The sequence below is a fragment of the Chiloscyllium plagiosum genome, unplaced genomic scaffold, assembly GCF_037043375.1.
Source record: "Chiloscyllium plagiosum isolate Xiang-an unplaced genomic scaffold, Cpla_swu_hap1 HiC_scaffold_42, whole genome shotgun sequence".
Lineage (NCBI taxonomy): Eukaryota > Metazoa > Chordata > Chondrichthyes > Orectolobiformes > Hemiscylliidae > Chiloscyllium > Chiloscyllium plagiosum.
Window position 1 is genome coordinate 5676693 of NW_028270180.1, and position 144179 is coordinate 5820871.

The window sequence follows — 144179 nt, forward strand, 5'->3', positions numbered from 1 at the left end:
ATTGGGGATATCTAGTCGGCATGGACAAGTTGGACAGAAGGGTCTGTTTCCATGCCATATATGTCTCCGTCTCTATGACTCTATTTGACCAACATTTATTATTGTGTTAACTGGACTCCATTGTTAGTTCTTTCATTTCTATGTTTTGGATTCGCTGATGATTGCACCATTGTTCAGCCTCATTCGCTTCTCCTCAGATACTGAAGCAGTCCATGTCCATACAGGTTGTTCTGCTATAACAGTTGGCACGGTGGCACGGTGGTTAGAACTGCTGCCTCACAGCGCCAGAGACCCGGGTTCGATTCCCGCCTCAGGCGACTGACTGCGTGGAGTTTGCACGTTCTCCCCGTGTCTGCGTGGGTTTCCTCCGGGTGCTCCGGTTTCCTCCCACAGTCACAAAGATGTGCAGGGCCAGGTGAATTGGCCATACTAAATTGCCCGTAGTGTTAGGTAAATGTAGGGGTATGGGTGGATTTCGCTTCGGCAGGTCGGTGTGGACTTGTTGGGCCGAAGGGCCTGTTTCCACACTGTAAGTAATCTAATCTAATCTAAACATGACGGCTACATTCCTCTGCAACCTCACACTATAGAAAATCACGCAATAGAAAACCCCTATAGAAAATTGCACTGTAGAAGATCACTAATAGGAAACTGCTATATCCATTCAGTAGAAAGTTTGCGTTATCCAAACAATGTCCACAATTCTCCAATCGTGTTATAGCCAATTCGTATTGACAAAATGCGCACTATATCAGAATGATCTGTACATAGCACGATCTTGACAATATAAAGGCAAGTAACGTTTGTGCCACACAAGTGCCAGGCAATGATCATCTCCAACAAGAGAGAATCTAACCATCACCCCTTGACATTCAATGGCAATGCCATCACTAAATCTCCTATTATCAACATCCTGGGAGTCATCAACATCCAAGATTCACTTCAGCGACTGAAGTACATAATCTTGGATGATAACAACGAGCTCCATTATCTCCCCCAAAACACATTTGCCTCTACCCTCATTTAAGATTCTGTTTAAAATCTTAAGAGAAAAGATTTACAAGAATGTTGCCAAGCTTGGAGGGTTTGAACTGTAGGGAGAGGCTGAATAAACTGGGGTTATTTTCTCTGGAACGTCGGAGGCTGAGAGGTGACCTTATAGAGGCTTATAAAATCATGAGGGGCATGGGTAGGGTGAATAGACAAGGTTGTTTCACCAGGATGGGGGAGTCCAAAACTAGAGGGCATAGGTTTAAGTTGAGAGGAGAAAGATTTATAAGAGACCTAAGAGGCAACTTTTGCACACAGAGGGTGGTGCACCTATGGAATGAGCTGCCAAAGGAAGTGGTGGAGGCTGGTGCAATTACAACATTTAAGAGGTATTTGGATGGGTATATGAATAGGAAGGGTTTAGTGGGATATGGGCCGGGTCCGGGCAGGTGGGACTAGATTGGGGATATCTAGTCGGCATGGACAAGTTGGACAGAAGGGTCTGTTTCCATGCCATATATGTCTCCGTCTCTATGACTCTATTTGACCAACATTTATTATTGTGTTAACTGGACTCCATTGTTAGTTCTTTCATTTCTATGTTTTGGATTCGCTGATGATTGCACCATTGTTCAGCCTCATTCGCTTCTCCTCAGATACTGAAGCAGTCCATGTCCATACAGGTTGTTCTGCTATAACAGTTGGCACGGTGGCACGGTGGTTAGAACTGCTGCCTCACAGCGCCAGAGACCCGGGTTCGATTCCCGCCTCAGGCGACTGACTGCGTGGAGTTTGCACGTTCTCCCCGTGTCTGCGTGGGTTTCCTCCGGGTGCTCCGGTTTCCTCCCACAGTCACAAAGATGTGCAGGGCCAGGTGAATTGGCCATACTAAATTGCCCGTAGTGTTAGGTAAATGTAGGGGTATGGGTGGATTTCGCTTCGGCAGGTCGGTGTGGACTTGTTGGGCCGAAGGGCCTGTTTCCACACTGTAAGTAATCTAATCTAATCTAAACATGACGGCTACATTCCTCTGCAACCTCACACTATAGAAAATCACGCAATAGAAAACCCCTATAGAAAATTGCACTGTAGAAGATCACTAATAGGAAACTGCTATATCCATTCAGTAGAAAGTTTGCGTTATCCAAACAATGTCCACAATTCTCCAATCGTGTTATAGCCAATTCGTATTGACAAAATGCGCACTATATCAGAATGATCTGTACATAGCACGATCTTGACAATATAAAGGCAAGTAACGTTTGTGCCACACAAGTGCCAGGCAATGATCATCTCCAACGAGAGAGAATCTAACCATCACCCCTTGACATTCAATGGCAATGCCATCACTAAATCTCCTATTAAATACATCCTGGGAGTCATCATTGACTGGAAACTGAACTGGACCAGCCTTCTAAGTACATGGCTCCAGAGGCTGGGAAAATCAGAGGCTGGGAACTGTGCAGTGAGTCATTTACTTCCTGAATCCCCTAAAACCTGTCCATCATCTACAAGTCAGGAGGGCGATGAGTACACTGCACTAGCCTGGATGAGTGCAACTCAAACAATACTCTAGACATTTAACACAAAACAGGAAAAACAACACATTCGATTGACAGCTCATTTACTAACTTCAATATTCACTAGGTTGCAGTGTGTACCATCGATTAGGCGCACTGCAGAAATTCATCAAGGGTCCTTCTAGACTTGCATCTTCTACCATCTAGAAGGACAAAGACATTGGAACTCCACCATGTAAGTTCCCCTCCAAGGCACTCACCATCCTGACTTGGAAATATATTGCTGTTGCTTCACTGTTGCTGAGATGAAATCCTGGAATTCCCTGCCTAAAGGCACTGTGAGTACAGCTACTCCACAAGGACTGCAACAGCTTGAGAAGACAGCTTCCTGTTACCATCTTCCAAGTATTTAATGGTGTGCAATAAATGTTGGACTAACCTTGAATAAATAAAATATTTCATGAATAAATAAAATATCTTATCAACAGAGGGGTGTGGATTTACTCCAGCATCTAAGATTTCAGTGGACTTTCCAGAGAATTCTGCATCATCCAAGGTGTTATCATTTGGGTGATGAGACAATCTATTTGTTGATCTTGATATGAACGTATGTAGGGGGGTCCTCTTTAAAGCAGAATAGGCATTGTTATGAAGATGTGGGCATATTGTAGCTTTAAAAGCTAGCAGGACTATCTGAAACAGAGCCAAGTGTTCTGAACAAGATATAGTGTAACATTTGGTCGAACAACTCGATTAGCTGGTTGCCTGGAGACAACAAAACAAATTTAAATTAGGCCGATCAGTTTAAATTATACCCTCCAAAAATATCAAATTCAAATCAAGTTTGAATTGAGTATATTGACAATCTTAAAAGCCAATGACACAATCCGATACATTGGGATATAAGATGGGGGGAAATTGAACAGTTGGGAGGAGAACTGCCAAGCCACCAGCATGTATCGGCTGCCTGAAAAATAGCTCTCTTAAAGGTACCTTTATCGATCAGTAACCTGTGAAACAGAAATCCCTAAGAAGAAGAAAAGATGACTGAAGAAGATATAAAGAGAAGATTCGACATCTGGCTGGTTTTGAAAATTGGAGTTTTGGAAAGTGGTAAATCTTAATCAGAGGTTTCATCTGACTAGTATTATGGAAGGTGAAGGTAAGAGATAGGTTAGAGGTAGGAGTTATAAATAGTTGTTAGTTAATTATTCTCTGTTATACTTTAAGAAATAAAGCTGTTAAATTTTACTTTAAATACTTCTTGGCCTCTCAACTTTTCACAGATTACTGCACAGGATAAATCGTTTCTGTGTTGCTGGGTTAACTTAAGCAGGAGGATTTACCCTGTGCCGTAGCAGCACCTTGGTCAACTTTTAGCCGTCAAACACCACCACAAACAGATCCACCACCAATTTATTTCATTGCTGTTTCTGTGTACTTACTGTGCTGTTAAAAAATAAACAGGCTATTAAATTGACTGCATTAACAATCATGATTACATCTCAGGAAGTGATTTATTATCTGTAAGGTCCTCAGAGAAGAAAATGTGTTAATTATAGATGGGAACTATTGGGAAAGACTAAAGGGATATGGGCTTATTGCATCACTCCAGCCCAGGTGCAATGGACAGAATTGTGTCTTTCTGAGCAATAAAGTTTCACGCATTTGTGTTCTTTCCTGCTTTCCAAACATAACTGTTCCATTGAAGAATCAGTGAGTCATTGGTCCAGTGGTCCAGAACTCCAGCTAATATTCTAGGGGCACAGGTTTGAAAGTTGCCTTGGTAGCTGGTAATGTGTTGAATTCAGTTTTAAATAAAACCAACATAATGGTGATACTGAATCATAGAATCCTGACAGTGTGAAAACAGGCCCTATGGCCCAACAAGTCCACATCAACCCTCCGAAGAGCATCCCACCCAAACCCATTACTCTACATTTACCCCTGACTAATGTACCTAACTTATATACCCCTGAACACTATGGGTAATTTAGCATGGTCAATTTACCTAATCTCCACATCTTTGGATTGTGGGAGGAAACTGGAGCACCAGGAAGATACGCATGCAGACACGGGGAGAATGTGTAAACTCCTTTTAGTCACCTGAGGTTATAATTGAACCCAGGTCCCTGGCGCTATGAGGCAGCAGTACTAACCACTGAGCCACTGTGCCACCCTGGCTGTCTTGTCAATTGTTGTAAAAACCCATCTGGTTCACTAATGTCCTTTAGGGAAGGAAACTGTGATCCTTCCCTGGTCTGGTCTACATGTGACTCCAGATCCACAGCAATGTGGTTGATTCTTAACTGACCTCTGGGCAATTAGGCTTGGGGAATAAATGCCAGCAACACCCACATCCCACGAATGAATTTTCAACAATTACACAATCCTACAGAGTCAAAAAAGTCAAGTCCGTAGATATGAAACTGCAAGTTTCAAAATTTGGCATCAATTCTGCATCAATTTCAAGGAAACCATGAAGAAAAAAATAAAGATTTGACAAGCCAGAATTAATTTGTACAATAAATTTCCTCTGACATTTCTCTGAGAACTGAAAAACAGAATCAATATACTGTGCAGTATATGTGAGCAATCGAACGATATTTTGGTTCATTAGCTCTTCCAGTTGTTCATGAATTCTCCGAAAGATTTTGGGTGTGATTCATCCCAATATTTTGATTATCAAGAAACTTTTAAATTTGTGACAGTTTTTATTAAACAATAATACAAAGGATGAGGCTCTGTTTGTGGGAAGTATTGAGCCTGCAATTTAGACTGTGGCGTCCAACTCCCACAGATTTAAATAATTTAACGGAATGAGCTGAGTTTTGTAAAACATGAAGCAGAGTTTGTTGTATAAGTCAGCTAATACCTCAAAGTGTTCACTGACATCAGGAGATCAGTTCCATCCATTGGAATATTAACTACTCTTCCTGGGAGAAGCTAATCAGTGTTTGAGTGATAATTTTCACCATTAAACGATGAAGCTACGCATTAACAACAAAAACAAACATTGCTGGAAAAGTTCAGCAGTTCTGGCTGCATCTATGAAGAGAAATCAGAGTTAACATTTCGGAGATCTGAGGAAGGGTCACCAAACCCAAAATGTTAACTCTGATTTCTCTCCAAAGATTCTGCCAGACCCGCTGAGCTTTTACAGCAACTTCTTAGCTTTTATTGGTACAGGGATTGAGTTTCGAAGCCGTGAGGTCATGCTGCAGCTGTTTAAAACTCTGGTGCGGCCACATTTGGAGTATTGTGTACAGTTCTGGTCACTGCATTATAAGAAGGATGTGGAAGCTTTGGAAAGAGTTCAGAGGAGATTTACTAGGATGTTGCCTGGTATGGAGCAAGGTCATATGGGGAAAGGCTGAGGGAACTGTTTTCATTAGAGATAAGGAGGTTGAGAAGTGACTTAATTGACACATATCAGATAATCAGAGGGTTAGATAAGTTGGAAAGTGAGAGCCTTTTTCCTCGGATGGTGATGGCTAGCATGAGGGGACATAGCTTTAAATTGAGGGGTGATAGATATAGGACAGATGTCAGAGGTAGTTTCTTTACTCAGAAAGTAGTAGGGGTGTGGAACGCACTGCCTGCAACAGTAGTAGACTCGCCAACTTTAATGGCATTTAAATGGTCATTGGATAAACATACGGATGAAAATGGAATAGTGTAGGTTAGATGGGCTTCAGATTGGTTTCACAGTTCGGCGCAACCTCGAGAGACGAAGGGCCTGTACTGCGCTGGAACGTTCTATGTTCTATGTTCTGTTTTTGTTGCTGATTCACATCATCAGCAATTCTTTCGGTTTTTATTTAGTCTTGTAGATTTGAAATGATATGAGAGATGAGGAACTTTTGTTTTATTCATTTGTGGGATGTGGGAATCACTGGCTGGGCCAGCATTTATTGCTGATCTATAGTTGCCCCTTGAGATAGTGGTGGTGAGCTGCCTTCTTGAACCGCTGCAGTCCAAGTGCTGTAGATAGACTCAAAATTCTGTTAAGGATGGAGTTCCAGAAGGGAGGTTTTCATATCAAAATAAGACAGAGACACGAAACTTAAAAACAAATACAAAAGAAGCAGAAATTTCAAGAAATTTCCAATGCAAGAAATATTAATTTTGGTGGGTTAGTAGACTAATCAATATTAGAAAGAAAAGTGTAGTTGTTGCTTAAGTAGTAGTTGACTTCAGAGGAAGAAGTTTGAAGTTTATGTTTTGTAAAAATCATCATACTCTTACCAGACCATAGGACTGCTTTATCATTAGAGAGAGACGACAGGTGGTGGTTTAACCTTCGGCTCACCACACATCAGGAGAGCGGAAGGATTGAAAAGGAGACCTCAGCTGGTGCAGGAATTCAACTCATGCTGTCAGTGTCAATCTGAATTACAAACCAGATCACCAAACTCTTTTCTATTTGGATAGCTTTAACAACGTGCTTGCACACAATCCTTCATTTTGCCATGTTGTGGGAGCAACATAACCACATGGATTACTGGGTATTCAGAGAGAAGACTCACTACCTCCTCATCTTGGTGACCTAGGATGGACATCACCAATACCTGGGAATAGATCGGGAAAATTGGAAAGAGGTCACTAGGTAACATTAAGCATTGGATTCTAATGATCTGCGGAATTTATAAGACAGAAGAACACGAGGAGTTTCACAGATTTAAGATTCTTAGAAAGAATAAGCGGCATAGAGAACAAGTTCATTTTGTTTTCAATATAATGAAAGCATACAAAGATTATAAATGATCATTTTAAGCTTAAATGGAACAAGAGAGATGATTAAAAAGATCCAAGCTCTTAGTAGAATTTATTAAATAGAAAAGATAATGAAGATTGTGGCAAAGAAGGTAGAGTAGAGGTGGATCACCTATAACAGAAGTTTGTTTAGTTACCAATCCACTTTTACTGCAATTGTTAATCAAACTTAAGTCACTTCTTCAATTGAATTGTATGTCATCAAGTTCTTTTCTAATTGATCTTTATTGTCGATGTTTAATTTCTAATGAATACCACACACGGCTGTTAGGTAAAAGCTTGGTCAGTGCAAACGTGTTTGACTGTTCAGAAAACAATGGATGGAGAAGATTCCAAAAGGAGTGAGGTTCCATTTTTAAACTAGAATCAACTTAATTCTTCAGTAACTATTCTGTTAAAAGCTGGGTATTTTGTTGTTACTGACAAGCTGTAACTGTTTCACCTGAAAAGGTAGTTACGATGTCTTTGCCATGAGCCATTCCAGTTCTTGCTGCTTTGGAGGGTGACCCAAAACTTAAGGTCATGGCTCAGCAGTAGATTGAGGATGTGCAAGTGTACCCTTTGAATAGGAACTGGCTGCTGGCCTCCTTCTCCCATTGTTTGTTGGGCTGATTGATGCTAAATGTCAGAAAGCTGGTCAAACATCTCCAATTTATGTTCAGATGTCTGGGAATAGAACCTTACCTTCCCTGATAAGAGTGGGGGCGGGTTGGAATGCAGTTCACTAGAACATCATTCATTAATCTTGGGATAACATTGACAAGCAATTTATACCATCTAGGAGAAGGTAATGGCTTAGTGGGTATTATAATTAGACTATTAATCCAGAAACTCAGATAATGTTCTGGGGACCTTGGGTTCAAATCCCGCCATGACAGATGGTGGAATTTGAATTCAATAAAAGTCTGGAATTAGGAGAAACCCATCTGGTTCACAAATGTCCTTTAGGGAAGGAAACTGCCATCCTTACTTGATCTGTCCTACATATGACTCCAGGTCAAAGCAAAGTGTTTGACTCTTAACTTCCCTCTGGGCAGTTAGGGATGGGTAATAAATGTTGGCCTAGCCAGAGCTGCCCACATCCTGCGAGTAAATAAAGTCTCTCTTGTTTCCCTCAGTGACCCAACATTCAAGATGTGATCTAATTAGGGAATAGTCTACTTCCAGCTCATTACCCTTTCAAGCGTTTGAACAATTCCTGATTGCTAAGAGCTGCTTCTCACATTGATGCCTGAAATTGGTGGTGTCATAATGTGTAACTGACCAATAGGTAATAACCAAGTTACATCCTGCATGATAACTGCAGCTAATAATTTATTTGGTCAACAATGGCAAAACACTTCATCTCAGCAAAACTGGTAATATATTTCACATCTAATAATCTCAACTGACAAGCTTCAATGACCAGGGAGCACATTGAGAATGATTAGTACAATAAGCAATTTCAGTGCAAGTTGCAGTTCATTTCTGGAATTCATGGATCATGAATATCAACTGAAGTTTCAATGCCAAATCATCTGTCTTTTCCTCAGGGATGGCTAATGAACTGATTACACTTCCTTCCACAGGACCTTCTCCCTTTTCTTTCCACTCAGCATCAACTACATTTGAGGAGGAAGGAGTTGCAGATGGTTCCCCTGGCACAGTCACACAGTTTACCAGTCCTGGGTCCTTGCTTGACAGCACATCTCTCTCTGCTATCACACTGACAAAACACAAATAGAGTCATTGATCAGTCAGGTTTCCAACACTCAAATGCTTTAAAATAGCAACCCACTTAGGTTCGCAGTTTTATATTGACTTATAAGTGTCAAAATGTTTTACAGGCGATGAAGTAATTATCGAAATGTCTCTGCAATTACAATGTAAGAAATAGGGGATCTCAGTCTGTACACAGCAAACTCTCACAAACTGTAAGTTGATAATAACCAGGCTACAGTGATGTTGGTTGTAGGCCAGGGAGAATCCTCCTGCTCTTTGAACACCTGTATGGGATCTTTACATTCACCAGAAAGAGCCTCAGTTCAAATTAATAAACAAAGATAGAATACATAATTCAATTATTCTCAATGTACAACTGGTACACTGTATCTTGTGGTAATAATAGATTTTTTTAATGTCTGCAAGGAGATTGTATTTGAAGAAGCTATTGGATAGAAAACAAAATATGGAAACTGGATCTCGACTGTGGGTGACAGACTCAAATTATTTTATTTTATTTATTCATTTGTGGGATGTGGGCATTGCTAGCTGGGCCAGCATTTATTGCCTGTGTTGAGTTACCCTTGAGAAGGTGGTGGTGAGCTGCCGTCTTAAACCTCCACAGTCCACCTGCTGTAGGTTTACCCACAATGCCATTAGGGAGGGAATTCCAGGTCTGGTCATTTTTGGGTCTTGTATGTGTTTGGTTGAGATATCCCCTCAATAGAATAATCTGAGATTCACAGCCTGAACTCATTTATGATAATTCTCTCTTATAGTATATTGTAAATACTGGAGGGATTGAAGCGAAAGCAAGATAACACTTGAATTGTCATGTTTGGAAATGTGTCAGGTAAATTTAAACTTTTTACTATGCATGATATTTTAATCTGGCAAAAAAAATGGAAATATGGAACAATTAATTTTGCCCAATATTAAGAACTAATTTCATTCACCAATAGTGTGATATGAACTGACTCTTTAAAGTCAAACAATAAGTTCCTTATTAAAGCTATAAAGTCAAACTTAACTTGTTCACAAAAGGGAGCAATATTTTAATACATCTGTTAGATTGATCTGGCGTAAGAAGAAATCTTATTGGTGTTGTCATTGATTGAGGTAAGAACTGAAAAAGGAATGGTCTTGATGATCCAACTGATTATTTCTCATTTCATTACCTCAGCCAGGGATAGACTCAGCTACGGAAAGCCAATAAAATGGTTTGGTCCAAAACTCACCATAGGGATTTGTCCAGCCTTTTTCTCATAGGAGGAAAGCCTGCTGTTTTGGATTTTCCTGAGTATATCTTCCATGGCTGCAAACTGTTAACTAAAAAGTTTAAAAATCAGTTCTCCTGCTACTTGACAAACATTTACAAATATAAGATTTTCATGGAGCTAACACATCATTACATTCCATAATGGTTCCTATGCACCTCACAGACTTAACCATGTTATCCAGATTTTGAATGCAAGAAAGCACATGGCAAGGTTCTTTAAATAGTAATGGGATGAATAATCTTGTATTTGGTGGTCAAATGATGGATGAATGCTTGACAGGAGAATGCTCTAATTTTCTGGGATAGCTTCATGGAATAACTAATGTCAATCTGAACTGCCAGAACAAAGGACTTAGTAGTCACCTCCATCATTCTAACAGTCCCTCATTATTACATGGAAAACTCAACACTAGTGTATTTGGACACTACAGCTTCTTGTGGTACAGTGGCGGCGTCCCCACCTCTGAGCTAGGATGTCCGAGTTCGAGACCCATCTGCTCCAGAGAAGTATCACAACATCTCTGAACAGTTTGATTAGAAAATGTTTAAAATTTGACACAAATACCAAAAGAAAGTCTTTCCTTTATCTAACACTTCACCATATTTTATTTCAGCACAGTCCCTAAGCACTTCACATAGATTGAAGTATAAAGACACTGACTGAGTGTGCAATTACTGCTGTTATGGACTCAACATCAAAGCTGTTTGCACACACCATGATTCTGCAATCAATAGTAGAATGAATGATCATAATTTAGACTAGGTTGTTTACTTAAGCCCTGGAGTATCCTTGGCAGCCTCTGTCGAAGTGATGCGTTATCATCTGATCTATTCCAAATATACAGTGACAAAGTAACCATTAGATCCAATCAATCTCCCATTAGAAAATAATAACTGTCTACGCAGAGTTCATAGGCAAAAGCTGTAACCTGTGCTGGTAAGATTGAGGATTTAATAGGAAACAGATTTAAAGAGGCAATGATGACGTGAGTAAAAACTATTTAACATAGCAAATGATTAGAATCTGGAATATATAACCTGACAGTGTGGTGGGGTAGGTTTAACTGAGGCTTTTGAAGGGGAATTGAATCATTATTTGAAAAGGAAGAATGAAATGTCATGGGGTGAAGGCAGTGAAATGGCACTACAAAGACCCAGGTCAGATACAATGGGCTGAATAGCCTTCTTCTGTGGTGTAACCATTTTTGAGATATCCATTCTTGTCATGTTAATAAGTACACAGCATAGAAAAATACCCTGACGTAAATAAAATAATTATAAAAATTAAGGTATCTTTTACATTAAAATCAATAGTCTATCTACTCAAATATTTCATTTGCAGAAGTAAAAAGTTAGTGGATTTTGGATATCTGAACTAAACACCAAGTGTTGAAGAATCTTGACAGGCCAGGCTGTGACTGTGAAGAGAAAGTCAGTGTTAACACTTCAGGTTGGTACATTTCATCAAGACTGAGGAATATCAAAGATATAGTTGGGATATTTAAAGAAACAAGTTTTTTTTTATCGGAAATCATCCAGTCTACTTCACAAAAAAAGTGTGCCTTTCTCTGGGTCACACCTGACAAAATTTCTGAATCAGATTTATCAGAGAGAAGTGCCTGAAATGTAGAGACGCTTACGCCATGTGAAAATGTCTACACTTACTTTTAAATCTGTAGATACAATTTACTTAAAAGTTTCACTTCTTTATTTTGCATCTTTTTAAAAAGAGATGTTCTTGTGAGTCAGACCTTTTGCACCAATAATTAAGGTGCAACATAGTTCTCGGAGTCAGAGATCTTATTCCAAACAACTAAAACACCAATACTTTCAGAATTGACTTGTCAGAAAAATCCAAAACTTCTAAATCAATTAATCTCTAAGCTCTTCTGCATTCCTCTCCTTTTCAGAGGATTAACTGAGCAAAACACACAGCTCTGGCAAGGCAAAACTGCAAAACCAAGAAACTAAGAAATTAAAAACAAAAATTAAGTTATCGCGTTCCCAGACTCCAATGAAAATAATGAAAGGAACTGGAATCGGAAGTGTAATCTCTTTGCAAATGAAATGAACAAGATTATTTCAATGGGGAGAATATGACGGGGGGGGGCGGGGGGAATAGAAATTCCAGCGCAAATGAGCTGGACTGGAACACCGACTCGAAGTTAGATTGGAAATGGTTTTGAAAGGAGCAGAACCTTGAAACAACTGCAGCACTCCGCAGACTGGGGAGATGAAGATGCGGGAGCGTGGCAGGTGCAGCGGAGTTATTGGGTAGAAGGGGAACGGAGGGGACTGTATCAAGGGCTGGGCGAAATGGTGAGTCAATACAATGCTAGAATAAGAAGTGCTACTAAGACTGACCAGTTCTGTTTCTTGGGTAATCTTCCGCGGAGATGGTATCCCTGGACTGTCCCTGGCACAGCGGTAGTTGGAAACCAGAACCCAGCAGGAGCAGGTGAACACTGGAACTCTCCGTGGTCCTGAAAGCACCGGCTGCGTCGTCTTTGAACCTTTGCAGTGACTTCTCTCACTCACACACACGGGTGTTGTCTGAATGGGCCATCGCTCCCGCCTTTTATAATCACCAAACTTGTCCACATAACTGGTCCAGGATGCTGACACGCCCTACCCTGGCAGACCTTTCCACTTATCTCCAAATGTGTGGCCACGGCAGAAGGAACCATCATACTGCGTGTATTCGTTGGGACCATGGTTTAATTTCAAAATTAAAACATCAAAACAAATAGACAAACGCACTGAAGGCTCTTGTGGAGTAGTGGTAGTGTTCCGAACAAACGAAAACAGAAAAATTTCTCGGGAAACTCAACCAATCTGGCTGGAGAGAAAAAAAAGAGTTAACGTTTTGAGCTCAGAGCTCCTACCTCTGAGCCAGAGACAGAGATCAAGTCCCACCTGCTGCAGAGGTGCGTCATAACATCTCTGAACAGGTGGGTTAGAAAATATCTGTAATATTATTGTGTCTTGTTATGCAGTGGTAGTGTCCTTACCTATGGACTAGGTACGGCATGAAGCTCACTAGGATGGCATGGTGGCTTAGTGGTTGGTACTGCTGCCTCACAGTGTCAGGGACCTGGGTTCCACTCTCAGGTAACTGCATGGAGTGTACACATTCTCCCCATGTCTGCATGGGTTTCCTCCAGGTGTTCCAATTTTCTCCCACCGTCCAATGATGTGCAGGTTAAGTGGATTGGCAATGGGAAACACAGAGTTACAGGGATAGGGTAGGGGGTGAGTCTGGATGGGATGCTCTTGATGGGCCAAATGGCCTGCTTTCACACTATAGAGATTCTATGATAGGAGATCTAGGTTCAAGTCCCACCTGTTCCAGAAATGTGCCATAACATACTTGAACATAGTGATTTTTAAAAAATTCTATAAGGAGATTAATTATCAAACATATATAGTGTATGAAGTCACAAATCCCAGACTGACTATAGTACTGAAGTTAACCTGTTAATTTTAGATAAAGCAAGCACTCTCAATTATTTAAATAAGATTTAAACATGTTTTAGCTTATGATTGGAATGTGTGCCATTATTATTTAAAGAACTTTGTAAGATCATTTTTCTTTCAAAAATTCGCTTTGATTTATTTTAATGTTAATTTAATTTTATGGTGCTCCAGGTGAAAGTGACTGTCTGTTGCAAAACTGGTCACCAGCTGCCTTCACTCTCTCTTTCCCCCGACTGAAAGGTATTCAGAGAAAGTTTTCAGTAAGTGACATGACCCACTGCCTCTGGTTCTGAAGATGAGGGAAGCCATCGCTGAACTGCGTTTACCCTATGATTGTTGAATGTTGTTGCATTACTAGGCTGTTAAAAGAAAAACAGTATGATAAATTTAATATTTCTGCAGATAATTCATCTTTGAACAGGAACTTGAACAAAATACAATCTCTTAGAGAGTTAGATACTTTTTCATAATCAGTTTCATCATTCATTTACCACAGCTTTATTTCCATAGTCCTTCTTTCATTCTTCCTCCTTTATTTTCCCCATCCCTGTTTCCCCTTTTTCTTTTCCAGTTCAAATCCTCCTTTATATACCCAAAGCATCCCTTTAAGTTGAGTTAGCTCTGTAACAATGACTTCTTGTATAACCCTGACTTCCTTCACTCTCACCACAGGCAGTCATACCCGAACTGTCCAGACCTTATGATTTGGCTTCCTCCACTTCAACATCTCCACTTCTCACTCCCTCCCTTTTAAGGTTCCGACTCTCTAAAATGGACTTCACTCACCAACCTTTTCAACAGCTGCACTAAAGTATCCTTCATTGGCTAAGAGTCTGCTCCTGTGCAGTGTCTTACCATGTTTTATCATATTGCTGGTGCTTTATAAATGCATTCAATATGCAACACCCCATTTGACTATCTCCTACGTTTTAATAAATTAGTTACATTTTTGTTCATGGCAGGAGAAATTAAACATGGTTCATTCTGGGCCAGCAACAAGCAGTGTCAAATTACAAACATTTCATCTCTGGAACTGATCTCAAGTTCAACTCAAAGATTATGCTTGAAAGGAATGTTGGTAGTGCCAGCCAGCCCTAGTGTGGGCAGTTTTTCAAAAAGATTGTTCATAGGATATGGCTATTACTGGCTGGGCCAACATTTATTGCCCATCCCGAATTGTCAACAGGGTAATTGAGAGTCAACCACACTGTATTGTGGGTCCGGACACATGTAAACCAGAAAAGGACATCAAAAGGGCAATAGTGAACAAGATGGACTTTTACACCAATTGACAGTGGTTAACTGATTACCATTAAGCCAGCTCTTTATTGAGTATAAATGCTGCCATGGTGGGATCTGAACCCACACCTTCAGAACATTAACCTGGGGCTCTGAGTTGCTGGTCCAGTGACATTATCACAACACAGTCACTATCCCATTGATGTAAATTCCTGTATTATGAAGGTTGTGGAAGGTTTTGGCACTTAGTGGATGTAGCAGGCATTGTACACGCAAATCTAACTGACCCGAAACCTGGGACTGAGTGGACACATTTGCAGTGACAAAAGTCACAGCTAAACTCTGGGAGCTGGATGCATCCAAAGAATATGACTCTTCGTGCCCCAGAGCTAAAACTATTGATTGAATCTCTGATCAGCATTTAATGTTGGTTCCTTTCACACTTCAGAGATTTTCTGGTTGAGGGGGTAATGTCTCTGCCTCTTGAAACCCCAGGTTCAAGTCCCACTCCAAGACTGAATTGGCCAAGGAAGGTTTGTTCATTATGTGACCAGATTGATTGTCAACCCATAAATTCTTCCAATACAGGCAATAAGAACAGCAGAATTCCTGGTCAGACTCATCATGGAAAATAATATAGAAACCTCTACCTTAATTAGCCATAACTCTAGGCTACCACATGCACTTAAAATAAATATGTTGTCACAACAACTCAAACTTCCTGAGAGGTTTATAACACAATCTTATCTATATAGTAGGTAGTCTTTAAAGTTATATTCAGCTCTTGCCTTTCTCAATTACAAAATTATTTTGGAAAATACATCAGCTTTAAAAGCCAATCCAATATTTGAATGTTGTGTCCATTTCCATTTTATCAATTCTGTTATCATTATTATTACTTATTTAAACTTTTCTCTCTTGTGCTATTGAAATTCTAAATATTCAATCCGACATGGGCTTTCTCTCCCTCACGTCCTCATTGTACTCTCTTCTAGTCAAATACAGAAAATCAGAAATATTAGCTACACACTTGTTCGTAAATGAACAGATTGGAACTAAAGTAAAAGCATTTAGTTGAAAAGGTATAGAGTTATTGAAGAATAAATTCACAATTAAATAGAATTTAAATAAGTACAGAACTTCCATAATCGACATTGGTGGGAAGGTGTGACATTCCCTCTGCTATTGGTGAAGTGTATGTGAATTGTAGCTGGAACAGAAATTCTTCCAAATAATTTAATATTTAAGGCACCCTATTGCAGTCAGACAATGATATATGTGAATTTATGGGTGGTGTGATGGTCCTTTCTCCTGATTTCTGCTGTTTGCTCTGGAGATCTTCAAATAATTGTCAAAGGAAACCAAGAGGTTGAGTTTAATTTACGTAAGCTGTTCTTCAATACCTTGCTTTTCATGTACAAGTGTATATTTACAGGATGGCCACCTGTAGTGGAGTACCAGTCCTCAGTGTGACAGGAAGAGACTGTCCACTTGTCAGCTTCCAGTCTGAGACAGCTTGTATGAGGGTAATGGGGAGAGGCAATAGCACAATTCTATTGTCAACCTGATTGCATAAATTTGAACTATATTTGCTAAGTGTGTAAGTAAGCAGAGATGGCATAAGATTCTGAAGACCTTCATTAAATCCTCTGAAAACAGGCAGGCTTTTTTTTTAGCTGTGTATGAAATAATATGATGACATGAAGGAAAATCTCAAATCACAATTGACAGTTGATGGCTTGAGAGAGGAATGGAACATTACATGACTCAAAAAAGCGAAGAACTGTAGATGCTGGAAATTAGAAACATAAACAGATTTTACTGGAAAAACTCAGCAGGTCTGTAAAAAGAAAGCAGAATTAACATTTTGGGTCCAGTGACCGTTCCTCAGAAGTGACAATAAACTTGGAGAACAGTTATTCCCTTTAAAGTAAAGCGCTGATGACACAGTATGTTCAGAAAATGAAAGATAATAATGATGCAAATAATTCCCTCAATTCCATTCCAATTTCTATTAAACATTAGCTGCACAGAACCAAGCTTGCAGAGCTCAGCAATTATAATCATTTAACTTCACAGATCAGTAAGCATGCCAATTCATGCAATGGGATTTGTAGAGCTGTGGTCTGGTTATTTTATCTCACTGACTTCTTTCCTTTTGTTGTCTCTGCTTTGTTAATTTGACATGACATGCTTTATAAGGCTAACTGTCACAGTTTTAACCTTAAGAATTTCATAGCAGAGTACGACGGTAGCATCAATGTTCAGCAGCTAAAGCAGCGTTGAGAATACCTTATATTGGAAGTAATAAGATCTCTATTCATCTCAGTGATTCAGTGATTCCCTGAAGATTTTGAACTCGGGGATTTTAGCTATAATGCTTCCAGTTGCAGTGAGATGGTTACTTGTGATTTATTAGGAATTATTTTCTGGGAATAATTTCCTGTTCTCTCTCCCTTCCCCTCTGCATATTTGGAGTTATTTAGCTTGACTAATCTCTTGTGGACTCCACAGTCTCTAAGCAGTGCCTCTTTAAGCTAAAGGGGATTTTTGCAATGGAACATGATGAGTGATGGTGGAAAACTTTCAATGGTCCTTTCTCCTGATTTCTGCCTTCTGCTCTGGAGATCCTCAAAGAATTATCAAAGGATGCCAAGGAGTTGGTATAATTTCTATAGGCTATTCTTCATGTATATGTACATATCTACAGGATGACCACCTATAGTGAAGTGCCACAGGGGTCACAATAGTTTAAAATATATCCTAATGACTTGTAAGAAGTAATTGTATGCACCATGGCCAAGTTTGCCAATGACAAAAATAGGTGGGAAGACACATGCTGAGGATGATGCAGAGGGATATAGACAGACAGCAGATTATATTAGACTTGGCACCGCATAATGTGAAGGATTAATTAATAACGTGAGTAAATATACCCCTAGGTAGCAGCAAGCACAATAGGATTGAATTTTATATCCAATTGTGAGGAAGAAGGTAGGGGCTAGGATAAGTTTTTTAAACTGAAATAAGAGCAACGTTGTGGGCAGAAAGCTGAGCTGGCTGAAACAAACTGCATATCAGGTTGGGTGTTAGATCAACAGAGACACAGTGGCAGACATTTAAGGGGATAATTTCAGAATAGTCAAAATAAATATATTCCTAGCACATAGAAAAATTCTAATGAGAGGATCCACAATCCATGGATAACTGAAAAAGTTAGGGAAAGCATCATACTTAAGGAATAAGTACAGAACCATGCAGTGATGATTGGCATGTCAGTTGATTGGTCAGGTCAGAGTTTTGGGGGCTGAGCTCCTATCCGTATGGTCCCCAGAGCTCACTACCTTTGGAACTTTTCTGACCTCCTTCACTCAATACTACCAGGAATGAAGACTAAGTTGTTTTTAAATCCTCATGCTTACTGCCAATCAGTGGCTACACCACAATATTTGTCTTATAATGTTCAGAATGAAGCACTGAGTCCGTTTAAAAATGACAAAATTTGATTGAACTGTTACATTTTTATCCCCATTAGGAGTTCCCCATCATGTTTTTTGAAATGCCTACTGAACTTTGTGTACTCATTCATCTGGCTTATGACCAGATTAAGGAGGTATGAAAATGACAGTTAATATATTGAGTTTTCAGTCCTTAATGACCTTAATTAGATTCTAGCAGTTTCAGGTCATATCATATTGTGACCATGGACTAATTTGTAGTCAAACTGTTCCTTAGTATATTCTGAATTGATTGGAGCCCTAATACTGTCTTGATTTAACTTGACAGTACCCTTGAACAATTTCTCCAGTTATCACATTAGGATAACACCGTGGGCGGCACGGTGGCACAGTGGTTAGCACTGCTGCCTCACAGCGCCAGAGACCCGGGTTCAATTCCTGCCTCAGGCGACTGATTGTGTGGAGTTTGTACATTCTCTGGTTTCCTCCCACAGTCCAAAAATTACCCGCTAAATTACCCGTAGTGTTAGTAGAAGGGGTAAATGTAGGGGAATGGGTCTGGGTGGATTGCGCTTCGGTGGGTCGATGTGGACTTGTTGGGCCAAAGGGCCTGTTTCCACACTGTAAGTAATCAAATCTAGGACCAAGAGAGCTGTGTTAAATTAGCATAAAACAAAACAAACTGGACAGGCACCCACCACAAACAGGCCATTCAGTCCAACAGATCCATGCTTCATGCCAGCCACCTCTTCAGTCTTCTCAAATAAAACTGGAAAGTGCTGTAGAAACTCGGCTCTGCCAGCATTTGTGGAGGGAGAAACAAACTCAATTTCAATTTGACTCCCCTTCAGAATTGGAACAGTTTCCAACAATTATCAACATTCTCCCCAAAACATAGAATATAGGAGAAGGAGTAGGCCATTCAGCCCTTCAAGCCTGCTCTGTTGTTTAATATGATCATGGCTAATCATCCAACTCAGTACATGGTTCCCGCTGTCTTTCCATATCCTTTGATCCCTCTAGAAGAATTATATCTTTATCTTCCTTGAAATTCTTCAATGTTTTGATCTGAACAGTTTCCTGTGGCAGAGAATTCCACAGGCTCACAACTCTCTGGGTTAAAACTCCCTTATCTCTGTCCTTCCCCTCTTCCTTAGACTGTGGTTGCTGGTTCTGGACTGTCAGATTATTGAGAACACCTTTTCTGCATCTACCCTGTCTATTCTAACATGTGGTATGGAGTACTGAGTCCTTTTAAATGAAGAAATGTCATTAAACTATAAGCTGAACTACTTTAAGAACTTTTCATTGTCTACAAGGCACAAGTCAGGAGTGTGATCGAATATTCCCCATTTGCCTGGACGGGGGCAGCTCTAACAACACTCAAGAAGCTCGACACCCTCCAGGACAAAGCAGCCGCTTGATTGGTACCACATCCACAAGCATCCACTCCCTCCACCACCGACGTTCAGTAGCTGCAGTGTGTACCATCTACGAGATACAATGCAGAAATTTACCCAACATCCTTAGACAACACCTTCCAGTTAAACCCATGGCTGCTACCATCTAGAAGGTCAAGGGCAGCAGGTAAGTGGGAACACCACGACCTACAAGTTCCCCTCTGAGCTTATCACTATCCTAATTTGGAAATATATCACTGTTCCTTCAGCGTCACTGGGTCAAAATCCTGGAATTCCCTTCCTGAGGGCATTGTGGGTCTATCTACAGCACATGGACTGCAGTGGTTCAAGAAGGCAGCTCACCCCCACCTTCTCAAGGGAGCAAGGACAGACAATAAATGCTGGACCAGCCAGCGATGCCCACCTCCCATGAATGACCAAGAAAAACTTTACATCTTTCATGAAGGCTGTGGAAAGCACCATCAAAAATTGCTTAAAGGCTGTCAGTAAGCTTGTATTTTTCTTATTAGAATTGATAAGCTTGATTTGCAATCACATTTGCTTTAGATCTGGAACAAATTCTGACAAATTTCAACTGGGCTGCACGAGTGACACTTTTGCCCTCTTCAATCCACCAATTCTGATGTGTGAACACAGCCATCAAGTTCTTTATTGACTTTTGAATTTCAGATATATTTATCTTTTGCAGATTTAATAAAAAAAAAGGCTTTGCCTGTCAATTTTCGTCGCTTGTGGAGAGAATTGTGCACAGCATTATGTGAAGCCGTCAATTGCTGTACCTCAGATTGAGTGAAAGAGATGCAGAAAGTCATATCTTATTTTCATTTGGAATTGTGTTTGAAATTGCCTTTCTCTTTGTTCCACTTCCATCCTAAGTTCTGGGTCTCAACCTGTATTACCCTTCTGTACGAGTCCTGAGAACATGTGTTAAGTGTGAATCACCTCCGATCCAGATTCCTACCAACTGCCATAATATTCAGGACTGTGAGTCCTCACACTGGTTACTCAGCAACTAAACTCCCCGATCTCAGCGCAGATGGGGTGTCAAGTTTCAGCCTTTCCTACTTTGGCTTTATCATAACTGGTGCAAGAGCAACTCATCAAACCTTCTTCAACAGCATATTCCAAATCCCTATCTCTTCCACTGAGAAGTATAAGAAAAATGGGAATGTCACCTCACACCAGCCTGACTTGGCAATATATCACCGTTCCTTCACTGTCATTGGGTCAAAATCCTGGAACTCCCTCCCTAACAGTGCCATGGGTGTAACTACACCCCAAAGACTGCGGCACGTCATGAAGGTACCTCGCCACCACCTTCTCGAGGGGCATTTAGGGATGGGCAATAAATGCTGGCTCAGTCAGTGATGCCCACATCCTATAGGACAATTTCCAGCAGATCTAAACATCCCGTCAATGAGAATGTTCAGTTGCAAGGTAAGACTGGAGAATCTGGAACTGTTCAGCTAATATAAGATTAGGAGGTGATTTGTTGGAGGTGTGTAAAATTAGAAAGGGTCTGGACACAGCAAATCAGAGGATCCCAAACCCTGTGACCTCATTTTGAGGCTTGGAAATTGTTGTAAACTCTAAGAACTGTGAGTGCAGGGCCTGTTCCAGGAGCAGGACCGCTGATATATCTCTCTGTCAATGTCCCACAGCGATCATTGCTGGCTCAGACCTTGCAAACTGTTTGTGGTCCCAAACAAAACTTTGGGGTGCCCTGGAGTAGATAGCGAGAGAGAGAGAGACAACATGAGGAACCGGGGGGGGGGGGGGGGACAGATATAAGGTAATTGTCAAAAAAAGCAATGATACAAGGAGAAACCTTTTCTTGCATAAAGTGACTGGGATCAGGAATGTGATGCCTGTATAGTTCCACTGAGGCTTTCAAAAGTGAATTGGCTAACCAATAGGAAAGAAATAAAGTCTCCAGGCAAAAGGAGGGGAAGAGTGAAACTAACTGACTCAATCTCATAGACGGCCATCAGAGATACCATTTGATTGATTAATTGTTGTCACATGTACCTAAGAACAGTGAAAAGTTTAGTTTTGCGTACAGTACAAGCAAATCACAACATACAAGGACATGCAGATTATCAGGTGTTTAGACAGAGTGAGGCATACAGGGTTATGGCTGCACAGGAGGGGCACAAAAGCAACATTAGATTTGAAATTGGAGAGGCCCACTCAGCAAATAACAGTGGGAAGAAGCTGTTCTTGAACCTGTTGGTAAAATGGGCTGAATGGCCTCCTCCTAAACTCTAACCATTCTATAAAATCACCACCATCCTGCTGAAAGTCTTGGTCACCAAGGTGAAGTAATGAAGGTGACAGAAAGCACCAGATCTAATTTAATAAAGAGTAGGATTGATTTAAGTGTTATAAAGGAGCGCTCTGTCTCACAATGTAAACAAGTTTAATCATAAAGTTGAAGAAAAGTAAAAGTAAAATAGAAAACATTCTGTGATTTTTTTGCAAACTGTGACATACAAAATAAACTACAAAATATGTTGGTTCAGTCCTCAGTAGGCCAATTATTCCACAGGCTGGGGATTTGCCTGTGGAAAAAGTAGGGAAAAAGAACATATTTTTAATTAATGCATCAAATGCTTCCACTAATGTTAATAAGTTATAATTTCTGGACAACTCAAGAGCGCAGTAATAGGCCATCAACAAAATACCATCTTCAAGACAATTAACTACCAGACATGTTATTACCGTCAGCACAAAGTTCAATTAGTTCCTCAAATCCATGATAGAACAAGGCTGAAACTTCCTCTTTTAACAAAAAGCCTTCACCTTTTGTGCTACCCAACCCAAACATTATTCAGTGGGTTTCTTGTTAACGTTTTCACGTCTGAAGTGTTTATTGAAACACATTTTTCCAAATCATTCCGGGTCACGAATTGGTCTCCTCTCTCACTTGCTTTTTTAATTCATTCATGGACACGGATGTCGCTGGCTGGACCAACATATCCTGCCCATCCCTAGTTGCCCCTTGGGAAGGTGGGATGAGCTGCCTTCTTGAACTGCAACAGTCCATGCGCTGCAAGTGGACCCACAATGCCCTGAGGGAGGAAATGCCAAGACTTTGACCCAGTGACACTGAAGGAACGGCGATATATTTCCAAGACAGGATGGTGAGCGGCTTGGAGGGGAACTTGGAGGGGGTGGTGTTCCCATGTATCTGCTGCTCTTGTCCTTCCTGATGTGGGTTTGGAAGGCGCTGTCTGAGGAGCCGTGGTGAATTTGGACCCTGCAGTTACATAGTTGATCAGAATGAGAGGACAATGTATTCTAGAGCCATGTTCACTCTAGTCTGACCCTTGTAAAGTCGGTTGGTCTAACTGATTGAAAAGAGCACATTCTGAGCTCAGCTCATGGCTGATTCCTCTCAGGTTTATTCAGAGTTTGTTGAAAGAGTTTACCCTTGGTATTTACCTGCATGGTCATTGAGGCTTACGAAGGCCCAGGGTCTGCAGTGATCGAGAGGCACTGATTGGTTCCCTGTTTATATCATAAAAACAAAAAGTGCTGGAGAAACAGAGTAGGTTCGGCAGCTCCTATGGAGAGAGAAATAGGCTTGAGGTTTCAAGTTCAACAGAACTTTTCTTTAGAAATGGAGAGAGAGAGAAGTGATGGATTTCACAGAATCCTTCCAGTATTGAAGCAGGCCATTCAGCCCATCGAGTCCACACTAATGTTCCAAAGAGCATCCCGTCCAGATACCTCCCCCCCCCCCGCCCGCAACCCTGCATTTCCCATGGCTAATCCACCTAACCTGCACATCCCTGGACACTATGTGCAATTTAAGCTTGCCCAGTCCACTTGCACGTCTTTAGACTGTGGGAGGAAACCGGAGCACCCGGAGGAAACCCACACAGACACGGGGAGAATGTGCAAACTCCACACAGACAGTCACCCGAGGCTGGAATCGAACCCAGGATCCTGGTACTGTGAGGCAGAAGTGCTAGCCACTGTGCTGCCATATACTGCAGCAAAGGGTGAGGGAGAGAAAATGAACAAAAGAGAAAGTCGGGGAAGGTTAGAAACTGAGGGAGATAAGAGATCATGGATGCCATAGAATAAAAGACAAAGGAATGACATAACAAAACCAGAAATTGTTGAAGAAATCGAACAGGTCTGGCAGTATCTGTGGAGAGAGAAACAGAGTTAATGCTTTGGTGCACCTTCACTGGACTTGAAACAATAACTTTGCTTTCTCTCCATAGATACTGCCAGACCTGCTGAGTTTCTCCAGCAATTTCTGTTTTTGTTTCATTTTAGCATCCACTGAACTTTGTTTCATTTTAGGGCAAATGTTACAGAGAAGGAATTTGGCTCAGGTGTTAATGGCAGAATATGAAACCATTTCTGTGCTAATCAGATTCACTGAGAATCCTGAACAGTCCCACTCTTTATCAATGACCAATACTTGAAATATGAGCAACAGAAGAGGAGGAGATATATAATACTTTGAGGTTGTGTGACTTCCCTTGATCCACTTTCAGCTATTGAATCAAATTTCAGACAGTGACATTGCCAATATGGATGGTAATTCCACGGTATAAGTATTCTTTATAAATTCTGTAAAATCTTTTCATAAAATATCCAAGCAGAAAAGATTGTTCTGAGCTCTCAATGTGTTAAGGCAAAGCAGCCATGGCAACAGTTTCAGTGCTGCCTTTATACTCTGGATAACCATGATCCGTAAATTCTGCTACTCCCAACAATGCTTTTCTTTTGTTCTGAAGAAGGGTAATGGACCTGAAATGTTAACTCTGCTTTCTCTCCAAGATAGTGCCAGACCTGCTGTGTTTTTCCAGCAACTTTTTTTTATTTATGTCCTTACCAATGTGAGCAATGAAGATCTGGAAGACTGCCACATTTTGTTCATTTTGGGCAAAGAAATCACGCACAGCACAGTCAGATGTAAATTAAAGCTCTCTCAACACTTTATACCATTGAGGTAAAAACAATGACTGCAGATGCTGGAAACCAGAGTCTGGATTAGAGTGGTGCTGGAAAAGCACAGCAGTTCAGACAGCATCCGAGGAGCAGTAAAATCGACGTTTCGGGCAAAAGCCCTTCATCAGGAATACAGGCAGAGTGTGGGAGAGATAAATGAGAGGAGGGTGGGGGTGGGGAGAAAGTAGCATAGAGTACAATGGGTGGATGGGGGAGGGGATGAAGGTGATAGGCCAGGGAGGAGGGTGGAGTGGATAGGTGGAAAAGAAGATAGGCAGGTAGGACAAGTCATGGGGACAGTGCTGAGCTGGAAGTTTGGAACTGGGGTGAGGTGGGGGAAAGGGAAATGAGGAAACTGTTGAAGTCCACATTGATGCCCTGGGGTTGAAGTGTTCCAAGGACGAAGATGACGCGTTCTTCCTCCAGGCGTCTGGTGGTGAGGGAGCGGCGGTGAAGGAGGCCCAGGACCTCCATGTTCTCGGCAGAGTGGGAGGGGGAGTTGAAATGTTGGGCCACAGGGCGGTGTGGTTTGTACCATTTGTTTTGTGGGTTGTGGTCTTGCTGGCTGGGCCCACAGTTGTTGTCCAATCCCCAGAGAATGTGTTGGTGAGCTGCTTTCTTGAATCACTGCAGTCCGTGTAGTGTAGGCCCACCCACAGTGCTTGCGATTTTTCAGAAGATTTGTAGCTCAGGTTGGGGTTCTGGATGTAAGCTTGCTTGCTGAGCTGGGAGGTTCATTTTCAGACGTTCCACCACCATACTAGGTAACATCTTCAGTGAGCTTTAGGTGAAGCGCTGGTGTTATGTCCCGCTTTCTGTTCATGTGTCTTGGTTTCTTAAGGTGGGTGATATCATTTCCATCTACCATCCTCTGAGAAAAAGAACAGGAAATGATATCACCCACCTTAAGAAACGAAGACATACAATTCTCTGTACCTGCTAGCTCACGGTCTTCCTATTCACCTGCTGCCTTTGTCCTACTTAATGGTAGAGGAGGCAGGTTTGAAAGGTGTTGTAGGAGAAGCCTTGATGAGTTGCTGCAGACACATTGCTGCTACTGTGCATCAGTAATAAATGAAGTGAATGTTGAAGGTGGTGCATGAGGTATCAATCAAACAGGACGTCTTAGCGAGTTTCTTGAGTGTTGTTGATGCTGCAGTCACCCAGGTGTATTTGATCCCACTCCCGACTTGTGCTTTGTGCTTGGTGGAAAGGTTTTGGGGAGTCAGGAGGTGAGTTACTCACTGCACAATTCACAGCGGCTGTAGCTGGTACACGCCTTGGTGATGGAGGGAATGATCCAAGATAGGCTAGCAGGGCTGGGCAGGATAAATCAGCCCCTAGGATAGGGATTACTGGAGAGGGTAGTAAGTGGAAGCACCACAGTGGCTCAGTGGTTAGCACTGCTGCCTCACAGTGCCAGGGTCCTGGGTTTAATTCCACCCTCAGGCAGCTGTCTCTGCAGAGTTTGCACACTTTCCCCGTGGAGAAAGTGAGGATTGCTGATGGTCAACTCTTCTGCTCCTCAGATGCTGCTGTGCTTTTCCAGCTCCACACCTTTCAACCCACGTTCTCCTTGTGTCTGTATGGGCTTTCCCCAGGTGCTCTGGCTTCCTTCCACACTCAAAAGATTGCAAGTTAGGTGCATTAGACATGGTAATTGCAGGGCTACAGGGATAGGTAGGGGAGTGGGTCTAGGTGGGATGCTCTTCCGAGAGTTGGTGTTGACTCAATGGGTCAAATGGCCAAGTTCCACACTGTAGGGATTCTAAATGAGGGGACCCTGATCAATTCCTTCAAGCTGGCCAACATGTCATGATGCATTTGCCACTTTGCTACAGTTCAGAGGGGCAATCAGCCAGAATGTTTCTTGCAATGTCTGTCTTGTAAGCCCTGCTGGAAAATGTCTGAGTTTGAATGCAGTTCAATTTTCTGATCTGCAATATTTATAAAAGATTCTCAGGAACAGTTAGCGCTGCTTATTCTCTCATTTGTGAAGCAATACTACCCTCATGTGGTCACAGGAGGATACTGCATGTAAATTGCAATATGACTGACCCCAATGTCAGGCACGAGATTTTCATAATAAAATTGTGGAATTTCTGAAAGATAAAAGACCATTGTCAATCAAATTCACCTTCTTACATCCTGGTGGTCACACAGTACAAATATAATTGATGTGGTTTTCTAGTCACAGTGATTAATCTCCATCAATAAGTCTGCAACACACCCAGAGATGAGGTGGAGATAACCTCCAGTGATGGAGACCATTAAGAACCATAAACCCCAAAACCACTCATTCCCCTGAGGGAAGTGCCAATCACTATTTTTGTAAATCTCCTCTGTGTAATATATTGGAAATATGTGCAAGGAACAGAGATTTTAAAAGTTTCTGCAGGGAAAAATAATGCTTAACCCTCACTAAAAATAAATGTCCTGGTCATTATCATTTTGGCTGTTTGTTGAATCTTGCTCTGTACAATATGACTGCTGCATTGACGACATCGGACAGTGAGTATACCTCAAGGACAGTGGGGTGGTGGTAATAATCCAAAGGCCCCCAAACACAAATTCAAATTCTACCATGGCACCTTATCTGTTTAAATTCAATAAATTCACTTAACTAAAAATAAATTTGGAATTGAAAGTGTTTGAAACTTTCACTGATTGTTGCAAACACTCATTGGGTTTTCCAATGCCCTGTAGAGAAGGAAACTTGTCATCCTTACTTGATCGAGCCTACTTGGAGTTCCAGACCAAAAGTAATGACTCAGCAGAATTAACCCAGTTTGTTCTTTACCACCATTAGAATTATAGTCATACAGCATGGAAACAGACTTCTTGATCCAACTCGTCCTTGCTGACCAGACATCCCAACTTGACCAAGTCCCATCTGCCTTCTTAACTATGCTGTCTACTTGTGATAAAAATTTCAAAGAATCATGTATCTGAACCCTTGGCTTAGCAATCCTGTGGGTAACTCACTTCCTGGCTCCCCAAAGCCTGTACACAACCTAAAAGACACAAGTCAAGAGTGTAATGGAATACTCCCCAGCTGCCTGGATGGGCACAACTCCAACAACACTCAAGAAACTTGACAGTATCCAAGGCAAAGCTGCCTCCTTGATTAGCACTAAATCCATCATCTACAACAAACAGCCCCTGCAGCACAAAGAATGGTAGCAGTCTGTACCATCTACAAGATGCACTGCAGCAACTCAAAGCAATCTTCCAAACTCATGACAACTATGACCTCTAAAAGGACAGAGCAGCAGATATTTGGGAACACCACCACCTGTAAGTTCCCCTCCCAGCCACTCACCATTGAAACTATATTGCCGTTCCTTCCCTGTTGCTGGTTCAGAATCCTGGAACTCCCTCCCTACAGGCACTGTGGGAGCCCCTTTAATCCAAGGACTGTAGTGATTCAAGAAGCCACCACCTTATGCAGTGGCAATTAGGTACGGGCAATAAATGCAGGCCCACCAGCAATGCCAACATCGCATGAATGAATAAAAAAACAAGAGGGCCATGTTTAGATTATTAGATTACTTACAGTGTGGAAACAGGCCCTTCGGCCCAACAAGTCCACACCGACCCGCCGAAGCGCAACCCACCCATATCCCTACATTTACCCCTTACCTAACTCTTCGGACAATTTAGCATGGCCAATTCACCTGACCTGCACATCTTTGGACTGTGCGAGGAAACCGGAGCACCCGGAGGAAACCCACGCAGACACGGGGAGAACGTGCAAACTCCACACAGTCAGTCGCCTGAGGCGGGAATTGAACCCGGGTCTCCGGCGCTGTGAGGCAGCAGTGCTAACCACTGTGCCACCATGCCGCCCATCAATACCTCAAGGAGGGGTGGCACGGTGGCTCAGTGGTTAGCACTGCTACCTCACAGCACCAGGTTCCCAGATTCAATTCCAGCCTTGGTTGACTGTTTGGAGTTTGCACGTTCTCCCCGTGTCTGCGTGGGTTTTCTCCGGGTGCTCCAGTTTCCTCCCACAGTCTAAAGATGTGCAGGTCAGGTGAATTGGCCATGCTAAATTGCACGTAGTATTCGGTGCATTAATCAGAGGGAAATGGGTCTGGGTGGGTTACTCTTCGGAGGGTCAGTGTGGACTGGTTGGGCCGAAGGGCCTGTTTCCACACTGTAGGGGATCTAATAACATTCTACTATTCTCATATTTTAGATGTTTTCGTTCCCTGAAAGGTTGTGGTCTCCACCTGCCACTGTCCTTCCAAACCCACCTGAGGTAATGGTTTTCACTGGGTCTTACCTGGAGGCAGGTAAATCCCACCCTCTCCCTGCGCTGATTGGCTGGTTGTGAGGAGAGTCCCCGCCCCTCTTTGCTCTGATTGGCCGGTTTCCTGCCATGATTGACAGCATCTTGCCGGTTGCTTGGAAACCGGGGCCTAGCGCGTTGCTCTGCACAAATGAAGCCTGAATGGATTGTTGTTGAAGTGTTTTAGTGTGATTTTCTGCAAATATCTTTTGTTTACAGCTCAGCCTGACATTTAATATAAAAATGAATCACGTATAAATAACAATAAGTTCAGGAGAGTGTGGCATTTTCTGTTTAAATTATGAATAGTACTCTGTCAGATCAAGACCCAGAAGAGGATTTAGACAGTGAAGATTCTTCAAGAATATTTTCAGCAGGAGAGGAAACACAGTGAGTTGGAGTTAACATCTGATTTTTTATTTAAATCTTGTGGCAGATTGCCTATTTAAAGCCAATGTAATTCCTCCTTTAATTTTATTTCTTCTTGTACTTTTCAGAATATTTGTTTAGCAATGAAATATATTCGTTTCATTGCTGAGTTTTTCCTTAAAAACTGGTAGTGTTTCTGTATGTATTTGTTTATATTAAATGTTGCTGCTTTGCATTTATGCTGTTTAAGGTAACAGATACCATATTCTTACCATATTTAGGGTTGCTCTCTCATAAGAGAGAGATCCCGGTGGTGTTTTTTTTAGCATGTCTAATTTATTTAGGGGACAAATAATTACAGTTGGTGATCCATGGATAAATTAGAATTTCAAGGAGCTTTCAATTTTTTTTCCCTATATTATTTTGCCCAGTGCGAGTACTAGCTGTAGTTATGCCCTGAACTTTCCTCATTCTGTGCTTATGTTCCTTTCTCTCCATCAGACCATGCTTTGCCAGCCTGTGTTTAGGTTCACTCTTCTTCATGTAATCTAAGGAATTGTGGACCATGGCAAAAACTGTTGTTTTACCGCCACCAAATTGTTTCCTGACGCCAAAAAATCAGGCATGATATCTGCAATTATTTTGGATGCTTTTTTTTTGCGAGTTTTTCCCTGTGAGTTTGCCAGGGTGGAGATCGTGGACAATCATTTGCTTACATTGAAGGGAGCGATTTGTCATGAACCCCTGGCTCTGATGGTCACAGTGTTGTTCATCTTGGCTGGCGCTCCTCAGGCAAGCGGGAGAGGTTGAGAAGGAGAGTCCTTTATGATAACCTTTGTGTGGGGCGTGAACCTACACTATTGTTGGTTGAGTGCGTAATAAATAATGACCAGGACTATTCCCTTGCCCTTTTTGAAATAGTAGTGTTAGATATTTTACATCCACCTCAGACAGCAAATGAGCCTCAACAGGTATTTAATGTCGTACCAATAAAGTGGCATCTCTGACAGAGCAGCACTTCCCTGTTACTGCATTCCAATATCAACTGAGATTTTACGTTTGAATTATTTGAGTGAGGTATAATCACCAACCTTTTGACGCAAAAAGGTACACCAGTCATTCAAATCTCTCAGTGACGACTTGTGATTACAAATCATTAATTATAATTACAAGAGATACTTTTTAAAAATTATTTTAAAAATCTTTTTAAAAAAAGCAATATCTTGGTGATCTGGTGCTACTTAATTAATTATTTGAATGCCAAGTAGACCCAATTCTCACGTATGAGACAGAAGGTTGTATGGTAAGGTTCCTCAATACAGTTTTCAGTGCATAATCGAGATTAAGTGCATTGTTGGGGGAAAGCTTCATTGCCAGAGGAATATTTGAATTCCGTTTTTATGTCCAGTGTTCAAGATACCATGGTTTGATATAATGAGCTGGTGAGTTCTCTCTGTTTTCTGAATAAGCAGCTGGACTGGACTAGACTAGACTGGACTGGACTGGATTGGACTGGATTTTCTTGTTGTCGTTGTGTGTTTTATCTTGTATACTCTGGGTCTACATGCCATTGTACTGTTGTGCAATAAGCTCACTCAAGTGGATGCAAAAGATCCTAAGGTATTGTTTCAAAAACAGAAAGAGAGCTCTTACCATCATCTCAAATATTTATAGCAGTGCTACAGGAGCTTGCTGTGTGCCAATTACACCCGTGTTTCCCATGTTACATCTCAGGATAATGCCTTAGCAGTTAAGTGCTTCTGAGCCTGTGAATTTAAGATTTTTTATTCACTCATGGCACTTGCGCAACCATGGCTGGGTCAACATTTATTGCTCATCCCTAGTTGCCCTGTGAGAAGGTAATGCTGAGTTGCCTTTTCGAACTGCTGCAGTCTATGTGTGGAGTTTGCCCCACAACTCCCTTAGAGAGGGAAATCCAGGATTTTGACCCAGCAACAGTGAAGGAACGACGATGTATTTCTAAGTCAGGATGGTGAGTGGCTCAGAGGTGGTATTCCCATGTATCTCCTGCCCTTGTCCTTCCAGATAGAAGTGGTCATGGGTTTGGAAGATGCTGCTAAATTGCTGTAGTGCATCTTGTAGATAGTACATACTGCTGCTGCTGAGTATCAGTGTTGGAGGGATTAGTTGCTTGTGGATATAGTGCCAATCAAACAGGCTGCTTAGTCCTGGATGTTGAGTGTTGTTGGAGCTACACCCATCCAGGCAAGTGGGGAGTATTCAATCACACTCCTGACTTGTAGACGGTGGACAGGCTTTGGGGAGTCAGGAGGTGAATTACTCACTGCAATATTCCTAGCCTCTTACCTGCTCGTGCAGCTGTTATTTTTATGTGGCAAGTCCAGTTGAGTTTCTGGTCAATGGTAACCCCCAGGACATTGATAGTTTTGGTTAATAACCCTTACCTTTCCTTTAAGAGAGTAAAACCAATAATGATGTGGGGCATAATTTGGCTATGGAGTTGTGAACAATGATTTTACAGAATACTGTGTCTTGACAGGAAAATCTTGTACAATAATGTAATCTTGTAATTTTACTTGACGTTCTCCTCATTCCAGGTTGTGTGACACTGGCAGAAGTTCAGAAGGAGCTATTACACCCAACACCCCTAACGAAAGATCGCGATTCGGGCGGAGATACAGAAATGGCTCAAATGAAGCAGCAATTATGATTCCACCAGAGGAGAAACTAGTGCAGTCGGAGCAGAGAGCAAGAATACATGCTGCAAGTCAAGAGGTGAAGTGAAAATTGACTAACTTACCCACTATCGTGAAACAAGCACTGGAGCAGGTGCAAAAACAAAGTCTCCAAGCCTGACACTCAAACCCAAAGCTTAAAATTATCAGAAATGTACAAGTTAGACCTCAGATTCTGGATGACACTAAGGAAGATTGTGAACACATTGGAGAGAATGCAGAAACATTTTACCAGAATGGTTCCAACGATGGGAAATCTCAGTTGTGAGGATAAATTAGAGAGTTGGGAATGTTTTCGTTGGAGGTGAAAGGGGTATGGAGAGATTTGACAGAAGCTTTCAAAATCATGAGCGGTCTGGATAGAGTAAATAGGCAGAAAATGTTGTAGCCCATAAGAGGATCAAGAACCAAAGGGTACAGATTTAAAAAGTTTTACAAAAGAAAGAAATACCAGATGAGAAATAACTTTTTCCACACAGAGTTATCTGGAATGCACCAGCTGGACATGAGGTGGAGACGGGTTCAATTAAGGCATTTCAGAGAGCATTGTTACTACTCAAATAATCACCCAACATACAGCATTAGCAGGGAAGGCAGGGAGATCCCTCTTGTGGTACAGTGGTTGTGTTCTTACCCCTGGACAGGGAGGTCTGAATTCAAGTCCAGAGCTGGGCAGTAACATTTCTGAACAGGTTCCTGAACAGGAAACTAGGTTAACTTTTTTTAAATTAAAATTTTATAAGGAAAGGCGGGAGTTTGGCAATTGGTCAGAATGCTCAGAGACTAGTACTGACATGATGGGCTGAATGGTGTCCTGCTCTGTGATTCTGTGGAAAATATGAACAGGCTGTAGCTGGAGGGGAAATGTGATGGAGGTGATTAAAATTAAGAGTGCGATGGATAGGGTAGTCAGAGAGAAAACACTCCCGCATTTTGTGGGGCAGATCAAACCTAGAGTCCATAGATATAGGTTAATCACTAATTGATTCAAGAAGGGATTCAGAAGAAGATCTTTTTTCCCCCCAGAGAGTGGTGAGAATGCGGAACTCATTAACATAAATTGTCGAGTCATACAGCACGGAAACAGACCCTTCGGTCCAACCAGTCAATGCTGACTGTAATTCCAAACTAAACTCGTCCCACCTACCTGCACTTGGCCCATATCCCTCCAAACATTTTTTATTCATGTACTTATCGAAATGCCTTTTAAACTTTGCTTTTGCACCTGCATCCACCATATCCTCTGGAAGTTCATTCCACACACGATCCTCTCTCTGTGGAAAACAAATTGCCCCTCATGTAATTTTATTGAAGTCTTTCTCCTCTCACCTTAAAATAGTGTTGCTGAGGCGCGGTGGTATAGATGCATTTAAGGGGAAGCTGGATAAATACATGCAGGGGAAAGGAATAGAAGGTTATGCTGAGAGAGTGAAGTAGAGATTTGGAGGAGGCAGGTGTGAAGAATAAAGAGCAGTTGGAATGAGCATCAGTTTCTGTGCTGTAAATGGAAATGCAATGTTTATTTTTTGTTCGCCAGCTTTCTCCTCCTAGCTTCTGGGACACTTTGTTAAGATGTGGCCTCAAAATTTCCAACACACTGTCCAAGTGACTGCTCTTTTAATGTGGGGCCCAACAGAGAGTGTAGGTGGCTATTGAATGAGTAGGAAAGAATTCTAGTTGAATTTAAACATACCACCCTCTGTACTAACGATTAAAATTGCTACTAATTCAACTGTGCATTGTTGCTTTGCATAGAAGTGGAAGAGATCTTTGGGTAAGAAATCTCGTGGCCATCAACCCCTTCCATTGACTAGGACTGACAAAGTGGCATGGCCTGATTGGATGGGTGAATGGGCCAAGGATTGGCAGATGGAGTTTAATTTAGATAAATGTGAGGTATTGCATTTTGATAAGGCAAACCTGGGCAGAACTTATATGGTGAATGAGAAGGGACTGGGGAGTTTTGCTGAACAAAAGAGACTTAGCGTGTAGGTGTGTAGTTCTTTGAAAGTGGTAGACACGGTAGTGAAGAAGGAACTTGGTGTGCTTGCCTTCATTGATCAGAACATTGAGTATAAGCGTTGAGATGTCATCTAGATGTCTAGCTGTAAAGGATATTGGTGAGACCCTTTCTGGCATATTGCATATAATTCTGGTTGCCCTTCTATAGGAAGTATGCTGTTAAACCTGAGAGGGTTTAGGAAAGATTATAAGGATGTTGCTGGGACTGAGGGGGGGTGGGGTTTGAGTTATAGGGAGAGACTGAATACGCTGAGGCTATTTTCCCTGGAGTTTCGGAGGCTGAGAGGTGACCTTGTAGAGGCTTATAACATCATGAGGGGCAAGGATAGAATGAACAGCCGAAGTCATTTTCCCGGGGTAGGGGAGTCCAAAGCTAGAGGGCATAGGTTTAACATGAGAGGGGGAAGATTTAAAAAGGACTCAAGGGGCAATGCATTCACACAGAGGGTGGTGTGTGTATATAATGAGTTGCCTGAGGAAGTGATGGAGGTGGGTACAATATTACAACATTTAAAAGGCATCTAGATGTGTATATGATTAGGAAGTGTTCAGACAGATATGGGCCAAATTCTGGCAAATGGGACTAGGCTTATTTACGATATCTAGTCGGCATGAACGGGTTGGACTGAAAGGTCTGTTTCCATGCTGTACATCTCTATGACTCTATGATATTTAACCCTCAAATTTGCTTGTTTAAAACTGGTGTTGCATTGAGAGATGGCTATGCCCAAATTAACTGAGATATTTCCTACATTGCAACGGTGAATGCACTTTGTAAAAATAATTAATTGATTGTAAACGTCAAACCTTTCTTTACTGGGCTCTGTATGCAGGTTGTGTGCTGTACTGGCTGACTGTGTCTGCAATGCTGCAGTCTCTGCGGGCCCCTGCAGTGCTGCAGTCTCTGTAGGCCCCTGTGATGCTGCAGTCTCTGCGGGCCCCTGCAGTGCTGCAGTCTCTGTAGGTCCCTGTGATGCTGCCGTCTCTGCGGGCTCCTACGACGCTGCAGTCTCTGCGGCTCCTCTGGTGCTGCAGTCTCTGCGGGCTCCTGCGACACTGCAGTCTCTGTGGGTCCCTGCGACGCTGTAGTCTCAGTGGGCCCCTGCGACGCTGCAGTCTATGCGGGCCCCTGCAACGCTGCAGTCTCTGCGGGCTTCTGTGATGCTGCAGTCTCTGCGGGCTCCTGCGACGCTGCAGTCTCTACGGGCCCCTGCAATGCTGCAGTCTCTGTGGGCTCCTGCAATGCTGCAGTCTCTCTGGGCTCCTCTGGTGCTGCAGTCTCTGTGTGCCCCTGCAATGCTGCAGTCTCTGCGGGCTCCTGTGACGCTGCAGTCTCTGCGGGCTCCTGTGACGCTGCAGTCTCTGCGGGCTCCTATGACGCTGCAGTCTCTGCAGGCTCCTCTGGTGCTGCAGTCTCTGTGGGCCCCTGCAGCGCTGCTGTCTCTGCGGGCCCCTGCGACGCTGCAGTCTCTGTGGGCCCCTGTGACGCTGCAGTCTCTGCGGGCCCCTGCGACGCTGCAGTCTCTGCGAGCTCCTATGACGTTGCAGTCTCTGCAGGCTCCTCCGGTGCTGCAGTCTCTGCAGGCCCCTGCGACGCTGCAGTATCTGCGGGCCCCTGCGACGCTGCAGTCTCTGTGGGCCCCTGCGGTGCTGCAGTCTCTGTGGGCCCCTGTGATGCTTCAGTCTCTGCGGGCCCCTGCGACGCTGCAGTCTCTGCGGGCCCCTGTGACGCTGCAGTCTCTGCGGACCCCTGCGACGCTGCAGTCTTTGCGGGCTCCTGCGACGCTGCAGTCTCTGCGAGCCCCTGCGACGCTGCAGTCTCTGCGGGCCCCTGCGACGCTGCAGTCTTTGCGAGCTCCTACGACACTGCAGTCTCTGCGGGCCTCTGAGATGCTGCAGTTCTGAGGGCTCCTGCGACGGTGCAGTCTCTGCGGGCCCCAGCAGCGCTGCAATCTCTGCGGGCCCCTGCGACACTGCAGTCTCTGTGGGCCCCTGCAACGCTGCAGTCTCTGTGGGCCCCTGCGACACTGCAGTCTCTGCGGGCCCCTGCGACGCTGCAGTCTCTGCGGGCCCCTGCAACGCTGCAGTCACCACAGACGTAGCTGAGATTCTCCTCTTTGAAATGTTTAAGGAATGTTATGTCATTGAACATCTCAACTGGGCAACCATGTTGGTTTCTCTTTTAGCATTTTCTCTTTGTTCTTACCTTGAGTTTGTGATTTCTGTCCCACTGTAGGATGCTCCTGCGATGCAGGAACTCATACGCTGCGTGGCCCTGGCCAGGATCAGTTTTGGGGACCTGCACTGGAAGGTGGCCAGGGCACATGTTAACCTAGCAGAGGGTTACCTGCAGATCAAAGGTAGGTGAAGCACCAAGGACTAGAACATGTGCTGTTGTCTGGAATTCCTGTACTGTATCACTAAAAATATGGACAAAGGAAGGTCTTGCATGCGTTTTGTAAGCTTAGGACGTCCAGTAGTAACGTTTGAAGGATCAGGGACAGGCACTGGGTGGAATCTTCAGAAATTTAGTTCTGAAGAAGGGTCTGTGGACCCAAAGCGTTAACTCTGATTTCTCTCCACAGGCACTGCCAGAGCTGCTGAGCTTTTCCAGCAGTTGCTGTTTTTGATTCTGATCTCACACTTTTCTCTGTACTCCTATACTTGAGTACGCGTGACAATAAAATCTAAGACTTCCAGCATCCGCTTTCGATTTTTTACTGGGCAGAATCTTCTGCGGAAAGGCAACTTAATTGGACAGTTTGGAGAAGCATTTTGTGCTCTAATAAATCCGTGTGAAAGCACTTCTTTAACTTCCCCTCTGTTATTCTCCTGCTGCAGCTCAGCCTGTTCGCATTTTATTGATATACTGTAATCCATCTCCAGTTAAAAATCTTTTCATAATGTTTATCCTCCTTTAGCCTTGCTTCTTTCTCGATATTTCAAGTTGCTAATCCTAAATATAACATAGAGCACAGAGCAGAGAGAGAAGCCATAAAACCCAAACACATGTCGCATATGAGCCCCTCAAACCCAGCATCATTGTTCAATGCCCTTTCTTAATGAGCTTCCTACGTGCACGGTAGCCAAATAACATTGTTACAAGTAGCGTTGTAATCAGTGACCAACTGAGGTTTGGGTACAATTTAAACCTTATTTCCTTGCTTTAACCTTCCACTAAGAATATGCAACAAGAACTGGCTAAGCTAATGATGCCCACGTCCCACTGTCTGAGTAGAAAGGCCCAGGGTTAATCACTTGGCCCTGCTACCGATTTCAGGCCAAATATTGTGCACTCAAGGGCTCATTATCTCGGCTGCAATTGTTCTCAGCTCCAGTTGAGGGGCTCTTGTCGGGCAGTGGTAGTGTCCCTACCTCTGCATCAGGACGACCCGAGTTCAAGTCCCAGCTGCCCTGGGGTATAATAACAGGTTGGTTGGGGAATCTATTTATCTTGAGCTCGAGGCAAAATGATAAGCAATACCCAGCGAGGTCATAGGGTGATACAACAGGGCGAGGAACACAAGGTTACAGCTGCAACGAACGTGCACAAAAAGCAAGATCTACTGAGAGGGACCTTGTCTTTTGTGAGGGCAGTGTGAAACAGGCTGAAATACTCAAACAGATTGATGTTCAGAAGGAGGATGTGTTGGAAATTTTGAAAAACATGTGAATAGATAAGTACCCTGGGCCAGGCAGGATATACCCAAGGTTGTTACAGGAAGCGAGGGAAGAGATTGCTGTGCCCTTAGTGATGATGTTTGTGTCCTCACTGTCCACTAGAGTAGTACCAGATGTTTAGAGGGCAGAAAATGTTATTCCCTTGTTCAAGAAAGGGAGTAGGGATAAACCTGGGAATTGCAGACCAGTCAGTCTTATGTCGGTAGTGGACAAATTATTGGAGAGGATTCTCAAAGACAGGATTTATGGTTATTTGGAAAACCATAGTTTGATTAGAGATAGTCAGCATGGCTTTGTGAGGGGTAGGCCATGCCTCAGAAACCTTATTGAATTCTTTTGAGGATGTGACAAAACACATTGATGAAGGTAGAGCAATCGATGTGGTGTATATGGATTTTAGCAAGGCATTTGGTAAGGTTCCCAATGGTAGGCTTAATCAGAAAGTAAGGAGGTATGGGATACAGGGAAATTTGACTGCCTGGATACTGAATTGGCTGGCCCATAGAAGACTGATGGTGGTAGTAGATGGAAAGTATTCAGCCTGGAGCTCGGTGACCAGTAGTGTTTTGCAAGGATCTGTCTGGGACCTCTGCTCTTTGTGATTTTTATAAATGACTTGGATGAAGAAGTGGAAGGGTGTGTTAGTAAGTTTGCTGATGACATGAAGGTTGGTGGAGTTGAGGATAGTGTGGAGGGCAGTTGTAGATTGCAACGGGACATTGACAGGATGCAGAACCGGGCTGAAGTGGCAGATGGAGTTCAACCTGGAAAAGTGTGAAGTGGTTCATTTTGGAAGGTGGAATTTGAATGCAGATTACAGGGTTAAAGGCAGGATTCTTGGCAGTGTTTAAGAAGAGAGGGACCTTGGGGTCCATGTACGTAGATCCCTCAAAGTTGCCACCCAAGTTGATAGGGTTGCTAAGATGGCATACGGTGTATTGGCTTTCATTAGCAGGGGGATTGAGTTTAAGAACCACAAGGTCATACTCAGCTCTCTAAAGCCCTGGTTAGACCACACTTGGAATATTGTGTTCACTTCTGGTCGCCTCATTATATGAAGGATGTGGAAACTTTAGAGAGGGTGCAGAGGAGACTTAGCAGAATGCTGCCTGGATTGGAGGGCATGTCTTATGGAGCGAAGAAGGATGAAAAGTGACATGATAGAGGTGTACAAGATGATGAGAGGCATTGATAGAGTGGACAGCCAGAGACTTTTCCCATGGTGGAAATGGCTATCGCAAAGGGGCACAATTTTAAGGTGATTGGAGGAAGGTTTAGCAGAGATGTCAGAGGTAGGTTTTTTAACACAGAGAGTGGTGGGTGTGTAGAATGCACTGCCAGCAGCGGTAGTAGAGTCAGATACATTAGGGACATTTAAACGACTCTTGGATAGACACATGGATGATAGTAAAACAAAAGGTATTTAGGTTAGTTTGATCTTAGAGTAGGATGAAAGGTCAGCACAACATTGAGGGCTGAAGGCCCTGTACTGTTCTATGTTCTGTGTAGATTAGATTTTATATTTGAGAGGTCCATTCTGAAGACTAATAACAACAGGGAAGAAGCTCTTCTTGAACTTGTTGGAACCTTTTAGGAAGCCCTTTGCCTCTGACAAAACAAAGATTCCACCCACTGTATAAATGCGCGTTTTTCTTTCAAATCCCCATTGCTTATCCTGCACAAGCCCATAATGTATCCAATTTCCACGAAAGCCATTTTGGTATTTAATGCCAATTCACCAGTGTGTGGAAATGGTTCAAAAGACAGCGCAGTATTGACAGCTCAACTTCTCAACAGCTCCCTGTTTCCCACTCACTCAACAGTCCCTAAAATTCTGTGTTTTATCCATGTATGAGGAAATGGGTTCTGCTGGGAATCAAAGTTATTTCAACTCTGAAGAAAGGTCACTGGACTCAAAACACTAACTCTCCTGTCTCTCCACAGATGCTGCCAGAGCTGCTGAGTTTCTCCAGCAATTTCTGCCTTTTATTCCTGATGGAGTTTTCTGTGGGTCCATGAATCTAGGGGTGAGGGGAAGAGTCATGTTGCTGTCAGTGTTCCACTCAGACTTTGAAAGCCTGTATAGGGTTGAAGTGCTACATGGCACCTGTGCTACAATTCCCCAATGTGAATCGATCCCCAATCTTAAATGTGCTCAGTTGAAAATAAAACCAGTTCTAATAAGGTGGGTACAGTGGCTCAGTGGTTAGCACTGCTACCTCAGGCCACCAGGGACTCTGGTTTGATTCCAGCATTGGCTGACTGTCTGTCTGTACAGAGTTTGCACATACTCCCCGTGTCTGCGTGGATTTCCTCCCACAGTCCAAAGATGTGTAGGTTAGGTGGATTGGCCTTGCTAAATTATCCACAATGTCCTGGGATGTATAGGCTAAATGGATTAAACATGGTAAATGCGGGGTTCAGGTAGGGAGTGGTTCTGGGTGGGATGCTGTTTGGAGGGTTGGTGCAGACTTGATGGGCCGAATGGCTTCTTTCAATACTGTATGCCTTCTATGATTCTTCTAATGTTCTAATAAATATGTCGCCTCTGTTGCTTTCCCTTGTTCTCAGTTTATTTCTTTGCTGAAGCAAGCCATTTCCTAACAAGCAATCCACTGTTTGATTATAAAACATGATGGTAATGAAACTACTTCCGAGGAGTGTGTTGTGGACTCATGTTGACAGACTGCAGACTGTGAGCCAAGCTATTTCTGGCATCTCCCGAGACCTTATGCAGCCTCGTCTGACAACTGCTATATACATTGGAGCATTCCACATATGGGGCTTGAAGTTCGGAGAACAGTCCATGGCGGGGGAAACGTATCTGAGAAGGATTAATCCCCTTTGCCCACACACATCTTTAGATGCAACTGAAAAATATTTGCCTGCTGGGGTGTTTCTGCCCATTCCTGTGCACAAGTCAACATTACTTACTTACCTTCCTCCTCCTCCTAAGCTGCATATGTCAATCAGGCTGGCACATTTAAGCTTCACATGGTTAGTAAACTGAACAGCCCACTGGGTCCTCATTTCAGGTCTCTGCTGAGGTCACTGATCTCCATTGGGTTTTTCAGCAATCTGCAGTGGTTTCATGGTCATCATTAGACACTTAACCCTAGATATGTAGTGAATGCAAATTCCACCATCTGCTATGATTCGATTTGAACCCAGGTCCCTGGAACAATAACTGAGTTTCTGAATTAACAGGCTGGTGATAATACCTCCTCAGTTGAGTGTGGTCTTGGAATAAATCAGTAGTGGACATCCACTGAAGTGTCCTTCTTAACTAGAGCTAAAAGGGCATTTTCCCTGGTAAATGCACATGTTTGTGGTGTTCATCACAGGTGAATCGCTAGCTGGATATTCATTGTAATGCCATGTAGGGTGGGTGGAATGAAAACCTGGGACATAACTGGGCAGCTGCTGACCCATCTAGTGGGGGAGGGAGGGGGAAGATAAGGAATGGTTAACAATTTTAAATTGCTGCTGATCAAAAGTAAAGTGTAATCTGTAGCTGTAAGCCAAAGGTTGCACAATCGTTCTCTCACAAGCCGTACTGCTCCCACAGGACAGGCCCCGCAAGCAAAGCTACACTGTGAAAAGGCCAAAGAGATCATGTACTCAAACACTCGGCATCCAGTTTCTGAGGAGGAGAGGAAAGATATCCTCCGATGTTTGATTGCCATGTTCCTCACGCTGGGTAAAGCGATGGTGGGACTTCAGAAATATCCTTTTATTGTACTGATTGCACTTTACAAGACTTACGACCACTTTTTGAGAGAATAAACTCCGGTCTACGGACATGTAGTTGCTGCTACGTTATAGAAACATAGAAATTAGGGGTAAGAGTAGGCCATTCTGCCCCTTATGCATTCACAATCGGTGCCTTGCATTTTGTCCACTGTTGACCATTTAGCATAGAGTCATAGAGATGTACAGCATGGAAACAGATCCTTCGCAGTTCTATTGAAACAACTGGAAATGTAACCTCTACTCCTTTTCTCAATTCTCCTTCACCGAGCAGGAAGAAAACTTTAAAAATGGTGTTCCTACAGTGCCTTTTGCAACCTCAGAGCATCCCAAAATACTTTATGGGTTGAATAAGACATCAAGGAATAGAGAGCAGGAGTATCACATTGCTCGAGGATCTGCCATGATTTTATTGAATGGTGGAACGGGCCAAATAGATCAGATGGCCTATCCTTCCTCCTATTTTCTTTGTTTTTACATTAAACAGTTTTATGTCTAGTCATTGCTGTAATGTAGAGAAATAGAGAATCCATGTACACAGTAAGGTTCCATAAACTATGAGAAGAGAACATCTATTTCAGTGATTTGGCCACAGGTGACAATTAGTTAGGATGCTGAGAGAATAGTCAAGAGAAGTAAGATGCAATCTCTAACATTCACCTGATGACAAATAAAGCCTTAGTTCAAGATCTTGTCTGAAAGACAGCTGTTCCGATAGTGCAGCATCCCCTCACTCCCGCAGCGAGGCCACAAGTCTAGAGCTTGTGCTGAAGTTTCTGTAGTGAGACGTGAACCTAGAAAGTTGTAGGGGCAACTGTTTGATCAACTAAGGTGCCAATCAAGCAGACTGGTTGGTGTCAAGCTTCTTGAGTGTTTTTGGAGCTGCACTCATCCAAGCAACTGGGGGAGTATTCTATCACACTTCCCACGTCTCCTTCGTACATGGTCGACAGACTTTGAGGTGTCAGATGTGCTTAATGTAGACAATTGTTCCAGCAACTGAACTGCAGATTATACTTCAGTGAATTTAAACTGGTGAAACTCTGCTCTTAAAAAATCAATGATGTGGAATTTCATTGGATTCACACATTCTGAGTCCACACACGCCTGTCATTTTGTTAGTTAATTTTCACAAGAAAGGAAAACAGACATTATCACTTTTTTAAAAAAGGTCAAATTTATTTGTTTAAGCCCCTCATCAGCCAGTTATTTGCACTTTCACCTGAAGGGGACCATCTTCAAATCCTAATGTCTGTTAGCAATACACAGCAGTAACATCAAACTAGCAATAAAGTGTGTTACTGCAACAAATAACTCACCTCTTGACTTTCCAAAGCAATTCCATTATCTACAAGGTATAAGTCAGGAGTGTGATCAATTACTTTCTACTTTCTTGGATGAGTGAAGCTCTAAAAACATTCATAAAGCTTAACAGCATCCAGGACAAAGCAGCCTGCATGATACGCACCACATTCACTTCCTTCACCTGTGATGCACAGTATCTACAAGATGCACTGTAGCAACTCAACAAGGCCAACTAGAAGGACAAGGGCAGCAGATACATTGGAACACCACCTCCTGCAAGTCCCCCTCTCAGCAACACACCATCCTGACTTGGAACTATATGGCTACTCCTGCATGTCATTGGGTCAACATCCTGGAACTCCCTCCTTAATAGCATTGTGGCTCTATCTATAGCAGTTCAAGAAGGCAGCTCACCACTGAACTGACTCCCCAGAGGCCGGTATTCAGTCACCAAATCACCCTTTATTTACACATGGAGAGTCCTTGACACTGATCCAGCTCCCTCAGAGCCAGCTCTCAGAGTGAGCAGAACCTCTGACACCTGTTTTTTTTTAAATTTTCCCCCACACTACTGCCTAACAGCAGTAGTGGTTATTTTTCCCCAACACCCATGTCGTGTGTGTGCAGGTGTCGAACACAGTGAAGAACAAGTGCGTAAATCTTTATTTATATTCCACCACCAGGAAGAAAGGAAACACTTGAGTGGACAGTTACAAGCAGCGCCCTTCTCAAGAGAGGGCAATGCTGCGTGATCAAAAGGTGAAGGAGAGGACGCTCCTGTTTATTTTATGTTTTTTCACAAAATAGAGAGACATTCCTGTTTTTTTTGCACAGAACCTCTGACACTCCTGTTTATATTTTTTTGTTCACTGCAGTTTATTTATTTTTTGTTTATTTTTATATTTTTTTTACCCCCACACTACCGCCTAACTGCGGTAGTGCATATTTTCACTCCAGTTTATTTTTTTTTAAGGGCAATGCTGTGTGAATCTCCTGGTTATTTTTTTTTAGTTGAAGGGTTCCTGTTTTTTTTTAACCCCCACACTACCGCCTAACTGCGGTAGTGCATATTTTCACTCCAGTTTATATCTGTCAGTCAGGGCTCACTGATTGGATTAGGTTAACAGCCCCAAACAGAAAACTTATATTTTGTAAAGTCCACCTGGCTGACCTTGTTACAATTACTATCACCACCACCTGCTCAAGGGCAGCTAGGGGTCGGCCTGTAAATACAGGCCAGCCAGTGGTGCCTACGTTCTACAAATGAATAAAAAAAGGCAATTTAAATTAGTTAGCAATCCGATTCACCCACCTTCTTAAGGGCATGATTTGGAGACACTGGTGTTGGAGCGGGGTGTACAAAGTTAAAAATCACACAACATCAGGTTATAGTCCAACAGGTTTATTTGGAAGCACTAGCTTTCGGAGCACTGCTCCTTCATCAGGTGGTTGTGGAGTACACAATTGTAAGACACAGAATTTATAGCAAAGTTTGCTATAAATTCTGTGTCTTACAATCTAATTCTCCACAACCACCTGATGAAGGAGCAGCACTCCGAAAGCTAGTTCTTCCAAATAACACTGTTTGGCTAGAACCTGGTGTTGTGTGATTTTTAACTTCTTAAGGGCAATTTGGAACAGGAAATAAACACTAACCCAGTCAGTGATGTCAAGCCCTGTGAAAGAATGAAATAGTTAGGAGCACATCCTCAGGTGCCAAAGGGCTACAGAGGTGGAGAAAGGATCTAAAAGATTGGCTAAGGTCTTACAGAATGGCAGGGCAAGCTTGAAAGACACTCGGGCCTACCTATGCCCTTTTTTCTTGTTTTCTTCAACAGAGAATGTCCTCTACACATAGTCTGCTTTCCCTTAACTTTGCTCACTCTGAAAGAGGCAGAGCAAAACCTGCTCAAGTCGGAGAAGGTTGTAGACGAGCTTCGACAGGCCGATGAAGTGCCACTGGAAGAGATTAGACGAATAAATGCTGAAATTACTTTGACCTTGGGAAGGTAAGCGCTAAGATTTGGAAATTCCATTTGTGCATGTGTCTTAATATGTATATTTTTGCAAAATCAAATGCATTCAAATAGCCGTTTCAAAGGCTAGCCACACTCCGAAAGGATTCTGATGCACAACTCACAATGGAAGGACGTTAGAGCATGAAGGAGCCCTGCTAATGAGCTTTAGAATATGAAAAAGGCTTGCATTTATACAGGGCCTTTCATGACCACGGGATTTCCCAAAGCACTTTAAAGGCAATAAAATAATCTTGAAATGTCATCATAGCTGTAATGTGGGAGATGCAGCTGCCAATCTATGCACAGCAAGCTCCCACAAACGAACACCAGACTCCACCATTGCATATTTTAAAATTAAGTATCGTAATGACATTACTGGAGTACAATGTTGTACAGATCATAGCTTCAAATAATGCTCACCTCTCTGTGCTGCAGGGTGAACTGAATCAGTTGTGATAGCAGTGGGAGTGCTTCTCCTGGTCTTGGTGAACCTTTACTTTATGTATTCAGTATTGTCACTGGACTACTGTTTCAGTGGGGAGAAAGTGAAGACTGCAGATGGGTGGAGATCAGAATCAAAATGTGTGGGGCTGGAAAAGCGCAGCCCATCAGGCAGCCATCAAGGAGCAGGAGAGTCGACGTTTCGAGCATAAGCTCTTCATCAGGAATTCCTAACAATGGTGACCTTGAAACTATCATCAATTCTTATAAAAATCCATCTGGTTAACAAGGGTGCCGAGAGAAAGGGAAATGTGTTGTTCTTATCCTATCTGTCGTACATATAACTCTGAAATGGCCGAGGAAGACATACAGGTCATTTAGGGATGAACAACAAATACCAGTCTTGCCAGGGATTCCTACATCCCATGAAAGAGGAAAGAAATTCCTGGGACATGGGCACGATTGTATAACTTACCTGGTTAATATATAGCATGGAGTCAAGTGTAGTCTGGACCCAGTAAGAATGGCAGGTTTCCTTCATGAGTGATTTACTTGTGTTTTTTTTTACAACACTCAGATGGATTTTCATTTGTATATTTTTAATTTTTTTTAGCTGAATTCATATTGCCCACAGAGAGCTTTGATCATGTGTTTTTATGGTGTACGAGTCGAATATCATAGCCGGTACTCACAATTGTTTAGATTGGAGCAGGAATCCAGGATATTCAGGCAAACTTTAGTGTCTCATAACTGTGGTGTCAGCCAAATTGTCGATTCCATGCTTGCCTCTTCTCAGCTGCAATGTCTTCCAAAGTCAAATAGCCTGCTGCCCAATCCAGTCGTCCCCTCACCGGAGAAAGTGAGGACTGCAGATGCTGCAGATCAGAGTCAGAAGTGCAGTGCTGGAAAAGCACAGCAGGTCAGGCAGCATCCAAGGAGCAGGAGAATCGACGTTTCGGACATAAGCCCTTCATCAGGAAGGGCTCACAGGAGCCTTGAGCTGTTGCTCGTTTTTAAACAATGAACTAACTGAAACCAACACCTTAGGGAGGGATAGGGAGGAGTTGGGTGGGACTTAAAGGACTGCTTCTTTAGAAATATTTTGTTAAATACTGTTTTCTAATCTTCTCTGCAGCCTTTACAAATAAACTATAGTTCCTGATTCAGCAACTTTGTTTTGTTGGGTTCAAGAGTGACCAAACAGTAAGTGACCTTTGGAATAGGTGTTGGGATATTCAATACAGTAACAGATAGCACCATAAACATAAGACACAGTGATAGATTGGTGTACACTCAGGTCCAAATTGATTGCTCTGAAGTGTTTATCTGCATGCCAGTAACCTCACTTTAATTTTAGTCCTGCTTTCTGAACAGCAGAGAGACTCTCAGTGTTACAAAAATAAAAGTTATTTTTAAATTAACCAACAGAGGGGGAACAAGGGTCACAGTTCAATTCTAAAATGCATCAAGTTGTACACTTTGAGAATATGACCTCATTTTAAAACATTGTCAGGAGAAGATTAACATTTAAGAAAATTGCTCAAAATATGGAAGAGTTTGGATACTCGAGTAGAGTTGGAATAGATAGAGAGGGACTGAGTATAATCAGTAACTGAAGAACCCAGATTTAAAATAACTGGTTAAAAAAACAGAGGGCAGATGAGGAGAAACTTTTTGTTTGCAGAGTGTGTTTTTGTTGTGATCTGTAATGTTCTGCCTCAGATGTTGTTGGAAGCAGATCAAATGGTAGCTTTCAAAGGGAAATTGGAAAAGTACTTGAAATATTTGCATTTGGGGCATGAGTCAGGAGGGATTGGAGCAAATTAACACCAGAGTTTAATACTGGCCTCCAAAGAGTCTGGGAATGTACTTTCCTAGTCAAGAATTTTACTTCATCTTGCACATTGCAGAACTCTTAACACCAGTGATACGTGTTCCCCCTGTAGGTTCATCCAGTCAAGTCATAGAGATGTACAGCATGGAAACAGACTTTTTGGTCCAACTCATCCATGCTGACCAGATATCTTATACTGACCTAGTCCCATTTGCCAGCATTTGGCCCAATCCCTCTCTAAACTCTTCCTATTCATTTGCCCATCCAGATGCCTTTTAAATGCTGTAATTGTACCAGCCTCCACCACTTTCTCTGGCAGCTCATTCCTCTGCATGAAAAAGTAGCCCCTTGTTAACTCTTTCCCCACATACCTTAAACCTATGCCCTCTAGGTTTGGACTCCCCTATCCTGGGGAAAAGACCTTCACTATTCACCCTATCCATACCCCTCATGATTTTATAAACTTCTTTAAGGTCACCCCTCAGCCTCCGACACTGCAGGGAAAACAGCCCCAGCCTATTCAGCCTCTCCCTATAGCTCAAACCCTCCAACTCTGGCAACATCCTTGTAAATCTTTTCTGAACCCTTAAGTCCTCACCCATTTATCCCTTAATTAACACATAATCACCATCTCATCCACAGTTCCATTTGGTTCCAGGCAACCTTGCCAGACCTTACCAGATTATAATATTAGACTGCTCTTTACAAACAGGCAGAATGGACCAAATGGCCTCCTTCTATACAGATGATGATTCTGTACCAAGAAGTGAGCACTTTTGCTGGTGCCAATACAAGAAGCCAAGTTTCACATGTGAGCCTCTTACAACTACTCTCTTAGTCATTTCCAGTTGACTCTGTGTGCAACTCTGCTGAGGAGCCCATTTGATCCCTGGTCTCTGCTGAGTTACCTGATTGTACATGGTGGGGCTGGATACTGCAATTTGAACTCAACATCGGAGGAAGAACTGTCTAGCCAGGCTTCTTAAGACCAAGTCATTATTCAGTGATTCTTGTTGAAGAGTGCACAGCTGCTCAAGGGCACAGTGCATCTGTGATGCCTCCTGTAGTTGATTGCCTCTGTCAGTGTTCGCTATCTATGTCAGCACACGACAGTTGGCTATTTAGGCACAATCCCAGGTGCTATGTAGTATTCATAGAATCGCCAACTCATGGATTAACTCATCAGGACAGGAAAAGAAAGTATCAACTTGTCATATACCGTTACATTTTGGATTTAGTACTTGCTTTAGTGACACATTTGCTTCTCTAACACGTTCTCCATCAATGTCTTCTTCTGTTTCTGTTGTGTGTTTGAGTTTTCCTCTTGCTATGCTGATCTGTGGCTGGGTCTTCCTGAGACTCAATGTCGCATGGCGCATCCTACTGATGTACTGATTGCACTTACCTATGGCTGTCAGCCTGAGGGGGAAATCCAGCCTTGATTGGTCACAGGTTGTGGAGAACCCTCTTTAGTTTTGGAGAGAGAGAGAGAGATTTCGTGGAGTCTGGTTTGAGAATCACAATTCTGCTGTGGCCCTTACAATGTTGGCAAACTCAATGATGTCTCTATCTTGGTCTCCCCTCCCCCTGCCCTGCCCCCATTTGAAATGGGGGGCATCTATCACCAGCCTACGTCTTGCTGGGATAGCCCTGTCCCTTTGCTTTCAGGTAAGGGATAAGATGGGCTCACTTCCCTCACCAGCTGAGGTTACCAATCTTATTCCCTCATCTAAGGCTTGGTAACCCTCGGGTTGAACCGCCGCCAACCATTTCTCAGTGTTCACCTTATCCAATCCCCTCATGATTTTATAAACCTCTATAATGTCACCTCTCAGCCTCCTACACTGTAGGGGAAAAACCGTCCTGTCCTACCCAGCCTCTCCTTATAACTCAAACCTTCCAGTCTGGGTAATACCCTAAATCAAAATGCAGTTGCCTTCAATTAATTACCGTAAGAAAGCAGTCCTGAAAAGAGTCCTTTGACCATTGCATTCTCTTTCTCATAAAATAGCATATGCTTCGAATTACTGCTTGAAATCTTCACTGATCTGAAGTTGTTGTGATTGTTGACCATTCTTTATATCCTGGTAATCGTCCTGACATCAGTAAATGTGCCTTTTGTCAGTTTAAACTTAACCCTTATGTTCTGTTCTCGAGATTAATCTTGAAACGGTGCTCCAGTTCTTTAAACCAGAATTTCTCTCTTTCAGATTTCATATGATGCAAAAAGGTTTATTTTCTCATAGCTAGCAGTGAGAGGGAGCTGTGTCTAATTCCTGCAGGCTGGCCACCTATCCTTGTATTACAAATCAATGCATGTCATGTTGGTTTCCTGGTAACCAGGGCTACAAACATTTATACATGTGGAAATTACATTTAGTGTAATGTTAGAATACTAGTGGTAAATGGTGATGTGTATTTGCCTCTAAGGTTTCACCAACAATACCTTGAATGCTTCCAATCTTCCATAGTGGCTGAAGTTCAGTAAAGCTTTTGATAAAGTACCCCATGATAGGATATTGCAGAAAATACAGAGGCATGGGATTGAGGGTGACTTAGTGATTTGGATCGAAATTGGCGAACTGAAAGAAGACAGAGGGTGGTGGTTGATGGGAAATGTTCATCCTGGAGTTCAGTTACTAGTGGTGTAACACAAGGATCTGGTTTGGGGTCACTGCTGTTTGTCATTTTTATAAATGACCTGGATGAGGGCTGTTTGTAAATTTGCGGATGACACTAAAGTTGGTGCAGTTTTGGACAGTGCGGAAGGATGTTGCAGTTTACAGAGGGACATAGATAAGCTGCAGAGCTAGGCTGAGAGGTGACAAATGGAGTTTAATGCGGAAAAGTGCGAGGTGATTCACTTTGGAAGGATAACAGGAAAAAAGAGTACTGGGCTAATGGTAAGATTCTTGGTAGTGTTGGATGAGCAGAGACATCTCGGTGTCCATGTGCATAGATCTCTGAAAGTTGCCACCCAGGTTAATAGGATTGTTAAGAAGGTGTACGACATGTTAGTTTTTATTGGTGGAGGGATTGAGTTTCGGAGTCATGAGGTCATATTGCAGCTGTATAAAGCTCAGGTGCGGCCACACTTGGAGTATTGTGTACATTTCTGGTCGGCACATTATAGGAAGGATGTGGAAGCTTTGGAAAGGGTTCAGAGGAGATTTACTCGGATGTTGCCTGGAATGAAATGAAGGTCTTACAAGGAAAGGCTGAGGAGCTTGAGGCTGTTTTCGTTAGAGAGAAGAAGGTTAAGAAATTACTTAATAGAGGCATACAAGATGATCAGGGGATTAGATAGGGTGGACAGCAAGAGCCTTTTTCCTCAGATGGTGATGGCTAACATGAGAGGACGTAACTTTAACTTGAGGGGTGATAGATATAGGACAGATGTCAGAGGTACGTTCCTTACTCAGAGAGTCGTAAGGCCGTGGAATACCCTGTCTGCAACAGTAGTGGACTCGCCAACAATAAGGGCATTTTTTTAGATTAGATTAGCTTCCCTACAGTGCGGAAACACTGACCCTCCGAAGAGTAACCCACCCAGACCCATTTCCCTCTGACTATGGGCAATTTAGCATAGCCAATTCACCTGACCTGCACATCTTTAGACTGTGGGAGGAAACCGGAGCACCCAGAGGGAACTCACGCAGACACGGGGAGACTGTGCAAACTCCATACAGACAGTTGCCTGAGGCTGGAATCGAACCTGGGACCTTGGTGCTGTGAGGCAACAGTGCTAACCACTGAGCCACCATGCCACCCACTTAAATGGTCATTGGATAAACATATGGATGATAATGGAATAGTGTAGGTTTGATGGGGTTTAGATTGGTTTCGCAGGTCGGCACAACATCAAGGGCTGAAGGGCCTGTACTGCACTGTAATGTTCTATGTTCCCCTTAAATTCCAACCCTATACACTGATGGTGAGGCAAAGGGAGTGTTTAGGGGCTAACTTGCATGAGAATGTGTGACGCATATTTATTACATTAGTTGACTTCAGTTTGGTGCCAAATCATTTAAATACAGAACAACCACGGTTATCCGAATGTCAATTATCCAAATTTCGGATTATCTGAACAAGATCTTAAGGTCCCGTAAAAACATTATTCATTAGCCAAACAATCAGTTATCTAAACAATCAGTTATCCAAACAAATGACTCCCCGCCCGTCTCGTTTGGATAATCAAAGTTGTTCTGTAGATACTTTCACTTGCAGAGGTGATGCCAGTGAACAGTGTATCTGTTCAGGAGATACAAAAATTGAGGAATTTCACTAGTTAACTAAACTAGAGTCTTGCTGAAGAGAGAGGTATCCTTTCAAAACGTTACATTTTGCAATTATCTGGACTGATGCATTATCTGTGATACCTGTACCAATCAGACTCCCCTGCCAACTGATCAGCACTCATTTCTCATGCAGTCTAAATTGTTGTTTCCTTTTGAAATTTAGTATTCTTGCAATTTTGCTCTGATGAGTGCACATTGAAAATCTTCAACATCATGCCTTTTTTTGCAGCACTATTCAACCTTTATATTGCCACAGGACTGTTAGATGAACTGATTCTGAAAATATAAATTACAGAGAATCCACATGTAAAGAATACTACTTTTTAGTCATTTGTTCCTGGATCTGGGTGTTGCTGGCTAGGCCAGTACATATTGCCAGTCCCTAATTGGCCAGAGGACAGTTAAGAGTCAGCCACATTGCTGGGGGTCTGGAGTCAGATTTCCTTCCCTAAAGGATATTAGTGATCCAGATGGGATTTTACAAATCTAGAGTCTTTATATGATCACCGTCTCTTTATTCCATATTTTATCTAACTCATATTTCACCATCTGCTACAGTGGGATTTGAACCCCATCCTCTGAATAATGGCCTGATATTCTGAATTGCTACTCTAGTGACATTGCCACTGTGTTGCACCTGAGCCTTCTCAAAGCCTTTCATACACCGCTCACTAAACCTCAAAAGTGACAACACTATATTGGCTGGAAAGCACTGAGAGATGATCTGAGGTTCTGAAAGGTTCTATATGAGTGCAAGTGTTTCCCTCCTTTTACACTGGGGAGTCCTTTTGACTTTGAGAATCAGGGAATTGGCACTTTGTTTAACAGTTTCCATCGACCTTCAAACATTCCTTCCCTCTGTGCTGCTTCAGTGAGATCTGCCACAGACCAGAGATTGCGTTAACAGCCCAAAGGCTGGCAGAAATTTGGTGTACTCCTATTACTTTTCCAAAGAGAAAAAACTGAGCTATCATCTGTCCTTAAAAAGATTGCCAGCAGGTCAAGCACAGTTTGTGCACAATGACGTGACAATGTTCGCATTTGTTTAGCAAGTTCCACCCTCATCTCAAAGCACGGGTTTATGGCAAATTCTTTTACCATGTGGTAGTGGAAATGGAGCCTGCCAAAGAAATAAGGGAAAGTAGATAAAACAGAAAGTCAGTGATAGTGAACTTGTTTGGTGATCTGTGCAATAAAACTGTCGTGTGCATGATAACTGAAGTATTTTCTTTCTTAACCTATTCCATGCTGTCTGGCATTCTGATGGACAGTTCATGAGCGATGTCGAGTAGACAGGAATTTAAAGTCGTTTCCCCTAAGCCATCGGTTGTGTTTTCTCAGTTGGAGACCTTCTCCTCTCCAGTAAAAACATCAGGGTGACTGAAAACAAAGTTTTTGTCTTCTGTCTCTGCCATAAAGGAGGGAGAGATTGATGATGTAATAGAATGATGAAGGAATTTTGGGGGCTTCAGGGGGCTTCTTGGGGTATTGTTCAAGAGCTTCTTGGGGTATTATTAAGGGGGCTTCTTGGGGTATTATTAAGGGGACAGCTTGGGGTATTGTTCAGGGAGCTTCTTGTATTATTCAGGGGCTTCGTGGGGTATTATTATGGGGACTTCTTGGGGTATTGTTCAGGAGGCTTTTTGGGGTATTGTTCAGGGGGTAACTTGGGGTATTGTTCAGGAGGCTTCTTGGGGTATTATTAAGGGGGCTTCTTGGGGTATTGTTCAGGGAGCTTCTTATGATATTGTTCAGGAGGCTTCTTGGGGTATTGTTCAGGGGGCATCTTGGGGTATTGTTCAGGGGGTAACGGGGTATTGTTCAGGGAGCTTTTTATGATATTGTTCAGGGGGCTTCTTGGGGTACTGTTCAGGAGGCATCTTGGGGTATTGTTCGGGAGGCTTTTTGGGGTATTGTTCAGGAGGCTTCTTGGGGTATTGTTCGGGGGCATCTTGGGGTATTGTTCAGGGGGCTTCTTGGGGTATTGTTCGGGGGCATCTTGGGGTATTGTTTGGGGGCATCTTGGGGTATTGTTCAGGGGGCTTCTTGGGGTATTGTTCAGGGGGCTTCTTGGGGTAGTGTTCAGGGGGCTTCTTGGGGTATTGTTTGGGAGGCTTCTTGGGGTATTGTTCAGGAGGATTCTTGGGGTATTGTTCAGGGGGCATGTTGGGGTATTGTTCAGGGGGCTTCTTGGGGTATTGTTTGGGAGGCTTCTTGGGGTATTGTTCAGGGGGCATCTTGGGGTAGTGTTCAGGGAACTTCTTGGGGTATTGTTCAGGGAGCTTCTTGGGGTATTGTTCAGGGAGCTTCTTGGGGTAGTGTTCAGGGAGCTTCTTGGGGTATTGTTCAGGAGCTTCTTGGGGTGTTATTAAGGGGACTTCTTGGGGTATTATTAAGGGGACTGCTTGGGGTATTGTTCAGGGAGCTTCTTGTATTATTCAGGGGCTTCTTGGGGTATTATTATGGGGACCTCTTGGGGTATTGTTCAGGGGGCTCCTTGGGGTATTGTTCAGGGGGTAACTTGGGGTATTGTTCAGGGGTAACTTGGGGTATTGTTCAGGAGGCTTCTTGGGGTATTGTTCGGGGGTAACTTGGGGTATTGTTCAAGGGGCTTCTTGGGGTATTATTAAGGGGGCTTCTTGGGGTATTGTTCAGGGAGCTTCTTATGATATTGTTCAGGAGACTTCTTGGGGTAGTGTTCAGGGAGCTTCTTGGGGTATTGTTCAGGGGGCATCTTAGGGTATTGTTCGGGAGGCTTCTTGGGGTATTGTTCAGGGGGCATCGTGGGGTATTGTTCAGGAGGTAACTTGGGGTATTGTTCAGGAGGCTTCTTGGGGTATTGTTCAGGAGGTAACTTGGGGTATTGTTCAGGGAGCTTCTTGGGGTATTATTAAGGGGGCTTCTTGGGGTATTGTTCAGGGAGCTTCTTATGGTATTGTTCAGGGGGCATCTTGGGGTATTGTTCAGGGGGCTTCTTGGGGTATTGTTCAGGGAGCTTCTTGGGGTATTATTAAGGGGGCTTCTTGGGGTATTGTTCAGGAGGATTCTTGGGGTATTGTTCAGGGGGCATCTTGGGGTATTGTTCAGGGGGGAATCTTGGGGTATTGTTCAGGGGGCTTCTTGGGGTATTGTTCAGGGAGCTTCTTGGGGTATTGTTCAGGGGGCTTCTTGGGGTATTGTTCAGGGAGCTTCTTGGGGTATTGTTCAGGGGGCTTCTTGGGGTATTGTTCTGGGGGCATCTTGGGGTATTGTTCAGGGGGCATCTTGGGGTATTGTTCAGGAGGCTTCTTGGGGTATTGTTCAGGGAGCTTCTTATGGTATTGTTCAGGAGGCTTCTTGGGGTATTGTTCAGGGGGCATCTTGGGGTATTATTCAGGAGGATTCTTGGGGTATTGTTCAGGAGGCTTCTTGGGGTATTGTTCAGGGAGCTTCTTGGGGTATTGTTCAGGAGGCTTCTTGGGGTATTGTTCAGGAGGCTTCTTGGGGTATTGTTCAGGGAGCTTCTTGGGGTATTGTTCAGGGGGCTTCTTGGGGTATTGTTCAGGGGGCATCTTGGGGTATTGTTCAGGAGGCTTCTTGGGGTATTGTTCAGGGGGCATCTTGGGGTATTGTTCAGGGAGCTTCTTATGGTATTGTTCAGGGGGCTTCTTGGGGTATTGTTCAGGGGGCATTTTGGGGTATTGTTCAAGGGGCATCTTGGGGTATTGTTCAGGGGGCATCTTGGGGTATTGTTCAGGGAGCTTCTTGGGGTATTGTTCAGGGGGCATTTTGGGGTATTGTTCAGGGAGCTTCTTATGGTATTGTTCAGGGGGCTTCTTGGGGTATTGTTCAGGAGGCTTCTTGGGGTATTGTTCAGGGAGCTTCTTATGGTATTGTTCAGGGGGCTTCTTGGGGTATTGTTCAGGGGGCATTTTGGGGTATTGTTCAGGAGGCTTCTTGGGGTATTGTTCAGGGAGCTTCTTATGGTATTGTTCAGGGGGCATCTTGGGGTATTGTTCAGGAGGCTTCTTGGGGTATTGTTCAGGGAGCTTCTTGGGGTATTGTTCTGGGGGCATCTTGGGGTATTGTTCAGGAGGCTTCTTGGGGTATTGTTCAGGGGGCATCTTGGGGTATTGTTCTGGGGGCATCTTGGGGTATTGTTCAGGAGGCTTCTTGGGGTATTGTTCAGGGGGCATCTTGGGGTATTGTTCTGGGGGCATCTTGGGGTATTGTTCAGGAGGCTTCTTGGGGTATTGTTCAGGGGGCATCTTGGGGTATTGTTCAGGGGGCATCTTGGGGTATTGTTCTGGGGGCATCTTGGGGTATTGTTCAGGAGGCTTCTTGGGGTATTGTTCAGGGGGCATCTTGGGGTATTGTTCAGGGAGCTTCTTATGGTATTGTTTGGGAGGCTTCTTGGGGTATTGTTCAGGAGGCTTCTTGGGGTATTGTTCAGGAGGCTTCTTGGGGTATTGTTCAGGGAGCTTCTTGGGGTATTGTTCAGGAGGCTTCTTGGGGTAGTGTTCAGGGAGCTTCTTGGGGTATTGTTCAGGGGGCATCTTGGGGTATTGTTCAGGAGGCTTCTTGGGGTATTGTTCAGGAGGCTTCTTGGGGTATTGTTCAGGAGGCTTCTTGGGGTATTGTTCAGGAGGCTTCTTGGGGTATTGTTCAGGGGGCTTCTTGGGGTATTGTTCAGGGAGGCTTCTTGGGTCAAATAAGAAGAGGGAGTTCCAAGCTCAGGATGTGCTGTTTTAGGGAAGGGCTGAAGAGAAATTCTCAGATATGATGTGAGGGTGAACACTGAGATGGCAGTACTGTGGTGTGTCGGATAAATAAGGAGGAGGGAATATATTCGGGGAGAGTAAAGGATAGTATGGCTTGCGGTAGGAATGGGCAAGTCGATTCAGCTCCACTCCAAGGGGGTGCTGAGCACCTGTACCTCATTTGTACACCATGTGATCAATTGCAATTTTAATGCTTCAAGGAACTAAAGTATGGCCCCCCAGCTTGATGAGAAGAAACCAAATCACCTGCAGGAAAGAGCTGCATCACCCCCTTTACCACTTAGAAACTCACCAGAGAATTCTTTATTCTTTTAATTAGAAAGTAATTTGTATAATGCCTTTCCCAGCCTTAGGATATCCACAGCCCATCAGAGCAATTCAAGGGTTTTTGGTGTAAGCACTGTTGTAATCCCACAGCCCATAAAGTAAGTGGTCCCATCACTGGGCTAGTACTCAGAAGCTTAGACTAATGTTCTAGGGACTCAGCTGGTGGAATTTATATTCACTTAATAAATCAGGAATTAAAAGCTATCCCCAGTAATGTTGACTACACCATCGATTGTCATAAAAACTTTTAGGGTTTCCTAATGCCCTTCAGGGAAGGAAATCTGCCATCTTTAGCTAGTCTGGCCTACATGTGATTTCCGGCCCATAGCAATGAGGTTGACTCTTAATTTCCCCCAGCAAGGTAAAGGGTACTTTTTTAAAAAAATCACTCATAGGATGCGAGTGTCACAGGCTGGGCCAGCATTTATTGCCCCGTCCCTAGTTGCCCCCTAGAGAAGGTGGTGGTGAGATGCCTTCTTGAGCCACTGCTGTCCATGTGCTCTGGATTGACCCACAATGCCCTTAGTAAGGGAATACCAGGATTTTGACCCAGCAACAGTGAAGGAGCCGTGATCTGTTTCCAAGTCAGGATGGTGTGTGACTTGGAGTGGAACTTGCAGGTGGTGGCATTCCCGTATTTCTGCCATCCTTGTCCTTCTAGATGATAGTGATCATGGGTTTAGAAGGAACCTTTGGTGAATTAGGATGGGCAACAAATTCTGGCCTTGCCAGTGACAACCACATTCCATGAAAAGTAAAAAAAATATGCACAGCAAGCTCCCATTAGCATCAGTGTGGAATCATGAATAAGATTGCCAGCTAATTTCATTAAATTTCATTTTTGTCCTGTCTGAGGTACAATGTATACATTTAATAAAGCATGAGATGCTAAGTCAAATGGTCTCCAACGGGTTAATTTGAAGCTCTGTAGTACATTCTCAAAGTGGATTGTAAATTAGAAGTTTTTTTTTCCCCTAGTTGCACAGACAGGGAAAGGATGAGGTCATTCAGTGTCAAGCTGCTTATTAACCAGTGAGGTTGGAAACAAAGGATTCATTCACTGCATTCCCCCATTGAGTTAATTGCACAGAAAGAAGATGCCACACCTGAACCCAGTCCCACTTGCTGGAGATGAAAAGGGAAGTTGGCAAAAGACATGGAGGAGAGAAAGAAAAGTATAAATACTCCCCTGGTTGAACGAGTGGTTTCTTATACTCCCAGGAGTATAAGGAGTCTAATCTTTTTATCATGTCCGTTTGAGTGGGCGTGAAGCTGTCAGATTGTTGAGAGAAGCCCAACTAGCTCTTTCTATGTCCTTTTTAGGAAAGGAAACTTGCCATTTTATCCAGGGCGCCGGGCTGGCTGCCGGGCAGGCAGAAAGGTCAGTAGCAGAGGACCGTGCCTGTGGACTGCGGGGGAGGGAGAGAGAGAAAGAGATCATGGTGTGTGGGAGGTGGGGGAATGGGGAGAGACCACAGGGGAAACTGCCTCTTGTCATTTCCAGTTATTTTGGAATCATAGAGATGTACAGCGTGGAAACAGACCGTTCGGTCCAACTTGTCCATGCCGACCCATATCCTAAATTAGTCTAGTCCCATTTGCCAGCATTTGGCCCATATCCCTCTAAACCCTTCCTATTCACATACCCATCTAGATGCCTTTTAAATGCTGTAATTGTACCAGCCTCCACCATTTCCTCTGGCAGCTCATTCCATCCACTCATTACTCACCGAATGAAAAGGTTTCCCTTTAGGTCCCTTTTAAATCTTTCCCCTCTCACTTATGCTCTCTAGTTTTGAACACCTCTACCCTGGGAAAAAGACCTTGACTATTCACCTTATCCATGCCCCTCATGATTTTTATGAACCCCTGTAAGGCCACTCCTCAGCCTCCAGTGCTCCAGGGAAAATAGTCAGATTACATTACAGTGTGGAAACAGGCCCTTCGGCCCAACAAGTCCACACAGACGCAACCCACCCATACTCCTAACACTACGGGCAATTTAGCATGGCCAATTCACCTGACCTGCACATCTTTGGACTGTGGGAGGAAACCGGAGCACCCGGAGGAAACCCACGCAGACACGGGGAGAATGTGCAAACTCCACACAGTCAGTCGCCTGAGGCAGGAATTGAACCCAAGTCTCTGGCGGTGTGAGGCAGCAGTGCTAGCCACTGTGCCACAGTGCCACCCATCAGAAGTCAGAAGTCACACAATACCAGTTCATAGTCCAACAGATTTATTTGAAATCTCAAACTTTTGGGGTGTTGCTCTTTGATCAGGTGAAGTGGAGGGAAGCAAACAGGGACAGAACTTTTATAGCTGGAGGGATCAGTGCAAGATAATTCCAGGTAATTAAGAGTGTTAGAGGATAGTACAAGTGGTGTGAGTGAACTGTCAACAGGCTGAATAACAAGGCTTTGCAGGTGATCACAAGTGTCAAATGGTGTGAGTGAAGTCAGCAGCTGAATAGCAAGTGAAAGGATGAACAATGATCTGATTAATTAACCAAAAGAGAAAATGCTGGAAAATCTCAGCAGGTCTGGCAGCATCTGTAAGGAGAGAAAAGAGCTGACGTTTTGAGTCTAACTGACCCTTTGTCAAAGCTTTGACCTGCCAGACCTGCTGAGATTTTCCAGCATTTTCTCTTTTGGTTTCAGATTCCAGCATCCACAGTAATTTGCTTTTATCTGATTAATTAAGGCAGAGTGATAATTACAATAAATTTAAAACAAGATGGTGCTAGAGACAAACCAAATGCCTGGAATCACATAATAGATGTAAGAGTCTTGAGCCAAGAGTCTAACCAAAGTAACAAGTAATCCAAAATTGTACAAACTAATTAAGGTAGAGAGATCATAGCAAGTTATCAAGGTGATGGTGTCAAAGCAGGAGAGTAAGGAAGATTTTACAGATGTAGGACAGTATGATGAAGTAACATGTAACGTGATATGAATCCAAGATCATGGTTGAGGTTGGCTTCCTGAGTACGGAACTTGGCTCTCAGTTTCTGCTCAGCTGTTCTGTGTTGTTGTCTATTTCAAAGGCCACCTTGGTGGATGCTCACCCAAAGATCAGAGGCTGAATGTCCTTGACCACTGAAGTGTTCCCCGATTGGGAGGGAACACTCTTGTCTGGTGATTTCAAGTAAACCTGTTGGACTATAACCTGGTGTTGTGTGACTTCTGACTTTGTTCATCCCATTTCAACACTGGTCCCTCCACACCAGGGAAAACAGCCCCAGCCTATTCAGCCTCTCCCTATAGCTCAAATTTCCAACCTTGGCAACAACATTGTAAATCTTTTCTGAACCCTTTCAAGTTTAACAACATTTTTCCTATAGCAGGGAGACTAGAATTGAATGCAGTATTCCAAAAGTGGCCTCACCAATGTCCTGTACATCTGCATGACATCCCAACTCCTATACTCAATGCACTGACCAATAAAGGCAAACATGCCCACAGAGTTCTAGGATGCAGCACAGTGGCATGGTGGTTAGCACTGCTGCCTCACAGCACTAGGGACCCAGGTTCGATTCCAGACTCGGGCAATTGTCTGTCTGGAGTTTGCTCATTCTCCCCATAACTGCGGGGGTTTCTGCTGGGTGCTCCAAATATGTGCATGTTTGGTGGATTAGCTATGCTAAATTACCGACAGTGCTCAGGGATGTGCAGGCTAGGTAAATTAGCCATGATAAATGCAAGTTTATGGGGATAGGGATGCTTTTGGGAGGGTCGGTGAGCCAATGACCTCTTTCCACACTATAGGGATTCTGGGAATTTTACAAACCGGGTGGAGTTTGATCACAAAGCAGAGAACGTTGCGTCTCAGAGGGTTGGGCTTCCTGGAGATGAGGGTGGGTTTACTTTTGGGACCATAGAGCTAGTTTGGGTGAGGTGCTCGCACTCTTTGGCCAGACGAGCTGAGCGGAGAAAGTGCACGCCCTTTGGATACGTCTGCTGTCTCCGCGGAAAGCTGAGTTACCCGGTCCCGCTGTTCAGCTCCAAGCACACTGACCCATTGGGAGTTAATCAGCAGCGGTGGTTCATGGCCAATACTGACCTGTGCATTCGGAAAAGAAGCTGAAATAATGAGCCATGCGAAGGACGATGCAGTCGATATGGGGAGGCTTATGGGCGGCATTGGGAGAGGTGGGTAAGGCAGTGACCATTGGGTGGGAGGGAGGTGGAGGCCATGGGGGTCAGTGTGATGGTGAGGTCAGTGGCTCAAAGGCTCAGTGACCACCCGTGCACACAGGCAGGTCGTGTCCATCATGGGTGTTAAAGTTACCAATCTGCCTCTCAGAATGGAAGTACTTGCCCACTCCGTCCCTTTCCATCATGAAGTAGGCACCGAATCACAAATTCACCGAAAATCAAGTAATAAAACTCAAACTCCGCAGGCAAAAACCACTTGTCTGTGATACTTCTAACCTATTTTTAATGAGCTCCGCACTCGCGGAGTTTTGCGAGGGTTCTCTGGAAATGAATCCTCACATGAACGGGGGGAATGACTGCAATGGGTTGGGGTCAAGTTTCACATAATCAGATAAAATCAAAGATCTCGGAGGTTTGCAGGCTGGAGCGGGTAACAGGTTTTGCTGATCTCAGGTGTACATTGGATCGAACATGGGGCCTTTCAGGTCAGTGTTAGAATCACCAAGCCTAGAAGTAAAACCATGAATGAGCGTTTGCATAACAGTTGTCCTGAAGCAGCGGCAGAGTCAGTTCCATGTTACAGAGGTGGAAGTATGTAGTTTTTAGCGACGGTCTGGATACATTGAGCAGGAGTAGGCTATTTAGCCCAGTGAGCGTGCTCCACCATTCACTATGACCATGGCTGATCATCCAACTCAGTAACTTGTTCCAGCTTTCTCCCCATACCCTTGAAGCCCTTTAACCTTAAGAACAGTATCTAACTCCTTCCTGAAATGTTTTTGGCTTCAAATGCTGGACACTTGTGTTGGGTTCCTAAGAAATACAGAAAGAGTCCGCAATTTTTTAGAATATCTGGCTTTTTCCCGTGTGTGTCGATTGCATGTTTGCCAGTTGAGAACTCCGCAACAACAGCTGTTTTCAGACTCTTTATACTTTTTTTTACTCGAACTCCTGAAATCGCAAGTAATGGTCAGTACCTTCTGTTTATCTATTCTGCGATATCTTACAGTGACATACTGCAGTAAGTTCATGCAAACTATTCCCCACACCCTAATTACAAGACCTCTGCAATAGTCTGTTTGGCAAGTACTTCTTATCTGCGCCGATACAATTCCCCTCGTTTTGAGGGCACCCGCAAGTCAGCTCTTTGCAGTAGCATTTGTAAGTCTAACCCTTGTTATGCTTTGGCCTCATCACACAATTTTCAATGTACTCTGCACCTGGTTGGGTCAAGGTCAGGGTGGTAAAAACAAGGACTGCAGATGCTGGAAACCCGAGTCTGGATTAGAGTAGTGCTGGAAAAGCACAGCAGTTCAGGCAGCATCCGAGGAGCAGGAATTTGACGTTTCGGGCAAAAGCCCTTCATCAGAAATAGAGGCAAGAAGCCTGCAGAGTGGAGAGATAAATGAGAGGTGGTGGGGGGGGGGGGGAGTAGCATAGAGTACAATAGGTGAATGGGGGTAGGGGTGGAGGTGATAGGTCAGAGAGGAGGGTGGAGTCGATAGGTGGAAAGGAAGATCCCTCTAGGTCAGGTATGATACCAAGGTTCAGACAGTCTGCTATGGTGACCAGGTAGAGGGATGGAGTCCAAAGCTAAGCAACGGAGTTCGTGACAGGAGCTGAAGGCAATGGATTCCGGCTTCCCCAAAATTTAGTTGGAGAAAATTTCTGCCTGTCCTTTACTGAAGGTCATAATCTGACATGTTTGAGGCAGAGAAACGGTCATCAGGTAGGACTAGATGTTGTTAGCTTATGAGTAGGAACTGACATGTTTCTGGGTGATACCATTGGGTGCAGAACGCTAGTGATAGATGGGAAAGGGTAAGTTTCTGCATCTGTAGCGTGTTACAATCAGGCAGGGAGAGGTAAATCAGTTTCCCCATTCTCTTCAACCTCGTCAATTCACCAAGACAAAGATTTAATGTTCTTTTTTTAGCTCTTAGCTATGTTCAGCAAATTAAAAATGTTACCATTACACCAGTGCCTCTCCAATAATAACCTTCCTCTTCCTAATTCTGATAGAAACAGTATCCTCTATTTCTTGTATGACCTTGCAACCTTAACAGTGTTTCATCTTCCTTTTCCTGTTTCCTCCTTGCAATATGTTTTCTGTGTATTTTGATTCCGATAAATATGTGGCTGCAAGACAGGTGCGGGTACTGGAAATCTGAAACCAAACTGCACCTGCAAAGGCTTAGAACTCTTATCATTCTCTATCTTTCTTTGTGGAATAGTGTCTTTTTCTTCATTGTTTCTTTATTTATTCTTTCATGGGATGTGGGTGTTGCAGGCAAGGCCAGCATCTGTTTTCCAAGTCCCTTGAGATGAGGGCTTGCTCAGCCATTTCAGAGGGCAATAAGAGTCATGGAATTGTACAGTACCCTTCGGTCTAACTTATCCGTGCCAACCAGATATCCTAAACTGATCTAGTCCCATTTGCCAGCACTTGACCCATATCCCTCTAAACCTTTCCTGTTCAGGTACCTACCCGGGTGCCTTTCATACATTATAATTGTACCAGCCTCCATCACTTCCTTCCTCTGGCAGCTCATTCCATACACACACCACCCTCTGCGTGAAAACGTTGCCCCTTCAGTCCCTTTTAAATCTTTACCCCTCTCACCTTAAACCTATGCCCCCTGGTTTTGGACTCCCCCACCCCAGGGAAAAGACCTTGTCTATTTACCCTATCCATGGCACTCATGATTTTATAAACTCTATAAGGTCACCCCTCAGCCTCCGATGCTCCAGGGAAAATAGTCACAGCCTCTTCAGTCTCTCCCGATAGCTCAAATCTCTAACCCTGGCAACATCATTGTAAATCTTTTCTGAACCCTTTCAAGTTTCACAACATCCTTCCTATAGAAGAGAGATGAGAATTGCACGCAGTATTCCAAAAGTGGCCTAATCAATGTCCTGTTCAGCCACAACATGACCTCCCAACTCCTATACTCAATACTCTGACCAACAAAGGAAAGCAGACCAAACACCTTCTTCATTATCTATCTACCTGCAACTCCACTTTCAAGAAACCATGAACCTCACTCCAAGGTCTCTGCTGAGCAGCGATGCCCAGTAGGTGATCTTTGTCACTTCTTTACTCCAGATTTTATTGAATTCAAATTTCACCATCAGCTATGCCGGGATTTGAAGCCCCATTCCCTGAATAGTGGTCTGGGATTCTGAATTGCTACTCTAGTGAAATTGGAACTATGCCACCATTTGACCTTTTCATTGAGCCATCTCAACGCTTTTCATATATTGTTTACTAAACTTCAAAAGTGACAACACTTTGTTGGCTAGAAAGCACTTTGAGATGTTGAGGTTGTGAAAGATGCTTTATGAATGAAAGCCTTTCCTCCTTTTACACTGGGGAGGTGTTTTGACGTTGAACATTAGTGAATTGGCTCTTTTTTCTAACATCTCCTGACTTCATATTTCCATTGACTTTCAAACATTTTCCTCTCTCTGAGCTGCTTCAGCAAGATTTGCCACAGACCGGATACTGCATTAATACAGGCCAAAGGCCGGCGGTTAGCACTCAATCACGTTGCTATGGGTGGAGTTGCATATTGGCCAGACCCAGTAAGAACAGCAGATTGCCTGCTCTGAAGCACATTACTGAACCAAGTGGGATTTTAACAACAATCATGGTCACCATCAGTGAGAACAGCTTTCATAATTTTTTAAATAACCTAATTTTCCAAACAGTCTGTTCAGTGATGTTATTACATATGTCAGAAGCAAATGAGACTCCAGTCCAGGGGTAGGGACAATACCACCGAACCACAAGAGGACCCAAGTTGAGCTTTCAATCCCAGATTTAAGAATTGGACTCTGATTTCACCAGCTGCCATCCCAGATTTGAACCTGTCTCTTCAGAGCATTAGGCTGGACCTCTGGATCGTTAATGCAGTGATCAGTCCAATTACTAGGCAGGTATCTTGATGTCATAACCCTTTTGTCCTCTGATTCTGCTTCACGTAAAATATACAGGACAGTGAGAGGCCATTCAGTCCAGCCTGACTACAATGATGCTTATAAAGCTCCACACTCTTCGCCTGAAGACTACACTTAATCTTAACATTCCCTGTTCAACACGATAGGAAATCAAGAAAATGAGTAAATCATATTATTATGTGCAACTTCTGCCCTAGCAGATTTTCAAAGATAGTGACCTAAGAAAGTAGGGAGGGGGGTACGTACAAAGCACACTTTTTACTGGAGGCTGTATTATAGAACAGTACAGAAATTCTCTATCAATCGAATTAACCAATTGCAGCTGTTGGAATTGGAACAGCACCCAGCTGCTGCAGTATTATTGCAGGAGTCTGAGACGCAGTTAATCAAGTTTTGCTGGAACCAGTCCCACTTCATTTTAACCATTATGAGCACCACAGCAGCAGAGATGTTTCACAATGATCAGCAAGTAAGAATTCATCCTCTAAATGGGAAGGCATTTAACCATAGAGTCATAGAGATTATACAGCTCAGAAATAGACCCTTCAGTCCAACTTGTCCATGCTGACCAGGTGTCCTAAATAAATCTAGTCCCATTAGAGGCCCATGTCCCTCTAAACCCTTCCTGATCGTATACCCATCCAGATGTCTTTTAAATGTTGTAATTATACCAGCCTCTACCTCTGGCAGCTCATTCTGTACATACACCACCCTCTGCGTGAAAAAGTTGCTCTTCAGGTCCCTTTCAAATCTTTCTCCTCTCACCTTGAACCAATGCCCTCTAGTTTTGGACTTCCCCACTCTGTGGGGAAGACTTTGCCTATTTACCCTATCCATGCAACTCATGATTTTATAAACCTCTATAAGGTCACCCCTCAGCCTCCAACACTCCAGGGAAAATAGCCCAGCCTATTCAGCCTCTCCCTATAGCTCAAACCCTCCAACCCTGGCAATATCATTGTAAATCTTTTCTGAATCCTTTCAAGTTTCACAACATCCTTCCTATAGCAGGGAGACTAGAATTGCATTCAGTATTACAAATGTGGCCGAAACAATGTTCTGTACAGTCACAACCTGACCCTCCAACTCCTGTACTCAATGCACTGACCAATAAAGGTAAGCATAACAAAGGCCTTCTTCACTATCCTGTTACCTGTGACTCACCTTGGAGGGGAATGAATGTGCACCCCAAAGTTTTCATATTCAGTGACACTCCCCAGGACTTTACCATTAAGTCCTGCCCTGATTTGCCTTTCCAAAATGCAACACCTTACATTTAACTAAATTAAACTCCATCTGCCAATCGTCAGTCCATTGGCCCATCTGATTAAGATTCTATTGTACTCTGAGATAACCTTTTTTGCCATCCACTATAACTCCAATTTTGCTGTCATGTGGTAACTTACTAACTATACCTCCTAAGTTCATATTCAAATCATTTAAATAATAATGAAAAGCAGAGGACCCAGCACCAATCCTTGTGGCACACCCACTGGTCACAGGTGTCCAATCTGAAAAGCAACCCTCCACCACTATCCTCTGTCTTCTACCTTTGAGCCAGTTCCATATCCAAATAGCTAGCTTTTTCTCTATTCCAGTCTACCATGAGGAACTTTGTTGAACACCTTACTGAAGTCCATATAGATCCCATCTATTGCTGTTCCGTCATCAATCCCTTTGTTACTTAGAATCATAGAGATGTACAGCACGGAAACAGACCCTTCGGTCCAACCCATCCATGCCGACCAGATATCCCAACCCAATCTAGTCCCACCTGCCAGCACCCGTCCCATATCCCTCCAAACCCTTCCTATTCATATACCCATCCAAATGCCTCTTAAATGTTGCAATTGTACCAGCCTCCACCACATCCTCTGGCAGCTCATTCCATACACATACCACCCTCTGCATGAAAAAGTTGCCTCTTAATCTCTTCTGAACCCTTTCAAGTTTCAACTTCAAAAAACTCAATTAAGTTTGTGAGACACGATTTCCCACGCACAAAGCCATGTTAACTATCCATAATCAGTCCTTGCCTTTCAAAATACATGTAAACCCGGCCCTCAGGATTCTCTCCAACTTGCCCACCACAGTCAGGCTCACACCTCTATAATTTCCTGGCTTTTCCTTACAACCTTTCTTAAATAGTAGCACCACATGAATCAACCCTCAGCCTTCTAGCACCTTGCCTTTCACTCTCAATGATACAAATGTCTCACTTCCCTAGCCTCCCACAAGAGTTCTAGGGTACACCTGATCAGGTCTGAGGAATTTACCCATACTTATGCGTTTTAAGATGTCCTCACCTCCTCCTCTTTTTTCTAGATAGAGTCATAGAGATGTACAGCACGGAAACAGACCTTTCGGTCCAACTCATTTCATGCCAACTAGACATCCCAACCCAGTCTAGTCCTACCTACCAGCACCTGGCCTATATCCCTCCAAACCCTTCCTATTCATGTACCCATCCAGATGCCTTTTAAATGTTGCTATTGTATTAGCCTCCACTATTTCCTCTGGCAGCTCATTCCATACACGTACCACCCTCTGAGTGAAACAGTTGCCCCTTAGGTCTCTTTTATATCTCACCCTAAAGTTATGCCCTCTGGTTCCGGACTCCCCAACCCCAGGGAAAAGACTTTATCTAATTATCCTATTCATGCCCCTCATGATTTTATAAACCTCTAAAAGGTCACCCCTAAGCCTCCAACGACCAGAAAAAACAGACCTAGCCTTTTCAACCTCTGCTTATAGCTCAAATCCTCCAACCCTGGCAACATCCTTGTAAATCTTTTCTGAATCCTTTCAAGTTTCACAACATCTTTCTGATAGGAAGAAGACCAGAATTACACACAATATTCCAACAATGGCCTAACTAATGTCCTGTACAGCCGCAACACGACCTCCCAACTCCTGTACTCAATACTAGATCAAAAGCTACACGACACCAGATTATAGTCCAGGGCAATTCACAAGGAACAGGTATTAGAAATCCTGCAGAGTGTGAAAATAGATAAGTCCCCTGGGCCAGATGGGATGTATTCTAGGATCCTCTGGGAAGCCAGGGGGGAGATTGCCGAGCCTTTAGCATTGATCTTTAAATCGTCATTGTCTACAGGAATAGTGCCATAAGACTGGAGGATAGCAAATGTGGTTCCCCTGTTCAAGAAGGGGAGTAGAGACAACCCAGGTAATTATAGACCAGTGAGCCTTACTTCAGTTGTTGGTAAAGTGTTGGAAAAGGTTATAAGAGATAGGATTTATAATCATCTAGAAAATAATAATTTGATTAGGGATAGTCAGCACGGTTTTGTGAAGGGTAGGTTGTGCCTCACAAACCTTATTGAGTTCTTTGAGAAGGTGACCTAACAGGTAGATGAGAGTAAACTGGTTGATGTGGTGTATATGGATTTCAGCAAGGTGTTCGATAAGGTTCCCCACAGTATGCTATGGAACAAATTGCGGAGGAATGGGATTGTGGGAGACATAGCAGTTTGGATCAGTAATTGGCTTGCTGAAAGAAGACAGAGGGTGGTGGTTGATGGGAAATGTTCATTCTGGAGTCCAATTACTGGTGTACTGTAAGGGTCGGTGTTGGGTCCACTGCTGTTCGTCATTTTTATAAACGACCTGGATGAGGGCGTAGAAGGGTGGGTTAGTAAATTTGCAGATGACACTAAGGTCGGTGGAGTTGTGGATAGTGACGAAGGATGCTGTAGGTTACAGAGAGACATAGATAAGCTGCAGAGCTGGGCTGAGAGGTGGCAAATGGAGTTTAATGTGGACAAGTGTGAGGTGATCCACTTTGGTTGGAGTAACCGGAATGCAAAGTACTGGGCTAATGGTAAGATTCTTGGTAGAGCAGAGAGATCTCGGTGTCCAGGTACACAGATCCTTGAAAGTTGCCACCCAGGTTGCCAGGGTTATTAAGAAGGCATACAGTGTTTTAGCTTTTATTAATAGAGGGATTGAGTTCCGGAACCATGAGGTTATGCTACAGCTGTACAAAACTCTGGTGCGGCCGCAATTGGAGTATTGTGTACAGTTCTGGTCACCGCATTATAAGAAGGATGTGGAACCTTTGGAAAGGGTGCAGAGGAGGTTTACTAGGATGTTGCCTGATATGGAGGGAAGGTCTTACGAGGAAAGGCTGAGGGCCTTGAGGCTGTTTTCGTTGGAGAGAAGAAGGTTGAGAGGTGATTTAATAGAAACATATAAGATAATCAGAGGGTTAGATAGGGTGGACAGGGAGAGCCTTTTTCCAAGTATGGTGACGGCGAGAACAAGGGGGTATAGCTTTAAATTGAGGGGTGATAGATATAAGACAGATGTCAGAGGTAATTTCTTTACTCAGAGAGTAGTAAGGGTATGGAATGCTTTACCTGCAACGGTAGTAGATTCGCCAACTTTAAGTACATTTTAGTCGTCATTGGACAAGCATATGGACATACATGGAATAGTGTAGGTGGGATGGGCTTCAGATTGGTATGACAGGTCAGCGCAACATCGAAGGCCGAAGGGCCTGTACTGCGATGTTCTATGTTCTGTGATGAAGGGCTTATGCCTGAAACGTCGATTCTCCTGCTCCTCGGATGCTGACCTGCTGTGCTTTTCCAGCAGCACACTCTCAACAATGCTCCAAAAGCTTGTAATTCAAATAAACACGGTGGCACAGTGGTTAGCACTGCTGCCTCACAGCGCCAGAGACCCGGGTTCAATTCCCGCCTCAGGCGACTGACTGTGTGGAGTTTGCACGTTCTCCCCGTGTCTGCGTGGGTTTCCTCCGGGTGCTCTGGTTTCCTCCCACAGTCCAAAGATGTGTAGGGTCAGGTGAATTGGCCATACTAAATTGCCCGTAGTGTTAGGTAAGGGATAAATGTAGGGGTATGGGTGGGTTTCGCTTCAGCGGGTTGGTGTGGACTTGTTGGGCCGAAGGGCCTGTTTCCACACTGTAATCTAATCTAATCTAATCTAATCTAAACCTGTTGGACTATAACCTGGTATCATGTGACTTTTGATCTAGTTCCAGTTAGGAGCAGGGAATCTCCCTGATTGTCCCACCTCCCTTTACTGGGGAATCTCAGGATGGTTTCTCCATCTGTGACTATGAACATGATTGAATTAAATTTGGTTCATTTATTTGTGTTACAGAAGGTCTTCTGGCACAGTGGATAGCCTCCCTGCTTCTGAGCCAAAAGCTCAGTGTTCAAGTCTTACTCCAGGACATAACCTCCAAGGAAGATACAATCTTTCCAATGGTGACAGTGGGATAGATTCTTAGACGACCATGTGTCAGGAAGAATATATGGAGCTTCTGCCATTACCAGCTGTAGCTCAAAGCTGCATGTAAAGTGTGGGTCAGATTGGTGGCAACACCACATGGCACAATCCCTGGAGTGGATTAAGGATCTATTGCCAATGCCCTTCCTGTGCTGGAGGTCACAGGCATAGCCCACAACAGGCAGAGTTATGCAGCACAGAAACAGCCCCTTCAGTCCAACTCATCTGTACCAACCAGACATTCTAAACAGATCTAGTCCCATTTAGAGTCATAGTTGCTGAGAAGATTCATGTTCCAGAGATGTCAGAAGGCTTTGGTGTAGAGAAAGGTATTGAGGTAGAAGTCAGTGAGACCACATAAAGTAACATAGAACGTGTTTAGCCATCATGTTTTCCACTCTGAGTAGACTATGTGCATTTTGCAATGTGACAGACATGCTGATGTCCCCGAGAGCCACTCAGCCTCCTCATTGGAGATTTCATTTCATAAATTAGAGGTCATTCAGGTGGGTCCAAGTGTGCGCTGTAGTGCATCATGGTGGATAGCACATTAGCAACCATCTCTTCCAATTTGTATTCCCATCGCTCAAAATTTGAACATCGGGTTGGAATTGGTCTGAAACGTACTACAGCTGAATGAATGTATCTGTAATCCTCCAGGTTGTACATGAAGGAGAACAAGGCAGTAGAAACCGTGGCGTGTTTTGAGAAAGTGCTGCAAATAGTGAAGGTCGATAAGGGTGAAAACAGCATAGAGTGTGTCTCTATCTATCGGGATTTGGCAGCAGCAGAGCGTGCTAGAGGTGCCCATGACACCAGCACACAGCTCCTCATGGAGGTAAGAGCTGAGGTGACATCATGGTCCATTTGGACTCAGCATCATGGGCAAGTGCAGAGAAATGGTCAGAAGAAATCCCCACTGAACGTTGTCATTCTTCAGTTTCTGGATGAGGCCCCTGGGTGAAATTTCAGATCCAGTGAGATGAGTTGTAGCTCAGCGGATGAGAGAGTACTGTTGCTGGTTGGCTGGAGAGTGATGGTTACAGAAACATGAGGAGGAGAGCAAGGGGCTTCCCCTCGGTCTACTGCAGTGAAGCTCAATGCAAACAAGAGGAAAATACCTCATTTTCTACTCAGGCACTTTACACCCTTGAGGACTCAACGTTGAGTTCAACAACTTCAGACCATGATCCCTCTCCCCCGTTTTGATTAGCCCACCCTCACTCCCTGATTTATTTACATAGAAGAATAGAATCCCTCCAGTGTGGAAACAGGCCATTTGGCCCAACATGTCCACACAGACCCTCCAAAGAGTTTCCCACATTGCTCTACATTTCCCCTCACTAATGCACCTAACCTACACATCCCTGGACACTATGGGCAATTTAGCATGGCCAATGCACCTAACCTGCACATCTTTGGACTGTGGGAGGAAACCCACCCAGAAGTGGGGAGAATGTGCAAGCTCTACACAGACAGTTGCCCAAGGCCGGCATCGAACCTGGATCCCTGGCACTGTGAGGCAGCAGTGCTAACCACTGTGCCACTTGCATGAGTTCGCTCTCAACAAAGCTGACCTATTTTCTGCTGCTTAACATCGACCCTCTATTTGTATCTCCTCTCCTACCATTAGCACTCTGTTTGCTTTGGCCACCTTTCCTGTTTGTTCCCTGTGCTCCTTCTCCCCACTTTGTCAGCTTCAGAGAAACCATCAGTTGTCCAGCCTCCTTCAGTTCCAAACAAGAGTCAGAAAGGACTCAAAACGTCCATTCTGTTTCTCTCTCCACATGTGCTGCCAGACCTGTTGAGTTACTCCAGCTTCCCTGTTTTTCTTTCAAATCTCCAGCAGTAATTTGCTTTTTGTAAAAAGCAATCTAACTCAGCCTTCAAGAATTCAATGACCCAACCTCAACTGCTTTCTCAGGAAGAGCCTTTCACCGGCTGAGCCTCTGAGGGAAACAAATTCTCATCTTTATCTTAAAGTGGAGACTTCTTATTCCTAAATGGTGCTTCCTGGTTCTAGTCTCCATGAGGAAACACCTGATATCCAACCTATGCAGTCTCCTAATGAAGTAACTGCATATGTTTCAAGGAGGATATGATGGAGCTGTGTATAATGTTAGTTAGGCCACAGCTGGAGTACTGTTTACAGTTCTGGCCATCACACTGTAGGATGATATGGTTACACAGAAGACTCACCAGGATGTTACCTGGACTGGAGCAATTCAACTGTGAAGAGAGGTGAGACAGCCTGGCATTATTTTCCTTAGTGTGGATACGGCTCAGGGGGACCTGTTTGAAGTGTACAAAGTTCTGAGGGGGGGTTAGACAAGGAGAACCTTCTCCCCTGAGGACAGGGGTCAGAAACCAAACAGCATAGTTTAAGGTAAGAAGCAGGAAGTTTACAGCTCTACAAAGCTGTTTGTTTGGAGTTTGCATATTCTGCTTGTGTCTGGGTGGGTTTCCTCCCACAGTCCAATTCCCACAGAGGGAATTTGAGGAAACATTTTTCTCACCCAGAGGTTTATGAATATCTGGATTCTGCCTAAAGGGATAGTAGAGACAGGAAACATAAAGACATTTAAGGAGCATTTAGCTAAGCATTTGATACACCATTGCAGATAAGGCTATGAGCCAAGTCCTGGAAAATGAGATTAGAGTTTGATGACAGCTGGGCCAAATAGCCTATTTCTGTGCTGTAAAAGCTCTGTGACTCTAAGTTCACACTCATTCTTCGAAACTCCCATGGGTGAATCATGGAATCCTTACAGCATGGAAGCAGGCCATTCAGCCCATTGAGTCCACACATAACCTGTGAAGAGCATCCCAGCCTGACCTACCACACCTCTCCTATCCCTGTAATGCCCCTATTTCCCATGGCAAATCCACCTAGCAGACACCTCTCTGGAGACTATGGGGCATTCTGGCGTGGCCATTGTACCTAACCTGCATACCTTTGGACTGTCCGGAGGAAACCCACGCAGACAAAGGGAAAATGAACAAATTCCATACAAATAGTCAACCAAGGCTGGTTTCACCTTCCCTCATTAAATAAATACTGGATCAGCCAAGACTTTTGTGCTTGAGTTCCTGGATTAGGATTTGAACCCAAAACCTCCTGAGCTGTATGTTGAGACTACAGAATTGGTTTGTGTTAACTTTCCATGATCAAAAACACGAGTCATCAAGAACTTTCTCATTTCTGTTTTTAAAAACAAATCAGAGCTTCTCATGGTTTCTGATTTTATGTTTATAAATATGCTCACCATAAGTTCAAGGATCCTCACTTAAATAGACAAGCCAAAACAATTGGCCACTCACTCTCATAAATGAAGTGGCAGCTCACTGCAGGCTTAGACATGGTTAATATGGTCAAAATAAAAATCGTCTCAAGGAAGTTAATATTGGGCACGTCCTCTGTAGGATTAGCAAACTGCACGAAGCAATGTATTGGAATGTTTAATGTTCAATCTGTCTTTCAAATTGATGAATGGGCTGTGCCCACACACCTTGAGTGCTAATCTATTTTCATTTCACTTCCAAGTGCTAGATTTACCATAGATTACAATAAATATATCTCCATTTTATCCCTCGATTCAATTAATCCCAACCACACCCACTTTCCTTTGAGAGCTGAACATTTGGAACTTCACTCATCTGAATATAATTAAAAGAAGCTCTACATTAATGGTATTAGCAGATTAGTACCTTTTATTTTAAATTGATGCCCTAAATAATTTCATTTACCAAGGTTAAGAGTAGAGAACATTTGCTTCTGCCTCCATAGTGGAGGCATATAATCTATTTTCAAAACATCAGTTGTTCAGAGTTTTGGTGGAATGGGTTTATAGGAACATAGGAACAGGAGGAGGCCATTCAGCCCCCCCATGCCTTTTCTGCCATTCAATGAGATCTTGGCTGATCTGTGGCCTAACTCCATATACCTGCCTTTGGCCCATATCTCTTAATACCTTTGCTTAACAAAAATTATCTATTTTAATTTGAAAGTTAACAATTGATCCAGCATCCACTGTAGTTTGTGAAAAAGAGTTCAGAGCATCTCCCAGCCTTTGTGTGTAAAAGTGCTTCCTAACATCTCTCCTGAATAGTCCGGTCCTAATTCTCAGACTATGACTGATTGTTCTAGAATCCCCAACCAGTGGAAGTAGTTTGTCAACCCTGTCATTTCCTGTTAATACCTTGAAGACTTCAATCAGATCAACCCTTACCCTTCTGAATTCTGGAGAAACAGGCAAAATTTGTATAGTCTGTCCTCATAATGTAACCCCTGCCGTCCAGGTATTATTCTTATAAACCTACATTGTACACCCTCCAATCTATCCTTCCTAAGGTGTTGGGCCCTGATCTGCTCACAGTGCTCCAAGTGCAGTCCAACCAGAGTTTTGTATAACTGCAGCATAAGTTCTTCATCCATGAATTCCAATCCTGTCGATATAAAGGTTGCAATTCACTATCTGCTTCAAGGTGGGTTCACAAGCTGAGAGTTTGGTGTTCTGAGACTCCAGAGTGGTCACTGTGGAGCTCTAACCGAGTTAAAACAGCTGTACCCCCTTTTAGCAAGGTCCTTACTCTGACAGCTCCCTCCTACACTCTGTCATCCCATTATGACTGGAAGGCCAGGCGCACCAATTTTCAAACCTCGGCATGGGGTCACATTTGGGGGGATATGTTTGGGAAACACTGCTCTGCCTCTGTTATGGACTAGGCCAGACCATTCAAAACATTCTTGAGCAGGCAGCCCAGATCTAACTTTGCAATTTGTTTCGGTAAGTGTACACCGAAAATTGCCCGGAGTAGGTTAGCTAGGTTGACTACTAGATTTTAAAACAGACAAAAACTTATTCACAAAATTACACAATGAAACTCAAAGAACAGAATAAAGAACCCCTAAGAACTCAGTCTATCCAAACTAGACTTAATTATGCTGTTCCGAATATACACAACAGTCCCAATAAGCAAACTCCCTTTAAAAACCAATATAAATGGAACACATACTTACATGTTGAAGTTGAAGGCCAGAAAGAGAGAGAGAGTTTCCACACAGCTCCCTGTTGAATCCCTCACCAGTTCAAGGCTAGACTAAACTACTCAGCTAGAGAGCTGACCACTCCCCTTTCATTATACAGGTCACTTCTAAAACATGACCACTTTGGCCTGAAGTCGCATCTGTTTACCTATAAACAAAAGACCTGTCAAAATCCTTTTCATCTCTGTACCAAGCCAGACTGATCGGAGCCTGGCCTGGTTTGTTACCCCTCTGAAAAATAGCAAGGACAGAGTATCCTTGAGCCAAGGAACAGCTTTTAGGAAAAAAAAGTGGACTAGCTTTGTGACACCTCTGTTGATGATCCAGTCAAATGGAACTGGGCTGCAGATGTTACAGAGCTCTCGGACTCACTCCTCAGTCTGTGCAGGGTCAGTTGTTTGAAAAAGGCAGCGGGGAGGGTTCAGTGCCTGTGGGACCCACGAAGAAAGTACAGTAAAATAAGGATTGCTTATCCTGGTCACTGACATGTGGTTGTATGTGTCCACATTCAGCTGTGATGCCCTCACAAGCGATGAATAACGAAAAAAAAGGCATTAAATGTGCAGCTGTTGCATTGATATGCTCATAAATTTTCCATGTAGGTTGTGGCTTCTTCAGTTGGATAGAAGTGTTTTTTCATTCCCCACCCAGGTAGCATCTCATACAAGTTACCATCCACATCAGCAGCTTGGGCTGATAAGTAAAGATAAAGTAGCCATATTCCTACTGAACCAAAGGGCTGCTTCCTCATTAGAGACAGCAAGACAGGTAGTGGTGGTTTAACCTGAGGGTCAGGTGAGGGGATGACATTGAGAAGGAGAGTTCTTCATGGTAACCTCAGTCAGTGCAGGAATTGAACCCAAGCTGCTAGCATCTCTGCATCACAAACCAGCCATCCAGCTAACTGACCCCAACTCTCTGATGCTAAGTGGCAAGTGACGTTAATGCTACACAGGTGGCAGGCAATGACCACCTCCCATGAAACCTCACTCACAAGGTGATGTCAACCCCTGCCCATGAGTAGAACAGGAAGGAGGAACTCCTCCAATCACAGGTTAGTTGTCTCCTGTATTTGCTGACTCTATGAGTTCACTGTGGCAGCTCATAGAGTCAGCATGATAGCAGCGAGGGAGTCTCTGGGTCCTCACTTTGTGCCAAGGCAAGGAGATTTGTCCTCTGGTGATGGGAGAGTGTTGGAGAAAAGGAGAGAGTTGGCTATTAGATGGTCATTGGAACAGGTGAGATGAGGTGAGGTGCCATGCCACGCCACAAGAGAAGGAGGCAAAGGCTATAAATAAGAGAGAGCAGTTTTAAACATGTCAGAAAAGGAACATTCAGCTAACAGGAACCCAAGAAAACTTAAAATCCCTGAGGAGAATAAATTCTTTGCAAATAAATGGGGAATGAATAGTTTAAGGTTTTATAAATTCAGGAGTTGCAATAACTGGAAACATTTAGCAGATCCTACTATAAGACCGTAAGGATAGAAGCAGAAGTAGGCCATTCAGCCCATCAAGTCTGCTCCACCACTCAGTGAGATCTGTTCATCCTCACCTGTATTTTCCTGCCTTTCCCCCTGACCCTTGATTCCCTTACTGATTAAAAGTCTATCTCAACCTTGAACTTCACATCCCAGACTCGACAGCCTTCTGCAGGAAAGATTTCGCAAATTCACTACCTTCCAAGACAGGAAAGTCCTCCTGGTCTGTTTTAATTGGGTGGCTCGAGCTCGAGAGCCTGGAGAGGAAGTGAGGCTGCAAAGTGTGAAGAGAGGTGCAGCGTGTGGGGCTGTAACGTTGTGGAGGGAGGAGCTGTCAGGGGAGATTGAGAGGCTGCAAAGTGGGGAGTGTGGCTGCAACAGGGAGTAAGAGCCTGCAAAGGATTGCGAAGGGTAGAAATAGTTTTAAACTTTACAACAAAGGAATCATCACCTAACCGGAAATGGGAAAATTGAGGTCATGAATTCCGTGCAAATCAGTGTGGAGTCTCTTGGTTAAAGCTGCAGGTGATCAGGAGCTACAATGTGAAATGTGGATATTTTAGTAATCAGCACTAGCGATTATATCACTTAATATCAAGCAGCTTTATTCCCTAAAATTTGGCATCTGTGTGTTATCACATCTCAAAGCATCTTAGATATTACAAATTACTTAAGGTGCAGTGATAAGTGTTTGAGGTAACCATGCAATGGTTTAGCTGTAACCCCACCAGACCATGAAAAAACATGTTGAAGATGTTGATTTTTGTGTACTGAAGGGTGTCAGTATTCTGTACTTGCTTTATAAAAGTATTTGCTAACTTTTGCCTGTTGTCCATGTCAATTTAAATACTGAGATGTATAAGAAGCTAAGGCATACCTTGTGTATTGTGGATGTAAGTTTAAAGGAATGGTGATACTTATTGAGGACATTGAAGAATTTTCCTAATTCTGCTTCAGTGTGGGTCCAATTCCTTCATAAACCAACACAAATTCAGATGGTGTTTTTACTAGGTGACTGCATTACCGAATGAAGGAGTTAATGATACTGCAAAAAGGAGCCCCTGAAAGCCAGAAAGTAGCCCCTGAAAATCAAAACTGGGCCCTGCAGCTAATTTCAAGAAGGATCCTTGACAAATAAAAATTATTTTGAGTCCTCTTATAAGAGCATTGAGTATAGGAATTGAGAGCTGAAAATGTGTTGCTGGAAAAGCGCAGCAGGTCAGGCAGCATCCAGGGAACAGGAGAATCGACGTTTCGGGCATAAGCCCTTCTTCAAGAATTGAGAGGTCATGTTGCAGCTGTACAGGACATTGATGAGGCTACTTTTGGAGTACTGCGTGCAACTCTCGTCTCCCTGCTATGGGAAGGGTGTTGTGAAACTTGAAAGGATTCAGAAAACATTTACAAGGATGTTGCCAGGGTTGGAGGGTTTAAGCTGTAGGGAGAGGCTGAATAGGCTGGAGCTATTTTCCCTGGAGCATTGAAGGCTGAGGGGTGACCTTTTAGAGGTTTGTAAAATCATGAGGGACATGGATTAGATAAATAGACAAGTTTTTTTTCCCCAGGGTGGAGGAGACCACAACTAGAAGGCATAGGTTTAATGTGAGAGGGGAAAGATTTAAAAACGGCCTAAGGGGCAACTTTTTCCACACAGAGGGTGGTATGTGTGTGGAATGAGCTGCCAGAGGAAGTGGTGGAGGCTGGTACAATTTCAACATTTAAAAGACATCTGAATGGGTATATCTATAGGAAGGGTTAGAGGGATATGGGCCAAATGCTGGCAAATAGGACTAGATTGGGTTGGGATATCTGGTCGGCTTGGTCGAGTTGGACTGAAGGGTCTGTTTCCATGCTGTACCTCTCTATGACTCTATGACAAGATATCCCACAGGACAATAAATGGCCAACTTGCTATAAAGCCTGCCAATCCCAAATTAGCTTACTCTATCACCTCTGGACTCATGGAAGACAGTCATCCTCACCTGCAATGCAGGGGCAAGCAGAAACCACTGTGATCTGGGCAGCACAGCTTAACTTGCTACATGGATTTAGGCCCTCTTTTTAAAGGATAACGTTATCATTTAATATTTTGAGATTTAATGTCATTTATTTTAATTTGTAAAATTTGCTCAGTCCTACATATTACTGTCACTGAATGGAGTTTCTAATGTCTTGTACTCGGACATACTCTGTAGAATTTCTCCAGTGTTCCACCATGATCAGTTTCAGTCTCCTGGCCTGCAATAAGGAGCTGGCAGTTCCAGCCCTGTAATGTAAACCTGGATCTCTTGTGTGTTTTACAGGCTCATTCCATCGTACTGACTAATTCTGCCTCTGGAGAGGAGGAGGGACAAATAACTCATGCTCTAGCAGAGGCCTATGCATCCACTGGCAGAGCTGAGGATCACTGTAAGTCTCTTAGAAGCATTTCTGTGCCCCATCACAGACGCCAAACACCACCCATTTCTTTCCTCAGTCACCCCTGTGTGTAAAATCACACCCTTTCTCAAAACATTCCTACAATTCTCGCTTCTTAAAAGTCCTCTTTCATCCCACTGTTGGTGACTGTGCCCTTCAGCTACCTCAGCCATTGTTTAGGAACTCCCTCCTTAAAGCTATCTAATGCTCTGCCTTTCATCCTTTAAGACCTACCCCTTCTCCCCAAGCCTTTGGCTCAGTGTTGGTTTTCTTTAAGTGCCTGTGGTGTAAAGCACTTTGGGGAATCTTACTATGTTAAAGGCACTATATAAATGTACATTTGCAGCTCTGATCGTTGGCTCCCAATCAACAGGCAGACACTGTGTTGATTTGAAAATAAAACAAAGAACTGCGGAAGCTGGATATCTGAAACAAAAGCAGAAATCGCTGATGAACCGCAGCGGTCTGGCAGCATCAGTGGGGAGAAAAATTTCAAATCCAGTGACTGTCATAGGACCAGACTCAATGTGAACTCTGCTGTCTTCACACAGATGCTGCCAGACCTGCTGAGTTTCACTGCCGATTTCTGTTTTTGTTTCAGTGTTGATTGTGTTGTGTGAACTGTCTATGACAGAACCAGGTTTTTACTGGAAGGAATGCTCTACATTGTTAATAAGAGCAGTATGCATTGTTTTACAATGCGGTGAGCACCATCCATCATAGACAAAGGCTGTTCTCTGGGCAACATGTCTGCCTCAGGGTTGCTGCAGTTCTCCAGAAAAGCTCAGCGCAAGCTGGAAGAACAGCATCTCATTTTCCACTTGGGGACCTTGCAGCCTTCTGGACTCAATATTGAGTTCAAAAGCTTTAGGGCTTGAGCTCTCCCATAACCTTACTCCTACCCCCACTGACATATAGGCAAAAGTGAGGACTGCAGATGGTGGAACCCAGAGTTTAGATCAGAGTGGTGCTGAAGAAGCACAGCAGGTCAGACAACATCCGAGGAGCAGGAAAATTGACGTTTTGGGCAAAAGCCCTTCATCAGGACCTTGTTATCATATAGTCTGCTATTGCGCACAACCCATTGTTAGCCACCAACAGTCCTCGTTAATAGCTATTCACCTTCCTAGCTAAATCATTAGCCACTCCTTTGTCTGTCCAACTGTTCTTCTCTCTCTGTGTGCTCTATTCCTACCTATCATTTACTCCTCTCCCTCACCCCAACCCTATCTTCTGCTTATAAACCACATTTTCCTCGCTACCATCAGTTCTGAAGAAGGGTCACTCGACCCGAAACGTTAACTCTGATTTCTCTGCACACATACTGTCAGACCTGCTGAGCTTTTCCAGCAACTTCTGTTTTTGTTCCTGATTTACAGCATCCGCAGTCCTTTCAGTTACTTTTTACCATTCATCATAGTTTCAGTGAAGTGAAAATTTAAAAGTGATTGTACAGGAAATCCAATCTTGAAGGAGTTTCAGATTTTCCTTTCCCCTGCTCACTTGGTGCCCTGGTCTTAAGTCACCATAACTCTCAACCCCAGAATGTCCACTCTCATCCCCATCTACCTTACTACCACCCTCCCCGTCACATTTATTTCACATTATTCCAAACCTACCTTTAGCTACATTCCAAAACTCTCAATTCATCCTTGTTATTCTCCCTTTCCACACTTGCCTTCTGTGATATTTTGTTGCATAAACATTTCTGTACAATATCATGATTTGGAGATGCTGGTGTTGAACTGGGGTGTACAAAGTTAAAAATCACACAACACCAGGTTATAGGCAAACGTGAGGACTGCAGATGATGGAAACCAGAGTTTAGATCAGAGTGGTGCTGGAAAAGCACAGCAAGTCAGGCAGCATCCGAGGAGCAGGAAAATCGACGTTTCGGGAAAAGCCCTTCATCCCTTCAACACCAGGTTATAGTCCAACAGGTTTAATTGGAAGCACAAACTTTCGGAGCGCTGCTCCTTCATCAGGGGTGTGACAGCCACCTGATGAAGGAGCAGTGCTTCGAAAGCTAGTGCTTCCAGTTAAACCTGTTGGACTATAACCTGGTGTTGTGTGATGTTTAATTTTGGACAATCTCTGTTTGTATTGAGATCATTTGTATAGTGATCACAACAGTAAAACTATTTATAGTGCTCTTATTTATATGTGACAATATCTTCACAAATGTTGTTATATCCACTAATTGCAAGGTTGTTTGGATCTTTTAGATGAAGCAGAGAAGTTCTACAAGCAGACCCTGCAATGTTACCAGACAGCCTTGGGAGCTGAACATGCAACATCCCTCTCAATCCTTGATGATTACTGTCGATTCTTAATCCTGACCAAAAATTATGCGGTAAGAGGAAGTACTCAAATTTTTGTTGGATTTCATTTTTTAGATTTCAGCTTCTGAATGGTATCTAACTTTCGGGAAAGCAGGGAACAGGAAAATGTTGGTGATAAATTGAGAGTGCGCAAGAATCCGGTATTTGAGGTGGGCAGAGATCTGAGAGGTTTGTAGGGCTGGAAGAGGTCACTGAGTTGGCAGGGGGGGGGGCTTGAAAACCAACATAGGCACCTTAAAATGGAGGTGTGGCTGGGTTTATTTCTGCGTAGATGCAAGTTAATGTTGATTGTGTGTTGGTTGCAGACTGCCTCAAGGTTACTTCACGAATCTCTCCCGGCCAAGCTTTCCACATTTGGAGACTTCAGCGTCGAGGTAGAAGAAACGTATCATCTGTTTGGAGGAATCGAACTAGCGGAGGGGCATCAAAAAGCAGCTTACAAAATGTTCAAGAAGGTGAGTGCTGAGTGTGTGGTGGAACAATGTAATCATTGCGACAAAGTATTCTCAACCAACACTTAAACCCTGATTACCTGATCATTTATTGTAGCGCTAATAGTGGGAACCTTGCCGCTCCAAAATTGGCAGAGTCACCCTTACTTGTGATAAAACAGTGAATACTCTTCAAGAGCAGAGTACTTCACAGCGTGAAAGATGCTATATAAATGCAGGGGTTTTCCTTAACTGATACCAGTGATGGAATGTCAGAAAGGCCGTAGCCCATTTATTTTTTGTTTTAATGGCTGATTTCTGGAACCTATCTTGTAGTCTTTTCCTCCCTGTCCTCTTCTGTATTTTCTTCTGTCCTGAAGGTAATGATTGATGTTTTTGTTTGATTGCACTTATGTACTTCACCTGATTGACCAGCCTCAAAGTGTCAGCCTTTGCGGGTAGTGCAGTGGTTCAGTATTTGGTACTGCTGCCTCACAGTGCCAGGGACTCAGATTCAATTCTACCCTTCGGCCACTGTCTGTGTGGAGTTTGAATATGTTCCCCGTGTCTGTGTAGGTTTTCTGTTTCCTCCCACAGTCCAAAGATGCACAGGTTAGGTGAATTGGCCTGCTAAGGTGCTTATAGTGTCCAGGGATGTGCAGGTTAGGTGGATTAGCCATGGGAAATGCAGGGTTACAGGGATAGGGTAGGGGTTAGGTCTGGGTGGGCTAGTCTTCAGAGGGTCGGTGTGGACTCAAGTGTCAAATGGCCAGTTTCCACACTAGGGATTCAATGATTTTATTCTATGATTCTTAGACAGTGAGCATGGCCATGACATCCAGATCAAACTGGAGGACATCACGTCTCATCCCAAGATTCACTTCACTTTCTCCAGCAGGGCTGAGCTTATCATCTACATGTTGTATATTGCTGAAAAGGAACACCTGGCTGAAACCTTTCTTTTTGCATATATCAGGACAAATGCAAGAATGCCAAACTTCAAACAATCACAACAAGTTAGGATATGATTGGTTGGCAAGTTGGCTCTGATAAATCGAGGCATTGCCAGGGGGAAAGCAGAGGGAACTGTAGGCTCCCCAAACTCCTGGGAAATTCAGAAACGGTGCAAGGTTTGAACATGCCCCTTTTGTTTACAGAGAATCAAAATCTTAACACTTAGAGCCATTGGAGGAGATTTGATTTAATTTACTACTTTCACGTGTATCAAGATAGAGTGAAAAACATTGTCTCAGGTGATTTACAGTCAAGAGTGTGGTGCTGGAAAAGCACAGCCGGTCAGGCAACATCCGAGGGACAGGAGAATCGACGTTTCTAGCATAAGCCCTTCATCAGGAATGAGGCTTGTGGGCCAAGAGGACTCAGAGATAAATGGGAGCGGGTGGGGCTGGGGCTGGGGAGTAGGTAGCTGGGAATGCAATAGGTAGGTGAAGGTGGGGGGGTGAAGGTGATAGGTCGGAGAGGCGGGTGGAGCGGATAGTGGGAAGGAAGATAGACAGGTAGGACAGGTCAAGTGGGTGGTGCCAAGTTGGAATAAGGTGGGGGAGGGGAAATGAGGAAACTAGTGAAATCCACATTGATCCCATGTGGTTGGAGAGTCCCAAGGCGGAAGATGAGGCATTCTTCTTCCAGGCGTTGGGTGGCAAGGGTTTGGCAATTGAGGAGGCCCAGGACCTGCATGTCATTGGGGGTGTGGGAGGGGGAGTTGAAGTGTTCAGCCACAGCGCGGTGGGGTTGTTTTGTGCATGTGTCCCAGAGATGTTCTCTGAAGTGTTCCACATGTAGAGTTCCTGTCTCCCCAATATAGAGGAGACCACATTGGGAGCAATGGATACAATAGATGACATGTGTAGAAATGCAGGTAAATTTCTGATGGATGTGGAAGGCTCCTTTGGAACCTTGGACGGAGATAAGGGAGGAGTGTGGGCACAGGTTTTGCAATTCCTGTGGTGGCAGAGGAAGATGCTAGGAGGGGAGAGTGGGTTGGTGGGGGCATGGACCTGACAAGAGAGTTGCGGAGGGAATGGTCTGCCTGGAACATGGATAGCAATGGGAAGGGAAATATATCCCTGGTAGTGGGGTCTGTTTGTAGGTGGTGAAAATGGCGGAGGATGATGCGATGTGTACGGAGGTTGGTGGTGTGGAAGGTGAGAACCGGGAGAGGTTCTGTACTTGTTGTGATTGGAGGGGTGGGGTTCAAGGGCTGAGGTGCTGGAAGTGGATGAGATGCGCTGGAGGGCTTCATCGACTACATGGAAGGGGAAATTGTGGTTCTGAAGAAGAAGGCCATCGAGTATGATTCGAGTTGAATTGGTCCACTGGGAGCAGATGCAGTGGAGGCAGAGGAATTGGGAATAAGGGATAGCATTTTTACTGGAGGCAGGTTGGCAGAAGGTGTAGTCCAGGTAGCTGTGGGAGTCAGCAGGTTTGTACTAAATGTCCATGTTGAGTCAGTCACCGTTAATGGAGATGGAGAGGTCTAGGAAGGGGAGGGGAGTGTCCGAGGTGGTCCAGGTGAATTTACAGACAGATCATACTGTACAAGTGCATCAGGGTAACTGAACAGGGTGCAGAATAGAGTGTCACAGCTGCTGAGAAAGTGCAGAGAGAGATCAACATTAAGATTGAAGAGGTCAATTGAAAGACCTGATAACGGCAGGGAAGAAGCTGTTCTTGAATCTGTTCTTTCGGATGGTAGCATAGTGGTAATAAAACTGGGCCACTAATCCAGAGGCTGGACTAACATTTTAGAGACATAAATTCAAATAACACCACAGTGACTATGGATTTTAAATTCAATTAATTAATTCATTCATTCATTCACTGCTGCCTCAGAGCGCCAGGGACCCGGATTCAATTCCAGCCTCTGTGTGGAGTTTGTACATTCTCCCCGTGTCTGTGTAGGTTTCCTCCGGGTGCTCCAGTTTCCTCCCACAGTCCAAAGATGCGCGGGTCAGGTGAATTGGCCACGCTAAATTGCCCATAGCAACAGGTGCATTAGTCAGAGGTAAATGTAGAGGAGTGGGTCTAGGTGGATTACTCTTCGAAGGGTTGGTGTGGACTTGTTGGGCCAAAGGGCCTGTTTCCATACTGTAGGGAATCTAATCTAAACCTGGATATAATGGTAATCTCAGTAGTAATGACCATGTCCAAAATCGTCTAAATAACGTAATGTCCTTCAAGGACGGACGTCTGCTCTTCTTACCCAGTCTGGCAGACAGTGATGTGCTGATTCTTTAATCCATTGTGAAATGGCCCAGCAAGCCCCTTGTTTCTATAAACTGGCATCAGGAAAAGCACCATGGGGTATACTACATCACATGGTCAGCAGCGGTTTTAAAAAGGCAGCTCACCACCCCCTTCTCAAAGGCAGTTAAGAATTTGCGACAATTGCTGGGCTTGTTGCTAAAACTCATATCCTATGACTAATTCAAATGAAACAACAGTATTCCAATTGAAGTGGGAGAAAATGGCTGAGAGACTGAGACAGCTAATGTATTTTGTGATGGACTTTATTGAATTACAACGCCCAGCAGTCTGACAGTAGTTGTAATTGTTCGAGCTAACCAGTTAAAATTTTGGCTGTTTATTGACTTGTTTTGAAAGCAGCGTGCCAGTTAATTTTGTTTTGTTGCTCTTCCAACAAATGTGATTTCATCTGACCAATAAACACACAAATTAGGATCAATAAATATTCCTTTACAATTGGTTATAGCTGTTTGTTATGAACTACCCAACATTTAACTCGATATTCCTGCGCACAAAAGGGCTTTGTATTAGCACAATCAGTTGATTTAGTTTAATGTCATGTCAGCTTGAATATGAAGCACATTTTGGCTACTTCACTGAAAGAGGAGTTTGTTGTAAGATGCCCATAATTCATTTCTTTTCTTGAAAAGACAAAGCCAGTTTTAAGAGGGCACGTTTGAAATAAATGCAGTTGATGCTGAATTGTTTAAAAAAACTGCTATTCATCTTTCAAGCATCTGAATAATTAACCGCAAAGACAAAAGCAGAGGCAGTCCATCTCGTGTGGTGCTGGCATCATGTCTAAAACCCTGGCCTCCAAGTCAGACGATTAAAGGTTCAAATCCCATTTCAGAGACTAGACGGTATAATCACTCCCGGTACTGAGTGAGTGCTTTATCATTGAAAGTAATTTCCTTCTGCGTTCAAAGATGCAAAACGTACCTTATCATTGTCCAGAAAAGGATGAAAACTCTACATTGGCCAAGACTCCCCCACTTTTGAGATAAAGTGATTATTTATCTCAGTTGCTTTCAAAGGAGCTTTTGCTCTGTGCAACTGGTAGGGACTGATAGTGTACTGAACTCGTAATCCAGAGGCCCAAGTTATTGTTCTGCAGATGTGGGTTCAAATCCCACCACAGCAGGTAGTGAAATTTAAATTCAATGAATAAAAGAATCTGGAATTGAAAGCTGGTGGTGACCACTGTTTGTTTTAAAAGCAAACCTGGTTTAATAATGTCATTCAGGGTAGGAAATCTGCCATCCTTACCCAGTCTGGTTTACATGTGATTCCAGACAGCACGGTGGCTCAGTAGTTAGCACTGCTGCCTCACAGTATCAGGGACCTGAGTTCAATTCGCACCTCAGGTGACTGTGTGGAGTTTGCACATTCTCCCCGTGTCTGCGTGGGTTTCCTCCGGGTGCTCCAGTTTCCTCCCACAGTCCAAAGATGTGCAGGTCAGGTGAATTGGTCATGCTAAATTGGCCGTAGTGATAGGTGCATTAGTCAGGAGTTAATGTAGTGTAGGGGAATCGGTATGGGTGGATTACTCTTCGAAGGGTCGGTGTGGACTTGTTGGGCTGAAGGGCCTGTTTCCATACTGTAGGGAATCTAATAGACCCACAGCAATGTTGTTGACTGTTAACTGCCCTGTGGAGTCGCCCTAATGAGACACTCAGCTGAAGGTCAATGGGAATAAGCAGCAACATCCACAAACGCTGTAAGAATGAAGAGAAACACATTGGCCTACATCAGATCAGTGATTACATTTCTGAAGTGGCTCATTCAGTGTCTTTTGGGGATATCCTGAGGATTAGACATCAAACAAGTGCAATGCTTTTCCTTCTGTGATCTTCCTCATCAAATGGTCAGTTTGTAAATCAGTACGGGTTGTTTGAAGAGAGAGCTTTGTAAAATCACTTCCCAGCAAGTACTGTTTTGTCTGTAATTATTAAAGAAGTAACTTAATAGAAGCTGTAACTTCTTTTTGAACTCTTGATTAGAGGGGATGGGTTCAATAGTCTTTTCGGAAATCTTTTGAAGCAACTGTGTCACTGAAAGAAAGCTCAGCTCCCCTCTATTACCAATGTCTCCTAATCGCTGGTCATAGATGTGGTCACACATTGAATGCAAAACTCCTGGGGACTTTCTGAAGAAATAGTAAGTAATTACACATTTTTTCAGTAAAATGGCAGGGTTGGGTCAGTGAGTGTTTCTCTCCTTTTTTTTTATTTTCAGCACTGACTTGCACTTTGACATATATTCGCAGTGATGGCTGTGCAGCACCTCACACTAGTGACTACTCCGTGTAGACAGAGGACTATTCAGCTGGGCCAACACTGAGGGAAGTTAATGATGGCAGAGGGGAGATTTGATAAGAGTAGAGAGGGAGAAACTGTTTCCACTCATGACAGGATCGCAAGCCAGAGCACACAGATTGAAAAAGAAGCAATTGCAAGTCAAGAAGAAACTGTATCACACAGCAAATGATCTGAATGTGGATGCACTATCTATAAGTGTGATGGGCAGATCCAACTGAGGCAGTCAAGAAAGCAGTCAATAATTATTTAATTAGAAACAATGTATAGGGTTACGGGGAAAAGGCAAGAGTTTGGCACAAAGTTAAAATACTCAGAGAGCCAGTGCAAGCAAGATGGGCTGAGTGGCCTCCTACTGTACCATGATGATTCTGTAAAACGTGTCTTGTGACAACTCAAAAGTACACAATCACCCCCTCTACGTGGGCTCTCAGCAATTTGCACTAAATGCATCAACGTTCACATTGCCTTTGCACAATCTTCCTAGCCTTCCATAACAGAAGGCTATCTTTCACTGCATGCTTCTGCTTTATTTCAGTAAAGGAATGTTGCTAAAGTGATCAGTTAACAACTGGCAAAGATTGCTGTTGTGCTGATGCTGTCTGAATCATGCAGAGGATTCCACAAGTGTCGGGAAATAAATCACAGGTTTCCTCCCTGGTTGCTAAGTACGTATGGTGGAAGATGAGCCTGGCGCAGACACACTGGGACACCTGATATACTATTCAGCTATTTGAGATTCTATTGCTCACCCAGGCAGCAGCTGCAGGGCAATATTTGTCTCTTACATGGACTTGGAGGATAAAAAGTGCAGATCTATTCCTTTAACAATAACACCTTTTTCCTAAAATGTTACTAAAAATTGCATCCTTATTGCACCTCTTCATGGCTTCACCATGTACTTTGTATTTGATTAAGTCTTTCTGAATTGTAGCCTCAAAACACAGCAGCCAGATATAGCCCATGAGCAGCAATGTGATAGTGGCAGAATAATTTGTGTCATTCAAGGGATAAGTATTGGCCAGGACACTGAGGATAATTCCCTGCTCTTAGAAAAGACCCACAAGATCATTCGTATCAATTTGTGAGGAAATACGGGGCCTTGGTTTAATATTTCATCTGAAAGATGGTACCTCAGACAGTACGGCACTCTCTCGGTACTGCATTGTGAACATTAGCCAGGGTTCTCTGCTCACGTTTCCTAATTGCAATTAGATAACACCACTGAAGAATTTTGTTTGGAGGAGACTACTCAATGTTGATGCTTTATGTGAAAACCCCAGCATTTTCCAAACCTTAACAAACTAATGGTGTACTTTGTTAATGATTTTTCCATGGAATTAAACAAGGCCACAGCTATAGGAAACTTTGACTCCATCAGTCTAGACAGACTTTTCAAATGGATCCCAGGCTGAGAGGTCAGCATCTAAGCAGCCACATTAACACACACACCCCTACCTCTCCACCTTCAGCTCAGAAGTATGCATGTTCCCAGATAATTTCACAACATTCAAAGTCATTTGCAACACTTCAAATCCTGAAGCAGCCCGTATCCAAATACATCAAGACCTGAACAATATTCAGGCTTGGGCTGACAAATGGCTAGTAACATTCATGCCACACAATTACCAGGCAATGACCATCTCTGACAAGAGAGAATCAAACAATTGCCCCTTGACAATCAATGGCATTGTAATCACTGATACTCCATTATCAACAATCTGGACTACGGACCAGAAACTGAACAGGACTTGCCATATAAATACAGTAGTTTCAAGAGCAGGTCAAAGGCGAGTAACTCACCTCCTGACTCCCCAAAGCCTGTCCACTATCGACAAGGCGCAAGTCAGGAGTGTGATTGAATACCTGCCTGGGTGGATACAACGCCAACAACCCTCGAAGCTCAACACCATCCGGGACAAAGCAGGCCCCGCTTGATGGGCACTGCATCCACAAACATTCACCCCCTCCACCTCCAATCCACTGCAGCAAATCATGACGGCTCCTGAGACGGTATTGTCCAAACCCATGACCACTCCCATCTAGAAGGGCGATGTTAGCAGATACATGGGAACACTACTGCTTTTCTCTCCAAGCTATTCACTATCCTGACTTGGAAATATATCGCCGTTCCTTCACTGTTTCTCAGTCAAAATCCTGGAATGCCCTCCCAAGGGGTATTGTGGGTCTACCTACAGCAAATGGATTGCAGTGGTTCAGGAGAGCAGCTCACCACCACTTTCTCAAGGGCACAGCCAGCGACACCCAGATCTCCTGAATGAATGAACAAAATAAAGGTACTGGATAAAAACACATTGCTCTTTAAGCCAAAAAAAATGGACAGGAAACTTTGAGGGGGAATAATTAATAATAAATAGAAATGTGGTTTATGTAAGCCAGTTTTGTAAAGCTGTGTTCAAGCAATTGATCTTAGAAATATCATTTGGTTTAGAAATCCCCTTCTTTCACTAAGGCCATGCCAACAGTTCAGAAATGGTCGAATAAAAGCAAAAGACCGCAGATGCTGGAAATCTGAAACAAACAGAGAATGCTGGAGAAACTCAGCAGGTCTGGCAGCATCTGTGGAGAGAGAAACATTTCAAGTGTGATATAACTCTTCTTCAGATTTTCCCCCGGCTCTCCATCTATGCTGAGCCATCTGGGTAGAATGGCAACCGCAGTCATATTGTTGAAATGAGAGATGGTGTTGAAGCTTTTCATTCTGCTTTCATCAGGACAAATGCAAGAATGCCAAATTTCAAATGTTCGCTACAGTCTATACTATAGGAGAAAAAGGTCCTGATTTGGTTGGCTAGTTGACTCTTGAGGTGTTGCTGTGGAGAGAGCAACGAGGAGTCTTTAGGCCTGTGAACAATGCAATAAAGACACAAAATTTGAACTTGTTCCTTTGTTTATGGGTCAATGCTGGTGATGGTAAAATACACCCCAGAAGAGGTAGCACCTCCGGGTGGGGTGGGGTGGGGTGGGGGTGGGTGGGGGTGCATACGAAGAAGCTGTAAAGCAAAGAGTTCAGCACACCATTTTGCTGCAATTTGCATTTTGCTGTTCAGTTGCGAGGGGTAAATATGCTGACCCAGTACAACTGGTAGTTGCTGAATGTAGAATTCTAATTAAACACTTTAATCTCTCTGTTTGGCAGTGCCTGGGAATTCAGACCTTTCTGTATGGGTCACAGCACAAAAAGACAAGAGCCACTCAGGAAACAGTCAAACTCTTATCCAAGTAAGTGATGCCTCAGTGACCATCAGATCAATGACCGAGTTGGCTGAAGCTGTGTGGAACTTTCGAGTGAGCTACTAACCAGCTTCTTTAACTGTTGTGTCACCACCAGTTTGAAGTGATCATTTTAGTGGCTGGCTGATTGTGTGACTGGTGCATCATTGAACCCTGCAGATTATAAGATTCCATCTCAGGTCCTCGCCCTGAGTGAACTGGCGTCTGCTAGGTGGACAGAGGGCATTGTAAAGGCACAAAATCAGAAATTGCTGGAAAAGTTCAGCAGGTCTGGCAGCAGCTGTGGAGAGAAATCAAAGTTAATGTTTCTCAGAACTTGTAAAAGCCAGCTCTGATCTCTCAGGGCTCAGGGTTCGGGGAATCAGCCTGTATTGCAGTTGGAGAATTGCATACATGTTGTCTAGGGGAAAGACAGCAGGATTAGACCCAGCTGCGACACCCATTCTGAGCAAGATCTCAGCGGGAAACAAAATCAGACATTGCTGGAGAAGCTCGGCAGGTCTGGCACCGTCTGTGGAGAAAAATCAGAGTTAATGTTGCGAGTCCAGCGACTCTTCTTCAGGGACCCTTCCTGAACTCTGCTTTCTCTCGACAGATGCTGCTAGACCTGCTGCTGAATTTATCCATCAATTTCTGATCTTGTTTCAGATCTTCAGCATCTGCGGGTTTTTTTTGTTTTATTTCATGCTCAGAGGCACCTTTTGATGACCTGTAACCCAAGACCAGTGAGTGGAGCCAGGAGAGGAATGTGGGAAACTGGAAGCAGCAAAAAACCATGGTAATTTTATCAGGTGGAGCCTTTAGAGTCATAGTGATGTACAGCATGGAAACAGACCCTTCGGTCCAACCCGTCCATGCCGACCAGATATCCCAACCCAATCTAGTCCCACCTGCCAGCACCCGGCCCATATCCCTCCAAACCCTTCCTATTCATATACCCATCCAAATGCCTCTTAAATGTTGTAATTGTACCAGCCTCCACCACATCCTCTGGCAGCTCATTCCATACACGTACCACCCTCTGTGTGAAAACGTTGCCCCTTATGGTTCTTTTATATCTTTCCCCTCTCACCCTAAACCTATGCCCTCTAGTTCTGGACTCCCCGACCCCAGTGAAAAGACTTTGTCTATTTACCCTATCTATGCCCCTCATGATTTTATAAACCTCTGTAAGGTCACCCCTCAGCCTCCAACGCTCCAGGGAAAACAGCTCCAGCCTGTTCAGCCTCTCCGTATTGCTCAAATCCTCCAACCCTACCCTTATAAATCTTTTCTGATCCCTTTCAAGTTCCACAACATCTTTCCGATAGGAAGGAGACCAGAATTAGAGTATTCTTTAGCTTGGCTCATTGCCAACACTACCTTGAGAGACATGGGTAACAGATACATGGAGACACGACTACCTCAAACTCCCTCACCAGTGACATAGCATCCTGACCCGGAGGTACATCACTGTTCATTGTCAGTCCTGGCTAACAGCACGGTAAGTGTTCCTACAGCTCATGGACTGCAGTGGTTCTAGAATACATTTCATCCCCACCTTCTTCAGGACAGTTAGAGATAGGCAGTAAACACTGACCTATCCAGCAAACCCACATTTCATAGGTGAATGTTAAAAAAAAGCTTTCAAGTTGAAAATACAGGACTCTATGGGGACTTGACAGGGTGGATGTGGCAAGGTTGTTCCCCTTCTAAAGGGTCTAGGACCAGAGGACATATTCTCTGAATAAGGTGTCTGTTTAAATAGAGCTGAGGAGGAATTTCTTCTCTCAGAGGATAGTGAATCTGTGAAATCTTTTACCTCAGAAAGCTTTAGAGGCCAAGTATGTTCAAGGCAGAGAGAGTCCTGTGGTGAAGTGGTGGAGTCCCTACCTCTGAGCCAGGAATCCCAGATTCAGTGGATTGCAGCAGTTTGAGAAAGCAGCTCATCACCACCTTCTCAAGGGCAATTCAAGGACAATAAGAGCTGGTCCAGCCAGTGACGCTCAAATTTAGTGAATGAAGACAAAAACAAAATCCCACCTGCTCCAAACATCTCTGGATAATATCTATAAACAGGCTGATTAGAAAATGAGCATCAATATAAACCTTCCTAGACGCTCATTTAAAAGATACCCTGTAAATCTTGCCCTAGCTCCTGTTATTATAGATGTCTGGTGTCTTTATGACATGCCCTGGCCAGCAATGGGGCTCATTCTGTCTGAGGTCCCAGATGTCTCACAGGTGAGGACCATGTTGCCTTTAGAATATACACTAAACATTGCACATACAGATCATTAAACAAATTAAGAGGTACTTGAAATTATGAGGACACGGTGAACTTAAAAAGATAACATCCAGAACAAATACAGGCCGTGTTTTGTACGTTTACTCAGAGCTGATAAGACGTAGAGAATCCTAGAGAATGGCAGCAGGGAGAGTGATCATTATAGGCAGAGTGAATGATGGAAATCACAGAGTGGTTGCAGACGAGCTGCAGAGAATGACTGAGGAGGGTTTAAGACATACAAGTGGATCTTCTGGCAGGAGCATTTGCAGCAGGTGATTTAATTTGACAGTTTTCAACCGTAATGTTTCCCGAGTTATTTCCTGGTGACTTTGAGAAAAGTTTGTTTCCTGTCAGAAATCGCCTCCCAGCTATGAGACTCCATGCCTCCTGCCATTGTTCAGAATTCCATGTTCAACTTCAGAAAATGTTACAAGCCGCAGATGTTGCGCATTGTAAATGTGCTTCACACACACACACACACACACCCCCTTCAACTAACTCAGCTGGGGACTGCCTGCTCTGGGTACTCAGTCACATAGATAGAGGGCCGTTGCTGCTGGGGCACATGTATGGATTTCCGAGATTGCGTTTAGATCTCGAGGGCTACTAAACTTGCCAGGGTTCCTATTCCCAAATACCTGGTTGCATGGAGGTCAGGATGGACTGTGCTGACCCACTCCCAGATGAAGAATGGCCTCTCAGCATGCCTCATGAAGCTGTAACTGACAAGTGACCAATTGTAGAGGATCAGGAAAATTACTGCCAGCTCAGCTCTTGTTGAGACTGCGGTTAGATGGCTGGGTACGGGTTTTGCTCGTCTTGGCTAAAGAGGAATAAATTTGCATAGTGGGAGGGCAACAAATGTTTACCAGACTGATTCCTGGGATGGCTGGATCCTCCTTTGAGGAGAGATTGAATGAATGAATGAATGAATGATCATTATTGTCATGTACTCAAATGAGTGCAATGAAAAGTGTGCAGGTTGCTGCTTATGGTGCCATTTTAGATACAAAATTCACTAGTTACAGCTTTTCAGTTACAGTTCATGGAAAAATAGAGAAGTATGAGAAATGTCCACATTGCAGATTTAGGAATACATTATATAACAGAGAAAAGAAATACAGAGAAATGGTCTTCCAGCCCAGTCCATGTTGACATCTAGCCTCCCCACCAAAACCATGCCTGGCTGAGGCACCTCCACGTACCACCTGAAGATCACTGCACTTGCCGACTGGGAAATGCTATGCCAGCAAAGAGAATGCCATACTGGACTGGCAGGTTACCTTGCTGGGCTGAGAGTTCGCCGTGTCATGCTGGGCTGAGAGACCGCCGTGTCATGCTGGGCTGAGAGACCGCCACGTCATGCTGGGCTGAGAGACCGCTGTGTCATGCTGGGCTTAGAGACCGCTGCGTCATGATGGGCTGAGACACCACCTCGTCATGATGAGCTGAGAGACTGCCGCGTCATGATGGACTGAGAGACTGCCGTGTCATGCTTGGCTGCGAGACTGCCTCGTCAAGATGGGCTGAGAGACAGCTGTGTCATGCTGGGCTGAGAGACTGCCTCGTCATGATGGGCTGAGACCGCTGCATCATGCTGGGCTGAGAGACCGCCGCATCATGCTGGGCTGTGAGACTGCCACGTCATGCTGGGCTGTGAGACTGCTGTGTCATGCTGGGCTGAAAGACTGCTGTGTCATGCTGGGCTGAGAGACCACCATATCATGCTGGGCTGAGAGACTGCTGTGTCATGCTGGGCTGAGAGACCGCTATGTCTTGCTGGGCTGAGAGACCGCCACGTCATGCTGGGCTGTGAGACCGCCACGTCATGCTGGGCTGTGAGACCGCCATGTCATTCTGGGCTGAGAGATTGCCGCATCATTCTGGGCTGAGTGACCTCCGTGTCATGCTGGGCTGAGAGACTGCCTCGTCATGCTGGGCTGAGAGACTGCCTCGTCATGCTGGGCTGAGAGACCGCCGGGTCATGCTGGGCTGAGAGACCGCTGTGTCTTGCTGGGCTGAGAGATTGCCTCGTCACGCTGGGCTGAGAGACCGCCACGTCATGCTGGGCTGAGAGACTGCCATGTCATTCTGGGCTGAGAGACCGCCGCCTCATTCTGGGCTGAGAGACCGCCGTGTCATTCTAGGCTGAGAGACCGCCGCATCATTCTGGGCTGAGAGACCGCCGTGTCATTCTGGGCTGAGAGACCGCCGCATCATTCTGGGCTGAGTGACCGCCGTGTCATGCTGGGCTGAGAGACTGCCTCGTCATGATGGGCTGAGAGACCGCTGTGTCATGCTGGGCTGAGAGACCGCCGTGTCATGCTGGACTGAGAGACTGCTTCATCATGATGGGCTGAGAGACCCCCGTGTCATGCTGGACTGAGAGACTGCTTCATCATGATGGGCTGAGAGACCCCCGTGTCATGCTGGACTGAAGAGACTGTCACGTCATGCTGTACTGAGAGACTGCCTCGTCTTGCTGGGCTGAGAGACCGCCACGTCATGCTGGGCTGAGAGACCGCTGCATCATGCTGGGCTGAGAGACCGCAGTGCCATGCTGGGCTGAGAGAATGCTGAGTCATGCTGGGCTGAGAGACCGCAGTACCATGCTGGGCTGAGAGAATGCTGCATCATGCTGGGCTGAGAGACCGCTGCATCATGCTGGGCTGAGAGACCGCAGCGCCATGCTGGGCTGAGAGAATGCTGAGTCATGCTGGGCTGAGAGACCGCTGTGCCATGCTGGGCTGAGAGACCGCTGTGTCTTGCTGGGCTGAGATTGCCGCGTCATGCTGGGCTGAGACCGGGAGTCTGGGCTTGTGTTTTCTGAAGTTTGGAAGAATGAAGGAAAGCTATGTAATTCTTCCAAGGGCTTAATAGTTTGGATGTTGGAAGGTTGAACAAATGATCTTTATTGTCACGTGTTCAAATGAGGACAGTGAAAAGTGTGGGGTGGTCTGAAATCAGGGCGCACATTCTCTAAGTAAGAGATAGACCATTAAGGACTGAGACAAAGAGGATCTTATTCACTCACTGGAGGGTGTAGCTTTGGATTTCTTTACCCCAGTAGGCCGTGGAGGCTCAGTCATCGAGAACATTCATGAGAAAGATCGATAGATTTCTAGATGTTAAAGGTATCAAGGGATTGGATATGAAAATGGCAGAAATCACCCCCATGATCTAGATGCATGACTGGGCAAACCTAAGGGACCAAATGACCTACACCTCGTAATTTCCATGATCCTACAGCTCAGCAACTGTACTGGAAATAAATAACCTCTCCATGGCATTTTGACGTGGCTTTCTGACTTATTCTAACTCTGAAGATGGACGAGGGCGATCCAGTAGATGTAGTGTACCTGGACTTTCAGAAAGCTTTTGATAAAGTCCCACATAGGAGGTTAGTGAGCAAAATTAGGGCGCATGGTATTGGGGGCAAAGTACTAACTTGGATTGAAAGTTGGTTGGCTGATAGAAAAGAAAGAGTAGTGATAAACGGCTCCATTTCGGAATGGCAGGCAGTGACCAGTGGGATACCTCAGGGATCAGTGCTGGGACCACAGCTTTTTACAATATATATTAATAATATAGAAGATGGTATTAGTAATAACATTAGCAAATTTGCTGATGATACTAAGTTGGGTGGCAGGGTAAAATGTGAGGAGGATGTTAGGAGATTACAGGGTGACCTGGACAGGTTAGGTGAGTGGTCAGATGCATGGCAGATGCAGTTTAATGTGGATATATGTATGGTTATCCACTTTGGTGGCAAGAACAGGAAGGCAGATTACTACCTAAATGGAATCAATTTCGGTAAAGGGGCAGTACAAAGAGATCTGGGTGTTCTTGTACACCAGTCAATGAAGGTAAGCATGCAGGTACAGCAGGTAGTGAAGAATGCTAATAGTATGCTGGCCTTCATAACAAGAGGGATTGAGTATAGAAGCAAAGAGGTTCTTCTGCAGCTGTACAGGGCCCTGGTGAGACCACATCTGGAGTATTGTGTGTAGTTCTGGTCTCCAAATTTGAGGAAAGACATTCTGGCTATTGAGGGAGTGCAGCGTAGGTTCACGAGGTCAATTCCTGGAATGGCGGGACTACCTTACGCTGAAAGACTGGAGCGACTGGGCTTGTATAGTCTTGAGTTTAGAAGATTGAGAGAGGATCTGATTGAGGCATATAAGATTATTAAAGGATTGGACACTCTGGAGGCAGGAAACATGTTTCCGCTGATGGGTGAGTGCCAAACCAGAGGACACAGCTTAAAAATACGGGGTAGACCATTTAGGACAGAGATGAGCAGAGAGTGTGGCTGTGTGGAATGCTCTGCCCCAGAGGGCAGTGGAGGCCCAGTCTCTGGATTCATTTAAGAAAGAGTTGGATACAGCTCTCAAGGATAGTGGAATCAAGGGTAATGGAAATAAGGCAGGAAGAGGATACTGATTAAGGATGATCAGCCATGATCATATTGAATGGTAGTGCAGGCTCGAAGGGCAGAATGGCCTACTCCTGCAACTATTGTCTATTTTGGTAATGTATCATGAAAACATTTATTATTCTTTGTATTTTCCAACAGGTCTCCAGAGGTGGCTGCAGAAGAAGTGAAGAGAGGAGCAGATCATTTAAAACAGAGACCTGTATTCTGTGCTGTGGTACCAAAACACACCATGTCAGGAGGGACCAAAGCCAATATCTATTCTTGACTGATGTCCGTGGAATGGTGCCTGAAAATGCTCGGATGATGCTCAGCGTTCTGGCCCACAGTTATCTCCCTCCAAAACAACCTTGATGCGATTGCTTTGACTGTTGGTGGCTACACCGTCAGCTGCCTTGATCCTAAGCTCTGGAACCTACCCTCACTAAAACTCTCTGCCTCTCTACGTGTATCTTCTTTAAGACTCTCCCTAAAAGTTACCTCCTTGACCAAACTTTTATTCCCCATCCTTATCTTTGTTTCAATATCAAATGTTCTGTCATAACTCTCCAGAGAAGCATTCCTGGGACATTTTATGTTAGGGTGCTGAAAGTATAATATTACTTCGAACGGCATTTTTTCAAACCTTTACTGTGATTTATTATATCTATGAGGTCAACGTAGAACTTGAAGTGTCACATTAAAAAGAATGTGAACCAGCCTTAACTGTGGTCGATAACCATATTTTAAGCGGGAAGTTATATGTTGGAATTCAGATCAAATTGTTGTTGAAGACAAAACCAGATGTCAGTAGCTGGCTCTCAATGATGAATGGGAATTGATGAAATATAAGCCACATGTTATGGAGCAGGTTGCTAATACTTTTACTACAGGCTTCTACTTTTCATTTTAACTTTGCCAAATAATGTGCACAATGTAGTGAATGAAGTTATGCAGTTCGCAGCTTGTGGCTGCATAAATTACGGAGAATGTACAGCACAACCAGACTGTGCCAGAGCTCGTCCTTCGCTGAAGCTTTCCTCCATTCAAACGTCATCAAGCAAAGCACTTATCCTTCCTCTCCAACCACCCCCGAACCTAATCCAGCAACCTGAAAATGCAACCTGCTGTTCATCTCCGTGAGTCCCTGCAGTAGCAAATTCCACATGCTCACCACTCTGAGTAACAAGGTTTTTTCTGAATTTCCTATTCATTTTCTGTTCTCCCAAGAACACCCATCAGCAAAAAGAAGCTGAGAAAGGAATGCCAATGATCTCAAGTCCAAGGACCATCTTCCACCTTCTGGTAAACAGTTGCCAGACGTGCGAACAGAGATTCAACTCTATAGAATCGTAAACATATCATAGAAACCCTATCGTGTGGAAAAAAGCCATTCAGCCAATCAAGTCCAATCCAACCCTCCGAAGCCATGTTGTGGAGGAGCCAGTCTTCGACTGGGGTGGACAAAGTTAAAAATCACACAACACCAGGTTATAGTCCAACAGGTTTATTTGGAAACACTAGCTTTCGGAGCGCTGCTCCTTCATCAGGTGGTTGTGGAGAATAGTATGTAAATCCCAGAACTTCTTTCAAGTCACATTCTCGAGATAACTTAAGGTTTTGTAAAAAAATGGTGACATCTCAGCTCAGACAATGCCTTAAAGGTGTGAGGTTAGAGTCATTCTGTATCCCAGTCTTGACTCAGATTGGTTCTATTTCCGAAGTGGAATTTACAAAATATTTGCATGGATCAACTGCCTGCATTGACTGACTGCAGACTGTGCATTTTGTCTGCAATATAATTAATGCCTTGTCTGAGCTGAGATGTCACTTTTTTTTTATAAAACCTTAAGTTATCTTGAGAATGTGACTTGAAAGAAGTTCTGGGATTTACATGTTAATGAATCGAAACCTGCAACCCCATTCTAAAAGATGAAAGACTTAACAACAATCGAGGTTTGTTCAATATATCATTTCAGTTGCATGACACTGTAACCTTTTGCCATAAATTCTGTCTCATGATCCTCCTCCACAACCACCTGATGAAGCAGCAGTGCTTCAAAAGCTAGTGCTTCCAAATAAATCTGTTGGACTATAACCTGGTGTTGTGTGATTTTATCCCTCCGAAGAGCATCCTAGCCAGCCTGGACCCTCTCCCTACATTCCCCATGGCTGATCCACCTAACCTGCACATCCCTCGACACTATGAGGACGTTTACCAATTTCAGTCACCTCACCAGCACATCTTTGGTTCTAGGATCAGCACATTGGTCACATAAGGACTCACAGAGCCTATGACCAGTGACATGGAATTTCCAGTGGACAATCGTATTTGTTAGTAAGTGATTGCCAATGACGATTGACTTTCTTAGTGATGTTACTATATTCACGGTCTGTAGACGCCCACAAATAGAAATGTTAAAACATTAAGTGGCATGTAGAGTTCCAAGAATAGTGTGGGTCAAAGGTTTGATCAGCCATGTTCATGTTGAATGATGGGAAAGGATGATGGGCTGAGTGGCCACCTCCTGTTCCTATTTTCCTAAAATCATTGGAAGTCTGAAGCTGCCTGCAGCTCCTCCATCCCTACCCCAACAATTGTTTGCCTTTACAGAGGCAGTGAATGTGTGGGTTGATCAATCTGTAGTTTGAGTTTTTATATTATATAGTGATGTTGTGAACTAAAGATGGCTGGGCCCCTGAGCCTTGGAGAACCTCAGCAGCCTAACCCAGGTGTAGTCAGCTGGATCCAGGAAGCGAGCTCCTCACTTACCTCCTGGGGATACAGCACAGTTACCTGAGGCACTGCTCTGCAATCAGACATCCTGTTCGCGGTACACATTTCCAAACTTCTAAATGCCCTTCCTCACCAGCCTTTCCTATGAGCTCTCCAATGCTTTCATCCCCTCCTTCCCCACCTCACCCTAAAGTTTCTGAATTCCACCCTCACTCTTAGGACCCAGCTCCAATTATCCTCGAATGAATCATACATACATTCTCCAGTTTAGGTCTTTGTTTGCAATTGATGGGTGTCCTTAATCAAAAGTAATTGTTATTAGAGTTTGTTTTATTGAAATGTACAACTTAAAGTCTGGGAATATGCAGTTGATTGATTAAATAAAGAGATGTGATTTTATTCAATAATCTGGGAAATTCTTACCTGCTTACTTTGCACAAGTGAAATTACCCAAATTCGGGATTGGTGAGGGAACTTTTCTACATTCTAGATTATAACATCATACAACTTCTTACATATTTTCTCTCAACCCAGTCAGATATGTCATTACACACCTCTGGAGCAGGTGAAACCAAAACCCGGGTCTCCTTTGTCCTCTGCATCATCAGAATCCCTCATACAAATTCTTACTGTACAGACAAGTTCAGGGAACAGCAGGTACCTTTCAAATGAGAGTTATGTAGGTTTGCGATGTTTAGAAACTATTATGTCTGTAATGTTAATTTATACTGGAGCATAACCTTGGATGAAGAAGTGCTATACATAACCTCTGGCGCAGACACATTTTCTGGTGTATCATTAATATTCAATCATGATCTTTTAGTGAAGCAGTGGTGCATAGTGGACCTTACAAACAAACTTTAATGAGCCATTTGTTTACACCTAAACATTACTGTGATTCCAGGCAAGTCTTAGCAATGAAACGCTTCCCATTTCAGGCATGTAGACTTGGGGTTCTCCCAATCTCTCCTCGAAGTTATCTAAAGAGATTAGCAAATTCCTTATAGCATCGTGGTTCAGTGGTTAGCACTGCTGCCTCACAGTGCCAGGGACCTGGGTTTGATTCCAGCCTTGTGTGACTGCCTGTTTGGAGTTTGCACACTCTCCCCCTATCTGCATGGTATCCTCCGGGTGCTCCAGTTTCTTTCCAAAGATGTGCAGGCTAGGTGGATTATGCATGGGAAATGTGGGTTACAGGGATAGGGTGCATGTGGTTGGGATGCTCTTCAGAGGAGCAATGTGGATTTGATGGGCTGAATGGCCTGCCTCCACACTAGTGATTCTAATTCTAACTCCAGTGCAACAAGCACTGCTGAGCCATGGACAGCATGGTTAACTGTGAAGTCAACCCCCTTTTCTCTCAGTTCAACTTCCCAAAACAATACTTACTGTGTCAGTCAATATCTTTTCAATTTCCATGCCAATCATCCCAATATTCTTTTGAGTTAGATTGATTATGTAGTGCCAGATTTGGGGCAGTTTTGGTTTAGTAGAAACATGACCAGAATTATTTCATAGGGAAAGTCCATTGCCTCTATCTGGGAAGTGTAGACACTGAACCAATGAAAACCATTTAATATCTTTGTATTATTACATGTTTGTGTAATGCAATAACATTTAAATTTTGCTGAAAAACATATTTTAGAAGCTTTTTATTTTGCACTCATCAGGACAATTTAGCACCGTCATTTGGTCTGCATTGTGCCACATTTACATGAATTGGAAGTCACATATATATTAACAGAAAGGGCCCTGTTCTTTGCAGAGAGAAAGAACATGTACACACTTTATCCCAGTTTAAACTCAACAAAATAGGTGACAGCCATTCAATGGTTCATGTCACCAGGCAATGTCTTGAGCAATCATAGTCAACCTGTCTGGTTTTGAATCTAAGGATATCCACGCAGTTAAATATCAATCATCAGTAAGTGTGCACACTCCATGGTAACATTTCTATTAATCAGGGTCCACTTGCCAACATATCAATAATTTTCTGTAGCACAATATAAATTGTTGGTTTTCCCTTAAATTGGTACTCTTGTGAATTGTCCTGATGAGGGCAAGATGAAGAGATTTGAATCAGCAAAACTCAAATTCAAAACTACCAAATGATAATTAAATTAAAACATGGATCCAAGCATTTGAAAAAAGTGTTTTACTGCCAAATTAAATTTTACAAAGAATACAGAAAACAACTGCAAAGTTTCTAGCCAGAGAGTAACTGGCTGTAACACGTAGACAGTTCTAAATTATCACCTTCAGCTAAGCTACTCAGAAACCTTCATTAGCTCCATGTTGAACCTTGTCTCAAAAGAACCAGAAATATTTTATCCCAAATACTCTTAGCAATCTGCACTCTCTCTCAAATATATCAACATAGGTATGTGTCTTGCTACCCCACACGCTAATCAACTTGCAGTCTACCAACTTTAACATCAGAAACAGAAGTCTTATTTATCCAGCATAAACCAATTCTGGAGAAGGAAAGGAAATCACTGCTTTTTGTCAGTAAAGCATGAGTAAGTGTGTCATCAGCAATTGACCCAATGTTATTGAGAGATTCTTGGCCAGTTTTCCCAGTCCTTCCCTCCATAAAAGTTATGACTTATATCAGGGAGTATGTCTCCATAGCACCAGTTGTTATCTCGTACTGTTCCCATGTATGAACTTTCATGGTAATTTTTGGAAAGCTACTTATTCATGGGGTGCATCTACATCACAGCACCACATTAGTGTTTTGAGTCAAAAGGCTGAGAGTTCAAATTCCATGCAGGGAGTTGAGCACAAAATTTAAGCTGACACTCCCAGTACGATATTGAGGATGTGCTACATTGTCAGAGACACAGTCTCTCAGATGAGGCACAGAACCAAGGCATTGACTGTTATGTCAGTAAATGTAAACTAAAAATTCCATGATACTATTTGAAAGGAGAGCAGAAGAATTCTCCACATGCTCCTGACCATTTTTTAATCCCTCAAATAGTATGACCTACAAAGCTGATTGGGTGGTCATTACCACACTACTGGTGGTACACACATTGGTTGCCACATTGCCTGCAACTCTTCAAAAGCACTTCATTGACTGTAAAATGCTTGGGAATATCTTGAAAATCATATAATGTGCTGAATAAATGCATAGTTTTCATTCTTCACAACCTTTACATAAATATGGTTCATGTAATCTTGTAACACGTGCACCATTGATTCCCTCTTCTCCATAACAAGCTTTCAATCCAAACACTTGACAAGTCTGACCCTCCTAACACGTTACTGATTAAAGCATAAAAAACTAGACTGTTGAGTAGTCTTGATTCTTATTGATATCCAAACTAAATTTTCCTATAATAATTCTATACTAGGTGGGCTACTGCGGGATTATGTGAGTGCTGTTGATACAATCGTATATTATATTTCTACGCTTAAGGGAGTTGAAAGAAAGCAGGAAACTTAAATTACCAGTAATGTTCAAATGTTCCAAATGCATTTTTTTGGGAGTTGTCCAGAGGAGTCATTGATCAAAAAGTAAAGACGTTTTTTAGCTTTTGCAAATTAAAACAATATGAACATTAAATCCACAGGAAATAAGGCATGAAACATGGAGAATCTTTTGATATTCTAAATACTTTCTGATTGTACTCAATTTATTTTCTCATTGACAGTTAAGAATAATTGAACTCTGTAACTAGGAACCAGATGATATTTTGAATCCTTGTAAATATCTTTTAAGTTACTTCCTGAGTTCTGATCAGGCTCTTGCTAGTACATACACTGCATCTTGCCCTGCAATGCTGCCTTCTGATCGACACTTTAACACTATCAGATGTTTAATGCTAAAAACGTGATGGAAACTGGACGTTTGTTATGATGATATTCACGTGCCATTCATTAGGAATAAAAGTCTAAACAAAACTTAGAAAAATGGTGAAACTGGCCAAATATGTGTTTATATTTTTCTCATTTTATCTATTAAATTATTAAATGTTTAATTTCCTGTTTCAGTAGTGAAGCTGGCGTCTGGATAGGTTTCTTACTGTAACATTGATGATGGGGTCTTGACGCAAAAACAAACTATTGCAAGTGCTGGAAACTCAAAACAGAAAATGCTGGAAATATTCAGTGGTTCAAACAGAGTCATGGAGAGGTCATAATAACCTAAAGAAATGTTAAATTTAATAATGGAAAAGTTAAGCTGTAGAACATAACAATTTAACTTAGAGCTGTTTACAGGAAAATACTCCATAAATGTAGCCTAGACTCAACTATTACACATCAAATCCACGCAAAAGTATTTTAAGACCTTTTAACTGTCTATATCTGTACACAGAAGCCTCAAATAAAACTACTGCATAGCCAACAGTCCTCTGCTACTATTTTCAATCAATCTTTTCTATAAAATTAGTCAACAGAAACAATTTTGTTTGTGCATTTTTTTTAAATCATTGTTTCATTTGATAATGATTTCTGTGACATTGTGAGGTCTCAGATAATAAATGTGTCACAAATGTATTTCTTTTAAAGCACAGACGTGGGGTTATGCAGCAGGTAAGTTTCAAGCAGTGTTTTATCAAAGCATTAAAGCATCTGATTCCATTGCGACTGCATAATCGCTGCTTGATGTCAGCTATTCTCTAACTGTGCCTGTATTAGCTAGGTTCCATTTCAAAGGCATAATCCATTTTTTTGAATGCTGTTTACAGTTCATCATCATATAGAGGCGGTTCATCGTACTGACCCTCATCAAAGTGCGTAACAACAACTTTCTGTTCACTGTAGACCACATGTGTGTTACCTCCAGGTGCACCAATCCTGGGCTTTGCCAGGACATTTGGAGAAACTGCATATTGCATTAGTTCTGGATCAGAAGTTTGTAGATCTTCTTCACCTGCACCAGTAACACTCACTTCATTGCCGTCTCTATTCTCAGATTCCCATTCTTCATACCAATACACATTACCCTCAAGTCTCCTTTCATCCATTCCTTCAGAAATTTCATGCTGCTGAGTTATGAATGTCATACCTCTCCCACTGTCACCCCCACTCGTCTGTACTGACATAACTCGGTTTGCATTCATTTGAAAGGTTTCTGATGAATTTTCTGGATCCAAAACTCCATGAAAGAATTCTTCTCTGTCAATCTTACCTATTCCCTTTTGGAAGAAAGTACTTTGATCAAACCAATCACCTTCAATTTCACTTGACTGAGACACTTCACCAACAGTTAGATCACCTGTTTGATATTGAGAACTTCTGTATTCATCAGTGTCAGTCTCATCTCTCATACTGATTTCTGGCAAAGACACAGGTTCCTGGTTAATACCTCTGACCTTTATTTGGATTCCATCATTGTTGTGCGAAGTATCAACTGTTTTAAGACCTTTTGCACTCAGTAGTTCCTGTATTTTCTCCTGAGTGGTGACGTTAATTAATCTTGACCCTATGTCATCTGTGTTTTCTTCATCTTCAATGTCCATTGAATAGAAATCCTCTGGGTCAAGGCTTTGAGAAACATTTACCTCAGCCTCAATAGTGACAACGCCGCTCTGAGAAGATTGTTGGACATTTTTAATATTAACTGATATGTTGTCAGATGGGTCTTGGGAATCTCTAGTGAGGACTGAAAGCTCATCCCTCAGACTTTCTGGTACAGCCTCTTTCAACTGCTGCAAAGCTCCTTTCAGCTTAAGTTTAGGATCCTCCATTTCCTCAGTCAGTAGCTCAACAATGGATGCCTGAACATCTTGAGGAACTCTAATCGATTCCTCTATCAGACATGGTGAAGACAGTTCTTTCGACAAGGTATCTTGCTGTGTGTCTGTAATTTGTTTAACATTTTCTGAATCTGCGCTGGCTTGAGGAGAATGCAACCCCATTTCTGTTAGTTTGGTTCCAAACGATTCTGTTTTTTCCTTAGTGATTTCATGTGCTTTTTCATTTGAAGATAAAATGTCAGGTGAGCTCTGCAGTAGCAGTTCAGTATTTGATAGCATTGTTTTCCTAAAGTCTGCAGCAGTCATTGTAATATTTAAGACTTCTTCATATCTGCCATCCTTTCCTTCATAATCAATGTCCTCTGCTCCTAAAGACAGTGGAAACGTGTCTGCAGTTGTAGGAAAATCATCAGTTTCTTCAAAATGTTCCAAGGTTTGCTCCCCCATCTCAACACTTACAGATACTTTCCCTGGAACTTGTCTTCCTTTAAACCCTAGGCTGAGAAGTCCATCCATAAGGTTCTCAGTCTTTGACCCTGTTAAATGTTCCAAAGCCCCTTTCACTTGAAGCTCTGGACTTTTGGCATCCACATTCAACATTTCTTTCAGAGTTGACTCATCTCCCACTTCAACAATTTCTTCTTTTCTTGACTGAATGATAATTTCTCTTTTGGTTTTGCCATCATCCAACACTTCTTTCTCCTCAATACGATAACTGATGTCAGGTTCTGGTGAAACATTCAGTTTTGTCAAATTAGTGGATTTTATGTCTGTTTGAATGATGTCCCCAGTTCTAATATTATTTGCCAAACTTTCATCATGTTCATAGATAGCAACTCCACGGTTATCCTCTGACTTCCCTGCATTCGTTTTCATCCAGATCTCTTCTCCAGTTTCCAGCATAGATTCCTCTTTGTTCTTTTCTATCGGAAAATACTTTGTAATTTCTGCACTTTCCTCTTGGTCTGTAGTACAGATGTATCCATCCGGAGTAATAGGTGGCCCCACATTACTGATGTCTACTTTGATTTCCAAGTCTTTTGGAGTACTTTTGACTTCTATCACTTCCTTCGGTACCTCAGCCTCATACTCCTGCTCACTGGTTGTTTCTGTAGACCTCCTGTTAAAATCACAATCTTGCTCCTCACTAAAAGGTTGAGGTGATTCATTCAAACCTTGAGACTTAAGTTCCTTCTCTTCATGACGTGAAACATCTCCTTTATCATAAGAGTCTGACTCCTCGACTATTATTTTGGATTTGTGTGTGGCCATATCTGTAATATGCACTGCCTTGGCCAAAGGCACTTTACTCTCCCTGTCAATCTTTTCTGGAAACAACTTGTGCTGAACGATAGCTTCCTTCGTTGCACTGTGAGAGTCCTGAGGTTTCGGTGCAAACCTGGTCGTGTCTCTGTTAGCATTTATTGACTTTGCTGAAGATACAATATTTTGAATTGGTGAAGACAATGTGTCATCATAAAGCAGATCATCGTCTGACAGAGAATTCTTAATAGTCTTTCTTGCTGGTATTCTATATGGAAGAGGTTGTGGTATTATTCCCTTTTTGTTAATCACAGTATCTTTCCGGAAACTTGAAGGAATTTTAATACTGGTTGGTGTCCACTTCTTGCCATCTTGTGTGTCAAGACTTGGTTGTAGAACAACATTGGACATATGTGATCTTATATCTGTCCCTGTTGAAACAAATAAGAAATTTAATATAAGCCCATTTTGACATTCAATAACGTACCAAACACCTTACTGTTTTCAGTCCTGAGATAGAAACAGGAGTCAACTATTCAACCCATCAAGTCTGTACATCAATGAGATCTTGGTAGATCTGCTGTTTAACTCCATATTCCTTCTTTTCTCCCATATCCCTTAACACCCTTGGTTCACAAATATTTATCTAAGGTTTAGAGTTCAAGATTGATCTGGAATTAATTGCCATTTGTGGAAGAGTCTCTACCACCCTTTGCTCGTTTCCTAATTTCACTTTGAATGATCTGCTCCTTAAACCATGCACCTGAGCTTTAGCCTCCCCACATTACAAAACATCTGATCTCTTCATCTGATCTCTCTCTTTCTTAACATCTTGAAGATTTCAATTAAGTCACCCCTTAACCTTCTGACGTACGAAAAACATTTGTGTAATCTGTCTTCATAATGTAACCTTCGTGTGTCAGCAAATCCACACAGCACTCCCTCAACAGCAAATATATAATGGTCCTAAGATGCGGCATAATCTGATCTTATCCAGATTCATAGATTCTTTTTAATTACCAGAAAAAAAAAGGTTTCCTTATTAATTACATAAGGAGAAGAACTGGCCAATGCTGTACGGAGCTACACAGATCAGAAGATCTTATGTTTAATTCCCATGCTGCATTAAGAAATCTAGGAATGCAGAGAATGTAAACTGAGCTAATTGATCTGAGACATAACAGGAGTTGGGCCATTTAAAATGTGTACAGGAAAGGGGGGTGTGTGGGAAACCAATTTAGCAAATAAAACTAAACAAAGTGTCTGTTTGTTTGAAAATCTCCCGTACTTGTAAAGCCACAGACTCCTGTTATCACACTAATACTGTCATCCCAACATCTATCTCATGACCATTCCTCTTTTGTGATTGTCAGGATTACAGCTGAGCATGCCCCAGGCCTCTCCCAGCCTGTAGGATAGAATCTTCTCTCAAGGTGGCCAGTTTGGGAATGAGAAGGACGAGTAATTAGCCAAGGCAGTGGGGCACCACCACCTTCTCATCACAACCACAGTTAAATTCAGGGCCTAGAAGGCCCAGCATTGACTTTCCTCTCTCATCACCAATTAAGGACCTCTTAATTGCCCCATCCTCTTGTCACTGGGATTAACACAAATAGAACATTCCCAAAAATTGCTACCCTATGGGTAAAAACAATGACTGCAGATGCTGGAAACCAGATGCTGGATTAGTGGTGCTGGAAGAGCACAGCAGTTCAGGCAGCATCCGAGGAGCTTCGAAATCGATGTTTCGGGCAAAAGCCCTTCATCAGGAATACAGGCAGAGAGTCTGAAGCGTGGAGAGATAAACTAGAGGAGGGTGGGGGTGGGGAGAAAGTAGCATAGAGTACAATGGGTGAGAGAAGGTAGTTGAGAGTGCAATTGGTGGTTTAAGGAAGGGATAAAGGTGACAGATTAGAGAGGAGGGTGGAGCGGTGAGGTGGGAAGGAAGATTGACAGTAGGGACAGGTCATGGGGATGGTGCTGAGCTAGAAGTTTGGAACTGGGGTAAGGTGGGGGGAGGGGAATGAGGAAACTGGTGGAGTCCATATTGATGCCCTGGGGTTGAAGTGTTCTGAGGCAGAAGATAAACCAAATCATCCGCCGACATTTCCGCCACCTCCAAACAGACCCCACCACCAGGGATATATTTCCATCCCCACCCCTTTCCGCCTTCCGCAAAGACCGTTCCCTCTGTGACTACCTGGTCAGGTCCACGCCCCCCTACAGCCCACCCTCCCATCCTGGCACTTTCCCCTGCCACCGCAGGAACTGTAAAACCTGTGCCCACACCTCCTCCCTCACCTCCATCCAAGGCCCTAAAGGAGCCTTCCACATCCATCAAGGTTTTACCTGCACATCCACTAATATCATCTATTGTATCCGTTGCTCCCGATGCGGTCTCCTCTACATTGGGGAGACTGGGCGCCTCCTAGCAGAGCGCTTTAGGGAACATCTCTGGGACACCCGCACCAATTAACCACACCGCCCCGTGGCCCAACATTTCAACTCCCCCTCCCACTCTGCCAAGGACATGGAGGTCCTGGGCCTCCTTCACCACCGCTCCCTCACCACCAGACGCCTGGAGGAAAAATGCCTCATCTTCCGCCTCGGAACACTTCAACCCAGGGCATCAATGTGGACTTCAACAGTTTCCTCATTTCCCCTTCCCCCACCTCACCCTAGTTCTAAACTTCCAGCTCAGCACTGTCCCCATGACTTGTCCAGACTTGTCCGACCTGCCTAGCTCCTTTTCCACCTATCCACTCCACCCTCTCCTCCCTGACCTATCACCTTTATCCCCTCCCCCACGCACCCATTATACTCTATGCTACTTTCTCCCCACCCCCACCCTCCTCTAGCTTATCTCTCCACGCTTCAGGCTCACTGCCTTTATTCCTGATGAAGGGTTTTTGCCCGAAACGTCAATATTGAAGCTCCTTGGATGCTGCCTGAACTGCTGTGCTCTTCCAGCACCACTAATCCAGTACCCTATGGGTAGCCTGTCATCTTGGGGTAGGGAGGAAGGATGGAGCCTACATCAAAGGCAATCTGTACCAGATTGAAGATCTGAATGTTGGTCAGGAATTTGACCACGGGGACCGTACCCTATGATTCTTTCATTGGCCTTAATCCTGGGTGTATTGTGAATATCGACTTAAGGGGTGCTGTTCTGCCAGAAGTCACAGCATCCTTGGGGGCGCTGCTGAGCACAGGCTGGCCTGTCTCCAGTTGGCTGGCAGCTCTCGCTGTGTGGGGTTTTATCTCAGGGGAAGGTCTGCTATTGACCTCACCACTCCCTGTGGTTCATTGGGGCTTCCTTGGAAGAGATAGCCCCCATCTATCACTAGCACCTCGTTGATGCATCTACAGGATTGCATCTGTACTTTCAAATATTAGCAACAGTGGACTTTTCTCTGATGTAAGCAGAGAACTCTGGAAATATTCAGCAGATCAAGCTGGATCTGTAGAGTGAAAAATAGAGGTAATGTTTCAGATGGCTGACTCTTCCATCAAATCTCTTTTTCTGATTGAGCCCTTGAGTTCAATCACACATTCACTACTCTCATATAGATTAGGATGCAAAACTTAGACCACTTCGCCAAAACTACATAATGCCACTCTTAAACAAATCAGCCAATAGATTTCAGAAAGTAGGACCTGCAGTCAGAAGAAGTTGCGGGTCACATCCATCAATATGAATAGTGTTAAGAATACTTTACAGCAATTTTGTACATAGTTCATGGTTAAATACCAAGGAGTGTGAGTGATCCAAAGAAATACATCCCTTTTAAAATAGTTTTACCTTGTCTGAGGTTTCGCAAATGCTGTGGTATCCTGTGACGCTTGACGTGTTCTCCTTCTAACAAGGCCCTGAAAAAAACACTTAATCTCAATTGTATGACACATTTGTTTACATTTTTATTTCAGATAGGGTAATCAGAAGGTCTCCAATCATTGTGTGACCATTGGGAAAGGTTGAGGACACGTGCACCTCACATAAGACCCGCCCAAGGTTTGATGGTATCGGAGTCTCCCCGATGGACAATCCAGTATAAAACTGGATACTACTGTATAATACTGTTCCACTAAACAACCATCAAACTTCATACAGTAACTTGTACAATATTCAAATCCATAATTTCCAGCAAAAATGCAGATTCTTCAGGCCCCTTTACAGATGATTCATCAGTCCCTTCAAAGAAAGAGTGTCTAATTCTGATTTTCACCACCACCCCTGAACTCTTGGCATAGGAATGTCATTTTCCCTTCTACAGCCTGCCTTCAGTTGACATACTAATAGCGTTGGCTGAGTTAAGGAATATCAGATTACTCAAAGATTCCTGGAACTTGTAAAACTGCAGTGATCCAGTTGGTGAGAAGTGACTCGATTGATATGCTGCAGGCGAGCAGGATGTCAGCGAGGCTTGGAGAGAAAGAGGCACTGAGCACAAACTGCCCTTTCTGAAACAATGCTCGAGTGTTTTTAACATGGAGTCAGAATGGAACAGTTTGCTAAGAGCTGGCACAGCTCAGTGCAACAGTTGACCCATTTGCCAGAGTGGAACATGAAATCACTAGAAACTCATTCCAAGAAAAACACTTGATGCAGCATTTATAGGATAACTGTAGCAGTGGGAACAACAATACTTTGACATTGACATTTATCCTGAATTATTTTTTATCCATCTCCCTTTAGTTTTCTTTCCAGTACTGGAAGCATTACATTGAATTTAATAACAAAGAAACAGGCCATTCAGCCCAACTGGCCCATGCCAGAATTTATGCTTCACCAACTATCTACAGAGTACAGTTTGATCTTTCAGGTGTTAATGTAAGTAGAGAGTACATAGAACCTATAACACAGGAAGAAGCTACTGTATTTAGGTTAACTTCTCTGTGCTAATGTTTCTGCTCCACTCAAGGCTCCTTCACTCGCTCTCATTTAACTCCATCAGCATATTCTTCTATACCTTTTCTCTGGACTGATCTAGCTTTCTTGTTAAATTCATCTAGATTACCCATCTCAACTATTCATATGGTTGGTTCCACATTCCCAGCAGTCTCTGCATAAAGACATTGCGCCTGAATTTCCTATTGGCTTTAGCGGTAAGACATAGACAGTCCATTGAATTACAATTCAACATTAATGGTATGTTGTCTGAATGGGTGTTCTCCCCCCAGATTCCAGAGAAACTCAGCACTCAGAAATGGTCAGGAAACCCCAATGTTATAATCCTCCCTAAACCACATACAATGGGGCCAACTGTGGAATCCCCATCGAGATAATCTCGTTTAGCAAAGATATGGAATTTAACAAAGGCCACTGGGAATTGGGACCAGGAAATTATTCAGTAGGCAGAATTGTTCTTAAAATAGCTGAAGTTAGTCCAGGATTTATTTTAAAGGAGCAAAACCAGAAATTGCTGGAAAATCTCTGCAAGTCTGGCAGCATCTGCGGATAGAACTCGGAGATAATGTTTCAAGTTGAGTGACCGTTCCTAAGAACTGGTCTTAAGGAAGGGTCACCGGACCCAAAACCTTACCTCTGATTTCTCTCCACAGGAGCTGCCACACCTACTGAGATTTTCCAGCAATTTCTGTTCTTGTTTCAGATTTCTAGCATCTGAATTTCTTTAGGTTTATCTTAGTGGAGTTGTAGTTTTTGTAATTTCTTTCAATGTTTCAAGGTGATACATGAGTGTTGAAGAAAAAACAAAATTCAGTCTTTTCTATCTGGTGTCACTGCAAGCAGTTCTCAGCCAGGACCAGGATAAGCTGTTGATAAAGCTCTCTCTCTCTCTCTCTCTCTCTCAGTATTTTCTCTAGCAAAATGACAAGAGTCAATTTAATTAAGCATCTCTTGCTGCACCAACGTGATCAATCATTTAATTGGAAATGAAGACAGTGGAATAGAGTGAATGTCTCTAGAATAGTGTCGAACAGTTCAAACTTATGATCTGGAGACATGTGGTGGAACTTGAACTCAATTAATAAATCTAGAATAAAGCTGGACTCATTTTTGTTAACCATGAAACTATCACTGATTTTCATAAAACCAAAATGGTTCACCAATTCCCTTTAGGGAAGAAAATGTGCTGACCTACATCTGACTCCAGATCCACAGCAATAACCACCCCTGAAATGGCCTAGCAATACCCCTCGGATCAAGGGCAATTTGGGTTAAGCAACAAACTTTGACTTTGTCAGTGATGTTCACATCCCATGAAAGAATAAATAGAAACAGTGTGATATTACCAGCTGCTTTGTGAAGTTGTACACAGTAAGATTGAAATTTCCCAACCACACTTCAGATCTGATTCCTACAACCAGTGAGTTAAGGAGACACTGTTCCTGTAAGTATGGACTGGGTTTCAAGCCAAGTCCCAGGAGAAAAAGACCGGAATTGCAAGCTCCTTGCACCTCCTGCTAATATAACAATTGTTGACAGTACTATTCTTGTGTTTCCGGAGATGATTACTCATATTTTAAAAAGAAATACATCTGAGTTTTCATTTGTAAAATATTTTTTCCTGCATCTGAACTTTCTCCTGGGCTGGTTAGATGCAGACCAATCCCCACATGGGGGTTATCTTTATGGAACCCCTGCTGAGTGGCATAACAATGGAGCATCAGAACTCAATTTTAAATGTCTATAGCTATTTATTTATAAATATCTCAGGTTACTGGGCCTGTATCTTTGTATCTACACGTAAAATATAGTAAAAGATAAGTATTGATATATCTTTGTGTTTTATTGGTTTCTGTAAAAGGATGATAGCAGTTTTTACTTTAGTTTTAAAGTTTCCCTCCAACTATCATTTTCTTTTATTTCTGCAATAGTCTAGTGAATATTCAATCTGTTCTAGTCTACTAATTATTTGATTTAACTGTCCTTAAATTCCAGGAAGAAAGTGAGGACTGCAGGTGCTGGAGATCTGAGTCGAGAGTGTGGCGCTGGAAAAGCACAGCAGGTCAGGCAGCATCCGAGGAACAGGAGGGTTGACGTTTCAGGCATAAGCCCTTCATTATGATTTTCAAATCCTTCCTGATGAAGGGCTTATGCCTGAGACGTCGACTCTCCTGCTTCTCGGATGCTGCCTGACCTGCTTTGCTTTTCCAGCGCCACATTGTTCAACTCTATAAATTCCAAATCAATCCAAGACTTGTATAATAGGGAACTCTTCCAGTCCTCCCACTCCTGAATACAAATAGAATAAAAAGGTGATAATCTAAGAAGTAATATTTATCACAACTTTGGTATCCCTCTTTTTTATTTCCACTGCAATCTTGCTTGTGCTTATTCACTGATATTATGATTGCTGTTCATTCAACTGTTCTGTTCCCTGTTTCAAATGCCCTTCCTCCCCCCTTAAGCTGAATCGAAATCGAGACTCACCAGTTATCTTGTTGTCCTTTGCTTTCAGGAAAATAGTGGGGATGTTGCTGGCCTAGTACTCTTGACTTTGTCCCTTGGGGACATGGGTTCAAATCCCACCATGGAAGATGGATAGAACTTAAATTTGATAATATTTTCAGGAATATAAAGATAGTCAGCAACAATGGTGACAATTATTTACAATGACTATAAAATCCCATCTGATTCACTAATGTACTTTAGGGAAGGAAATCTGCCATCCTTCTCTGGTGTACGTACAAATTAAGGATTGGGCCATTCAATGAAATCATGGTTAATTTGATCATAACCTCAAATCCATATTCTCACTGACCCCTGATAACCTTTCCCTTCTTTACTTGTCAACATTACTTCCACCTTAAAACTCTCCAAGGCCTCTTGCATTGCCTTTTCAGGAAGAGCGTTGCAAAGACTCATGACCCTCAGAGGAAACAATTTTGCCTCTTTGTTGTTTTGAATGAGTGATCCCTAGTTCCCGATACTCCCACAGCAATATGGTTGACTCTTAACTGCCCTCCCCAATTGCCTAGCAATACACTCAGTTCAAGTGAAATTAGGAATGGCCAAAAAATGCTGGCTTTACCAGCAACACCCACATCCCATGAAAGCATGAGAAAAGTCTTCTACTCACCCTAACGCATTCACCTGCAAATCTGTGGAATTGCTTGAGTCCTTGGTGCATACCTTATGCATGCACCTTGTTCACATTTTTTTACGAATTTGAATTGTGTGTGGCTCAGACTGGAAGTTATCCTCACTTCTTTTAGATTCAAACCTCCTGTCAAACAGTAAATGAAGTAAACATTACCTGTAGGTGGCAAGCTCAAGACTCAGTCCCATCTTCACCTGTATCAGCTGTTGTTGCTCTTTGAGGTTAAGTGTAATCGTTGATATGAGATCGTGCTTTTCATCCTCCAGGAAATCAATCGCTCTCTGTACACCACAACCAAGACACAGTTAGTCTGATGGACTTGCAACTACTGTACTACTGTTCTTAATTCAATAAGAAAAATGGTGCGCTGAGAACAACCTAGCTCTCAATGCTAGCAAAACCAAGAAACTCATTATTGACTTTTGGCGGGATGTTACTCATGCCCCCATACACATTAACAGCACAGAGGTGGAACGAGTGGAGAATGTCAAGCTCCTGGGAGTGATCATCCACAATAAGCTTTCTTGGACTCCTCATGTGGACGCACTGGTTACAAAGGGTCAACAACGTCTCTTCTTCCTCAGACAGCTGAGGAAATTTGGCATGACAGTGAATACCCTTGCCAACTTTTATAGGTGTGCCATTGAGAGCATTCTGTCTGGATGTATCACTACCTGGTATGGCATCTGCACCATTCAAGATCAGAGATGGTTACAGAGAGCGGTGAACTCAGCCCGGACAATCAGAAAGGCCAACCTCACATCTATAGAAGCCATCTACCAGGCCTACTGTCAAGAAAAGGCCTCCAGCATTCTCAAAGATCTATCCCACCTTGACAATATTTTTTTGCAATCTCTACCATCGGGGAGAAGGTACAGAAGCCTGAACACCTGCACCAGCTGGTTTCGAAAGAGTTTCTACCCTACTGTTGTTAGAACACCGAATGGACTCACAAACTCTTAACATTCGCCTTTACCTGCGTTTCTGTTCTTGCTGCTGTTTACCTATTATTTACTATCTACGCTACTTAACTCTGTGATCTGCCTGTATTGCTCGCAAGACAAAGCGTTTCACTGTGCCTCGGTACACGTGACAATAAATTCAATTCAATTCAATGCAATTCAATTCAATTCCTAATCTAACACCAAGAATTTGACTTTTATCCTTTCTGGAGCCAGGAACAATGATGGGTGAGCTGGAAATAGCTTGTTTAAAACACCTTTTTAAACTAATTAATGGTTTCTGGGCATCACTGCCTCGGTCAGCATTTATTGCTGATCCCTAATTGCCCAGTAAGTATATAAGAGACAACCATCTTGCTGTGGGTCTGGAATTGCAGATAATCCAGTCCGGGTAAGGATGGCAGATTTCCTCCCCTAAAGGACATTAATGAACTGCATGTTTTTGGAAGACAATTGCCAGCAGTTAATGGTGATCATTAGGTTTTTTTCTAATCCAAATTTCAGCATCAGGCATGATGGGATTGGAACCTATATCCCCAGAACATTAACCTGGGAGATGCTGCAATACTAGTTCAGTGACATTACCCCTCCCCATGTCTGTTCGTGGCTCCATCTCCCTCCCAGGACATTTTCCTGAAGGACAGGGGTTAGATTTTGCTGGGCTCAGCCCACTAGCAGCAGTGTAGCCAATTAGGGTTATCAGATACTGCATAAGGCCAATTGAAAGAGGCTAAAGAGATCTGCATTCCCGTGGATGATGAGTGCTAGTTTAACTGCATGGATCTAGCCCCATGATAATGATGATTTGATGTATTGTCATGTGTACCTAAGTACAGTGAAAAGCCTTGTTTGTGAGCAGTACAGCCAGATCATAGAAAGCGAGGATGAAAATAATACTTGGACAGTGTAAGACATATAGGTTTTACCGCACAGGACGTGCACTGGACAAGATCAACATTGACAAGATCAGCATTATTTGAAGTTAAAGAGACCATTCAGCAGTCTAATAATGGCAGCGAATAAGCTATTCTTGAAGCTGCTGGTGCATATGTTCAAGGTCCTGTATCTTCTGCCTGATGGAAGAGGTTAGAAGAGAGCTTTACCAGGGTGGGAGGGATCTTTGATGATGTTGGCAGCCTTTCCACAGCAACACTATGTGTAAATGGATCCATGGATGGGAGGTTCGCTTCTGTGATGGACTGGATTGGGCACACAACCTTCTGTAGTTTCTTACGGTCCTGGGCAGAGCAGTTGCTGTACCAAGCCATGATGCATCCAGATGGAATGCTTTCTGTAGTGCATCTGTAGAAGTTGGTGAGGGTCCTTATGGAGAAGCCAAATCTCCTGAGCTGCCTGAGGAAGAGGAGTCATGGCTGTGCCTTCCTGACCATCACATCAACATGGGAAATCTAGGAGGGGGATTTCGGCTATCGTCACTTCTAGGAACTTGATGCTTTCAAACCTATCAACGTCCACTCGGTTGATGTGAATAGGGGCACGTTCTCCTTCCTTCTCTCTGAAGTCAATGATTAGTTCTTTAGTTTTGCCAACATTGAGAGAGAGGTTGTTCTCATCTCACCGGGTCACCAAACCCTCGATCTCCTTCCTGTAATCTGCCTCATCATTGTTTGATATCCGTCCTACTGTGGTGGTGTTATCGGTAAACTTGTAGATGGTGTTTGTTTAGAATATGGTAACACAGTAGTGGGTGTACAGGGAGTACAGCAGGGGGGGCTGAGAATGCATCCTTTGGTGGGGTGGGGGTGTCTGTATTGAGTGTTATCGTGGAGGAGATGGTGTTGTCTGTCTTCACTGATTGCGGTCTGTTGGCCAGAAAGCTGAGGATCCACTAGCAGAGGGTGGAGCCAAGACACAAGTCTCGGAGTTTTGAGACAGACCTGCTGACAGACATGCCTTTAGACTGCCCTCCTTGCTCATTCCACAAGGATAAGTCACCGTTTGAACATATGGATCGATCCTTTCAGGACAGAGTAAAGAATTGTATTTCTCTCAGAGGGTTTTATGGCTTTAGAGCTCTGTGCTTCAGAGGGCAATGGAGGCAGGGTCAGCAAATATTTCAAAAATAGAAGACGACAGATGCTTGTTAGGCAAGGATCAAAGGTTGTCAGGATTAGGTGGGAATATAGAATTCAGAATCTTAACAGATCATCATGATCTTAAGGAATGGCAGAACAGGGGATGAATAGTCTGTTTCTGCTCCTATATGGATGTCTGTATGAACAGCTAAATTGGCCTTCAACAAACATATTTATTTTGTGATTTCATGTATTTTCTGACCTCTCGATCAAAGACTCTGACAGAGCCAACTGACTGCGGAACGTATTTTCTCCTGAGTAGATGAAGGATCCCGCTGTTCGGAAAGGACCTTATCTGTCTGGATGAAATTTGTCTCCAGCTGTTAACAAGATTATAAAGCAGTGTTCCAACACAGTGAGCATCTTAGTGTCAGTCTGGGAGATGTCAGTCAAACAAACCAGTTTGATTCAAATCCAAGTGCTGGGAACCAGATGTCTCCTTTACCAACTCGAAGGCAACAGTGGTATTATCGCTGCACTGTTAATCTAGAAATCCAGGTAGTTTTCTGGGGACCCAGGTTCGAATCCTGCTACAGCAGATGGTGATAGTTGAATTCAATAAAAGTTTGGAACTAAATGTCTAATGTCAGCCACAAATCCATTGTCAATTGTTAAGAAAAACCCATCTGGGTCACTAATGTCCTTTAGGGAAGAAACTGCTGTCCTTACCTGGTCTGGCCTACATAGGACTCCAGACCCACTGGAATGTGGTTGATTTTTAACTGCCCTCTGGGCAATTAGGGATGGATAATAAATGTTGTCTAGCCAGCAACACCCTTATCCCTCATGAATTAATTTTAAAAGTTTTTCCACAGATCAGATGATATCTACACCACCTGGTGAAACACTGAGCGAGACATATCGGATTGGTTCCTTTTCCATACCCCAGCCTGTGCTGATATCAGCTAACAGCTGCAACTACAGGAATCCTCAGTGCCTGTGGATTAATGAGTAATATAAATCTGAGTTTCTATGAATGGCAGCAGCTATGGAGAGCATGAATGGAAAGTGAAGACAAAATCAGTTTGACCTGTGAATCATAGAGTCACAGAGATGTACAGCACTTAAACAGACCCTTCAGTCCAACCGACCAGATATCCTAACCAATCTAGTCCCACCTATCAGCACCTGACCCATATCCCTCTGAACCTTTCCTATTCATATACACATCCAGATGCCTTTTAAATGTTGTAATTGTACCAGCCTCCACCACTTCCTCTGGCAGCTCATTCCATACACATACTACTCTCTGCGTGAAAAACGTTGCCCCTTAGGTCTCTTTTATATCTTTCCCCTCTCACCCTAAACCTATTCCCTCTAGTTCTGGACTCCACCACCCCAGGGAAGAGACTCTGTCTTTTTATCCTATCCATGCCCTTCATTACTTTATAAACCTCTATAAGGTCACCTTTCAGCCTTTGACGCTCCAGGGAAAACAGCCCCAGCCTATTCAACCTCTCCCTATAGCTCAAATCCTCCAACCCTGGCAACATCCTTCTGAACCCTTTCAAATTTTACAACATCTTTCTGATAGGAAGGAGACCAGAATTGCACACAATATTCCAAAAGTGGCCTAACCAATGTCCTGTACATCCGCAACATGACCTCCCAACTCCTGTACTCAATACTCTGACCAATAAAGGAAACCATACCAAACACCTTCTTCACTATCCTATCTACCCACGACTCCACTTTCAAGGAGCTATGAACCTGCACTCCAAGGTCTCTTTGTTCAGCAACATTCCCTAGGACCTTACCATTAAGTGTATAAATCCTGCTAGGATTTGCTTTCCTAAAATGCAGCATTTCGCATTTATCTAAATTAAACTCCATCTGCCACTCCTTGGCCCATTGGCCCATCTGATCATGAGGAGAAAGTGAGGTCTGCAGATGCTGGAGATCAGAGCTGGAAATGTGTTGCTGGAAAAGCGCAGCAGGTCAGGCAGCATCCAGTGAACAGGAGAATCGACGTTTCGGGCATAAGCCCTTCTTCAGGAAGAAGGGCTTATGCCCGAAACGTCGATTCTCCTGTTCCCTGGATGCTGCCTGACCTGCTGCGCTTTTCCAGCAACACATTTCCATCTGATCATGATCCCATTCTAATCTGAGGTAACCTTCTTCACTGTCCACCACACCCCAATTTTGGTGTCAACTGCAAACTTACTAACTGTACCTCTTATGCTCGCATCCAAATCATGTACTGCCCATTTTCCCACACCTGAACCACATACCCTCACAACTCTCACTAGTCACCTGGCCAGCAGGGGTCTGTCAGTGCTCAAGGACCTGTATTTAGGCAAGACTCAGCAATTTCAAGGAGAAGGTAGGAAAATAGAAAAAACATTTCCACTCCAGTTTCTTCTCTTCAGATGGGCCTATCGAGACGATCTTGGCAGCTGAGTACGCAGCAAGCTTGCAAGCATCAGGCGTGCTGGCGTTGAACTTGGGTCTCCAAGGCAAAAATCCAACACTTCAGATCCCACTGGGTTTTCATAACAATGAACATTTTAAATAAACAATATTTCATCCTTTCCATCATCAAGTGCTTCTCTACATATTCTCTGAGCTCAGTATTCAGATGTAAAGAAATGTTGTTGCTCAGCAACCTCCTTGCGCAAAATGGAATTGAAGTTAAGGAAGTGTGCACAAGAATGATTTGTCTCCGGATCCACACTGAGTTATCCAATCAGAGGCAAAGTGTTTGTGAATCGTTGTGCTATAGAAAATGGATGCTCTATCTCCACCCATAATACAAACTTTGCATGTACCGAGTGAGGTGACAGAACTATATAAATTTTAAGTATCTTAATTTCAGGAAGGTGTCTTTGAGCAGTTCTGCTTTGTAAATATGCCAGAAATGTCACCAAAGGAATGTGGCTTTGGAATCTGCTTCACTATACAGACAAATTCTTTCACTTTGCAGATTAAATAGGGGTTTTCACAAGGGTTTTGCTAGAGCTGGTCGTCAGAACTGAACAGTTGGTAACTAGAAGACGTTAATTTAAGATAATTAGCAAAAGAAGTGTAGGGAGTTTTTTCACTGCGAGTGGTTATGACCAGAATGCATGTCCTGAAAGGATGGTAGAAACAGATTCCATACTAACTTTCAAAATGGAATTTGAGAAAGACTTGAGAAGAAACCATTTGAAAGGCAATGGGGGAGAAAGCGGGAGGTGTGGGCATATAACCGAACAGCTCTTTTGAAAAGCCAACGTGGATTTAATGGGCCAAAAGGTCACTTGATTTGTTGTGTGATTCTTTGTTCTCTGATGCTCTGTGGCTAGATTTGGTAGTGAGGACTGAACGATTTCAAGCTTATCCCTGTTTTGTGCTGAGCTGGGGAGTAATGAACTGTTACAATTGACCACAAAACTAGAAGGGTAAAAGAAAGGGTAAAACTACCTTACTCCTTCTGATCACTATCCAGCACCTTCCCCATTTGTGAGACTGGGATGAAGCTAAGGACAGGCTTAGGGTCTCATGGGCCTCCAGAGTTGGGTGGGCTGACAACAATCAATGTCCACGCGCACACATGGAAAATGATGACTTGGACATGCCACTGAGGATACTGGCTGAAATTCTCCCCTTTCTGGTTTGGGGATGCTTAACGCTAGTACTGCTCTGATCCAAGGACTGACCTCTAACAACACTCACCTGTGAGTCATTCAACTCTTGCATGAAAAATGCATGCTATTACTTTTGCTTACATCACTGTTGAAGCTGCTTTTAAAATCTGAAACTCCCTCAGCCATCCCTCCTTCATATAATTTAGAACAAATACCTTGGGGATTATTATCACCTGCATTTGACATCTCACAGTTTGGGTTCAGCACACTGAGAATCTTAAACATTCAACATAAATAGATTATGCGACTATAAAACGCATTTAGACACATCATCTTTCCTTATGAACTCTCCTTGGAAGAGGCCTCGCAGTAGGGTTGAAATCAACTCGGAGAAAGTGAGGACTGCAGATGCTGGAGATCAGAGTTGAGAGTGTGGTGCTGGAAAAGCTCAGCAGGTCAGGCAGCATCCAAAGAATCTCCTGTTCCTCGGATGCTACCTGACCTGTTGTGCTTTTCCAGCACCACACTCTCGATTATGAACTCTCCTGTAAAGGTGTAATAAAAAAATTCCCTAACTTTCTACTGATAACTTGTCTTTTCTTGGCCTAAGTGCTAAGTGCTCTTTAATGTCTAACCTAGAAGCATCTTTCTCCTTTGTAAGACTTCAGGATATTTAGAATTTGTAAAGCTCCTCAGTAGAGCATGACTCATTTACACACACCCTTTCTTGTGGGTGTTTCTGGCATTTGTTGCTCGTTCCTGAATGCCCTTGAGAAGATACTGGTTAGTGCCTTCTTGAACTGCTCTCATCCATGGTTAGTAGGTAACACCCACAGTTCTGTCATAGAGGGATTTTGACCCAGCGACCGTGAAGGAACAATGATAGAGTTCCAAGCCAGGATTGTGTGTAGTTTGGAGGGGAACTTGCAGGTGGTGGTGTTCACATGTATCTGCTGCCCTTATCATTCTAGGTAGTAACATTTGTGAGTTTGGAAGGTGCTGTTGGAGGAACCTGGGTGAGTTGATGCGGTAGATCTTATAGATGCTACACACTATTCCACTTTTCTATTAGGAATTCTATGTCGTCAGAATCAACAATCCTGGTTGGTTTTCTGCTCCCTTACTGAATGAATCCCAGGACTTTAAGTATTAACCTAACTGACATCAGTTAAATCCATACAGTTAATACCACTTTGAAGAACAGTGTGGGAGTTCTCCCTGATGGCTAGCCAACATCTGTTGCTGAGCTGAAAAATGTGTTGCTGAAAAAGTGCAGCAGGTCAGGCAGCATCCAAGGAGCAGGAGAATGGACGTTTTGGGCAAGGGCTTATGCCCGAAACGTCGCTTCTCCTGCTCCTTGGACGCTGCCTGACCTGCTGCGCTTTTCCAGCTACACATTTTTCAGCTCTGATGTCCAGCATCTGCAGTCCTCACTTTCTCCTAATATTTACTGCTGAACCAACATCACTAAGTACAGATTTTTCTGGTCAGTATCATATTGCTGTTTGTGGGATCTTACTGTATGCAAATTGACAACACTGTTTCCTACATCACAACACTGACTTCGATTTTAAATAATGCAATTAATTAAACTGTTAATTGCTAAGGATCACCTGAGGTCTTGAAAAACAGTATATAACAATACAATAAACATAGAACGTTTCCATGGAAATAACAGAGAATGCAGCTTCAGAAACAAAACTCTGCCCAAGTCCATTCCCTTGGCATCTACAGAGTTAAGGGAATGCTTCCAAATGCACTCACCTGATATTCCTCCATATCCACGTCATGCTTCTGTTGAACTGTTAAAAAATCTTCTTCCAGTTTGTTCTGGAGATTAAATTGATCTTCAAGTTCCTTCTTCAGTGTTTCTATTTCCATAATCAAAAGCACTCTTTCCCTGTTCAATTCTTCACCTTTCTCTTTGTCCTGCTGAACAGCAGTTTCCAGTTCTTCGATCTTGTTCTTGTAGATCTCAAAGCCTTCCTCCCACATTGCTGTCAAGGTAAGGGCATGTTGTTCAACATTCTCTTCGATCAGGGGGACTTTGTGATACCCCTGAGTGACCAGGAGCTGGGGCGCTCTGCTCAGCCTTTCCCTCATTTCTCTTTTTGCTTGCTCATGCTGATCTTCCAGGGTTTGACATCCTGCCCGCAGCTCCAAGATGTACGCTTCGAGAGACGCGTTGGCGGTTTCAGTCTGCTGAAGGACCTTTTCGTGTTCAGCCAGCTGTTGCCTTATTTTTTTAAAACCTGTTTGTTCGGCGGTCTGATGCTTTTGTAACTCTTGGATCTCCCTCCACAGGTTGCATCGTTGCATTTCAGCTTTTGATTTCTCGAATATCAGCTCCTCCAGTTCCCATCTCATCTTGTTGATTTCATCCACATAAAGACTCCGCTCTTCTGCCTTCTTCTCGGTCTTTAAGTGCTGGATCTCAGTGACAAGTCGTTGATTCTCTTGCTCCAGTTGTCGGACCCTGGATAAGTAAGACTCCAGGCGATGGTTCAGCTCCTGGAGCTGGGATTTTTCATGAAGCATTGTGGATTTGAAGGGAAACATTATTCCAGGCTGTATTCCTGCTCCCACCGCTCCCACACTTGTTTTCCCACTCAAACTGAACGCACTGATCACACTGTGTGTGTTGTATAAGCTCCTTGATTCAGTAAAGGGAGAGACAGTTTGCAAGGGTGTGTGTGCTCTCTCTTTCTCTCTCTCTTCAAGCACTGACAGGTGGTACCAGCTAAAAAGGGGGAGGTCCAAACTTTGAGTCATTGGAAAATCTTTAACTCACTCAGAGCTCTCCAACTGGATCAACTGACCCCTTGTGGCCAGGCGTGATTACATTAACAATTCTTTTTTTATATAGATATTTTTATTAGAAATGTATCATTTTTAGAAGTTTACAAAAATAAACAAAACTCTCAAGAACAAACATTGATATACAATTAAATCTTAAATATATAATAACCAAAATTTAACAAAAGAAAAATACCGACAAAAAAAAACAAAACTCAACTAACTACTAACCTAACCTACAACTAACCAGAGTGTATATTTAAGTCTCTTACATTATTCAAATAAGAGAAAAAGAAAACAAAACAGCAGATAACATAGAAATTGGGTAGTGAGATACATGCTCGGAGTGTGTTAACATCAAATGTAACCAAACCCGTATTCGTGCGGGATTCCTCTCCCAAGGGGACATTAACAATTCTAACCAACACAAAATCATGTTTCTCAAGCTGCCAGATTGAAACCTTTAACATTCAATATTACTTGTCAAGGGCAAAACTTAAGTCTGAAAATAGGTCCTTAAAGACTGCAGGAGAAATGTTCAAGAATCCAAACAGTGCTTTTAATCAAATGCAAATCCATACATAGTCTGCTTTCCAAACTTTTAAGCCCAGTGAGTAAAACAGTGTGAAGCAGCTGAACAAAATAATTTTGGATTTAAGTGCTTGAGTTGCTTTTGTGCCCCTGTTCCTCAGTTTGACTGTCACTGGATAGGAAGCCTGTACAGGCTGTGGTGTAGGAAAAGCTAATCATATCCAGTTCTTCCCCAGCTTCCCCTCTTCCCTCATGCTAATTTGATCACAAAGCAATGTTGCTAGAGAAAGTGCAGATGTTTATATCCCATGGTTTCTGGCTCTGGTGGTGCCTTTGAGGAATCTTCGTGCCTTGGTAGATTTATATCTTAAATAAAGACATCCCTTTCCTGCTACTAGACCAGGACCGTGTTTTCTGTTTCTTCTTCCTATCCATTGAAAGGGTTCAAACTTTAAATCAGCAAAAAAAAATTTAGTTAACTTCTAAATTTAATCTCATGATGTAATCTTCAGTGGGAGTCATTCGACAACTAATCACATCCTCTTAACCATGTACTGTAAATCCTGCACTCTAATCTAGTTGTGAGGATTTCATTTCTGTGCTCAAATGTAATATCAACAGGTAATTTAATTACCTCTGCCGATGGAAGAATTGAGTCTATTAGAGTCACAGAGTCATACAGCACGGAAACAGACCCTTCGGTCCAACCAGTCCATGCTGAGCAGAATCCCAAACTAAACTAGTCCCAACTGCCTACTTCTGACCCATATCCCTTCAAATATACCTTATTCACATCTAAATGTCTTGTAAACGTTGTGACTGTACCTGCATCCACCACTTCCTCCAGTAGTTCATTCCATATCTGAACCACTCTCTGTGTAAAAATGGTACCCCTCGTGTCTTTTTTAAATCTTTCTCCTCTCACCTTAAAAATATGTCCCCTCATCTTGAAATCACCAACCCGAGGCAAAACACACCTGCCATTCACCTTATCCATGCCCCTCATTATTTCATAAACCCCTCTAAGCTCACCCCTCAACTCCCTATGCTCCAGTGAAAAAAGTCCCAGCCTACCCAGCCTCTCCTCATAACTCAAACCCTCCATTCCTGGCAACCTCCTGGTAAATCTCTTCTGAACCCTCTCCAGCTTAATAATATCCTTTCTATAACAGAGCGACCAGAACTGGCACAGTATTCCAGAAGAAACCGCACTAATGTCCTGTACAACCTCAACAAGACATCCCAACTCATTTACTCAAATATATGAGCAATGAAGGCAAGCGTGCAAAACACCTTCTTCAGTCTAAACATGATGCAAACTTCAAAGAATTATGTGTGTGAAGCCCTATCTCTCTCTGTCCTACACCACCACCCAAAGAGTCCTACTTTATTTGTACAAGTCCTTTGTTTTTCCAAAATGTAACATTTAACCAAATTAAACTCAATCTGCCACTCTTTAGCACCTTGACCCCATTTGATCAAAACCTCTTTTTAACCTTGGATAACCTTCTTCACTATCCACCATAGCACCAATCTATGTGTTAGCTGCAAACTTACTAACCATGCCCTCTATATTCTCATCCAAATCATTTATATAAATGACAAACAAAAGTGGACCAGCACAGGTCCCTGTGGAACACCACTGTATCACTATTCTAAAATGTACTAAGATCCGAATCAGTCTTATACTGCCACCTTGTGTTCTATACATGAATATCAGCAATTGTGTTTTTTATTATAATTACGACATAAGACACTGGAAGGCAAAGAGAGAGGCAAAGTTAAATAAATTTGTTTTGAATTGATAGTTGTTAAAGAGTAAAAAATGTTGATATTGTGGGGAACACAGTATGAAGTCAAACATTTCCACAACTTTAAATCTACAAAACGTATGCTGCTCTGTCATTGTTAAAATCGCACAACACCAGGTTATTGTCCAACAGGTTTATTTGGAAGCACTAGCTTTCGGAGCGCTGCTCCTTCATCCTTGGAAGCTAGTGCTTCCAAGTAAACCTGTTGGACAATAACCTGGTGTTGTGTGATTTTTAACTTTGTCGATCCCAGTCCAACATCGGCTCCTCCAAGTCACGCTCTGTCATTGGTGATGAAGAGGTTCAATGAACGCTGCAAGAGGGCATGCCAGGAGCATCACCAGGTATCCCTATTTAAAAAGTGAAGTATCAACTTGACGAAGCTATCACAACACAGGAGTACTTGTATTCCAAACAGCAGAATCAACACCCAGTCCACAAGGCTAAACAATCCCTGATTCCTGATGAAGGGCTTTTGCCCGAAACGTCGATTTTGCTGCTCGTCGGATGCTGCCTGAATTGCTGTGCTCTTCCAGCACCATTGATCCAGAATCTGGTTTCCAGCATCTGCAGTCATCGTTTTTACCTAAACAATCCCACAGCCAACAGATCAGATCTAATCTCTGCAGTCTTGCCACCTGTTGTGAATGTGCTGGACAATTAAACAACTAACTGGGGGTGGGCAGTCCACAAATATCCTTATCCTCAATGTGAGTGATCCCAGCACATCAGTGCAAAAGAAGTATTTGTACCCATCTTCAGCCAGAAGAGCTGAGCAGATAATCAATTTTGACCTCTTCTGGAGGTCCCCAACATTACCAATGCTATCTTCAACTAATTGTGATAAACCCATGTGGTAACATAAAATGCTGAAGACACTGGATATGGCAGAGGTCATGAGCCCTGGCAATAATTTAGCAATAGTACTGAAAATTAGCATTCCAGAATTTGCCATATGCCTAAACAAGCTGTTCCAATGCAGTTACAACAATGGCAACTATCCAACAGTTTGGAAAATTGCCTGGCTATGTCTTATGCACAAAAGGCACGATAAATCCAGTCTGGCCATTCAGCATGCTGTCGATCATCAGGAAAGTGATGGAAGCGGTTATCCCAGTCGTACCAAACAGCACTTGCAAAGGAATGACCTGCTCACTGGTGCTCAGCATGCACTCCACCTGGACCACTCAGCTGCTGACCTTATAACAGCCTTGGTTCAAACAGGGACAAGAAAGCTGAACACCACAGTGAGGTGAGAGTAACTACCCTTGATGTCAAGACAGAATTTGACCGAGTATGGCATCTTGGAACCCTATAGTAGAAGTGGAGTCAATGGGAACTGGGGAAAACTTCTTCACTTGTTGGAATCATGCCTGGCACAAGGGAGATGGTGGTGGTTGGTGCAGGTTAATGATCTCAGCGCCAGGACATCACAGCAGGAATTCCTCAGAATAGTATTGTCCGCCCAACTAACTGCTGCTGCTTCATCAATTACCTTCCCTCCATCATAAGCTCAAAAGTGGGAATGTTTGCTGAGCATTGCACAATGTCCAGCAGCATTCCTGACTCTTCAGATATTAAAATAGACCATGTCCAAGTGCAGCAAGACATAGACAACCTTAGTTTTGGGATAATAGATGGTAAGTAACATTCATGCCACATAACTACCAGGCAGTGATCATCCCCAGCAAGACCAAATTGAAACATCACCTGTTGATGTTCAATGTTATTTGTTGAATTTCCAAATATCAACATCCCGGAGTTTACCATTAAATGGAAATTGAAGTGGATTAGCCATACTTACATGGCTTCAACAGTAGGTGAGAAGCTTGGAATTCTGCACCAAGTAACTTACTTCCTGTTTCCCCAAGGCCTGTCCATCATCTACAAGGCACAAGTCGGAAATGTAACAGAATACATTCCATTTGTCTGGATGAATGCTCTCTAACAAGACACCATTCAGGAGAAAGCAGCCTGCTTGACTGGTACCCCATCCACTACCCTCAACAGTGACTCCGTTCACCATTGATGCACAATGGTAACACTGTATACAAACTGCACAAGGTCTGCTACAACTCACCAAGGCTTCTTCAAAAGCACCTTCCAAACTCACAACTCATACCATGTAGAAGGACAAAGGCAGCAGATGCATTGGAACACAACTGTACTTCCCCTTCAAGTCACACACCATCGTATTTTGCTGTTCCTTCAGGGTCACTGGGTCAAGATCCTGGAACTCACTCTATAACAGCACCATGGCTGTTCCCACACCCAAAGGAGTGCAGAGATTCAAGAACCACTTTCACCACCACCTTTGCCATGTTAATTAGAGATGGCAATAATATTGGCATAACCAGCGATGTCCATATTCCCCTGAATTAATAATAAAAAAACTTATTTCTTTAAGAGTCTTGCTCTACACCAGACCCCTAAGAATTTACCTTTGTGTAATTCTCCAAAGTGTATTTAGGTGAAGTTGTTTCCTGTTTACAGGTTAATGCAATAACACATTGCCAGCAATCAAAATTGCTAAATAGTCCCTGGTGAGGCTACCGCAATACACTTTTAACCATAATCATTGCAATACAGAAGGGAGCCATTCAGCCTCTCAAACCTATGTCTGCAGTTTTCTAGCGCTCTCTATACAGCAATCCAGTCTGTCCCATTCTCCTGCTCTGTTCATCTAGTCCCGCTTGCTTAATGCTTGCAAGTATCCTTTCAATTACATTTTGAAATCTTTGATCATTTGCAGTTCCACTATCTTCGAAGGCAGCATGCTCCCAGGCCATTACTGTTCACTGCATTTTTAAAAATCTCTCACATTCCCTTTTCATCTTTTGCCCAAAATCTTCAATCTGTGTGGCCTCCTTACCCTTCCTATTCATAAACCCATTTTTCATTCATATACCCCTCTTACATCCTTGCCCTCTGCGTTATGGTGTCCAAGAAGGGAGAAAGAATGAGTGTTTCTACAAATCAATAAATTACAAAGAGTTCAGAATAGTTTGCAAGTGGAAGAATTCTTAGAGTTAAAAATTCAATATGTACAAAATTATGCATGTTTGAATTTTAAAAATATGGTTCATGAATAGTATTGAATAGCTCAAGGAGCTGTTGGAATTGATCTTACTTTAGCACAAATGACAAAAAAGAGCAGAATTCAACAAAGCAAATAGAGTCATGTTGCTAACTTAATAGAATGTGTTTTCAAATCCTCTGGTCGGGTTTTATTACTAACACAAAGAAAGAAAAATCCAAGCCCTTGAAGAAATGGATAGAAGGCTGGATCTCCAATATCAGATGATTTGAAATTAAAAAGGTCTGGAAAACCCTGACTATTAACATAGGGGAGAAAATGAGGACGGCAGATGCTGGAGATCAGAGTTGAGAGTATGGTGCTAGAAAAGCACAGCAGGTCAGGCAGCATTCCTGATGAAGGGCTTATGCCCAAAACGTCGATTCTTCTGCTCCTCGGATGCTGCCTGACCTGCTGTGCTTTTCCAGCACAACATTCTCAACTATTAACGTAAGAGACTTGTAGGTTTTTCAGGATACCAAGCAGAATGGAAAAATTTAAGCCATGCTAATTTCAAGTGAGACCATGACTGCAGGCCAGAGAGGTTTAGGTGCAAACTTGTAAAGTGTAATTTGAAAACTGATGTCAGGGTTTTATTCATGCAAAGAACGAGTAATAACAACAACTGGAGGGTTTGTGGTACACAGAGAAGCTGGATAATGGGACTAATTTAGTTTGGGAAACTTGTTCGGCATGGACGAGTTGGACCGAAGGCTCTGTTTCCATGCTGTATGACTCTGTGACTCTATAGCCTTGTAACCATGCTAAAGAGTGGTGAATCAGGAAAAGGATTCAGGGCTCAGTAGGCTAATTTTCAATACAGATCAATGTATATCGCTTGTGTACATGCATTACTGAACAAATATTTACCATTATTCAGTAATCAAGGAAGTAAAGTGCTCATTGGTGAAAAGAGTCTTGTACACTCTGCATTTTGTTTTACATTCCCAACAATTATAGAAAAAGATTAAAGATCACATGCATTTTTTTCATATCCAGAAGTGTATTCCTACACAGCTGAACAGTTTTCCAATCACCACATCACTGTGACTTTTGATTTTATCTAAGTACAAATAATTCACCTGCCTATTACATAGGCTGCAAATTGGCATCTGTTTCAGTTGTTCGGGAACAGAGCTAGATAGGTCTCTCTTTGTGATTCCTCCTGCAGCTGGCTGCCTCATGGCATTGCTCTGTTTCCTTGTGGGGAAAGGACACCTGCAGTATGGACCAAGTTTTCCATCTCCTGCTGCCATGCCTTCTGTTCTGAGCACCAGTGGCTGGGGCAGTAGATTGTAGGTGTGTATGCTCCTCTGGCAGCCACTGAGGCCCTCCATTGGAGCCACCAACCTATTCATGGAGGCAGACAGACAAGTCACAGGATTTTCTGCACTGATGCAGCTTCTGGACAATGAACGCCATTGCTCATTCCTAGCTGCTGCTTCCTGTTCCTCCTGTGCATGTAGGTGAAGGCCTGATTGCTGAGAGTGGCTCATATGTGGAACAAACTTCCAGAGGAAGTGGTGGATACATGTACAGTTAAAGCCTTTAAAAAACATGAATAAGAAATCTTTGGAGAGATATGGATCAAACACATAGTTTTTAGTTTGAGCTTGAGAAACCTGGTTGGCATGGACTAGTTGGACCGAAGGGTCTGTTTCCATATTGTATGACTCTAACTGCAAGCAGTACAGCCAATTGGATATTTGCATGCAAAGCCTGTTTAGCATCACATGTATTTACCTTGCAAACGAGTATTGCAATCACATGTCCAATAAGGGAGCCAATTATGTAATTTTTAATTTATTAATCAGAAAAGCAATTAGTCTCATCTGCATTTTCAATCAGCAAAGAATAGCTGGCATACTGAATAATACTTGACTATATGATTGGATTGATGTTACCTATTGCATCTCTAGTTGATTTTATAAGCTATGAGTAAATTGTTACCTTGCTGCACAAATGTTGTGTTTCCTTCATAGTGCTGTCATCTCCTGAAATCTTGCATTTGGAATTATCATTACATGGTAGCTGAGAAGATTTCCATACCTTCAACATCATCATGGATTGTCCTCAGGAAGTGGCTTTCTCCTGATTTACCAACTGCCCCAGGAACCATGGCAGCAGTCAGCAATAGGTCTTCATATCTTTTTTATATGAGTGCCTCAACAAGTACAGGGTGTCCCTAACTTATGCATGTCTGACTTACAATCGTGATCCCTTACAGAGTGTAATTTTACATATCTCTCAGATGCAATTGTGCGTGGCCATTTTTCATTGTCTTGCATTGTGTTCTGACTTGCATACAAGTCAACTTGTGAATCGACAGAACCTCTTTGCAACCTCGGGACAGTCTGTATTAAAGAGAAAAAAAACCCTTTATGCGGCATTTGTGGCAGCGTGGTGGCTCAGTAGTTAGCACTGCTGCTTCAGCATCAGAGAGCCAGGTTCGATTCCAGCCTTGAGCGATTGTCTGTGTGAAGTTTGCATGTTCTCCCTGTGTCTGTGTTGGTTTCCTCCGGGTGCTCTAGTTCCTCCCACAGTCCAAAGATGTGCAGGTTAGATGAGCTAGCCATGGGAAATGCGGAGTTACAGGGATAGGGTGATTCTGAATGGGATCCTCTTCAGAGGCTTAGTGCAGACTCGATGGGCCAAATGGCATGCTTCCATACTGTTGGATTCTATGATTTGTACAGCATGACATTTATACAGCACCTCACACAATATCAGAATGTGCTAAAATGCTCACTGACAATAAAGTATTTTTGAAGGGTAGTCACTGTCATAATAAATAAGACAGTCAATGTGTGCATAGCGAGGTCTCACAAATAGATTTGAGATGATGATCAGATCAGATTTTTTCATTGTATATTGAAGGATAAATATTGGGCGGTGCACTGGGAAGGATTCCCTTACTCTTCTTCAAAATCATTCAACGGATTCCTTTACAAGTATCTGAGAGGCCATGTGGGGCCTCAAATGAACGCCTCATCTCATAAATAAAACCTCCAACAGGTTTTGATGCTACACTGGGGTGGGGGAGTGGGGGAGGGTGGGGTTCAATCTGGATTACACTGCTTGAGTCTCAAAGGTGGGACTTGAATCAACAGCTTCTGATTCAAAGCCAAGAATGTACCAATTTTCTATGCAATCTGATAAACATAAAGGCAGCTTCATCCTACTCATTCCATCCCTCGATATAGGAAAGGGAGAAATTAAACCCTGCTCTTGTTAGCTAACTAATAAGCCCTCTTCAAAGTGTGGAAGGCACCAGAGAAAAGATTGGATTCTGCTCCTCACCCCACCCATAGTCTGCACCCATAGGCAAGGAGGGCATGGATTAATTCCTGTGTGGCCATATGTTGGCAATAATTACCTCCTTCAGGGATAGAGAGAAAACCAGACAGTCACACCCTGAACAACATATTTTTGGTTGTCATTTCACTAGCCTCATCAAGACAAATAGTTTTGGAAGGCACTTTACATTGGGTCAAGGTTGGTAGGTGGACTAGGTTAGTTTGGGATTATGGTTGGCATGGACAGGTTGGACCAAAGGGTCTGTTTCTGTGCTGTATGAGTCTATGACTAGATCAATACCAAGCACAGAGAAGGTTGGAGCAGCTCAACAGGTCTGGCCACATCTGTGGCTAGAAATAGGGTTAACATTTTGAGTCTTCTTCCCAACTGCTGAGTTTCTCCAGTCTTCACCGTGTTTATTTTAGATTTCCAGCATCCACAGTATTTGGCTTTTATAAAAAGTAGATTCACTTGGACTGCGAGCTGTTTTATAACACGTACAACCTTGTTCCCTCACTCAGTTTTCCTTCATTTCTTTATACTGCTTGGTGTGTGCGAGCATAGGTGTTTCTCCTTTGCTTGTGCAATGAAGTCTTTAATTTCTTTAATTTCATGGGATTTGAACGTTGCTGGTAGCATTTGTTGACAATCTCTACTTGCTCTTGAACTGCCTGGTGTTGTAGGCTATTTCAGAAGCTGGTTAACCACACTGCTATGGGTCTGGAGCCACACATAAACCAGACTTCTTTTTATTGGCTTTTAATACTAGATTTCTAATGAATTCAAATATCAAGATGGAATTCAAACGTATGTCCTCAGTGCATTATCCTGGAGTTCTGGTTTACTAGTTCTGTGACATTAACACTATAACACCGTTGTTCATCTAAAACCAGGGAACAGACAGGAATTACCATTATTTTAATGACTCATCTGACCACGATTATGGATAGATGATACAGTCCTATATAACAAATAGTATTGTGCTGGCATAGGTCACGTCTGTTGAGTAAACACTGGATGAAGCAATATCTGATAAATTGGATTTTAAGAATACGTTAAGAATGGAGATATAGTATATAAGGTGGAAGGAAGATAATTAAGAGCGTAAACACCAGCATAACATGGAAAACCAGTTTCTGTGCTTCAAATTCCATATAATTTGAGGAGTAATTTTTTGCTGCAATCACAGAGTTGGACATTTAACTTGAGATTTACCAAACAGTGATCATTTTGATCAATATAAAGTGTCAGTGATGGGGAAAGTGGCCAATTAAAGACTGATGCAAGTGAAGCATAACATGAAACAGCATGATGGCTAAAGGAATGCCTTATGGCTGTGAGGGCACAATGTTAAAATTATAGTTTGAACTGAAATTGAAAAGCAGTTTTTACACAAAGGGGAGTGATCATTTATAACTTTACTTCCCAAAAGGTCGGTGGGTGCTAAAATACTTTTAAAACGAACATAGAATATTATAGCACAGCACAGGCCCTTCAGCCCTCGATGTTGCACTGACATGTGAAACCAATCTGAAGCCCATCTGTTCTACACTATTCCATTTTCATCCATATGTTTATCCAATGACCATTTAAATGCCCTTAATGTTGGCGAGTCTACTACTGTTGCAGGCAGGGCATTCCATGCCCCTACTACTCTCTGAGTAAAGAACCTACCTCTGACATCTGTCCCATATCAATCACCCCTCAATTTAAAGCTATGTCCCGTCATGCTAGCCATCACTATCCAAGGGAAAAGGCTCTCACTGTCCACACTGGGATGAATAGATTTTCCTTAGTTGGGGAAATGATCAGCCACAGTAAAAGGTAAGGAACAGCAGATAGCCCTTAACCCTGTTCCTCCATTCTAAGAGATCACACCGGGTGAGTATTGTAACTCCATTGATGTGCCTTGGCTCAATAACCTTTAATACCCTAAACTAGCAAAAATTGATCAATTGCATATTTAATCTGATCAATCGAGTTGGCATTTTTTTTGTGTGAGAGAGTGCCCCTCTTAGAAGTGGTTTCCAACTTCTCTTGCAAATTTACTGGTTCTGATTTTACAATTGGTCCTTGACTCCTCACTAGCAGAATTTTCTGTCCTTCTACCCCAACATCACCCCATAAACTTTTGTATTCCAAAGAATACAAACCTAGTTAATACCAGCTCTCCTAGTTTAACCCTTTCAGCCCAAATATCTAATTGAAAGGCCAAACAGGTTTGAAAGGCTGATTGGCCTGTGGTTTTGTAATCTGCTCTTTTTTATTGCAAAAAGTACATTTTATTCGTAAAACAATTATCTATAAACACATATAAAGGGATCTCAATCCATTTAATACAGTATTTGCAGAGAGTAAAAAGATAAAACAAATGACATTTTTGAATTTGACGTCCCACAGAGCTACCATGCAGTTCTGTTTACCTAGTGAGTGCTTACAACCTCATCCATTGAATAAAGGGCTTTGGTTTCTCCTCTCATTTTCCCACCTCACCACAATGGTGATGTCTCAGTCTGGGCTGTAACTTCGCATGGCAACCTTCCAAATGTGAGATTAGGGTTGGGCAATTTGACTGTGAGGGGCTTCACAGATGAGCCACCTTTGAACTTAATAAATGTTCCACTGCAGTTCTGTTCATAGCACATTAATTGGGAGCAAGAACCCCTCTCTGTTCACATTACCCTAGGGAGACTGAAACCAATTCATCAAACCAGATCCAAAAGTGTCCTGGATGCCTCATCTCTTCACAGGCAGTGGAATGGAATGTTAAAAATGCCTTTGGCAAATCTACTGACCCTAAGAACTAACCAGCCATTGGGAAGTCAGCATTTACAAATAGCTGAGAATATAGGCTCTTGTGGCACAGTGATAGTGTCCCTACAGGTATTGGTTTAGCTCAGTTGGCTGGACAGTTGGTTCCATGATTCCTCTATTCCTGATGAAGGGCTTTTGCCTGAAACGTCAATTTTCCTGCTCCTTGGAAGCTGCCTGAACTGCTGTGCTTTTCCAGCACCACTCTAATCAAGAATCTGGTTTCCAGCATCTGCAGTCCTTATTTTTACCTGGACGGTTGGTTCGCAAAGTGATGTGATGATGATAGCAGGAGTTCAATTCATATCACCGGCTGAGATTACCAAGGCAGACTCTTTTTCTCAACCTCTCCCCTTGTCTGACGCAATGTGACTGTCAGGTTAAATCACCACCAGCTGTCTCTGTCTAATTGTGCCTATCTCTGATCCAGGAGGCCCAGGCTCAACTCCCATCTGTTCCAGATGTAGGTATGACATCTCTAACAAACTAATTGGTGGCACAGTGGCTCAGTAGTTAGCACTGCTGCCTCACAGCACCGGGTACCTGGGTTCAATTCCAGCATTGTCTGTGTGGAGTTTGCACATTCTCCGTGTATGCATGGGTTTTCTCTGGGGGCTCTGGTTTCCTCCCACAGTCCAAAGATGTTAGGTGGATTAGCCATACTAAATTGCCCATAGTGGGCAGGCTGGAAACTAGCCATTGGAAATACAGTGTTACGGGGATAGGTTGGGTCTGGGCGGGATGTCCTTCAGAAGGTCAGTGTGGATTCAATGGCCTGAATAGCTTGCTTCCACTCTGTAGGGATTTGTGTTTAATTAAAAATACCTACACACGGACAGAACAGGTGTTGGCTGTGTTATGACCACCTCTGTCCCCACATAGCCTCACAACAGATAACGACAAGGCTTGGACGAGGTATCAAAGAGATACAGCAGCTGTAAGACCATGGTCCTATGGTGATTCACTACCTCCAGGAAATGGAAAAAAAAATTGGAATGAAAAAGTGAAATTGGAATAGTCCAGTATCTTGGGCTCTGTCAGTTTAAAATCAAAATTGTGCAAGTCAGACGCCTGGCCTGAAAGTATATTAATCGTTTGTGCTGTTATATTTGGATCTGTGTTTTTACAGATGGTGTTTGACTCATGCAAAATGTCTGTTCGGTGTGTCAGTTTTATAATAAGCCAAAGACGCACAGCTGTCCTTATTTGGTACAGACTGTAGTATGTTAACCCTGTTACCACAGGCCTCGGCAGAAAAGCAGCAGGTAGTGGTGTTGCATGTCAGAGTGATTTTGCAGACGCTTGCAAAAGGAGCGGGGGTTACCTGTAGGTTCAGCTTTCTGGCTGTGTACCCTGTACACCCTGGGAACACAGAAGTAATCACTCCTACAGTATCTCTCCATTGTGAAAAGTCTTCCCTGTAACAGTACATTTCCTATTTGTAAACAACATAGCAACCATGTTGACACTGTGTCTGAGATATCAGTTATCTTGCCTTCTTTATTCATCATATCCCTTCTGAAGTGTAGTTACTGTTGTAATGTAGGAAACTGGGGAGGCTAATTTGCACATAGCAAGACCCCACAAATAGTAATTCAATAATGGCCAGATAAATTCTGTGTAAACTACATGGTATAAAAAAGGAAGTGTTCTGAAATTGCACCCAGTGAGGGGAATCAAAATGAACCTCACTTTCTGTCCCCTCACCAACACCCAGGATTTACTAAGATAACAAAAAGCGACTTTATTGCATCTCCTCCAAAATAAAATCACAAATGTAAATCTGTTTTCAAAAAAAGATTTGGTTGAGGCACTGGTCAGAAAGCAAACTCAGGAAATGACTGGGATACACTTGATTAAAATACACATTTAAACACTTCGGTTTTGAGGAGAAGGGGGTAGAAAATAATTTTAAAGTTTCAAGTCAAGACTCTCTTGCAGATTGTTTTTGAAAGATTTGTCTATGACCAAGAAATATCTTTATCAGAATGCAAGAGGAAGGAATCAAGTCAACTACAAGTGCATTATTCAAACATGTACATCACCTCAACTGCACAAACAGTTCTGTACATGCTACAATAATTCAGCCACTTGCAAGTATCAATCTGCACTACAGTGGGGCGGCACGGTGGTAGAGTTTGCACATTCGCCCTGATTCTGTGCGGGTTTCCACCCACAGTCCAAAAATGTGCAGGTTCCACACTGTAAGTAATCTATCTCTATTTCACAGGGGCCAGCATGTTGGCTCAGTGATTAATGCTGCTGCCTTACAGTGCTCGGGACCCAAGTTCAATCTCACCCTTGGTGACTGGCTGTGTGGAGTATGCACATTCTCCCTGTGTCTATGTGGTTTCCTCCCACAGCGATATTTTGGTGAGGTGGGTTGCCCGTGCTAAATCACCCATAGTATTCAGGGAGGTCCAGGCTAGGTTGGTTAGCTAAGGAAATGCAGTGTTACAAGGATAGAGTCTGGGTCTCTTCGGAGGGTCAGTGTGGACTTGATGGGCCGAACGGCCTGCTTCCACACCATAGGGATTCTATGAAATTAGTGATGTTGGATGAGGATAAACATTAGCGACATTATTGGGGAAAAAATTACTGGCTCATCTTCAAACTATTATGTGGGACCATTTACACCAACCTAAGGGAACAGATAGGACCTTGGTGTAATGTCTCATACAAAAGGTAAATACAATACTGTCCTGGAACATTGACCTGGACAATATACTGAAGTCTCTGGTGTTAGGCAACTGTCACAAACATACAATGCCAACCACTGAGTCATGGCTGACACTGCAGAAAGAGAATACACCAACTGAAGAGCACTCTTGACAGATCATGATATGAGCCTTATTTCCATATAATTATCTGATAACTTGGCTAGTCCTGTATAATGAGAGGGCAGGCTTTATGGGCTTCAACAACTAGTATGGCAGGCAGGTAGGGGTCGGAAGGGTGTTCAGGCCTACAATGAATGACCCATGGCCACTTTCATCTAGGAAAACAAGGTAGATAGCCTCCTTACCAGCATAACCGCTCCCTGTTCACAGCAGTATCCCACTTCCCCCAATCACAATAGTATCCCGGCCACAAACACTCTGGAGAGGATATTCAAACAGGCCAACCTCGAGGGTGCTGCCAAAGTCACACCAAAACATCTCCTGCTCCAACAGAGGACCAATTATCCTGGGCTACTGCTACACAACCATCAAAGAAACCTATGGCTCCTATCCCTGTCCACACTTCGGAAAATCAGATCACGATACTGTGTTCCTCCTCCCAGCTTACAAGCAGAAGTTGAAACAGGAGGATCCTTCACAGAAAGTAGCACAATGCTGATCTGAGGCAGCAGAAGAGCTTTTCCAGGACTGCTTCGAACTGGACTGGACCGTGTTCAAGGATTCAGCAGACAACCTAGATGAGTACGCCACCTCTGTCATAGGTTTCATTAGCAAGTGTGTGGAGGACTGTGTACCAAAGAAGTCAATCGGATGGTCCCCAACCGGAAACCTTGGATGAACCGGGAAATCCATTGCCTACTGAAGGCCAGGTGTGCAGCTTTCAAGTTGGACGACCCAGACCTGTACAGGAAATCCAGATATGACCTCTGCAAAACCATCAGAGATGCCAACAGGCAGTACTGGACCAGGTTAGAGGCCTAAACCAACCATACGGACACTGGCCGCCTACACAACATAACGGGATACAAAATAAGGAGAGGAAAATAGCGGACAAAACACATCCCTCTCTGATGCGCTCAATGTTTTCTATGCTCAGTTCAAGCAGAATGCTAGCAGCATGGTATCACCTGCCCCGACAGGCCTGGTTGCTCCTGTTCTCTCCATCACCACCACAGACTCTTGGTCTTCCTGAGAGTCAACCCTAGGAAAGCGACTGGCCCGGACGGAGGTTCAGGCCGTACACTTAGATCCTGTGCGGACTAGCTGGTGGAGGTCTTCACTTACACCTTCAACCTCTCCCTTCTACAAGCTGAAGTCCCCACATGCTTCAAAGAGATCACCATCATCCTATTACCATAGAAAACACACACGCAATGTGCCTTAATGGCTACCACCCAGTGGCTCTGACCTCCATATTCATGAAGTGCTTCAAGAGGCTGGTCATGGCCTACATCAATTCAAGTCTCCCAGCCTTCCTCGGTCCCTACAATTTGCCCTCCCAGCGAAATAGGTCCACACCAGATGCCATTTCCCAAGCCCCACACTCATCCCTGGAATATCTGGAGAACAAGGAGACCTAGGTCAGGCTCCTACTCATCCAGTTCAGCTCTGCTTTCAACATCATAATCCCCTCCAGACTAACCTCAAATCTCCAAGACCTCAGTCTTGGCTCAGCCCTCTGCAACTGGATTCTCAGCTTTCGGACTCACAGACTGCAATCAGGGAAAATAGACAAATGCACCTCCTCCACAATAACCCTCAACACTAACCCCCTGCAAGGATGTGTTCCCAGCCTCCTACTGTACTCCATGTTCACTCATAACTGTGTTGCCAAATTCTGAACAAATGCCATCTACAAGTTTGCTGATGACACCACCGTGGTAGGACTGATATCAAACAACAATGGATCTGAATACAGGAAGGAGATAGAGGGCTTGGTGACATGGTGCAATGATAAGAACCTCTGTCTCAATGATGGCAAAACGAAAGAAAGTACAGGACATTGGTTAGGCCACTATTGGAATACTGCGTGCAATTCTGGTCTCCCTCCTATAGGAAGGATGTTGTGAAACTTGAAAGGGTTCAGAAAAGATTTACAAGGATGTTGCCAGGAGGATTTGAGCTGTAAGGGAGAGGCTGAACAGGCTGGGGCTGTTTTCCATTGAGCATCAGAGACTGAAGGGTGACCTTATAGAGGTTTATAAAATCATGAGGGGCATGAATAGAGTAAATAGACAAGGTCTTTTCCCTGGGGTGAGGGTGCCCAGAACTTGAGGACATAGGTTTATCGTGAGAGGAGACAAAGTTAAAAGGGACCTTAGGGGCAGCTTTTTCACCCAGAGGGTGGTGTGTGTATGGCATGAGCTGCCAGAGGAAGTAGTGGAGGCTGGAACAATTGCAACATTTAAAAGGCATCTGGATAGGTATATGCATTTAAAGGGATATGGGCCAAGTGCTGGCAAATAGGACTAGATTAATTTAGCATATCTGGTCAGCATGGACGAGATGGAAAGAAGGGTCTGTTTCCGTATTGTACATTTCCAGAAGTCTAATTGATCATTGACTTTAGGAAGAAAGGAGGAGGACATGTCCGTATCAACATCAACGGAGCTGAGGTGGAGAGGGTCAAGAGAGTCAGATTCCTAGGAGTGACAATAACTGACAATCCGTCCTGGACCACCCACTTTGATGTGACAGTCGAGAAGGCACAACAATGCCTCTTCTTCCTTCGGAGGCTCAGGAAATTCGGTATGTCCAAAAGCATCCTCAACAGTGTTTACACATGCATCATAGAAAGCATTCTATCTGGGTGCATAACAACCTGGTATGGCAACTGCTCTGCCCAGGACTGTAAAAAACTTCAGAAAGTTGTGCGCACAGCCCAGCCCATCACGGAAGCCAACCTCCCATCAATGGACTCCATATACACTTCTGCTTGTTGCAGAAAGGCTACCAATATCAACAAAGACCCCTCCAACCCTGGTAATGCTCTCTTCCAATCTTGTCTGTCAGGCAGACGACACAGAAGCTTGAACACACACACATACACACACACTAACAGGTTTAAGGAGAGCTTCTTCCCTGTCTTCCCTGCCTATATCAGCTCCCATCCTTACATCTTGAGGTGCCTCCCCTCCAGAGTTATTATTCCCTCTGCATCCTAGCATGTTTCCACCAATCCTGAAATTGACTTCCCTAGCATCCCTGCCACCACCACTGGCCCCTGATAACCCACCCTAAGCTTTCAACGAGCAAACCCTCTGGACTCACTGTCAACATTTCTCCTTCATACACTTATTATTAATCCATGTTGCCACTACAAACAGTTTTCCAAGTACTTTTTTGCTGGTGACGAACAAAAAATTCATTTTAAAGTGAATTATTTTGATGTGTGTAGTATTCAGCTTTAAATACGGATTGACCTGCATATTCACAGGTCGTCCTTTAGCATTAGCATGACCAATTCTTTCCCTTCTTCTAGACTTGTTGGATCTTGTTGAATGAGGCCAAGTGCTTTTCAATCTCATTCCAGAAGCCATGTGTGGGTCTAGTCCATGGGTGTCAGTGTGCTATTTTTCCATGTAATGTATCCCAGCTGCATGTAATTCTCTCCTGATACAACAATAACACACAGGTATCTCCAGTAAGTGGAGGGGGGAGCAGAAATGAGCACACAGCTTAGCTTTCACCTCTCAAAGTGTGAGAATTATAATGTCCCAGCCACATCTATTTTAGCTAAACCAGCAAAGGAAGAGATTGAGTTAGGAACTGCCTCGTCTGCATATTCACCTGTTTAATTTCCTTAAGCAAATGGTTTTCTGAGAATGCGACCTGACAGAATGGGAAATGCGGGCAAGGTTCTGAGTGGGCCATGGGCATATTGTTCTCTGGAATAACTTGAGTCGACTATGACTCATCCAGGTAAGTGAGTCATTTTTCCTTGAAACTCTTGACTTTGAATTGGTCTGAAGGGCAGCTGCACTTTGTCGCATTGTTTCGCTTGCAGTATGTGGTATTCATATGATCCTATCAATTGAAAAGGTTCATTTAACACTTCTCTAAAGGTTGCAAGAAGTGGCTTGTCACCTGATAGTCTACTTAGGCTGTTTCATGCAATAGTGGGAGCTGTACGCCATTAGCACTGGTGGGAGATGAGTGCAATGGCAGAGTAAGAGTGAGTATGATTAGATTCCTTACAGTGTGAAAAACAGGCCCTTCAGCCCAACCAATCCACACCGACCCTCTGAAGAGTAACCCACCCAGACCCAATTCCCTCTGAATGACGCACCTAATACTATGGGCAATTGGACTGTGGGAGGAAACCGGAGCACCTGCAGATAACCCACACAGACACAGGCAGAATGTGCAAACTCCACACAGACAGTCACCCGAGGCTGGAGTCAAACCTGGGACCCTGGTGCTGTGAGGCAGTAGTGCTAACCACTGAGCCACCAAGCCACCCTGACATAGGAGAAAGTGAGGACTGCAGACGCTGGAGATCAGAGCTGAAAAATGTGTTGCTGGAAAAGCGCAGCAGGTCAGGCAGCATCCAAGGAGCAGGAGAATCGACGTTTCGGGCATGAGCCCTTCTTCAGGAAATCAGACATAGCAGAGAGAAGACAGTGGAGGAACAGAGATAGTCACTGACTTCCTTCCTACATTGCTGGGCATTCTTCCAAATAACTGAGACTGCACTGATCCAGATCGCAACCTCAGATCAACCTGGCAGGGTCTGGCGTTGTGGCCTCCTTTGGCAGTACTGAGGAAGAAACATGTCCCTCCTCTGCTTCACCCTATCAATAACTACTCCAGGTCCCTGTCCACAAAGCGAGTTGTTAATTTCCCCTTATCTACCATATTCAGGTCAAACATCACAAACTGTGCAGGACTGTTCCACACTGACAGTGCTTCTCCACGTGCACTATGGAGTAAGTGTCAGGGATGCCAGTTGATTCCAGGTTATCCCAACAATATCAGGTTCTTCTGGTAGAATCATATTAGCATCAGATGACAGCGTCACCTTCAAGGAGGGATCATGAGGCAAGTCTGGGATGACTTGGCAAGAAAGCTTGCTAGGGCTCACAGACAGAAACTTGACAAAATCACCACTTACCTAAAATAAAACATACAATTCACCTTCAGGTGTCCACAGAAATAGCCACCTCCATTAAACTGCATGGTTAGTTCAATAAACTTGCCTACACCAGGTTCAACATTTTGACTGTAAGGTGCTGGAGCATTGTATGTACCAATGAAATGATTTGGCTATGACAGGCTTGCACAAAGCTTGTTCAGACAGGCTCAGTCAAGTGCAAAAAAGTACTCAAAAGTTCTGGATTAACTAGGTACAATTACTATTATCATTGAATCCCATGTTCCCTCACTCCAACAATATTTACTGGTACTTTTTTCCTGTAAACTTCCACTGATTTATTTTCTTTGGCAGTATTATTAAGTCTTTAAAGTTTCATGAGGTAAATGAAGAGTGTAGT

General features: G+C 43.3%; 2 protein-coding genes, 1 long non-coding RNA gene and 1 pseudogene across 3 annotated transcripts; 1 reads left to right on the forward strand and 3 right to left on the reverse strand.

Annotated features, from left to right (window-relative positions):
* Nucleotides 1-8604: 8604 nt before the first annotated feature.
* LOC122542656 (uncharacterized) lies at nucleotides 8605-12804 on the reverse strand. Its single transcript, XR_006309849.2, has 3 exons — nucleotides 12631-12804; nucleotides 10226-10316; nucleotides 8605-8991 (listed from the first exon to the last, which is right to left on the reverse strand). It is a non-coding gene; the product is annotated as an uncharacterized LOC122542656 (long non-coding RNA).
* Nucleotides 12805-29268: 16464 nt separating this feature from the next.
* On the forward strand, nucleotides 29269-98007 carry ttc23 (tetratricopeptide repeat domain 23). Its single transcript, XM_043680424.2, has 11 exons — nucleotides 29269-29516; nucleotides 32075-32252; nucleotides 36471-36594; nucleotides 41484-41640; nucleotides 44854-44979; nucleotides 70706-70883; nucleotides 78876-78981; nucleotides 81216-81343; nucleotides 81638-81787; nucleotides 90509-90591; nucleotides 97449-98007. Exons 1-11 carry the CDS (start codon nucleotides 29428-29430, stop codon nucleotides 97573-97575), a joined length of 1446 nt encoding a protein of 481 aa, XP_043536359.2. The 5' UTR covers nucleotides 29269-29427; the 3' UTR covers nucleotides 97576-98007.
* LOC148137551 (small ribosomal subunit protein eS24 pseudogene) lies at nucleotides 29895-30268 on the reverse strand (annotated as a pseudogene).
* A 6164-nt stretch (nucleotides 98008-104171) lies between the features above and the next one.
* Nucleotides 104172-124374, reverse strand: synm (synemin, intermediate filament protein). Its single transcript, XM_043680422.2, has 4 exons — nucleotides 123449-124374; nucleotides 115217-115341; nucleotides 110797-110864; nucleotides 104172-107425 (listed from the first exon to the last, which is right to left on the reverse strand). Exons 1-4 carry the CDS (start codon nucleotides 124241-124243, stop codon nucleotides 104715-104717), a joined length of 3699 nt encoding a protein of 1232 aa, XP_043536357.2. The 5' UTR covers nucleotides 124244-124374; the 3' UTR covers nucleotides 104172-104714.
* Between the last annotated feature and the right edge of the window lie 19805 nt (nucleotides 124375-144179).

Bases quoted from the DNA above. Each gene is read 5' to 3' on its own strand.
- ttc23 (XM_043680424.2), top strand. From the start codon at position 29,428: ATGAATAGTACTCTGTCAGATCAAGACCCAGAAGAGGATTTAGACAGT. The intron at 78,982-81,215 runs GTAAGTCTCTTA...TGGATCTTTTAG, and splicing joins TGGCAGAGCTGAGGATCACT to ATGAAGCAGAGAAGTTCTAC. The intron at 81,788-90,508 runs GTGAGTGCTGAG...TCTGTTTGGCAG, and splicing joins CTTACAAAATGTTCAAGAAG to TGCCTGGGAATTCAGACCTT.
- synm (XM_043680422.2), bottom strand. From the start codon at position 124,243: ATGTTTCCCTTCAAATCCACAATGCTTCATGAAAAATCCCAGCTCCAG. The intron at 115,342-123,448 runs GTGAGTGCATTT...TGTGGTGTACAG, and splicing joins TGGATATGGAGGAATATCAG to AGAGCGATTGATTTCCTGGA. The intron at 107,426-110,796 runs GTAAAACTATTT...TTGTTTCAACAG, and splicing joins TTTGCGAAACCTCAGACAAG to GGACAGATATAAGATCACAT.